This window comes from Schistocerca gregaria, chromosome 8 (genome assembly GCF_023897955.1).
Source record: "Schistocerca gregaria isolate iqSchGreg1 chromosome 8, iqSchGreg1.2, whole genome shotgun sequence".
NCBI classification, from domain to species: domain Eukaryota; kingdom Metazoa; phylum Arthropoda; class Insecta; order Orthoptera; family Acrididae; genus Schistocerca; species Schistocerca gregaria.
This window is the reverse complement of record NC_064927.1, coordinates 287,825,697-287,969,875: the sequence shown is the minus strand read 5'-3', so window position 1 is coordinate 287,969,875 and position 144,179 is coordinate 287,825,697.

Here is a 144,179-nt window from a genome sequence, read left to right as displayed (position 1 = left end):
TATTTCCCTGAAATTACAAATATTACGGCGGAAAATTTAAGTGTTTTTTTTTCAAATGTTCCGAAGACAACACTGTCATACCCGTAGGAAGAAATATTTTATTGAAATTTATAAGCGTTGCAATCGAGAAAATCTTGTCAATGTTGTATCTAGTCGTCAGTCTGTTACATAATACATTTTGAAATGGAAAGACAATAACCCTAATTTCCATTTTCAAGATTTTTAAAACCGTTATGACATTAATGAAACTCACTTAAGATGCAAGTGTCATATGTTTCACGGTAAAAGCCCTTTTTCTGTTTCAAGTACAATACAGTGGACAACCGAAGAACTATGGCTTAGTGAATATGTTATAAAAATTATTAAAATATATAATATTTTACTCACCATAAAATCAGAAGAATTAACATTAATTCGAAATAGCTTATGTGACACATGCATGTTAGAACCGGGCATATTTAGTAATGCTGCACAATACACAGCCCACGTCTAATCACAACAAGAAGTATAGAAAATGTCGTCAAATTCTTATGGTTGCTCCATCTGCGCATTCATTCAAGTGATTCTAAAATCAGTGTCTAGATTGAAGTACCGATCAAAAAACATTTCATGTTCCTAGGTACGCCATACTTTGCAACTTGGAGTCCGTTACTCACTGAGAGTAAAATGTTATTTTGTGAGGTGTACAAACAAAATGGGTTCACTCGCGTTCCTGTCACGAACATAAATTAGTTTCAGTGGATAATTGTATTATCACAATTTTGTGACTGTAATACAGATTACGTAACTTCCCAATATAACATTCTGCTTTCAAATGATAGAATTACCAAGTGATTCAGTGTGGTGGAGTAAGTAGATTGTGAAACGAATGTGTTAAAAACTACTTTCTTTCATAGTTCATGCACAACAAAATACACTTTGCGTTTCGTATCATGGTCCTAAAAAAATAAAATTTTGTCATGTACATAAACTGTGTGATCAAAAGTATCCATACACCCCCTAAAACATACGTTTTTCATATTAGGTGCATTGTGCAGTCACCTTCTTCGAGTGCTCCATATCAGCGACCTAAGTAGTCATCAGAGATCGTGAGAGAGCAGATTGCGGCACTCCACGCAACTGACGAACTGTGAACGTGGTCATGGAATTGGGCGTCACTTGTGGCACACGTCTGTACGTGAGATTTCCACACTCCTAAACATCCCTAGGACCATTATTTCCGATGTGACAGTGAAGTTGAAACGTGAAGCCACACATATAGCACAAAAGCGTACAGGCCGACAGTTGAAGATGGTCGTAATGTGCAATACGCAGACATCTATCCGGACTATCACACAGGAATTCGGAACTACATCGGTATCCACTGCAAGTACTGTGACACTTAGGCGGGAGGTGAGAAAATTGGGATTTCAAGATCGAACTGCTACTCGTAAGCTACACATCATGCTCGTTAAATGCCAAGCTACTTCTCGCTTGGCGTAAAGGGCGTAAAAAGTGGACGAATGAACAGTGGAAAAAGTTTGTGTGGAGTGACGAATAACGGTACATAATGTGGCGATTCGATGGCAAGGTGTGGGTATTGAGAATGCTCGGTTAACTTCATCTGGCAGCGTGTGTAGTGCCAACAGTAAAATTCGGAGGCTATGGTTTTATGGTGTGCGTGGAACTATCACAGCAAAGACCTACATTGATGTTTTAAGGACCTTCTTGCTTCCCACTGTTGAAGAGCAATTCGGGGATGGCGATTGCATCTTTCAACACGATCGAGCATCTGTTCATAACGCATGGCCTGTGGCGGAGTGGTTACATCCCTGTAATGGACTGGCTTGCACACAGTCCTGACATGAACCCTGTAGAACACCTCTGGGATGTTTTGGAGCGCCAACTGCTTGCCAGGCCTCACCGACCGACGTCCAGCATTCCGTGAAGAATGGGCTGCCTTTCTCCAAGAAACCTTCCAGCACCTGATTGAACGTTTGCCTGCAAGAGTGGAAGCTGTCATCAAGGCTAAGGGTGGGCCAACACCATATTGAATTCCAGTATTACCGATGGAGGTCACCACGAACTTGTAAGTCATATTCACCCAGGTGTCCTCATACTTTTGATCACTAGTGTATGTTTGAATAACTGATGAAAATGCAGTCTCCGAGTCCAATGTAATTCCAGCAGTAGACTAAGTATTGCCTTATTAGTCACTTTTCAACGGTAAACGAACTAATTGACAACACAAGAGTAAATAGGTAACAGCACTGCACTCCTGTAGGGCCTAAGTTGTATTGTTATTATTAGTAGTATTTTAATATTTTCTTTTGAGTAATTAGTTGTCTGACTAGGATGACAGATTTCGCCACGAATTCCTCTCCTGTGAAAACCTTTTCAAGTCACAATAGCAGTTACATGCTACATCCTCAATTATTTTCTGGATGTATTCCAGTCTCTGTCTTCCTTTACACTTTTTGCCGTTTAAAGCTCACTCTAGTGACATGTAACTATTCTCTAGTGTCTTATTATGTGACACCACATTTCAAACGCTTTGACTCTCTTCTGTTTCGGGTTTCCCACTGTCGAGTTTCACTAACATATAATTCTGCCCTTCAAACGTACATTGTCAGAATTCTTCATCAAACTAAGGCCTACGTTTGTTAATAGTAGACTTCTCTTGGCCAGTGCTAGTCTGTTTTTATGTACTCCTTGCTCCGTCCGTCATGAGCTATATTAGAGCCTAGGTAGCAGAATTCCTTAACCTCCCTGACTTCCTGGTCATCGGTTGTGACATTTCCTCGCTATTATCAGTTTTGCTAATTCCCATTTCTTTCGTCTTTTTTCGATTTACTATCTGTCCAAAGTATGTCCTCATTAGACTGTTCATTCCATTTAGTAGTTCCTATAATTCTTCACTTTCACATAGAATAGCGATGTCACGAGCAGATCTTACAAAATAATGTACTTTCATCTTGAAATTTAGTACCACTGTTAAACCTGTTATTGATATTCAATGTCTTGACCTGATATTGGGGAGTTGGGGTGGGGGTGTATGTTCCCTCTTGGTTCTTGTACATATTGAACATTACTAGTCTTTCCCTTTAGCTTACCACTCTTTTTCTGACTATTTCGATCATCTTGCACCATTTTGCGTTGTAGAATGATTTTTCCAGGTCGACAAATCCTCTGAAAGTGTCTTGATTTGTCTCCTGTCCTATCTCCAATAGCAACCGCAATGTCGAAATTGCCTCTCTTTATCTCCTGCCTTTAACATTCCTAAAGTCAAACTGATCATCATGTAACAGAGGTTTAATTTTGTGATGCAGTCAGAAATGGTTGAACCGCTTGGAAACAACGGCCGGCATAGTTTTAGGATCCTGTGCTATTTCTTGTATGTGTATATTATTTAGCAGACAACCTGAGCAGATGTCTTAGGATGCTTGCGGGAGATGCTGTCGTTTATCGTCCATTAAAATAATCAGAAGAAGAAAACAAATTACAATAAATTTTGAAAAGACATTTGTAGGGTGCTAAAAGTGACAGTCGATGCTAAATAATGAGTAGTATAAAGTAATCCACATGAGCGCTAAAAGGAATCCGTTTAACTACGCTTACTCGATAAATCAGTCAGATCTAAAGGCCGCAACTTCTACTATCAAAGAATTACGATCACGAACAACTTTTTAAATTTGAAACAACACATAAAATATGTTGTTCGGAGGACAAACTGAAGGCTACGTTTTATTGGTAGAACTCTAAGAAAATGTAACAGATCTATTAAAATGACTGTCTGCACTACGCTTGTCCGTCCTCTTTAGGAGAACTGCTGCGCGGTCCGGGATCCTTACCAGGTAGGATTAACGGTGTACATCGAGAACAAAGAAGAGCAGCATGTTTTGTATTATCGCGAAATATGGAAGTGAGTGTCATGGACATGATATAAGATTTGGAGTGGACATCATTAAAACATAGGCTTTCTTTATTGTGGTAGAATTTTCTGACGAAATTTCATTCACCATTGTCCTACGAATGCGAAAATATTTTACTGGCGCAGACGCTGGGGATGAACGTTCATCACATTAAAATAAGGGAAATCAGAGTTCGCACGGAAAGATATGGATGTTCGTTTATTTCCGCGCACTGTTCGAGATTGGAATAATAGAGAATTGCTCTGAAGGTGGTTCGGTGAACTCTCTGCCACTCAGTTACATGTGATTTGCAGATTATCCACGTAGACGTAGATGTAGAAGAGAGCACAACGGTAGAGGAGTAGCTTGAAGATGGTTCGATAATCCCTCTGCTAGACACGTAATTCCTAATTTCATAGTAATATTGTAGATGTCGATGTATGGACACTGACCGCATGATTGCTGGTTTAGCACCCTTGAGTGATATGCAAGTTAGGGTACAGAATCACTACGGTACTCAAATCAAACGCAAGTGGGTTTACATTGAATCTGCTGCACAAGTTGAGTACTGTAATCTTATAATGTCCCTGATATAACCCCTGCATCGGCGACTAGCTTCTCATATAATTTGTCCATTAAATAAAATCTTCAAATTGCACTGAAAAACTGACAAGGAGAAAGGATTCTTGTGAGTGTGACTGTTTAAAAGATAAATGCCCCTTTTTCCTTAAATGTAAGACAAAAATTGATCGTGAATTTGCGCAAGGAACAGCAATGTATATGATCGTAAACTATACATGTACCGGGTGATCAAAAAGTCAGTAAAAATTTTAAAACTGAATAAATCAAGCAATAAAGGTACAAATTGACACACATTCTTTGAATGACATGGGGTTTTATTATAACCAAAAAAATACAAAAGTTCAAAAAATGTCCGACAGATGGCGCTTCATCTGATCAGAATAGCAATAATTAGCTTAACAAAGTAAGACAAAGCAAAGATGATGTTCCTTACACGAAATGCTCAGTATGTCCACCATCATTCCTCAACAATAGCTGTAGTATAGAAATAATTTTTTGAACAGCATTGTTAAGCATGTCCGGAACTATGGTGAGGCATTGGCGTCGATGTTGTCTTTCAGCATCTCTAGAGAAATCGGGCGATCATCATACTCTTGCGACTTCAGGTAACCACAAAGCCAATAACCGTATGGACTGAGGTCTGGGATCCTGGGAGGCCCAGCATGACGAAAGTGGAGGGTGGGCACACTATCATCACCAAACGACGCAACAGATCTTTAACGCGTCTAGCAATATGGGGTGGAGCGCCATCCTGCATAGACATCATGGTTTCCAGCAGGTGTTTATCAGCCAGGCTGGGGATGATGCGATTCTGTAACATATCGGCATACCTCTCACCCATGCTGAAATGCATAATATCGATAAGCAGGAGGGTAATCGGATGCACTACCACAATATCACAAAAGGAGACGAAGTAGTTCTCCAGATGCTTCCGGTGAGAATCTTGGATTTGGAACTTCAGGCAGCTGAAAAATCAATTGAATCGCCAGACGCCGGAACTGCATATATTACCAACAGTACTGCACAAGATGGTGTGCTGATGATGGCTGCTAGTCATTGTCGCCTCCATTGTTGGATACTCAGCATGGAGCCGGGCTCCAACTTGGAGACTAATCGAAATACGAGGCAGATATCTCAAAGTTTCTGTCCTAGTGGCCGGACAAGTGAAATGGCTATTAATATTACCCTGAAACAAGGACGGAGGGGCACACAACAGACTCCTGCGGTGGTCAGGAACAAACTCCATGAAATTCACTTCCGCCCCACGCCCAGAGAGCTGCCGCTCTGCAGTGCCAGAACTCGCCAGTCGTCGTTGATGAGAAAAACTTTCGCCAGTTATGACCTTACAAAAAATTCGTCTTGGCTCCAACTACCATTTCTCCCCGCCATTTCCCGATGGTGAATACAAATGTGTGCTAACGTAGTAGTTTAGCAGCCAATCACAAGCTCTTAAAAGTCTTTGCGCAGGAAGCATTTCGGCGATGGCCACCAGTGGAATACGATAATTCTGGTGCTGCAAGTGGCCCCATTCTGTAAGCTAGCCCTAGGAGCAATGTGACAGTTCCTCTGAAATGTCCCAAATAATAGCACAGTTGAGGCGCCGAACTGGCACATGCCTTTCTGAGACATAAGGCTTTTGCGAGAAAACTGGCCACAACCATTTTAAAAATGTCGAGTGTCCATCGCTCAACAACCTGAGATCCGACATCAAAAGAGAAACCCGCCAGCCACTGGTCGGGACTCTGTCCGCAATTATCAGTGAGTGGATGTCCCCTCCACCTTCGACCTGTTCGCTGCTATTGTGTGCAGTTGCCTTCCCCACAGCCGAAAAGACCTGCTGGTGAATTGAACTATGATACATATGTATCCTACTGAAACGTCCCCTTAGAAAAATTATACATGGCTGTGTTTAAACTGAGACACAATATTTTTAGCGCAACGCAATCTGACTTTCAAAAATCCCTACAAAAGAATGGTCCTGACTAACATTAACCTATACCTTTCACAAATCACTTACCTCACCAAAAATCTTCCTTACACGAACCACTGCAATACAGCGAGTGCCATTACTGCCAGCTAAATAAAAGATTAAAACTACTGAAGGCACTAACTACTGATAGGCGTAGTTAGCAAATGAAAGATTTTGATGGAGAACAAACAATGTAGTTACCTTACTAGTGTTCAAAAATCATAATATATATAGCAATTCATGACATCCAGACTTACAAATTTCAAAACTCCGCCACTTCTCTCCCCACATCCACTACTGCTGGCAGCTCACCTCCAACTGTGCAACGCTAGCCGCTGTTAACATCCAGCTGCGCAACACTACAACGGCAGACAACAATGCAAACTAGCCACAGACTGCACACAGCACAGCCAGTGATTTTCATACTGAGCGCTATGTGGCGGCGGCGTTACCAATAAAAAAAACCTATAGCGCCTACTTACACTACTACCAACTATGCACATGCCGGTACAAAACATCCGATCACGAACTTCGAATGACATTCGATAACGCAAAATGCTATAAATTTGCATGTATGCAATTTCAGATTGTATAAATGCAGCTTGGGTTTGTTTGACGGCGCATAGTAAGTGTATGAAGAAGAGGCCAGAGGATAGCAAATCTCTGCTAGTGTATGTCGAGCAATTTACAGTAAAAGTCACAGAACCAACGAATTCCTTATCTAAGTCCCCTTACTCGACTCCAGAAAATGTGACCCACGTTAGTCCCTGGGCTTACACTGCAAATCGATAGCTATACAAACTTCATGAGTTGTGCTAGCTGTCTTCATCACCACCATCAGTCTTCCGCAAAGACTCATTGACACCGTTTTTGACGACTCAAATGACTGTGTGCAGTTGGCTGCAGGTCATACTCTGAAGTGTTTTCTAGGTGGCCTCTCCCAAGGTGGTGAATACATCACGTGGTTAACACTGAAACCACTTACCACTCACAGTCCATTCTGTCCCCTGTGTCGGTGCCCTGGTCACGAAAGAGCAGAGGCCTTTCCTCAAGCTGAATAAACAAGGCACGCTGGCTCTAACACATTATCATCAGTAGGCAATGTCTCAAACCTAGTCAGTAGAAGCCTGGGGGTAGGCTAGCTTGTCGGCCTTTCGCTAAACACAAATTTCCTCGTCAAACAGGCCCAGATGTGGGTACCTACAGTCGGGTCAATGTGTTCAGAATTACTATGTAAGGCTATTCATCCGTACTACCAGTAGCATAAGCGTAGTTACCCCGAGAATACGGTGCTGGACCGGAATTCTGTAAAGACTACGTAAATGGCTGGCATGTTCGGCGTCGCTTTCTCAACGGGAGCCCTCCCTACCACGTCTTGTCAATGGTGCTCCCAGCTATACGCGAATACCAGCCAACTCCAGTAGGGTTCTCGGAACGAGCACAATCCCTAGATGTATGAGAGAACGAAGAGACGGCCGCTGTGGTCCAGCGGTTCTAGGCGCTTCAGTCCGGAACCAAGCAGCTACTACGTTCGAATCCTGCATCGGGCATGGATGTGTGTGATGTCCTTAATTAGTTAGGTTTACGTGGTTCTAAGTCTAGGGGACTGATGACCTCAGAAGTTAGGTCCAATAGTGCTTAGAGCCATTTGATCCATTTAGGACGAAGTAAAAAGTAAAACTGAAGCAATGCATTAACTTAACTCAGGTTTAGTGTTGACGTCCAACGTCGCAGCTGTGTAATAAGTGGAGCTGTTGAGTGACTGATTTGAATGCGTGTAGGTACGAGGGCAAGTCAATAATTATCTGCAATTTAGTTGTATTTTTGTTTATTTTGGTAACACTATCGTTTTACGTTGATGACGCATGCTTTGTTTATTTTTGTTACGTCTTTGCAATTTTCAAACTGCTAGATTAGTTTCGTTATCGCTGCTCCTCTGTCTATTTGCAACAAAGAAGAGCAACGTTCAGTGATCCGTTTTTTTTGTGGTCGGAAGGCGTATCAGGGGCCGAAATTCATCTAAGACGTTCGTTACAGTAGGGCAACTGTATTTTACCACAACGGAGTGTCTAGGAATGGATTGAAAAATTCCTAAATGGTCGCACGTTACGCACGATGAAGGAGCCGGACGACCGTTTACCACCATAAGTGAAGAAATCATTGTGCGTTCACGTGAAATGGTTCTCTTAGACAGACGATTAACTATTGACGAAGTGGCACATCGTCTGCAAATTAGTCACGATTCTGTCTACGAAATCATCCACAACAGACTTGGGTTTCATAAAGTGTGTGCAAGATAGGTCCCAAAACCACTCACGCAGTTCGGTGTGGTAACTAAGGAGATAGTTTCTTATACAGGATCATTTCTGGTGACGAAATATGGATCCATCATTACGAGCCGGAGAGTATACGGCAGAGTATCGAATGAAAACTCCCAAATTCGCCCTCTGAGAAAAAGTTCAAGACCCAAGCGTCCGCAGGAAAACTGATGCTTACGATTTTTGGGACGCACAAGGTCAAGTAGTGGAACATTATGGGGAAAGAGGCACGACAATAAACAGTGTACGTTAAAGTGAGATGCTTACTGCCAGTCTAAGGCCTGCAATTCGAAGCAAACTCCGAGGATTGCTGTCAAAGGTGTGGTGCTGTTGCACGACAATGACCGTCCGCATACTGCTGCCCACACTGCTGTAAAGCTCCAGAATATCAAATTTGAAGTACTGACTGTATCATCCGCCATGTAGTCGCGAATTTGCCCCCTCTAATTATCACTTGTTTGGTCCACTCAAATAGGCATTAAAAGCCTGTCGATTTGCCTCGGGCGAAGCACTGAAACAAGCGGTGCGTTCCTGGCTGGCAGCTCAACCGAGAACCTTCTTTTATGAGGGCATCAGGAAGCTTGTACAACGATGGACCAAGTGCGTTGAAACGCATGGAGACTATGTCGGAAAATGATATTCTTGTAAGTTTCCTATCTGATTACAATAAAATTTTATAACTACTTTGCTGATAATAATTGACTTACCCTCGTATTTACTGTCGTGTGGATCACTTTCATGACTATGGTGGAGAGTAGGAAGAACTAGACAGACCTTAACATTCTCGTCTGAGGTGGGGGTTATCATAAACTTTGTCATTTTCCCTCACTCCATAAGCTGGTCGGTGCGGCCGAGCGGTTCTAGGCGCTTCAGTATGGAACCGCGCGACCGATACAGACGCAGGTTCGAACCGTGCCTCCGGCATGGATGTGTCTGATGTCCTTAGGTTGGTTGGGTTTAAGTAGTTCTAAGTTCTAGGAGACTGATGACCTCAGATGTTAAGTCCTATAGTGCTCAGAGCCATTGGAACCACTTTTTACTCCACACGACTAAGTGTGAAGATATCTGCATGAGCCCAAGTCTTCGGTATTACGTCTGGTTGCAAATGTGTAAGGATAGCTTGTAGCGAGCTGTAAATAAACCGAAATCGTTTTTTACAAAGAATGACAACCATGTGTTGCTGGCTGCTGTTTCAAGCTCGGTACGGCAGTGGTATCGGCATCTAATCCACTAATTCAGCATCAGCTATAAGTTGCCCTTTCTTACACAAGATACGTTGATGATATTCTAATCATTTATAACGGACCCGCCGATAGAATTGATCATATATTTAAACTTTTTAACGATCTCCATGAAAAAATTTCTTTCACTATTGAACTCGAAAACGATAACCGCCAATTAAATTATTTAGACTTGACGCTTACAATAGAAGACAATAACATCACTTTCCATATTTTTCGAAAAGAAACGTATACTGGCCAAATCGTGCCTGCTTCCTCTTTTCATCCACAGTCTCAAAAAATGGCCTTCTTTCACTCTGCCGACCGCCGCGCCACCTCCATAGCACTTTCAACAGAAAAGCTTAATGAGGAGATTAATTTACTTAAAACCACAGCAGTCAATAATGAATATACGACTAACATAGTGGACGATATCCGAAAAAAGAAAACAGCAAGAACTACCACGCTGAACACCTCATGCCCTGAAATTAACTAAAAAAACGTATTTCTATTCCTTTCATAGGACCCGTTTGCTATCATATTTAGCGAATGCTTCGCAGCAAATACAACTGCAATGTTGCCTTCTCTACTAATAATAATCTAAAGAAAAACTTCATTCATAATCTGATATCCATTCGCTCCCCTACAGAAAGTTCTGGCGTTTATAAATCATCTGCGATACCTGCTCCTCCTCTTATATAGGGCAAACCGGACGTGCTTTCACCATCAAATGTAAAGAACATCTTTTGAGAAAGAACGGCACCAGTCCCCTAAATTCATTTCTTAATTACTGGACACGTGCCTAAAGCCATAGGCGATAACAATATTCTGCATACCGAAAAGAAAGGGCGTAGGTTAAATGTCTTAGAGGAATTGGAGATTTTCAAACATCTCACTCGTCATGGTGGCCTCATTCTCAACGAACAGCTGCAGCTGCGAAATAAAACCATTTTTGACTGTATAAAGCCATTGCTTGATCTTTGATTCAGATTTCCTCATACAGTTTACCGAAATATTGTTTTCCTGTCACATCTTTGCTGTTTTCTTGTATGCCATAACTAACGTTTCTTACGTTACAAAATGTATCTCTATTTAAAGCAGATAAATATGTAACTTCATCCTGTTATTATTAATGCTAATTTTCAATGTACAGTGAATGGAAAAACTGGTAGATGCAGACCTCGGGGAGGATCAGTTTGGATTCCGGCGAAATGTTGGAACACGTGAGGCAATACTGACCTTACGACTTATCTTAGAAGAAAGATTGAGAAAAGGCAAACCTACGTTTCTAGCATTTGTAGACTTAGAGAAAGCTTTTGACAATGTTGACTGGAATACTCTTTTTCAAATTCTAAAGGTGGTAGTGGTAAAATACAGGGAGCGAAAGGCTATTTATAATTTGTACAGAAACCAGATGGCAGTAATAAGTGTCGAGGGGCATGAAAGGGAAGCAGTGGTTGGGAAAGGAGTGAGACAGGGTTGTAGCCTCTCCCCGATGTTATTCAATCTGTATATTGAGCAAGCAGTAAAGGAAACAAAAGAAAAATTTGGAGTAGGTATTAAAATTCATGGAGACGAAGTAAAAACTTTGAGGTTCGCCGATGACATTGTAATTCTGTCAGAGACGGCAAAGGACTTGGAAGAGCAGTTGAACGGAATGGACAGTGTCTTGAAAGGAGGATATAAGATGAACATTAACAAAAGCAAAACGAGGATTATGGAATGTAGTCAAATTAAATCGGGTGATGCTGAGGGAATTAGATTAGGAAATGAGACACTTAAAGTAGTAAAGGAGTTTTGCTATTTAGGAAGTAAAATAACTGATGATGGTCGACGTAGAGAGGATATAAAATGTAGACTGGCAATGGCAAGGAAAGCGTTTCTGAAGAAGAGAAATTTGTTAACATCGAATATAGATTTATGTATCAGGAAGTCGTTTCTGAAAGTATTTATTTGGAGTGTAGCCATGTATGGAAGTGAAACATGGACGATAACTAGTTTGGACAAGAAGAGAATAGAAGCTTTCGAAATGTGGTGCTACAGAAGAATACTGAAGATAAGGTGGATAGATCACATAACTAATGAGGAGGTATTGAATAGGATTGGGGAGAAGAGAAGTTTGTGGCACAACTTGACTAGAAGAAGGGATCGGTTGGTAGGACATGTTTTGAGGCATCAAGGGATCACAAATTTAGCATTGGAGGGCAGCGTGGAGGGTAAAAATCGTAGAGGGAGACCGAGAGATGAGTACACTAAGCAGATTCAGAAGGATGTAGGTTGCAGTAGGTACTGGGAGATGAAGCAGCTTGCACAGGATAGAGTAGCATGGAGAGCTGCATCAAACCAGTCTCAGGACTGAAGACAACAACAACAACAACAGTAGCCTAGTTGTTTCTGCGGTTACTAGATGGCGCTCGTAGCAACACCATGTTTACTTGCCCATACTTTCTAAAGAGGGCACCTTAGTCTTATTGCAAGCCTTGTTCACAGTACGAGCAGCCCTTAGCGGCTCGCCATCTCACAACTGTTCATTACGTCGCCTTTTCGGCTTAGATATTTTTTAATATGTGACTTGTAAGGACTGCAACCTTAATTTTATTAATGTACTATATACCTAGTATGTTTTACTACAGTTAGTCTAATTCTGAAGACGACGTATATAGTAGCGTCGAAACCAGGTCAATTTTGACTTAATATTTGTGTCTGAGGGCTTATTTGTTCCAATAGAATTCTGACACGGTCACTGAACCTTAGTAGCTACGTTCAAAGTTTTATGTAACAGTAGGCGTTTGCGATCATAGCTTAATTATACTTAGAGAAAAATTGATAGCAAATGGCTATAACGACAAATGGGGCCTTCAAACTAAGTGCTATTACTAATACTACTATTAATAATTATTATTATTATAGTAATACTAATATATATAGAAGGAGAAGTACTCGGTAAGTTCTGTAAGATTATCATGAATGTAGGAACGAACAGTCTAGAACACTAAATTTTGCAGTCAGGGTAAATGATGTCTTACAACTTGAAGAGCTTCATCAGCTCCACTCTGTGGAAGTGTATGAAATGAGGGGTGGTTGTGGTAAACTATTAATCGACGAAACTAGAAGCAGAATGAAAGAATGAATAAAGAGCATGATAATTATGCACTCTTAAAAAAATTGTAAGCAGTGGCGACTCACCAAGAAGTATATGACCAGTTTATATATTTCAAGAACGTAAACGTACTAGCCTGAGAAAGCAATTTTACAGAAAATTCGTGACCATCCACCATCTCGGATTATCATTCTCCTTCTGTATCTGCTTTCAGTATTTATCCAATGACGAAGGCCCGTAATAGCAGCCCGAAGATTTTTACTCAGTAACTTCTCTGTAAAGCGCGGCAAACTTGTCTTTTATAAGTTAATGCAACACTATCTTCGTCACTTTTCAGCCACTCAGGGCCACCAGTGGAACCAAATAAAAACCAGGAGAGGGATCCAAACGTCGATCAATGAAGAAGTATGTAGAGGAGTATAGCGCAGCCTACGGCTCAGCAGATTTCATCATCAATGACGATGGCAACGGGAGCCTGCAGATTTATATGAGTTCCTGTATCACGGCGTCCAGCTTCTAAGAGTTCACTAGCTTGGGCCGTGCAAGCTCCTTGAGGTAATCCAGAAAAACAAGGATAGCGTCTTGTTTGAGAGGCAATTTACTTGACCTACGAGTGGTGAGGCGTGATGTAATGCGAAGTTATAGTCAGGGAGTTGTAATAACAAACGTGGACGAGGACGAACAGGTTATTTCTGCGCAGAAAATGCAGTTTAACGAATCTGAATAACATCCGTACAATACGTTGCAGCTGTCTCCGATGGCTGAGTTTCTTCGCATTATTACCCTGTTCGACAAACGTGTGTGTGTGTGTGTGTGTCTTCTAGGCGCTTCAGTCTGGAACCGTACGAACGCTATGGTCGCTGGTTCGAATCGTACCGCGGGCATGGATGTGTCTGATGTCCTTATGTCAGATAGGTTTAAGTAGTTCTAAGACTTAGGATACTGATGACTTCAGAAGTTAAGTCCCATAGTGCTCAGAGCCATTTGAACCGTTTGTGTGTGTGTGTGTGTGGTGGAGGGGAGGGGAGCGGGGGGGGGGGGGGGGGGAGCGGATGGTCCTATGAGATTGTACCTTAGTACAGTCATTACGACTGGTAAATACAAATTACCTATAAGTTGCCTTCATATCACCACATTCTAACAGATGTATGTGTTTGTCATTATACTGACGTAAAGACAGTTTCTTTCAATATTTACCAAAGCGGTACTTAATCACAGTGTAAGGATATTGAATAAAAATTATCAGCAACGACGGCCAAGACTTCCAGCATAAGGGATTGTAACTTCCCCCTTCCTAATCGGCCTATTGGATTGCGATACAAATGACCGTGATCGGGTATGCCTAATTAATTTTCGAAGTGAGTAAGACCACCGTCACTGAAGGAAAAAAATACCGGTTAGTAGGGAAACAACGAAACCGGAGAATTCTGTCAAAACGTGTGGCTAATGCATGACATACCTAGTCTGTCAATAACTATGGACAGAAGCGACATCCCAAGCTGCACGTTAAGTGCTAACAAATCCAGCGATTTGTCCTCAAACTATACATCGTTGTGAGCGAAACAAGAAACACTTTCAGAACAGCGTAGCACAGCACCTCATTTTACGGAACGTTTCGCCCACTTTCGCACCGCAACCTTTCACGGTCGTTTGCTGAACACCGCTTCAGATTAAGTAGTATTCGTCTGGCCTTGGCCAGTGACACGGACCATCATCCGTGAACTGGCCTGTGTTACGATGTCAGTAGGTCGTCACACTACGTCCATTACACGAGCAAATTAATGTCATATTCTTCACACCACAAACTATAAAATCGTTCTTTACGATAACTTTTGTTCAACACTATTGCCCGCATGTACAGTTATTTGTCATTTCATGTCTGGCGTCACGATGGAAGTGTTCAATGCATGCCGTTTACAAATTTCAGTATCTTAATAGGCCAAACAGTACGAGACAGAGAAAGACTTATAAAACAGCTGTCTGATTTACTTTTTTGAACGTTAATGTTAAAGTACTGTATTTCACTATGCGTAATTAAATGAATTTTTGTTGAGAGTGAGGTGGAACTTGACCAGATAGCGAGCCAATAACAGAAGAGAGAGAGAGTTAAAAAAGTAGAGTTTAACATTTGTGTGATTTACATTTTTAAATATGTTAAAATACTACCTTTGAGCATGCGTAAAGAAATATATTTTTGTCGCGGGAGAGAAGAAATTGGGGAAAGTCGTGAGCCTGTACGATTATGGTATATAACGAACTACAACGAACTACACTTTTTCCTTTTTCTGTTTTAGACTTAGACTTTTATATTACTATTATCATCTCCAGAATGAGATTTTCACTCTGCAGCGGAGTGTGCGCTGATATGAAACTTGCTGGCAGAATAAAACTGTGTGCCGGATCGAGACTTGCCCGCGAAAGGCAAAGGTCTCGAGTTCGAGTCACGGTCCGGCTCACAGTTTTAATCTGCCAGGAAGTTTCACTATTACCATCTTTTGGTTTTCATCTTTCAGCATTTCTCTGGCTTAGAGAATGAATTTCTATCAGTAATCGATTTATGGATAACAGATACATCTTGAAAACTCGTATCTAGCCTACTGGTGTTCTGTGCAACTGGCTACAACATGCCCTCGCGTACCTAAAGTACCACACAGACATTTGTTATCCGGCGTCTTTGAAATTCTGTGCAGAAATGTGGTATCATTTCCAGATATCTTTATGAAAAACTTCCTTTCTATCCTGGCTCTTGACGTACTTACATAGGTGCTGATGAATTCTGCTGACAGTTCGCAATGTGCTCTAGGCTTACTATAACACATTGTCCATTTTGCTGTAGGGCTTTTGATACAATTATGCCGTTTGTAGTCCATGAAGAAAGTGCGCCAGTTTTACTACTTGAGCCGGCCGCTGTGGTCGACCGCCACTAGGTGCTTCAGTCCGGAACCGTTCTGCTGCTACGGTCGATGGTTCGAATCCTGCCTCATGCATGGATGTGTGTGATGTCCTTATGTTTGTTAGCTTTAAATAGTTCTAAGTCTAGGGGACTGATGACCTCAGATCTCAAGTCCCATAGTGCTTAGAGCCAGTTTTTGTACTACTGGATCCAACCACACTAACGTGACCGCCTGCTATCTTAGAAGCCAACGTGCAAAAACCACTCACAGAGTGCAGGTGGCAGCACTGCCAATGGAGGGTATTTAGAGTGCGTCGGAGGAACGCGAAAGACAGTGTAGCCGTTTTCGTAACGCGCAAACGGACCGATTTGTCTGACATTCAAACGGACGTCATCACTGGCTTCAGCGCCGTGAGTGGAGGCATTTCCAAACGACTAAGATTATAAACTTTTCCAGTGCTGCCGTGTTTAAAGTATACCGTGCGTGACAAAATGGCGCTTCCCAAAACCAGCACGGAGGCAAATGAGGTGTACCGCGGGCCGTAGATGACAGTGGTCGACGATGGTTGCAGTGACGTTTACAGGTAAATAGAAGGGCAAATGTTGAGAAATTGACGGTCCAAGTGAACCAAGATGTTACCATCTCCTAAACGACCTTTGCTGCGTATCGGCTTCAGCAGAAGGTGCCTGACTCATGTTGTTCATCAGCGAAGAAGGCAAAAATATGCACGCAAGGTTCGAATCCTGCCTCGGCATGGATGTGTGTGATGTCCTTGGGTTAGTTATGTTTAAGTAGTTCAAAGTTCTAGGGGACTGATGACCACAGATGTTAAGTCCCATAGTGCTCAGAGCCATTTGAACCACACCTTCTGCTGGAAACGTTATGGCTACGGTGTTATTTCATGCCAAGTGGAACCGCTATAAATTATGTTGCATATGTAACGACACTGAGGAAACTTCAAGATCTTCTTCCACCACATAGGCAACAGGATGTTTTACTATCGCACGACAATGCACGGCCACATGTCGCTCAAATAACCATGGAAGAAGTCACAAAACGCGGATGGACAACACTCAAACACCCGCATTACAGTCTTGGCCTGGCTCCCTGTAACTATCATCTCTTTGGGAAACTGACTCTCTTCGTGGAACAAGGTTGAAGATGCTGACTCCTTTGTGCACGCTGCCAGACAGTGGCTCCAACAGGTTGGTCCAGAATTTTACCGTGCGGGTATACAGGTACTGGTTCCAAGATGACGTAAGGCTGTTGAGAGGGATGGAAATTGTGTGGAGGGTTTTTGCACGCCGAGACCGCACCTGGAATTCCACTGAGAGGGAACAGTTGGCAATTATGCTCCATCTGCCTGAAAAGTCTCGCAGCAAACAGTCTGCTACGAGGGTCACTCCAAAAGAAATGCACACTATTTTTTTAAATCCATCTTTTATTCTGCATGTCTGAAAGTTTTACAGCGTGTAGATACATCCTTTAGGAACAATATTTTCATTTCTCCACACAATTTGCATCCCCCTCAACAGCCTTACGCCATCTTGGAACCAGCACCTGTATACCCGCACGGTAAAATTCTGGACCAACCCGTTGGCGCCACTATCTGGCAGCTTGCACAAGGGGAGTCATCATCTTCAAACCTTGTTCCACGAAGAGAGTCTTTCAGTTTCCCAAAGAGATGATGGTCACATGGAGCCAGGTCAGGACTGCAAGGAGTGTGTTTCAGTGTTGTCCATCCGAGTTTTGTGATAGCTTCCATTGTTTTCTGAGTGACATGTGGCCGTGCATTGTCGTGCAACAGTAAAACATCCTGCTTTTGCCGATGTGGTCGAACACAACTCAGTCGAGCTTGAAGTTTCTTCAGTGTCGTCACATATGCATCATAATTGATGGCGGTTCCACTTGGCATGATGTCCACAAGCGAGAGTCCTTCAGAATCGGAAGAACATCGCAGATATAACTTTTCCAGCAGAAGGTGTGGCTTAAATAGCTCTGAGCACTATGGGACTTAACATCTGATGTCATCAGTCCCCTAGAACTTAGAATTACTTAAACCTAACTAACCTAAGGACATCACACACATCCATGCCAGAGGCAGGATTCCAACCTGCGACCGTAGCAGTCGCGTGGTTCCAGACTCAAGCGCCTAGAACCGCTCGGCCACACTGGCCGGCCCATAAGGTGTGGTTTTAATTTTTTATTTCTTTTTTTGGGTGAAAATTCATGATGCCACTCCATTGATTGCCTCTCCGTCTCTGGTGAAAAATGATGGAGCCATGTTTCATCACCTGTCACAATTCTTCCAAGAAACTCATCTCCACCATTCTCATACTGTTCCAAAAGTTCGCTGCATACCGTTTTTCATGTTTTTTTGCGAGCCACTATCAACATCCTGGGAATCCATCTGGCACAAACCTTTTTTAACGCCAACACTTTCAGTATTCTGCAAACACTTCCTTCCCCTATCCCAGCGTAGCGTAACAATTCGTTCACTGTGATGCGTCTGTCAGCAGTCACCAAGTCGTTAACTCGCTGCCCATTGTCTGTGTGCAGTACGAGGCCTGGCGTTGCGAAGACAATCCTCAACATTGCCGTGCCTACTTTCATTACGTAACCTGCTTACCCACCGACAAACTGTACTGCGATCGACATCAGCATCCCCATACCACTTTTTCAACCCCTTGAGCATGTTTCCCAATGTCTCGTTTTCACAGCACAGGAATTCTATGTCAGCACGTTGCTTCTGACGAACGTCAAGTGTAGCAGCCATCTTGAAGACATGCTGTGACGGCGCCACTCACGGGAACAGGTTGAACTAAGTTTTAAAACAAACCGGAACGATTTATCTACACACTGTAGAACTTGCACACATGCAGAATGATAACTGTATTTTTACAAAAATTGTGTGCATTTCTTTTGGAGTGACGCTCGTACAATCATCGGAAGGACAAGACAGGAGGATTGGGCGTCGTGGCCTGGAGAATGTTTTCGTGGCATTACTTGGTTAATCTCGTCGTGCTGGAAGGCACAGTGGATACAAGTGTACCTCTATCCTTGGAGACTATTTCCAGTGCTACATGATTTGTATTTTCGTCGGCACGATTACATCTACCAGCAGAACAGTGCGACGTACCACACTGCTCGCAGTGAACTTGCGTTGTTGGTAGAGTACCAGGATGCGTTTACCGTACTTTCCTGGCCACCACGGTCCAAGGTTTGCACCCAGTCGAGATTCTGTGGGCTGTTCGTGCGATGAATCTTCAATCAGGAGACCTGTCACAGTTAGCGACTGCACTGTAGTCGACGTTGTTCCTTATGACTGTCGACAGGATCCAGATCTTCACTGACTCACTTCCTGCACAGTCGTAACGGTTCGCGCTGAGAAAGGTGGTTATCGAAGCTTGGTAGGTGGCCACATTAATGTGAGTGGATAGTGCATTTGCACATCTGTTGCATACAGATCGAGGTTTGCAATTCATGTTGTGGTGGTATTTCCGAGATCCTCGATTTCAGAAACACATTGCGAGCCAACGGTTGCAATGAGACGCTGTAGGATTTATCTGGTGGATTTGCGCCAAGGTAAATGCAGCTTGGAACTAATGCCTATTTGCACAAAACCTCGAACTCCTGTCGGTCTACACTTGTTGTAGCTGGGATTCACAGTTATTTTTTTTTTTTCTATACACCAATCAGTCTTGCCTCGGCGACATAGCCGTACCGTTTAGTTTCCTACACCGTGTGCTTGCTGCGCATGTTGACTGAAAATGACGTACCTCTAATTTGGTTGACTCCATGTTTGGTGAGTTGTATTGCACAATAACGAAGGACAGTGTCAAGTAAACTTTTATCCAACCAGACAAACGTGATATTCGCTTGGACTGAAACATTGATACTACAGTATCTTTATTTCACCTAACCCTACGGTAATTCCAACTACATGAATTAGACATACGGGGAAAGTAAACTGGCACGGTTCAAAAGCTTTTACTCTTCTGTCAAATATGAACCTGACTAGAAGGCACGCAATATTAAAGTGCCATCACAAGTGCATCATAGGTACCGTTTGGTGTGTCGACACCAAACGTCACATAACACTGATTTCCTAGTGAGTTAAGTGTCAGTGTTAGATTTTGGACAACCTTCGTTCCGGTTATTGTTCGAGCACACATACACGTTAATCGGGAATAAATGTTCAACATAATGGATATTGAGTTTTTCTGCCCTTTACGAGACACGGATATCCACACGTTCATCTGCTACAGGTTGACAGTTATTGAACTATATGAAAAAAAGACACGTAAATTAGTTACACACTACGGCGCGAACACACTTTATTCAACATGTAAACGCACTACAAATAATCCGATAAAGTTATGATAGGTTCGATATGCCTACCATCATTGGCGATGATGTGCCGCAGACGAATACCGAAAATCTGCATGACCAGCTTCGATGAACTCCTGAATGGCTATTTTCAGCCCAGCAATGGTTTTGTGGTTATTGCTGTACACCTTGTCTTTAAAGTAGCCCGAACGGGGTCCCGAAAGTGCTCCTTAAAGACATCAAAGACTCTCCTGGTTCGATGGGGTCGAGCCCCGTATTGCATGAACTACATCATGTCGACATCATGCTCACTTTGGGCAATGGGGATGAAATCATCTTCTAAGACCTTCACACACCGATCGGTAGTTACCGTGCCATCAAGGAATATCGTACCAATTATTCCGTGACTGGACACTGCACACAGCACAATCATCTGTTGAGGGTGAAATGTTATCTCGATGGCGAAATGCAATTTCTCAGTCCCCCAAATGTATCAATTTTGCTCTTTGACGAACCCATCCAAATGAAAGTGGGCTCCGTCGGTAAACAATCCATACTCACATTAAAACCCTGTTCGTAAATTTTTGTGGACAATAGTGTCGATAAAACACAATAGCTGTTCCATGGTCTTCATGTTTAATGGATGATGGGTTTGAATTTTGTAAGGGCAGAGATGCAGATCTTCAACAACAGTTTGTCGCAGCATCTCCCGGTTGATTCCCACCTGTTGAGCAGCTCGTCTTATAGATTTCCTGCGGGTGGTTTGAAACACAACGCTTGTTTTCTCGATGTTATCAGGCGCTTTCACCCTGTTTGGAAGCCCGACAGTGCCAACGCTGTTATCACGAACACTACCTATTCTCTGAAACTTGCGAATAAATTCTTGATTGTTAGCGTATTTGGACCGGTTGTCTTCAGCTTGAATTCGGTCGCAAAATTCCTTTGAACCGCAGCTGGGCTGTTACTGCTCGCATAGTACGCCTTCGCGAGAGCTATGCGCTCAAGCACGGTGCACCGTGATATTTTCACGTGCATACTAACTCCCATCATGCCTCGCACAAGCACAGTGTACCGTGTTATTTACATGCCCATAGTAATTCGTCCAGCTGCCAACCGTGCAGTTTGAACGTCATGACGACTTTATTTCACAAGTGTGTGTGTGTATGTGTGTGTGTGTGTGTGTGTGTGTGTGTGTGTGTGTGTGTGTCAGCGATTGAGTGGATGATAGAGTGTACTCACTCGCGCATGTGTAATTCGCGAAGTGTTAGTAGTATCAGTTTATCAATATGAACAAATATTACACCAGCATTTTTGCTATTGTAAGTTAACTTCCTTGGAAAAATCTATGAACGAAAACCACTAAACACGACACATACATCACGTGTCATCTAAACGTGCCTGTAATGACATTATGTACGGATTACTTATGTTTTTAACTGCTTGTCTCTTAGTATTAATATGACGTGACAAATATTATGTTAATGAGATGTGGGCGAATGAACTATGTTTCTGAAGACAAGGACACATGCTAATTGCTCTCAGTAATCTTTGGAATTCTGTGAGTAAATTAAGCGATTCATTCTAGAATCTCGCCGATGGACAACGTGATACGTCTGACGTCATAATACGCCAATATCTGAAGTGCCGACACAGTAGCGTCACAAACTATGCTGAAGCGACACTTACACGAGCAAAACAGCTACGGTAGAACTATTTGCCACTGCAGATGGCGTGAGCAAGTGTTCCCGTGTCAGTGCAGTCTGCAGATATACAGATATATCTGCTGCCGAGAATATAGTAGGTGCGTGAGTAGGAGTCAGTCATCACCTGCGCAAATGATGCAATCTCATGAATTACAATGAGGCGGCAAGTTATGTTACCAGTCCCGCTACACTCCTGTCGTACAGGCTGCCTCGCCACGCGTATGCATTCTCTACATGCTAGCTCGAATGATTTACAGCACTGCACAATAGCGAACTTGTAGTGTCTCCGACGCAGTCGCGGAAATTTCAGATAAAATAAACAAATAATGTTTACGGTAAATATTTTTTTTTCAGTATTTCCGATACAGTATTTAAACTGGCACCATACTGAACATCTCTTCGTAGCCTTACGTTAACTGTAGCGTTTCTACTTAAGTATTACACTCAACATCAATGACAATTAATTGGCGTGTTCCCTTTTAATTATCATCTTCTTTTCGAAGTAGTGTAAAAAAATCTATTGATAAACGACAGAACCTCAATAATAGAAACTTTATTTTGGTTAGTGGTTTCCGTGAACATTTATTGTTGACTATTTTCTTGCGTTTCGTACTTCAGCTATGTGTTAAATTTTGATGCACTTAAACAACAGCACGTTCAGAAACCTATACAATTATTGGCCTCCTTACATCCCATACATACGTTTGATATTAATCCAAAGGTTTTCTAGTAGCCTACATATCCGACATGTTCGGGAATATCGTCCACAAGTCGATGTATATATTTTAACGCTATAGAGATCGATCAATCAAGAAAACTTCCTTCGTCTCTGCTAATCTGCGATTGACGTATCCTTCTCTTCTTCCATTATGTTTCCTAGATACGAAAGCTATTACAATTGTTCTTCTCCTGAGACTTCGCCATTTTGGATCTTAAGCGCAGTTTACCCGATTAGTAGTTTCTCTTCACAAGTTTCGATTTAGCTCTGCCCACCCGTAATGCAGATATCCAGAAGATTTCCCGTAACCCACTCCTTACTTTAATGCACAGTAACTGCTGAGATCAGGCAGAATGTGAATACAAAATGTGAATACTTTTTTGTTTATAAGGCTTGTGCTCAATGTGAAACGCATTGGTTTTTGTTTTTCCCTAAATAAAAAAGTGCTGTGATGCTGTCAGATGTTGCAGTAGAGCTGGCTGGCTTCACAGACAATCAGATTAGCTTACCTTCAGCAGATAATCAGGGAAACTGTGAATTTAACTGTCTAACAATGCACACGATTATAAATTTCCAGATGAAACTGTGCATGTCCACGCGAAACAACATAAAACTGTGCCCAAAATTTACTAAATGCAGGTAAATTCATAAATTCTTTTCTACGCTTTTTAGACGTGAATTTGCGCTAGTGATTAGGCTTTTACAGTTCTGACACAGTCCCTAGATGTTGTATTGCAGCAGCAAAGTATGCGTCAGCGTTCCTTCCACTGTTCCGCATGCCATTCCCCTGCAGGTTGTCATTTCGGCTTGAGAGAGCTGTTGTTCGGATGAGTGGCTGTCAGTGAAGGTCAATGAGTTTGGTCTTTGATGTCGACTATCCTCAAGACGTGTCTCGTGCTGGCCGTTGTGGCCGAGTGGTTCTTGGCACTTCAGTCCGGAACCGCGCTGCTGCTAGGTCGCAGGTACGAATCTTGCCTCGAGCATGGATATGTGTGCTGTCCTTAGGTTGGTTAGGTTTAAGTACTTCTAAGTACAGGGGACTGACAACCTCAGATGTGAACTCCCATGGTGCTCAGAGCCATTTTGAACATGTCTTGCACCGGTCGCTGCACTGGGATAAAGCAACCCTGACCCTACTCCGAGATGGGCACTCGCGACTTGGCTCCGTGTCCAGGTATGAGTGCCTCTAGTCCACGACGACGCGGCTAGCATATCACTATACTACACATCTTATTACCTTTTATGTACTGTCCTGTAAGGCAAACGCAACCATGAAAAGCCTGAATAACAAACATTTTAATTGTGGACGGCTCCGACATGTAATGGAAGTCAGTGAGGTTGTGGAAGATATCGACTGGTATGTGACGTCATATCGACTGAATCACCGTGGCGAGTGGGTTTCACGGTTGAGGATGCACGGTGTTAACTGCTCGACCGAGGACTTCCCGCGGATTGATTGGATTAAGATCCGGCGAGTCTGGTGGCCAGAGGAGAACGGTAAATTCATCTTGGTGCTCTTAAAATCACGCAAGTACACTTCGACCTCTGTAACAAGTTCCATTGTCCTGCTGGTAGATGTCATCTTAACGAGGAAAAGCAAACTGCATGTAGGAGTGGACATGGAATTAAGGACAAAAACATACTTGTGTTGATACAATGCGCCTTGCAGACTGAAGAGATCATCCAAGGAATATCAGGAAGACATTCGCCAGACCGTAACTCTCGCTCGTCCGGCCCGGACACTGCCAAAGATTGGTGCAGGTTCGTACACGCCAACGGCCCTCTGTCCGATGGAGCATACAGCGTGATTCATCTGAGAAGTCTACCTTTCGCCACTCATAGGACGTCCAGTTGCGCTACTGGCTTGCCAATTCCAGCCTTCAGCTCCAATGAACTGCAGTCAGTATGGGTGCATGAACCAGGCGTTTGTTGCAGAGGCCCATACATACCAACGATCGGTGAACAGCTATTGAGGAGGCACTGTTGGCAACCCTTTGGTTCATCAGTCCAGTCAGTTGCTCAATAGTTGCATGTGTAGTCGCTCATACACATCTCGATACCCGTCATTCACCTCTATCGTCTAAGGCCCATCATGTAACAGAGTTGCCTCTCCACCGATTTGGATAGTCCCTTTTTGCCGCACGTATACTTTAACCACGTGGCACGCGAACGGTTTACTGACATAACCGTTTGGGAAATGCTTCCATACTTGCCCCAAAGGCCCATTACCATACACTTCTGGACCTTAGATAAATTGCTCCGTTTCGGCATTACGACAACGACTGTACTATTGTATGACACGCTTCACGTACCCCCGCTGTTAGCTCTACCACAAGTCATCTGTGAGTGGTTATTACAAGCTGAAGTCGGACGTAGGCGCTGGTCCCATTCATGTGACTGGAACGTGTAATATGATGAGTCAGTAGAAGCAAACTGAAGTGGGGATGTCCCTCTCTTTCAGTGAATAAGGAGACGAGTCTGGTAACATTTGTCTACTGTGTGTTAGTCCTAAGATTTGGGCTGGACATTTTATGTCAAAGTCAGAGAGTGGCTGCATCATTCTTGTTGTTCCAGTGTTCAGTCAGCTACTGCTATAAATTGAACTGTTTTAGAGACATCCATAGAATTTATGTTTTTCATTGTAAGTTTTTGATCTGAGAAGCTACATGTTTTTCGTATATCTCTCTCCCTGTCAATTTTGTATTTGAAATGTTGTTGTAATCTTACTAATCTGCCAGTTTCATCACCTTCATCTCAAAAAATTTTAATTCTAGGACTAAAAATGTTTCTTTCATGCGTCATTTACCTCTTAAACTCATTTCTCGCCCTCTTTCATAAGTAAAACCATGTTTCTGTAATCGGAACCACACGGCATGCTTCCTCTAGCAGTTCCCGCTGTCTTCTTAACTATATTTAGCTTTGAATTTGTGGATATGCATATTGTATCACATGTTTACCGTTCAAAAACTGGACAAAAACTGCGTTCGAGGAATATGGTTCAAATGGCTCCGAGCACTATGTGACTTAACATCTATGGTCATCAGTCCCCTAGAACTTAGAACTACTTAAACCTAACTAACCTAAGGACATCACACACATCCATGCCCGAGGCAGGATTCGAACCTGCGACCGTAGCAGTAGCTCGGTTCCGGACTGAGCGCCTAGAACCGCTAGACCACCGCGGCCGGCACGTTCGAGGAGTAAGAAGAAAAATGAATGTGCTTGTTATCTTTGTTGGTGAATTACATCGTCAAATCCAGTTGAAATAATACACCTCTCTTAACATCGTGTGACGAGATGAACACTTGTATTAAGTATTACAGTATTTAGGTTAACATCTCACTTCTGCAGGGCAGAATTGAAGAAAGGAGGACCCACCAAATTCATCAAGAACTATAAGTTTAAGAAAGTAGATTTCATGAATAACGCCTAGATAGGCATATGGTAACACGTACGATAGAAATTATAATTAATACTAAAGCCTTAATAATAGTAAGTGTATACCGAGCAACTGCGGGTAATTTCAATCTCTACACAAAAAACCACCCGTTGCTAGAAATTTTAATGCAAATTTCTGAAAACTCTGCCTGTAAGAAATTATTACATTCAGTAATACTATCATTCAACCTAATTCCTACTGTAAACTTCTTAAACTATAGCAGTTAACTGCTCAAAATTATATTTAAAAATTACCTATGAATCGCCTACCAGACCATGCAGGGACTTCCTTTTGTTAATTGTTAATACGGAGTAGGATACATAAATCGACTAAACCAGAGTTCCAGAGGGTAGGCAGTAAGTCAAAAATTGACTTTTTTAGGACACTCCACAAGGACCTGAACTAAAGTGGTGTCTACAGTGCTCACGGCATCAGTGAAAATTACATCGTGACCAATAATGTCCTTACCTAATTTAGCCCGCATCTCGTGGTTGTGCGGTAGCGTTCTCGCCTCCCACGCGCGGGTTCCCGGCTTCGATTCGCGGCGGGGTCAGGGATTGTCTCTGCCTCGTGATGGCTGGGTGTTGTGTGATGTCCTTAGGTTAGTTAGGTTTAAGTAGTTCTACGTTCTAGGGGACTGATGACCATAGATGTTAAGTCCCATAGTGCTCAGAGCCATTTGAATCATTTTTGAACCTTACCTCATTTGAAAACTGTTTCTTTCCTAAACTGACCAAGATTAGGCAAAAGTGTTCTAAGAAGTGATGGGTACTGAAGGAGTAAAAGTATCTTGTAAGACGAAAAAATGCTTCAGTCCGATAGAAACTGCTCCTATATTAATGTTATAGCTTATTACGAGATATATTGCAAAGTATTGTCGATAGTTATACGGATATCGAACGAAATGCAGCACGAGGAAAAGATAATCACTCCGGATCACAAAACATAATGAAAGAGGAAACTGACAACCAGAAGACGAGCAGAAGGCATTAAGAGTAAGCGAAACATTAGTAAGAGTTTAATACAGTGTAAAAAGATTTTTAACAGGCATGTCATGGCATACTATGTTGCAATGCCTGTGTTGTTTTAATATTTTTTACAATGTCTGAAGGAACGGCCATTGCAGCGATCGACGGCCGTATGTAATACGAAATTCGTATTCGCATTTCTGCATATTATTAAACTTTGTCTGCACAATGTATTGGTACCAATGAAAATTTCCATTGTCCTCATTCTATTATACAGCTGATGGTTGTCAATAATCACAGGTGCGAATATATTTGACGTAAACAAATACTATATTGTCAAAGCCACAGTTCGGATCTGTAAATGATTCTGACTGCGACAAGGTTATCTACACACACAGCGAGAATGCACCTAATTCATTAGGCAATAAATTACGAGCCACTAGTATATTTTATTCTCTGTCAGATACATTTCAGTTAGTAAATCACAATGCTTTTAAACAAATTCGAACATTACTGTGTAACAATAAATACTTCAAAACGGTCCAGATTCTATAGGCCTAACAGGAAACAATGAGTGTCGGTAGCAAAGACACATATATTAAACCATCAGGCATCTCCACATTGAGAACTATCTACATTTCATGTTCCACAAGGTACCATCTTAGGGCCCAAACATTTTCTTCTGCACATCAATGACCTTTCGTCAGTAGCATTAGCAGATGGCAAGTTAGTTTTGTTTGCAGATCATACAAATATTGCGATATATATTAAATTAAGTATAGTCTTAGAGACGGTTAATGCAGTTTTCGTGGACATTAGTAAACGGTCCATAGCCAATTCCTTGTCACAATACTTAGAAATAACACACTACAGAGTGAATCACTTATACTTTGCCTCCAAACACTACAGAAACGGAAGGTGCTGTTGATGTGTGGTTTTCACTTAATAGACTGGTAGTCAGAAGCTCACACTGTTAGCCTATCGCCGGCCGGAGTGGCCAAGCGGTTCTAGGCGCTACAGTCTGGAACCGCGCGACCGCTACGGTCATGGATGTATGTGATCTGCTTAGGTTAGTTAGGTTTAAGTAGTTCTAAGTTCTAGCGGACTGATGACCTCAGAAATTATGTAAGTCCCATAGTGCTCAGAGCCATTTGAACCATTTGTAAGCCTATCAATAGATCTCAAAAAAACTTAGCAGACCTACACTTTTTTAAATGCAACAATGCCTATTGACAGTAACAGTCTAAATGTATGTAAATCAGAATATCAGTGGTGTTCGTCAAAATATTCTAGTGCGAGCCGTTTAGGAGATATCGTATAATACTTTTGGTATCACACACTAAAGAACTACACAAGTGCATATGCTACTTATGTGGACGCTCAAAAGTAAAGACATAACTGATCATAACAGTTCCTGTTCAAAATGAGCACAGACGGTGGCATTACACGCTTCCAGTCTGGTAGGGAACGATTTCTGCACACGTGGTAGCATTTCAGCGGAGATTTGCGAGCAGGATACAGCAATATCTTATATCATCGGGTGTAGTTGGTATGCCCTTGTAGACAGTGTGTTTCAGCTTTGCCCAAAGAAAGAGAATCTGTTAGCAGGCTACAACAACACTGATGGCTCACTATCCCCTAGCCCGCATCTCGTGGTCGTGCGGTAGCGTTCTCGCTTCCCGCGCCCGGGTTCCCGGGTTCGATTCCCGGCGGGGCCAGGGATTTTCTCTGCCTCGTGATGGCTGGGTGTTGTGTCTTGACCTCAGGTTAGTTTGGTTTAAGTAGTTCTAAGTTCTAGGGGACTAATGACCATAGATGTTAAGTCCCATAGTGCTAAGAGCCATTTGAGCCATTTGAACCATCACTATCGCCTATCACACATTTACACTCCACGGAAACTGACGTTCCACCTGACGAAGCCAACGGGGGATAACAACGAACCAAAAGTGCATGTTTCAGTGGTTTACCTGCAATGATTGGTAAATTGGGGCTTCAACACTAAACAAGATAATGATACACCAGGAGTATCCTGTCTTAATGCCCATGTACAGAAGATAAAAGCAATCTCATAATCCTTCCCATATAGCTATTGATGGATAGAGGTGATAGAGATGGAAACTATGTCAACTGAGAATGCCGAGGACACTTTCCTGACTTGGGAGCTAACGTGCGGATCAACAACATCAAGAACATTAATTTCGGCCTGTTCTGTCGTAACTTGTATCCTTCTGTTACGTTGTCTAGGTGTTATACTAACACTTTCAGGTAACTGGTTGAAGAGGTTGAAAGATAACTGCCGAGATGTATAATGTCTATTGGGATATCTTGCGGCGTACACTGTACAGAACTGGGTACTTCCTACACTCTCCACACACCATGAACAAGTCGACTTATTCTCCATTGGTAAATCCCATAGTAGACTCAAGATCTAATATTTGGTCTGTTACACAATGCCTAGAAAGTAGAAATGCACTCAAGGAACACACAAGCACAATGTAAGCTGATATAAAAACATGGGAACTTCTCAAAATACGATATCTCGTAAATCACTCACACTGGACAACTGTAACAAACACCATAGATATTCTTATTTACGCCATTTTTAGACGGTTAATATTATTAGGCAGTTACACTAAAATACAATTTTTAGTATTACTACAATTGTCTGTTGGCCAACAATACCTGTCCGTTCTGTGATTTTCTTTTTTTTGGTCATCAGTCTTATGATGGTTTGATGCGGCCGCCACTAACACGAATTCCTTTCCTGTGCTAACCTCTTCATCTCAGACCAGAACTTAATACCAACGTCCTCATTTATTTGCTGAATGTACTCCAGTCTCTGTCTTCTTCTAGAGTTTTTACCCTCAGCAGCTCCATCTAATAGCAAGCGTTCCCGCTTCCCACGCCCGGGTTCCCGGGTTCGATTCCAGGCAGGGTCAGGGATTTTCTCTGCCTCGTGATGACTGGGTGTTGTGTGCTGTCCTTAGGTTAGTTAGGTTTAAGTAGTTCTAAGTTCTAGGGGACTGTCCCACAGTGCCCAGAGACAGACAGACCTGCCGTGTGGCGGCGCTCGGTCAGCAATCACTGATAGTGGCGACACGCGGGTCCGACGTATAATAACGGACCGCAGCTGATTTAAAGGCTACCACCTAGCAAGTGTGGTGTCTGGCGGTGACACCACAGATATCCTTTCACTTTTACTCAGGAAAGCAATGTCATCAGCGAATCGTATTATTGAATCCTTTCACCTTCTAATTCCACTCTTGAACCTTTCTTTTATTTCCATCATTGCTTCCTCGAGGTACAGATTGACCGGAAGGGGCGAAAGGCTACATCCTTGTCTTACACCCTTTTTTAATATCAGCATTTCGTTCTTGGTCGTCCACTCTTATAATTCCCTCAGTGCTGTTGTACATATTTTATATGACCCGTCTCTCCCTACAGCTTATCCCCACTTTTTTTTTAGAATTTCGAACATCTTGCACCATTTTACACTGTCGAAGGCTTTTTCCAGGGAGACAAATCCTATGAACGTATCTTGATTTTTCTGTAGTCTTGCTTTCATTATCAACCGAAACGTCAAAATCGCCTCTCCCTTTCTTCTCCATTCTTCTGTATATTATTCTTGTCAGCAACTTGGATGCATGAGCTGCTAAGCTGATTGTGCGATAATTCTCGCACTTGTCAGCTCTTGCCGTCTTCAAAATTGTGCCGATGATGCTTTCCGAAAGTCAGATGGTATGTCGCCAGACTCATATATTCTACACACGAATGTGAATAGCCGTTTTGTTGCCACTTCACCCAACGATTTTAGAAATTCTGATGGAATGTTATCTATCCGTTCTGTCTTATTTGATCTTAACGCTTCCAAAGCTCTTTTAAATTCTGATTGTTATACTGGATCCCCCATTCCTTTTATATCGACTCGTCTATCATCTTCTATCACATAACACAAATCTTCTCTCTCATAGAGGCTTTCAGTGAATACTTTTCATCTATCTTCTGTCTACTTTGCATTTAACAGTGGAATTCCCATTGCACTCTTGATGTTATCACACTTGCTTTTAATGTCACCGAGGGTTGTTTTGACTTTACTGTATGATGAGCTGTCCTTCCGACAATCATGTCTTTTTCGATGTCTTCACACCTTTCCTGCAGCCATTTCGTCATAGTGACCCTGGAATTCCTATTTAGTTCATTCCTCAGTGACTTGTATTTCTGTTTCATGAGTTTCCCGGAACATTTTTATACCTCATCTTTTCATCGATCAATTGATGTATTTCTTCTGTTACCCATGGTTTCTTAGCAGTTACTTTGTTTGTACCTTTGTTTTCCTTCCCAAGTTCAATGATGGCCCTTCATAGAGACGTCCATTCATCTTCAACTGTACTGCCTACTGAACTATTCGTTATTGCTTTAACTATAGACTGGGACGACTTCATCCTTATCTCGTCATTTGTTAGTACTTCCGTAACACACTTCTTTGCATATTGAATCTTCCTGACTAATCTCTTAAACTTCAGACCACTCTTCATCACTAATATACTGAGTGTATCTTTGTTCGTGGATACGCCTTACGATCCAGTATCTGATTTCGGAATCTCTCTCTGACCACGATGTAATATAACTGAAATATTCCCGTATCACCCGGCCTTTTCCAAGATACCTCCTCCTCTTGTGATTCTTGAACAGAGTATTCGCTATTACTAACTGATTTTTATGACAGAACTCTATTAGTTTTCTCTTCTCTCATTCCTTGTCCAAATCCCACATTCTCCTGTAACCTTCTCTTCCACTCCGTCCCCTACAATTGCATTCCAGTCTCCCATAACTACTAGATTTTCATATCCCTTTACATACTGAATTACCCTTTCAGTATCGTCATAACTTTCTATATCTACCCATCTTCAGCTTGCGACGTCGACATGTGTACCTGAACTATCGTCGTCGTTGTTGGTTTGTTGTCGATTCTCATAAGAACAACCCTATCACTGAACTGTTCACAATAAGAGACTCTTTGCCCTACCTTCCTGTTCATAACGTATCCTACTCCCGTTATACCATTTTCTTCTACTCTAGATATACTAATCTTACCAGAAATCCTTGTCTCTTCCAACTGTGCTCGAAAAGCACTTTCTATTTCCTCAATATTAGCGACGCGACTTTTAAGTGATCCTATTCAGAACTTGTTTCCTGCCAGTATATGCCTAATGTAGGAGTCCAAGCATACAGAAGAAAGTGTTTTATATTCGGATTACAGCTTGATCACAAATTCATTTTGGAGGAGATTAGCACACAACTGTCAAAACGTCTAAACAAATGTCTGTTTGTAATGTTCAGCCGGCCGCGGTGGTCTAGCGGTTCTAGGCGCGCAGTCCGGAACCGCGCGACTGCTACGGTCGCAGGTTCGAATCCTGCCTCGGGCATGGATGTGTGTGATGTCCTTAGGTTAGTTAGGTTTAAGTAGTTCTAAGTTCTAGGGGACTGATGACCACAGTAGTTAAGTCCCATAGTGCTCAGAGCCATTTGAACCATTTTTTTGTAATGTTCAAGTTGTAAGACACAGGAGATATAAAAATGAAAAGGTAGCGTGCATTGCGTACTGTTATTTCATGTTATCACACGGAGTTGTCCATTTGCTTCACTGATCAAATCAAACAAAATTTTCCGTTTCGAAAACCGTGTAAAGAAAGTGTCCGTCATTGAGGAACACACAATTTGCTACGTTGCCGTTTGGGATTCGTGTGCAACGTGTGCTAGAGTCCCTCGGTGTGTAGTCTGTACAACCCCAAATCCTGGGTTTTAACCGCCTGCCACCCTGGTTACTGAAGAGGCCTGGAGTGATTTTAGATTTATTGCAGTACAAGAAAGATTGCACTCCTGCCACCGTTTTTAATGCAGCATTTTCTGCCATTTTATCTGAGCACCACGACTATGGAACTGTTTTTTCGGATGGGTCGAAACAAGGGGATTCCTTTGGTTGCTCTGTTGTTTTTCCGGATCGTGTCCTCAAGGTGCGACTGCCTCAGACTTTTACTGTCTTTGATGCAGAATTGTCTGCGATCTTGCGGGCACTGGAACAGATGAGACACTATTCCTGTCCTGAATTTCTTGTCTGTTCCGATTCACCAAGTGCCCTTCATTCTTTGCAACGTTTGTATCCAGTAGATAAAATAGTCCAGACCATCCAGGATGCCCTCCTCCAACTTCAGCGACTGGGGAACGTGGTGGCTTTCTGCCGGGTTCCGGGGCATGTTGGCATTTCTGGGAATGAAAGGGCAGATCTCACAGCCAAGGAGGCGTGTTTCGATCCACAAGTATCTCAGTGTGCTATACCCCTGCACGCACTCACCTCGCTGTTGAGCTTGCGAGTAATGTGTCGATGTGAGGATGAGTGGCGGGAAGTGACTGACAATAGTCCATAAAGTCAAGCCCACAACGCGTGCGTGGTGTACTTCCTTTCAGCCCCGTCAGCGGGACGAGGTTCTCCTCAATCGGCTTCGGACAGGCCACAGCCCTATGACGCACGGCTACCTGCTCCGGCGGGAGGACCCTCCAATGTGTGGTGCTTGTGACGTCCAGGTCACTGTACGCCACATTTTATTGCACTGCGTTTCATTTTCTGACCAGCGGGCCGCGGCTGTCTTGCCAGCGGACCTGCCATCTCTTTTAGGCAACACTCGGCCGAATGTGGTTAAAGTTTTAAAGTTCTGTGTCATGTCAAATGTTTTTACAAAGATTTGAGGGAGAGGATCTTATTTTGCCCACTGTGTGACAAGCTCGCCCATATTTTATGTAAGTGGCCAGCCAATGACAATTTACTGTGGCATTGTTGTTGCTACGTTTTCCCTTTCCTTAGTTCTACTTTCTTATGTAGCACTTCCCTTCTTTTCCTGCTTTCTTTGAGTGTGTGTTTCAGTTTTATTAGGTCTGTCCACGTTCGTTCCCTTTAATGCGTGTCAGGGGGCTGATGACCTCGAGGTTGAGCGCCGATAAGTCCCAACACACACACACACAATTTCAGTGGATTGCCGTGAATTGTTTAACTACTAATGGACATCATTTTAAGAGCAGAGTAAAGTATTTATTGGTGGCAGACTCATTCTGCTACACTGAATAATTTTTTTCCGCACAAACCAACTCATGTGCAAATGTTGCTAACAATAGGAAATAATGTGAGTGCTACGTGCAGTGTGATCATTATAAACAACTGTTGTAACACGAAGATAGATTGATACAATAGCCTCAGAATAATCATATGCATCTCAGTATATGTATAACGAAAGGTTCAAATGGTTCAAATGGCTCTGAGCACTATGGGACTTAACATCTGAGGTCATCAGTCACCTAGAACTTAGAACTACTTAAACCTAACCAACCTAAAGAAATCACACACAGCCATGCCCGAGGCAGGATTCGAACCTGCGAACGTAGCGGTCACGCGGTTCCAGACTGAAGCGCCTAGAACCGCACGGCCACACCGGCCGGCCGATAACGAAAGGTATAGTTTCGTAGTCGCCCCTCAGGTTAGCCCTTGAGGCTTTTTCGTGTCTATCGTAAGCGGCGTTGTATCTGAAATGTTATCCTCGGCAACCTATAAGGAAACAGCCTGATTCCAACGCTGTTGATTACGAGTCTCACGTCCATCGCAGATGCGTCAAAAGAATAACTGATATATGTATAAGAAGGGGTGTGACAGCCTTCCCATGTCCACGACGGCGTTGGGCAGAACAATGAAATTTGGTTCCAATGCGATATTATTAAACTACCTTACACCTACACGAATTTATAAGCTTTGGTCTGTTTTTCGCATTTGTCTACACTTCGCGTTAGGTGCTTCACCATGGGGTGCCACGCTTCTGCACCTTTCCAGAGGAAGGTTACATGCACTTTCGAGCAAAATTTCAAACATATGCGTCGTTAGGGGAGACGATTACAGGCTATAGAAAAGGTGGTCCTTTAATGGGGTAGCACAGAGTAGAATTTTGGGTAACTGTGCGAGGAAGATCTCCTACTTCCCTTCGCCGTTGTTCCATAGTACGTATGTAGCTGGTCTCCTGTTGGCTGTCTGCATCTCTTCGGAACGAACAAGATATTTACAAAAATTATCACGAACACCATGGATTTTAACCAGACAAAGGAACAAAATGTTTTACATGTGGATACAGAGCAACGGACTATTCGTTGAAATTATAGGGGCAATTCGTTAATTTTGTTTGGAACTAACGTGTTGAGAAAGCTGTTGATTCGTTTTGATCCTTTTTTTTTGTATTTTCAAAATTGCAGCACGGTCAGCAGTCGTGATAATATAAGAAACTATCAGCCTCGATTCTGATAATGAATCCAACCTTTATCTACGTTTCAGCCCAAGTAATTGAGCCTTCTTCAGAAGATGTATCTGACTCTATAATATGTCTAAGTGGACATGGTCTAGAAATAAAACTAGAACAGCCTGAACAGGCGTAGTCACATTTTAAAAATACTGTACATAAGTACTAAGTCACATAAGTACTAAGTCAACACCAAGACTTGACTTAAGCTCTGGCGTGCACCTCGTCTCCATGGACGCCGTGCGGTGGGCCTCGGGAGCTCACATGAGAATTAAAATAACGCAGAGTGCTTCTGGGATTCTAAATAGGGTTTCCAAAACGGAACAGTAAGTAAATATGACTGCTTTTCAGTTGTCAGTAGCAACACAACAGCTGCAAATGTAATGTCATTTCTCAGCACCTTACCTATGTATGACAAAAAATGTTTCAAATGGCTCTGAGCACTATGGTACCTAACTTCTGATGTCACCAGTCCCCTAGAACTTAGAACTATTTAAACCCAACTAACCTAAGGACATCACACACATCCATTCCCGAGGCATGATTCGAACCTGCGAACGTAGCGGTCGCGCGGTTCCCCACTGTACTGTCTAGAACCGCTCGGCCACCCCGGCCGGCTGTGTATGAAACACCTCATACAGTTGCACACACACCATCTAGATTCTAATCTGTTTATTGGTTCTTGCGAAGTGTTTCGGTCATAAAAGTCAGTAGTTCAAAATGAAACGTTAAACAAGGACTCAATATATTCCGTCAACAGCTGACTGTAGCTTACGCTGGTACGTGATAGACTCCCCCTGATTTTGATATGATGCATTTGATTCATTCTTCAGGTTTTATTTTGATCTGATGACGTCTGTGGTATCATAGAGAATAATAAACCCTTGGACAGCTAAGTCTATGGAACAGCTGCATGTGAAATGTGGGGTCTCAGATTTGAATCGCGTTCGGGAACATAGTTTTAATATTCCATGAGGTTTCAGATCAGTGCACATAGTGCAGCATACTGGAAAGGACAGCACACGTGGACTAATTTAGATGAAGCGGTCATAAGAAGCAGCTCTAAAACCTGGTATGAGTAGAATGTTTCGATGAAGACCATGAATCGTTCATGGACCTGAGGAAAAAAGTATGAGCACATTAGTATATATAAGTGAAGGTACACGAAAATTCAGTAGCTGATATCATGGACAGCAACTGTTTGTATGGCAGGTTGATAAGTTTGAACCAAATACTTGCTCACTCATTTTGCTGACAAAACTGAACCGTTAAAGTAGAAGGCTGGAACGAATGATCGCTCCAATAATTTATCCTTGCGCAAGAAACAGCTCCTAAAACCTGACAGGGAAATCCAAATTTATCACCAGTGAAGAAGCGTGCCGGATTAAAATTTTGTAAAATAAATAATTAAATTTGTCAGCAAAGTTGATTGAATGTCTAAAACCACTTTTGTTTTATTTTTTGATGAGAAATCACGGCAAAAATATGTTGGTGACGTTCTCTAATTTCTGTGCGGACGAGAGTTTAGTGCTTAATAATCGTGCTAGCACAGCTGCGTGGGTAAATATGTTGTTTCGGGTCAGGTCTGATGTATAAAGCTGATGGTTTCGGAAGCGCTGTCAATGTATGACGTTATAATCGGCGATCATGCGTTACTTCTGTTTGTCTATCCCAAATGTTTCAGTATTCGTTTGATGATAGATTAAATTTATATATATTGCGTTTCAGACGAGTCCAACTTACTGTGACTGTTGTTGGTTAGTACTAGGCGCTATCAGTGGGTGAGCAAATCATTTTAAACTATAGGCCTATTAGCCGATTGGATTAATGTGTGTCACTGTTTTGCAGAAAAACTTTACTTTTATATATACCTGTTCTTTCAGTGAATTAGGTATTTTTATTTAGCAATTTCACTACCAATTATAATGCACTATAGAATAGGCGAGCAATTTTAAGTGCTGAAAGTTTGATTCCGTTGGTCAGTGAGAAACGCACTTTTAATGCGGTAAGTGTCCAAAACCTGTTGGTCGCTGAGCGATTAATATGTTGGGAATTGGCAGGAGAGACGGCAAAAGAAACAAACTGATGAGGGTGTTTACTGGAGTATGTAGCGTAATTACGACTTCAATAAAGGGATATAATTAACGTACAATTCGTAGGTAATCGATGTTTAACCTACTTAAATGTTGAGTAAACCGGTATTTAAAATGTTGCGCTGTCATGGGAGACCATACAGATTAAATTCCGGGGTCCGTGTCAAACGAGACTGGTGAAGTTCGAATAGTTGGAGGTGCTATATCTAATAACGGTATCCTGAAAGTACAAGAGAAAGGCGGAGAGCATCTTAGCTCGGACAGATTACCTCTGCACGTGCTAAAGGTGGGAAGAACCAAATCAAGGAAAACGAGAATACACACTCGCCGACGTAATGAGCTTGTGAGCGAAGCATGTTCCATGTTCTACGAGGGCGTTTTAAAAATAATGGCTCCGATTTTTTAATGCGAAAACTCTTGAAGCTTTTTAAACAAAAAATTTTTATTTCTCAACATGTAAGTCTGGGGATGAATGCTTTTCTTCCAAACAGGGACCAGTTTGTTGACACCATCACTGTAGAATGTTTGACTGTGTTGACGGAGCCACAACCTCACCTCTGGTAGCACTGCTACATCAATGTCAAAATGAAGTCCTTGCAGGGTTTTCGTAAATTTTGGAAACAGATTAAAATTGAATTGGACCAATTCGGAACTGTGCGCTGGGTGATACGCTGGGTGATCGATGACGATGAACCCAAGGTATGGCATTGTTTTAGATGTCGCAGCGTTCGTGTGTGGTCTGGCACTACCGTGTTGAATGAGAGGATGGTCCATCTGTAGACGAACTCTTCGAATTGATGCTTTCAGTTTGCTGAGGGATTACAACATGATGATTCTCAAGCACCGACGTAGGGTACTTTACACATTGACATGTTACACGCAACAATTCTGACTTCTCTAGATGCAGAGGATTACAACTTGCGCCAGCAAAGTGGGAAAGTCGACAGAGTAGTACACATGAGATGTAATACCTCAACCGGCACTGTGAACATAATAAAAATTTCGGAGACACAACTTTTCGGAATGCCCTCGTACAATTAATTTACTAGGAACACGAATTTTTTAACCATATAACGAGCCACTTACTTGCGATAAAAAAAGGTATTCTGTTTCGTTACAAAAAAATTCAAGTGCTTCATAGTTAGCCAACGAATAAACTATCAGTTAAAATCAAGTTGCTTTATCTTACTGTAATTTTCACGAGAATGAATGTATTCAAAGGAAAAGAGATAGTACATGCTGCTATAGTTATTGTATGAACTTGCTTGATGGAAGAAAAAGCTGAGGCACTGGCGTAATTCATAATTATTTAAAACAGCATCTGAAAATGAAGGTTGTGAATCATAAACACAGTTAAGTGAAGATCATAAGAGTGTCTGCGTATTACATGTTCAAAAGAAAATCCTCGTCAGAGTTGTCCATTTCGCTACATCAGTAACTGAAAATCTGGCTTTACTCACCTCTAGACAATTATTGGGGTTATGTCTGATACAGACCAGGGTGATAAGAAAACAAAAACAGAGTACGGAAAGAAGTGGTTTCTACACTGCGTCTGAATCGAACAGTAAAATTCTATTGCAGTTGTCTTGGAACCTGTATTTTTCCTATTACTCATTAAACATACTACTGGTTGGATAAAGACCGCTCCGGTGCCCATTAATTTACGCACCTTTTTGTGAGGCTTTTCTACTTGTACATCATGTTAAATCAAAGCCATTTCTGTTTATTGGGTGAACTTTAGGAAATATGGTTTCACATGTAAAGGAGACCGAATATATGACGCTGGTGCGACCTGTTCTTGAGTACTACTCGAGTGTTTGAGACCCGCTCAAGGTCAGATTGAAGGAAGACATCGAAGCAATTCAGAGACGGGCTGCTAGATTTGTTACCGATAGTTCGGGAAACACGTAAGTGTTACAGACCTCAAATAGGAATCCCTGGAGGGGAGACGACGCTCCCTTCGACAAACACTGTTGAGAAAATTTGGAGAGCAGGTATTTTAAACTGACTGCCTAACTATTCTATTGCCGCCAACATACATAGCGCGTCAGGAGCGCGAAGATAGGATATGAGAAGTTTTGGCTCTTATGGAGGCACACAGATAGTCGTTTTCCGCTCGCTGTGCTTGCGAATGGAACAGGAAGGGAAATAACTGGTAGAGGTACAGAGTACCCTCCGTCACCCACTGTACGGTAGCTGGCCTAGTATCTACGTAGATGTAGGTGTAGACTTAGAAGCTACTACATATACTAATTTAGATGTATGTCTAGAAGCGGTTTGTTGTCTACTCTTTTGGTATTATATGCCATAATGTCAGTCTTCAGGCACTTCATAATTGTTACTTTCACTCTTAAATCAGTTACACTCTACTGTCCAGGCACCAATTCTGTCAATATAATGTTTCAAGACTATCTATTCCGTGCAACTTATCTTTCAAGTCCTCTGTCATATCTATTCAAGGTAGAACGAAGATGCTGATAGTATCAAACCTCAAAATCCAATTTTGGGATGACAACTTCAGACTATTAGGTCACTAGTCATCAAGAGGCCTGTAAAGAACAAAGGCTGATTTTGAAACTTTGTACATGGCTGGAACAGCGAAACAGTTGCCAGCTGAAAGGTTTATTAGAACCCCTTTACCCTGGTTTCTACATTTTCTAAGACGTCTTCTACAAAAGGAAATACTGACAACATTAACAAGTTATCAGTGTATATATAATATACCAGACGACTGGATCTTCACATATGTTGTATTTGAGAGTTATATCCGTATTACTACCTCCCCACTGCCCATCGCCACTAATTCTATCTCTCCTTCCCTTCCCTCCCATACTTTGTTCCCAAGTCCCAGTCCCTTTTCCTCATCGCACTCCATGTTCTCCATCCTGGATCTTTTTGCTATTGTTTCTGTTTGCAAATGGCTTGGTTCGAATGGCTCTCAGCACCATGGGAGTTAACGTCTGAGGTCATCAGTCCCCTATAACTAAGAAGTACTTAAACCTAACTAACCTAAGGACATCATACACATCCATGCCCGAGGCAGGATTCGAACCTGCTACCGTAGAGGTCGCGCGGTTCCAGACTGAAGCGCCTAGAACCGCTAGGCCACCCCAGCCGGCTTCTGTTTGCGCTATTCACAGATTTAAATATTTAGTTTTTACTCCAATGGCCATCCTTCATATCTACAAATTCTTGATCCATCCCACACTTTGTAAAACTAATATTGCCTGGGTCTCCACCCCTCCCAAATTCTATAAAGCCCTCCAGATCCTTGAGTGCCATGCACTCCACCTCACTTTCTGCATCCGTCTCCCATCTCCCATCTTCTATGAGGATCCTCTATGACATCATCCCCTTCCCACACCTGCTCCTTTTCTTTGAACTGATCCGTATCCTCGACACTAACTACTGCCTCAATCCACCTCACCCCCTGGTGTCCCCATTCCTCTCCACTCCCTGACTCTGCTGTGCCTTTACAGACGTGCCCCCCTCACTCTCCTCTGCCCCCACAATCTCCACTTCCCCTCCCAGAGGGACTTCCACTGCCTCCCCATTCTGGATGGTAAGCTCAGCCCTGATATTTAACCTTGCTTCCAACTCTGACTCGGCCGGCCGGTGGAGCCGAGCGGTTCTAGGCGCTTCAGGCTGAAACCGCACGACCGCTACGGTCGCAGGTTCGAATCCTGCCTTCGGCATGGATGTGTGTGATATCCTTAGGTCGGTTAGGTTTAAGTAGTTCTAAGTGACAGGGGACTGATGACCTCAGATGTTAAATCCCACAGTGCTTAGAGCCATTTTGAACCAACTATGACTCTCGTCTTCCCCCCCCCCCTCTTTGTCATTTTCTCTCTCCTCCCCATTGTCCTTATCATTTCTCCTTTCCCGGTCCTTGCACTCCCTGCACATCTCCTGCGACTTGGTGTGCTAATGACTCCACCCCTAAACACCTTCCTGACCCACTCCCCTATCTCTCTTTCCTCTCCCTCTCCTCTGATCTCCACTCTCATGGCAGATCCTTCAAATGTTACTTCAATTACTTTTTTTTGTTTTCGTGCTCGCCCTTCATGTAACATCAGTGCAGTGTGCGCTGTTTTTAATTGTGCTGTTCGTGCCATCAGTGTTACTTCATCGAGTGCCATTTTAACTGTATGTGGATTTTATGCAAACATGCCTCATCCAACTACCCCTTTTTTGTATACAGGATGTTACAAAAAGGTACGGTCAAACTTTGAGGAAACATTCCACACACACAAAGAAAGAAAATATGTTATGTGGACATGTGTCGGTAAACGCTTACTTTCCATGTTAGAGCTCATTTTATTACTTATTTTCAAATCACATTAATCATGGAATGGAAACACACAGCAACAGAACGTACCAGCGTGACTTCAAACACTTTGTTACAGGAAATGTTCAAAATGTCCTCCGTTAGTAAGGATACATGCATCCACTCTCCGTCGCATGGAATCCCTGATGAGCTGATGCAGCCCTGGGGAATGGCGTATTGTAACACAGCCGTCCACAATGTGAGCACGAAGAGTCTCTACATTTGGTACCAGGGGTGCGTAGACAAGAGCTTTCAAATACCCCCATAAATGAAAGTCAAGAGGGTTGAGGTCAGGAAAGCATGGAGGCCTCTACTAATCCATCGGTCACCGAATCTGTTGTTGAGAAGCGTACGAACATTTCGACTGAAATGTGCAGGAGCTCCATCGTGCATGAACCACATGTTGTGTCGTACTTGTAAAGGCACATTTTCTAGCAACACAGGTAGAGTATCCCGCATGAAATCATGATAACGTGCTCCATTGAGCGTAGGTGGAAGAACATACTGACGAAACTAATATGAGTTCTAATATGGAAATTAAGCGTTTCCGGACACATGTCCACATAACATCTTTTCTTTATTTGTGTGTGAGGAATGTTTCCTGAAAGTTTGGCCGTACCGTTTTGTAACCCCCTTTATTTTAACTCAAATTGTCTCCCCCTTCTCATGTGTAAATTTCATTTTTTGTCCCCATATTTTGTATATGTAATGTTCTCGTGTGGTATTTTATGTAATCTCTTGGCTCACCGCAGCCCCCATGGGGCAAGGGAATGAAATGACAGTAAAGGAAAAACAAATATTCGCGTACTCAGACTTCGCCACACTCACATATAGGCTACACAATAATGCCTGTCACAAAATTTGGTCCTACGCGTACGTCAGGCAGTAAATGGACGTTAAAGATTGACAATCTGGCACAAATGTAATCACAAGTATGGTAACGACCCTTGTCAGCAGATCTAACGGCGCTGTGCAGTTGGTGCAGTGGATGGCGTTTTGGTTAGCTTGTAGGAATCGAGTGCTCGATTGTGGCTCGAGGCTTATTTGTTTGTATGTGCTAAAAGTGGTCTGCATCGTATGGTGCCTGGCGTCTTAATAGTCGTACAGACATTACAGTGGATCTTTTGCAATCATTTGCAGTTATGTACTACGTACACCGACATGGAAGCACCGTCCCCGGTAGTTCAGCGTGTTTGGTCAGAGGGCTGCGTGCTCTGTAATAAAAAAAAATCTGAGTCAAGGAATCGACGATCAGCTTGAACGAATATCTTGTGACGTCCGCGCAGACCAAACGCAACGAACTAAAGTGGTCAGCACGACAGAATGTCAATCCTAAGGGACCAGGTTCGATTCCCGCCTGGGTCGGAGATTTTCTCCGCTCAGAGACTGGGTGTTGTGTTGTTTTAATCATTATCATTACATCCCCATCGACGTGCAAGTCGCCACATTTGTGTCAAATCGAAAGACTTGTACCAGGCGAACGGTCTACCAGATGGGAGGCACTAGTCCTACGACATTTACACTTATCGTTTTCATCGGTCAGCTTCTAAGGAAGCCTTTTGCTTATCATGGACGCGAATTGTTTTGCGCCACTGCATCTTCTAGATTCCAAATTTGGTTTCAGTGTACCATCTCCCAATGGTCCCATCGAAATTATTTGCAATGCACGTTGCTGACCCTTCTGCTGACGTAAGGCGCTAGCAGAAGATAATTGACCTGAAAGGGGCAAGAATAATAGTTGGTATTAATCGATGAGACCGTTGGGGGAGGGTACACACAAAACAAGTTTGAAATCTCGTAGATTCAGTGGTGCGAAACAATCCGCGTCACTACGTGCAAAAGGTTTCTTTGATAGGTGACCAATGAGAATAATTGTATTTCCATTTCTATGTGTGTAGCACGTAACTGCAAATATTCTGTAGAAGGACCACTGTAATCGCTGTATGACGATTAAGACACCAGATACCATATCTCGTAGACACTTTTAACAAATAAAAACTAATAAGCCTCGACCCATGATCGAACCCTCGACCTTCTATATCGTAACCAAAAACACTACTCACTGCACCAAATGTACAGCACTGCTACATTTGTACAGAAGGAGTTCGTGTGCATGTGATTACAGTGTTGCCAAAATGCCAGTCTTTAAGGTCCATTTACTGTCCGAAATATGCTGAGGACGATATTTTGCGACTAACATTTTTGCACTGTTAGTAAGTGAGTCCGAGTGCACCGATTTGTTCTTCGCGCGGCATATATCTTATCATGTATTCACTTTTAACTTGTTTATGTTGTTAATACTCTTCTGGAGAAAACGTCTTCATAAACGTTTCAAACAAGGTGAAGAGGTTTTAATAACTCTTCCATTTTCCAACTGATTTGATGTTTACTATTTATTAAAAAGTCAAATCCTGATGTTTGCGAATTTGCCTACTTGTTCGCGTGTGCAGCAGTCATTGAAGATGAGATTACAAGAGTTGTCTGCGAACTCGGACCTTGGCTGACATCCTGGAAGCGGCACTCCCAGTTAAGTGGGAGGGTGGACTGGGGGGGGGGGGGAGGGGGGGGGGTAATGGAAGGAAAGGACAGGAGGGCAGGCCCTGAGGTCATGGGGACCTGACCCGCCCCTGCCGCCTCTAACAGCGCGATCCTTGCAAGTCTGCCGCCGCCGACAGCGTCTGCCGGCACGTGAGAACCGATTCTGAACCTGCTGCAATGTGGAAAGCAGTTGTGACCGCGGTGGATTCCCAACCGCAGTAATTCATGGAATGTGTCAGGTTTTCACCCAGATCCTAAAATCAACTGATGCGATGTTTAGGCTTTCCACGTGGCCATACATAGATGAACATCGGAGGAAGCAATGCATCTGTTGATTAGATTAGATAAGTTTTTCGTTCCATAGATCCGTGCTAAGGAGATCCTCATGGATGTGAAACATGCCATTTTTTAAGCTGAAATAACTATTCTAATAGTTTGAGTATATACAATACATCATTGCTAAGCTGAAATGACAATACTAATAGTATAAGTAATGCAATACATCATTTGTTTCTATTAAAAAATCCGTCAATGGAGTAGAAGGAGTTGACCACTAGTAAGTCTTTCAGGCTCCTTTTAAACTGATCTTTATTCATGACTAAATTTTTTATATTTGCTGGCAGATTATTGAAGATGAGTGTTCCTGAGTAGTGGACCTCTTTTTGAACTAAAGTATGTGCTTTTATCCTTGTGCGGATCATTTTTGTTCCTGGTATTGTATGTATGAACTGAGCTTTTAGTTGGAAAAAGTGATATTATTTAGGATAAATTTCGTTAAGGAGTGAACATACTGAGAGGCAGTAGTTACTATACCCAGTTCTTTGAACAGCTTTCTTCAGGACGTCCGTGAATTTACTCCACAAATAATACGTATTAAACGCTTTTGGACTCTGAAATTTTTTGTTTGACTCGAAGAGTTACCCCAAAATATTATACCATATGACATTATGGAATGAAAGTAGGCAAAGTATGCAAGCTTTTTCATTTTTATGTCGCCTATGTCTGCTAACACTCGAATTGCAAATACAGATTTGTTAAGGCGTTTCTGCAGTTCTGTGTTGACTCTTACAGCAACGTCAGCTCTCGAAACATTAAGAGTAGACTACAATGTGGTGCAGAATGCGTCTCTTGCGGCGTCTGCCAAAGGAGTTGGTCGACGTCTCCGTGACGCTTACGTGCTTGTTCAATTAACCTTTAACGGAAAGCACTACTTATCTTTGAATCTCCTCCGTTTCCTCTATCAGACCCATCTGATACGGATCCCATATTGTCGAGCAACAACCAAGAGTCGGTCAAGCGTGTGTTTTGTAAGATACTTCCTTTCTTGATGGATTCTTCGAATGAACTTTAGTGCACCATCTGCTTTTCTTCAGATTGGTTTTTTATGATTGATTAAATTTAAAGAGTTCCTTTTTATTTTAAGTACTGAAAATCCTCAAGTCAAGACCACAAATATTTTTTTTTACTTCTTTCAGCTACACTTGAGCCATCTTCAGGTCTTGAAAACAATCGTGATTAGTGTAACTGCCATTACGACTCAATACATTGTTAATTTTTTTTTTAAACTGAAAACATCCATACACATTGTCTAGGTAAAATAACTTTACATAGTTCATAATCAGTCAAGTAGAACGAAGGCCATAAATCTAAGGCGTTAAGCCATTGAACTTAGTAACTAACACAGTCTAAGCATTATTTGTAATATCTCATAGCAGAGATCATCGTGAGCACATTGTTAGACGTCGTTTAGAACCATAGGTCATCGTAATCATTCGATAATGGAACTTTCTGCGTATTCGCCAAGAAAATTGAGCAAGTTTTATTTGTGTGTGGTGTTAGTCTTTTTGCGGTCTCTGAATGTGTATCAGTTCCTAAAATCTCAAGTGAGTGAAATCTTTCAGTTCAGGCAAAAAGATAATACTACAGCGATTACCTTTTTACGGTTTGTGGCAGGTTTTTAAAAATGTGCATGATACTGTAAGAAACTAAATGGAATTTTTCAGTGTTAACGACAGACCACAGGACGGAGAATTTAAATGAAAAAACTAGGGCATAATGTACTGAACGATAACAGAAATTTAAAGAATTTTCAGGCGTAGAGGCCAAAAGGACGACCCTCACCAGCTGGGAGGATGATTTCCTTTTAATAAGGAACAGTTCCAGAGACTGAGATTGGCCCAGGAAAGGAAATCGTGGCGGGCAGCATCAAAGCAGTCGCAAGTCTAACGAGAAAAGTAAGATTACAGATAAATGAGAACTTTGATTCAACGTATGACACGTACCACATTACAGATGATTTGTCAAAACGCGGCCACACATTACTGTTCTAACAGCCGCGTTAGACTGGTATAGCACAAGTTCGCCTAGAGGGAGCGTAGTGGGATAGATCAATAGTTATTTCAATATGTGTTAGCCTCACACAAAATGAACGCTCTTCCGTACTCTGAGAAGTAAAAATCAGGAAGAGGGGATGCGTAGTACTGCCTTCGGAAATATGAGTACTGTGAACGTCGCAAACATATTTTCTGAGCTCCTAATCGATACACCACGTCTTGCAGATAACTCTATGCGCTGTAACTGTCCGTTGAAAATTTCTGGCATACTTTTCACATCTTCAGGAATACTATTTTTGTCTCTCTCGCGATGATCTGGAAAAGGGGTCAGCCCGTATCTAGTCATCGAGTGAATAAAAGAAGTTAAATTTGCAACTTTTGACTGGTTGTAAGTTCTAGTGATTAACAGAAATTTCTGCCCCATAGCTATATCAGGATGCTCGAGGTTTATAGTAACTGTGTGTCTAAATTACAATTACAATTGTAAGTAGAGACAATTGATCACCTAGCTGTTGTCCTAACCTTAATATTACCGATGGTGTGGCAAGCTGTCCTTATTACAGAATGTAACTTTTTTGCTGCAGGTCGCATTTGAGTGTGAGACGTTAATTACGGTGGAGTGAGCAAGCGGGTATTTCTTTTCATTGTGGGTATAACTGTACTCTTAACGTGTTATCCCTAAGTACAGTTAGTCTTCAACCGCAGAATTATAATTATGTAACCGTAAAATACGAGGATGCTCGCCGATGTTAGTTTATATGAAGGTGACTCTGACCTTACAACAAAGGATGGAATTGAGACCTTAGTGTTCAACGAAGCATGGATCTATTGCAGGTTGTATGCTCATGCTCTTGTCTTTCTGTGACCTTTTAGCTACTTACCTAACCATATACAGATAGACTTACGTATTAGCGTATTGAAGCTAGGATCACAAAATTTTTGGTCTCTTGGTACCCACTCTACCTCCGAGGTATAAGAAGTGTACACAATCGATGTGTTTTGAGGTATAGTATACTAACAGTGGAAATCGCTATTGAATAGTTTGAAAATGCCAAGCTGATAGCAATATATCTGTGCTTAATGTAACTTTGACCAGAACTAGAGATATAAAAAGCGAGCGTCGCGAATACAAAGTAACAGAGCACAAATTGTATCGAAACATACGGGGTAGCTACATTGCAGACAACCTACAGTTACTTGAAAAACAACTTTCTCTTGACGCGTAATTTAGGTAACACTGCTGGTGGTGTAACATCACCGAATCCTCTGTAACTGAAGGAAAAACAGCGCACTATGTTCTGTTGAGGTAGCCATATCATTACTCTTTATGTAGACTATACGCTCTTTCTAACAATTCTTTATGGTGAAAATAGAATTGTACTACTTCAAATGATTCCAGATATATTTTTGATGAAAAAATACTCAGTGGGTGAACTAACTAGAGAGTGCAGTGGAAGTTATATCCGTGGAACCCAAAAGAGGTGTGTCCTATTACATCCCTGTACCATCACACTCGGTGACTGCATTATTCACAATCAGAATATATTTTTAACATATTACATTGTGATTTCTTAACGCAAGCACTGAGTTCCAGTATGATGTCTAAGAGACTATACCTACAACGCTATTTATTATTTAAACAGTTTCTCAAACACAGGATAAAGGAGTATGTCTTTTGGAATGCCAAAAGCTTTTATAACCATTTAATTCTATCCCGTCAATAAAAGTTAACGGTTGCAGTACACGGCAAACAAACAGCTGGCGTGAGTCCCTGGTCATTATGATCTTTGTCGACACGATTGGGCGACAGTACTGTCATCACTACATCAAAACTTAGAAGTTTTTAAAAAAGGATTGACTGTTGATTTTCGTCTCCGCACCTTCTGGCGATGGTTGTTTTATGATTTCTCTGAGGTTTCACCAACACCAACGGCTGGCATTGTCAAAGATTCGCTCTCCACTGCTGCTGGTGAATAGAGAAATCACTAAACAAACCTTGGCCGAAAATCGGCAGAGAACATCAGACATGAACTTTACTAAGTTAGTCGCTAAAATAAATGAAAAATTCACATTACGAAGAGGAGAGCGTTGTACATGGTGCAAGAATTCTTTTTCTCCCTTACTACAATCAAATATCTAGCAACATCTTCTCCCCAAGATTATCGACATTAGCACTGAATTAAATTTTACATGGAAAAATAATTTTATTTTAATGCGTTCATTTTTTAAATCATGGACGATAAATGATGCTTATTTCTGCTAGGTGTTTTAGTAAAAAGCTAACTAATGAGTCAATGACATTATTGGTTATGCTAATTTCCAGTAACCTTTTTCGCAGAATAATGAGTGAATTCTCGGTGCACAATGAATGCTACGTATTACAGCTTAGAAATGAAACCTCACTATCCACATTAAGATACACATATTACAAAACATGCATCCTCTCAACTCCTTCTCTCCCTAGAGACACTTACTATATCCACACTCCTCACCCCGACTTAACATTAAACAAATTAAAATGCGTGCGCTACACGGATGCCGCGATAGAAGAAACAGGAGTTCATAAGGAGGAAGTATGGGATCCAGTATTAGAATCAGAATTTAAAAGAGCCTTGGAAGACAAGATCAAATAAGGCAGAAAGGATAGGTAGCATTCCACTAAAAGTGATAATCAAGCGACTATTCAGGTTGGAGCTTTGAATTTATGAGCCTGGAGACATACTATCAGACTTTGTGTAAAACGTCATCCACACAGTCTCGAAGATTTCAAGAGCATGTAAGTGCGAGAAATATCGCACAGTCAACTTAACAGCTCATGCGTCAAGTTTAATGACAAGAATAATACACAGAAGAACTGAATACATAATTATCGATGTGTTACATGAGACCAATGTGGCTTTACGAAATGTAAAGGCACCAGAGAGGCAGTTCTGACGTTGCGGTTGATAATGAAAGCAAGACTAAAGAAAAATCATGACACGCTAATAGGAACTATCGACCTGAAAAATTCGTTCGATAATGTAAAAAGATGCACAATATTGGAAAATCTTACAAAAACGGGAGTCAGCTTTAGGGAAGGATGGGTAATGTACGATTTATATATAAACTTTGTGGGAGTGATAGGAGTGAAAAAAGAAGAATGATGCTGTCATATCAGAAAAAGTATAAGACAGGGATGCCTCTTTTTTTCCATCTACGAGTCGAAGAAGCTATGAGCGAAATGAAAGAAAAGTTACAGAGTAGAAATACAATTCAAGCCAAAAGGATGTCAATGATAAGATTCGTTGATGACATTGCTATCCTCTGTGAACGTGGAGGTGATTTACTGGATCTGTTGAATGGAATGAATAGTTTAGTGAGTAAATGTGGAGACCAGCAATGTATGGTAGTGAAACATGGACAGTGAGAAATGAGGAACGCAAGAGGATTTCAGCGTTTGAGACCTGGTGCTACAAAGTAATGTTGAAAGTTAGGTGGACTGATAAGCTATGGAAGAGGAGGTACTCCACAGAATCGTCGAGGAAAGGAATATATGGAAAACAGTGACGAAGGAAAGGGACAAGATGATAAGACATCTGTTAAGACTCGAGGGAAGAATTCCAACACTATAAGGAGCTGTAGAGGGTAAAAAGTGTAGACGAAGACAGAGATTGGATTACATCCTGCGGAAAAAAATTCACTCTGTAAGTTGCCACAGAAGATGAATTCGTGGCGGACCGCATTAGACCTGCCAGAAAAAGATGACTGAAAGCGAAAAATAAAAAAGTAAAAGCTTCGGGATACTGTTTGTAAGTCACTCGATTAAGGAAGTCATTACTTGTAAACTACCAGATTTTGGATGACGTCAAGCTTCGAGTTCATTGTGTTTGACCATAGTCACTAATAATAATAATAATAATAATAGTAAAACGTAGGCCTGACAGCAATGTATACCAATAAAAGTTTACTGTTGTGTTGTCACTTAGTTCGCTTGCTGTTGCGAAGTGAATAGTGAAGGTATACCTGGTCTATTGCACGTATTAGATCCGATTCAGACAACGTATTTTCATGAGATATTTCAACATGTGTCATGTATATATCTGAATTTTATTTTCATCGGAGCAGGTTACGAAACACAAAGTACGTTTTATAGTGGGTGATCTATGAAAGGAAGATGTTGACAAATTCGTTTCATAATCTACATTGTCCACCACAGCGAGTCACGTAGTAATGCTGTCATTTGAAAACAAAATGTAATATTGTTAACTTGCGTAATCCGTACTGCAGTCACGAAGTAGTGATAATACTGTAATTCATTAAAGCTAATTTAGCTCCATGACGCCACTTCGTTTATACACCTCATAAAATAGCATACTGCTCTCAGTGGGCAATTACCACCATATTGCTAACCACTGGCCTTGAGGATGGGATACCAAGAATTACGTGATGTCTTATGGTCGGAATTTCAGTCTAGTGATTGATTTTCAAACCACATGAAGAAATGCGCACTAAGGTCAACCATAAGTATTTGCTGCTATTTTCTGCACCTCTTGTTCTTGTTAGACATGACATTGTGCATCATGCATCATTACTATTTCGCGTTCTATACATGCATGGGGGTGTGAGCTATTTCAAATATATTGTTACGTCTCCTGAGTTTTATGATGAGTAAAATGCTATGTATTTTAATTAACCTGTGAACAGTTAGGCCATACGGTATTGCAGCGCCATTCTTATTTCGAACTGTGGCGTAATTATCCTTCGGACATGCATGCGTGTAAGAAGGAACAGGCATTATGGTGACTAGGTCATCATGAGATAAATGAAATGTAATTGGAGTTCCGAACACAGACTACCATGAGCTGTATAATGGAATGACGGCAATGACAATTTGTGCTGGAACCGATCTCGAACCCGAATCTCAACCTTATCGCTAGCGATTGCGCGACTCCCTGTGAGACCCCAACTTCCATTTGTCGTCTATCATGTGCCTACATCTTGTGCACCCATTACGTATATTCCGGTACAGGGGAGAGATTTTCCTTCAAAGTCGCTTGCCCTGTGTCGGCGAATAAATACGATACTGCAGCGCCTGTGATACACCGAATTACAATGAAAAGCCCTTCGGCCATGCCTGCATGCATACCCTGTACGGGAATATACCTGATGGTGTAGAATTACAGGATGTAGACGCATGGTTGACGAGATATGGCAGTTTGGGGCTTGCTGTGAGTTTTGCTCGAACAGCCAAATGATAACGCGACCACTGGCGGTAAGTGGGAAATGTGAGTTCCATTGCCGGTATGCCTCAAATTTCTACTGTCGTCACTCCAGTATACAGCTGATGGTAGTCAATAATCGCAACTGCTAATACATTTCATGTAGATCAGCCATAGTTCGTCGGTTGTGCACCACCTTCTACGTTGAAACAGAAAAAGTGTTTTTACCGTGTTACGAATGACACTTGCAAGTGAAGTTGTAAGGTGTCAGGCAAATCCAACACCTTACATGAAAACCCTGACATGATAAACAAATACAGTAGTATGTCACATAACTCCGAATAAATCGTGACATTAAATTAACCAAAGTAATACGAGTAACGAGTGAGCAAATGGAATACCACAGACTAACACAAGAATGCCTAAATGCATGTCGTACCTTCCCACCGTGAGGCAGACGCAGTTCCGAGGGGAGAAACGAGGACAGCAGAACCGTGTTAAGCTAGATAAGGGAGGGGCTGCCACTTGAAGAACAGATATGAAACGCGATGATTTTTCTTTTATATAGTTATTGAGAAGCCACATCAGCCACTGTAATTTACGACAAGTTAAAGAAGTAATTGAAGATAATTGAGGGTCACTGAAGACCATTTTTATAGTTTTCTCTTTTGTGAAACTTAATTTAAACCGAGATTATAGATGTGATATGGCATAGGTCATCCTTCGATCGATTGTAGAACTTGGAAATCCATTTAGGGAATATTCGTTCACATTTTTGTTGAACGCAGTTGGTTTTTACCATCCTGTATTAAGACATTTCCTTTTATGAATAGTGCAATTTATAAACGATGTTTTGTGAGTAGAATAAAATTTCCAATGGTAAATTTAACTGCTTTTTCGACGTTAATTTACTAGCTAACTAAAAATAGGAAAGCCTTGAACCCTTTCCACTAAATTTAGTTAGTATTAAGATTCTTTTACAGGGAGTGCAGTGGAGCTGACGCTGAGATCATTTAGTATTTGGTTATATCATCGCTAGTCTCACTGAACTCTTCTGAATTCTACATGTCATGTGTGGTCTGACGTCACCTTACCAGCAGCAGGTCCCAGGTTCAAACTAGTTAATTCCCTAAAAAACACGCTCACAGCGTCGTTGCGCGAAAGTGGTAGGGAGACACGATATAGTACAATCAGACACCACCATGAATGTTTAGAAAGTGAGTTTCTTTAATGTAATAAGACTATTATTAGTATTTAAAATGGAAATTTACATTAGTTTCCTAAACTATTAAATACGATAGTCACAAAATATTCTCGAATGCAACACATTTAAATTTCAATAAAATGTTTGCTCCTATGTATTTGACCATGTTTTAACTTAGAAAATCATTTACTATTTTTTTAAAAAAAGGTAAATTTTCTGCCGTAATTTTTTTATTTCATTAGAAGCTGCAGCACAAAGAAGTACATGCCAATTATTTACAAATGGAATAAGAAAAATTTAAAATTGTATAACGCAATTGGCTACATGCTAAATTCTGAAAAGTGTACCAAAATACAGCACTCCCCCGAAGTTTTTGTTGGATGCTCGTTTTTACTTTATTTATCAGCGAAATCTGTGTCGTGTGCATTTGTGAGATAAGAGTGTGCAGATGTAAATAGGAAAGACCAAGGCTTGGATTAAAGTGTGTTTTTTGTCAGGATACATCCCATTTTGTTCATTTATACAGGAACTGGGTACTATTCAAGTGCACATAGTGGTGTCCTGAAGCAGCTAATAATAGTATTTTCGTAAACACTATCGTGACTGCTGGAAGACCTTCAGTAACGTTTTAATGACTGTATTACAGTCAGTTCGTGCCGTAACCAGCAGGTCAGTTGTGTGACTTACAAATTAGCAAGGCAGTTACCTCCCGGTGATCGTCGAAACCGTCGGCGGGACGTTAATCGTTATTACAGATAATGTCGGATCGTCTGCAGTACGTGCAACACATTCCCGCGCCGACGGACCGTTCGATTCCTGGCTGAGCACAGTGCTAGTAGTTGGGAAGAGAGCGAGGGGGAGGGGAGGGGGGGGGGGGGAGGAAGCGACGGTTGAATCACTTGCTACGCTGTACACAGGCCCGGGCGTCAGCTCAGCGTGGATCGGTATGAGCGGCTCGGCATTTGTAGACCAAGGTCAGGCAGAAGGCGATGTTCCGTAATTGTCTGCCGGGACGAGGGACGAGTAGCTTAATGTCACGGCGAGAGGCGAGAGCGCCGGTGCAGCACGCATTTCCCCAAAATGCCAGCCGGGCCCGTCAATTGCTGGCTGGCGTTGGGCCACCACACTCACGAGACCTCTGCCTCCAGCCTTCTGCTCACGTGTCCGCCGCACCACACTAACTCGCGTCCAAGCGACACGGGTTACACTTCAGCAGTTGCGGTAAAATTGACTTCAGTGTTTAAGAAGTACACTACAGGACATTAAAACAGTGACGCCATCAATGTGACATGCAGAATAGGAGAAACGGGCACGAAGTTAATACAGGATCGAATAGGCTCACAATTAGCGCTCTTCAGCGCAACTGCGTAATGTAACGAGGTTACATACTGCAGGCCCTGGATACGATCGGAGTGAATGCATGCATGTCGCCACATTCCGTGACGGTTGCACCACGTATACGCCCGCCACTTGGTCTAGTTCAGAGCGTAGTGCGGGCTGAGTCAGTGTGAGTACAGCAGTGCGTAAGGGTCGATGGTACTCACAAAGGAGAAGCGAGTGCTCGTTGTGGAAAGTTACATGACAACAAAGTCGTGGAAACGTTGTGGTAAGTTTTCGCCTGAGAATCTGAGTGGTGTCGAACTCCCAGCAAACACTGCCATACAGTTCCTAGTCCGAAAATGTATTATACTCAATCCGTTTTGAACCAGCCAAAATCACTCTGAGCACTATTGGAACTTAACGTCTGAGGTCACCAGTCCCCTAGAACTAACCTAAGGAGATCACACACATCTATGCCCGAGGCAGGATTCGAACCTGAGACTGTAGCAGTCGCGCGGTTCCGGACTGAAGTGCCCAGAACCGCTCGGGAACAGGGGCCGGTTTTGGACAATCCAAAGAAGAATCCTAAACGTGCTCGCACACCAGGAAAAGGTTTCTGCAGCTCACCAAAGAATGCTTCATGGTCCTACCAAATTAATCCGACGCTGTCGCAAGTGACCGCCGTAATCACGTCAATCATCCGGACGAATACTCCAGCTGGACCGTTCTGTAGGCGAACGTCGTGGGGTGCACATATGGGTATGATGGTAATATCGTGTACAGAAGGTATAAAACGGCGAAGAATTGGTGGAGCTGTGACTGATAGTCAGGTGATCCGTGGGAAATCGTTTCCGAACGGAATTAAAAGACTTTGCACATGGAATGGCAGCTGGAGCTAGACTAATGAGACATTCCATTTCAGCAATCGTTAGGAAAATCAATACTCCGAGGGCCGCAGTGTCCTCTATAATAGCAAATTTCGGGTATTAACTTTGACCAAAGACAATGCAGTGACAGGCGGCCTTCACCTAACGACCGAGAGCGCAGGCGGGCTTATCAGAGCTGACAGACAAGTAACACTGGGTGAAATAAACCGAGATTACAATGTGGGATAAAAGACGAACGCATCTGTTTGAACATTTCGGCGTAATTTTGCATCAGTGGGTTATGGTAGCAGGCGACCGATGCGAGTGCCTTTACTAACAGCACGACCTTGTCTGTATTGCGAGGCTGGTATCGTAACCATATCGGATGGCGCCTAGGCGACTGGAAAGCGTAGCCTGATCAGATGAGTCCCGATTTCAGTTGGTATGAGCTGATGGTTACGTTCGGCTGTTTGGAGACCATTAGCAGCAATGCATGCACTGCATGTCCACACATTTTGTTTTCTTCAGTCATCATTCTACTGACTGGTTTGATGCGACCCGCCACGCACTTCTCTCCTGTGCCAACCTCTTCATCTCAGAGTAGCACTTGCAACCTATGTCCTCAATTATTTGCTGGATGTATTCCAGTGTCTGTCTTTTTCTACAGTTTTTGCCCTCTACAGCTCCTTCTGGTGCCATGGAAGTCAGTCGCTTATCTCTTAACAGATGTCCTATATTCTTGTCCCGTCTCCTTGTCAGTGTTTTCCACATACTTCTTTCTTCTCCGATTCTGTGCAGAACTTCATCATTGCTTACCTTATCAGTACACCTAATTTTAAACATTCGTCTATAGCACCACATCTCAAAAGCTTCGATTCCTTTCTGTTCCGGTTTCTCACAGTCCACCTTTCACTACCATACAATTTTGTACACATGACGTACATTCTGGGAAATTTCTTCCTCAAATTATGGCGCATGTTTAATACTAGTAGACTTCTCTAGGCCAGGAGTGGCCTTTTTGGTAGGGCTATTCTGCTTTTAATGTCCGCCTTTCTCTGTGCGCCATTGATTATTTTGCTGCTTAGGTAGTAGAATTCCTTAATTTCATCTACTTCGTGACCATAAGTCGTTTTGTTAAATTTTTCGCTGTTCTCATTTCCGTTTCTTCTCCTTACCTTGGTTATTCTTCGATTTAATCTCAATCCGTATTTTGTTCTAATTAGACTGTCCACACCATCCAGCAGATCACTTTCACTCAGGACAGCAATGTCATCATAGAATCGTATCATTGATATCCTTTCACTCCTGAATCTTTCTTTTAGTCTCATCATTGCTTCTCCGATATACAGTTTGAAAAGTAGAGGCAAAAGAGTATATCCCTGGCACACATCCTTTTTAATTCGATTCATTCGTTCTTGATCTTCCACTTTTATTATTCCCTCTTCGTTCTTACACGTATTGTATATTACCCATCTCATCGAACAGATTACCCCTATTCTTCTCAGAATTTGAACATATTGTACCACTTTACATTGTCAAACGCTTTTTCTGGGTCGACAAACCCTATGACCATGTTTTGATTTTTCTTTAGTCTTGCTTCCATTATGAATCGCAACATCAGAAAAGCCTCTCTGATGCCTTTACCTTTCCTACAGCCAAACTGATCATCTATCAGGTCCTCAATTTCCTGTTCCATTCTTCTGTATATTATTCTTGTCCGCAACTTGGATGCATGAGTGGAACTCTGGCACTTGTCAGCTCTTGCAGTCTTCAGAATTGTGTGGATGAAATTTTCTGAAAGTCAGACAGTATATTGCCAAACTCATACATTGTGCACACCACCGTGAATAGTCGTTGGTTACCACTTCCCCTAATGATATTAGGTATTCTGATGGAATGTTATCGATCCCTTCTGCCTTATTTGAAGTCCTCTAAAAAGCCCTCTTAAAATCTGATTCTAGTACTGAATCGCCAATCTCTTCTAAATCGATCGTGTTTCTTCTTGTCTCCCCCCCTTCCGCCACTTCCACCCCCCCCCCCCCCTAGATGCCATCAATGTACTCTTTCCCTCCACTCTCTCCTCTGCATTTAACAATTGAATTCCGGTTGCACTCTTAATGTTACCACCCTTGCTTTTAATTTCACCGAATGTTCTTTTGATTTTCGTGCATGCTTAGTCAGTCCTTCCGACTATCCTTTCTTTTTCGATCTCATCACATTTTTCATCAAGCTATTTCGCCATAGCATTCCTGCACTTCCTATTTAATTCATTCCCCACCACCTTGTAGTTCTGTTTACCTGAATTTTCCTGAACGTTTCTGTACTTCCTTCTTTCATCGGTCAGATTGTATTTCTTCTGTTATCGTTGATGTAGATGTAGATGTAGATGTACCTGCTATGTACTTAAGTCTTTCTCACCAGCTTCTGTTTAGGGATGTCAATTTTTCTCCAACTCTACAGCCTACATGACTACTCTTTATTGTTGTATCTACAGCCTTAGAGAACTTGACGCGTATCTCGCAATTCCTCAGTACTTACATATCCCACTTCTTTCGTATTGATTCTTCCTGACTAATCCCCTAAACTTAAGCCTACTCTTCATCACTACTACACTGTGAACTGAGTTCACATTTGCTTCTGTGTACACCTTACAATCCAGAATCTGATTTCGGAATCCGTGTCTGACCATGGTGTAATCTAACTGAAATCTTACGTATCTCATGGCCTTATCCAAGTATACCTCCTCCTCTTGTGATTCTTGAACACAGTATTCGCTATAACTAGCTGAAATTTATCACTGAACTCAATTAGTATTTCTCCTCTTTCTTTCCTTGTCCCAACCCTTATTCCATGTAACTTTTCCTTCTACTCCTTCCCCTACAACGACATTCCAGTTCCCGTTGAATGTGAGATTTTCTTCAGCCTTTGGGTATTGCATTACCCTTTCAATATCCGCATGTACTTCCTCTTTCTCTTCATCTTGAGCTTGCGACGTCGGCACGTGTACCTGAAATATCGCTGTCGGTGTTGGTTTGACGTCGATTCTGATAAGAGAAATCAAATCACTGAACTGCTCAGCGTAACACACTGTCTGCCCTACCTTCCTATTCACAACGAATTCTACTCCAATTATACAGCTGTTGATATTACCGTATACCCATATGACCAGAAACTCTTTTCTCCTTTCCATTTCACCTACCCCTACTATATCTAGATTGAGCCTTTGCATTTCTCTAATCAGATTTCCTAGCTTCTCTTCCTCATTCAGGCTTCTAACATTCCACGTCCCTACTCGTAGCATGTTATCCTTTCGTTGATTATTCAGTATTTTTCTCAACAAGAGAACCGCTTTTCTGTTCCACTTCCGGAGGTCCGAATGGGGGACTATTCCGTAATCCTTTGGCGATCAGCAGGTAAATTTTTCATTTACAGGCCACATATACTGTGGATACACGTTACATGTCTTTAATGCACTGGTTTCCATTGCCTTCTGCATCCACATGCCCTTGTAATAGCTGATTAGTCCACCTTTACGGGCAGATTCCCACTCCAAGGGCAAGAGAGTGCCCTGAACCTCTGTCCGCTCCTCCGCCCTCTTTAATGACGTCTTATACCGTAAGCCATCGTCCACCAATGTTTATTATTAATCAAAATGTAAGTGGTGCCGTGCTTCGAACGCAGGAGAGAGGATATTTTGTTTATGAATCAAAGAGGCTAACCTCTTTTGGATCAAATACATTATATATATATATATATATATATATATATATATATATATATATATATATATATATTTGTTTATTCTGGTTTTTGTTACCATTAACTACAACCGACACCACAAGCTACCGAGTCGTCTTCACGTAATGAGTGGAAGGGGACTCCATCTACACCGTTTTCTCAGAGGATTAATCCTGTGCCGTGAATCATTTTCACGCGTGTCTTCTGGTAATCGGAACACCCCAATGGGCAGGAGGATACTCGAATAATGCATCTAAATAATTTGATAGTCCTGTGCGGTACAATACATGGTGGCGGAAACTTCTAGAGTCATCATCAGGCGGACCCACTAGTAAAGAGCGTTTCCGGGCTGGGCTTGCAAAATGTAATACAACACTATGGCCTTCAGCCAGTTGAAAAAAATTGTTCAAATGGCTCTGGGCACTTAACTTCTGAGGTTATCAGTCCCCTGTAACTTAGAACTACTTAAACCTAACTAACCTACGGACATCACACACATCCATGCCCGAGGCAGGATTCGAACCTGCGAACCTAGCGGTCGCGCGGTTCCAAACTGTAGCGCATAGAACCGCTTAGCCACTCCGGCCGGCTCAGCAAGTTGATGGCGTTCGTTCTGGTAGTGGGAAAGTTAAGGGTATCTGGCTGTAGGAGTCCATCCGGTGTGATAAATCGATTTGGCTGTCGTCGCAAGAGGAACGCCAACATACGTTGTACTAATTCCCAGCAGCTGCCTGTGACAGCACATGTCCAGCGGTGCGCGTCGGAATCGACGACACAAAAGGGTCGTCAGTAAGATGAATGGAATGGAGAGCTAGCGTGTGGCTAATTTGCCGTTCACCAGCACACCCCGAGGAAAGAGCCTACGTAGGCCGGTATGTGGTGTGGACGGCTCCCCACACCCTGGTCCAGTGGATGCTTGGTTTTTTGTTGTTCGACGTTGTTACGGGGTTATCTTGCCTTATAGATGCCATAGTAATCTCTCGAGCTCGGCGCCCTCGTCACTGGTAGGTCCTTGTTATTGCAGCTCAGTTCGGCCAGGAAATCGCGGATGTGGACAAGAGACGGAGCAATGTGGCCGACGGTGACCGTTGGACGAAGATATTGAGGTGCAACGATCTGTACCAGCGTCTCCGTCAAGCTGTTATTGGCCGCGGTCCATGCGATCCACATTGTCAGTAAGTATAACGCTCATACTCGTTTGTGGACGTGACTCAACCCCAGGCCCCCCCTGCCAGTGGAGGCCTCGTTAAAGTAGTGTAGCGAATGTATGGCCTACACTCACAAACTATTCATAAGCAGCCTGGAAACTGTGGGCCTTGGTGAGTGTTAGCGGAAGAATGGGCTTAAAATAATTAAGTTTTGACGCTAGGTAAGTGTTGACGTAACGCGTCAGGAGAATCATATCCATATTGCGGAATCTGCTGTCACAGAGCAGGTGGTGACAATAACTGCGTTCATGGTTGAAACTGGTAGTGATTAAATGTACAGCAAGACAGCACAGTGTGTATCAAGCATTTCTCCAAGTATGGAGACAACATTTTGGCACAGACTAAAAGCAGCTGATTAGAGCAGGGAATTGGTGGAAACCGCAGTCGGCTGCCTTCTAAGACGAGATTATTGGAAAATTGGTACCTTATGTGTAAGTCAGAGCGGACACTGTGTAAACATGTAGCTGGAAGGTGTAGCTAAGTGTAGCAGATAATTTTTTTTATTTTTTTACTTTCATACTTGTTTCCATTTTGTGACAGATCGGACTTACTTTCAGAATAGCCTTCATACAATGACTATCACTTCCTTTATAATACAAATCAATTCGGCTTATGGCGTGAAATTTAGCAAAACGAAAATGTTTCTCACACTTAGAGAAAACACATGAGTGCACAGTGTGTCATGATACAAAAGTCAAAATAGGTTCCAAATAAGCATGGAGGTCCGTGCTTAATATTGCTTGCAAACAAACAGACTGCTTGCACATTATACTGAATACTCAGCCAATAGGATTCAACCACCTATTAAAACACGCGGGTAGTGCTGCACTTGACACACAGGAGCTCCCATCTGCATCTACACTTCTACACTGGTATTGCCCTCTTCTCGCCAGGGAAAGCCACCAATCTCCCATGTTGTTGTGTCCACATAGCTGTTATACAACACACTGACTCTTAGTGACATCCTATTTAAAACTCAGCAAATTGTAGGGGCTTACTGCACTTGTCATTGCAGACACTGCTTTGTTCCTTGTGGTCCAGCAACTGATCTCACCATCATCTGCCTGTACCTGCTCCTTCGCATGTGTGTGCTGCTGGATTACTACTACGCTATTCGCCCTACTTTTCTGCTATCCACCGCAAAGCACAGTCTGAACGACCAGGCTACTACTCAACTGTCCCCTCGAAGCACAGTCCAAACCACTGGACTACTACTCCAATGTCCTCCTCCTCTGCCCTACTCAAAGTACAGTCCAAAACTGCCAGACTACTGCTCCACTGTCCACCTCAAATTGCAGTCCAAACCGCCAAACTACTACTCTGCTGTCCACTACAAAACAGTCTGAACCACAAGACTGCTACTCCGCTGTCCACCTCAAAGTGCAGTGCCAACCACTGGACTACTACTCTGCTGCCCACCCTCATGTTCAGTCCAAACTGCCAGACTATTAGTCCGCTGCACACCTCAAGGCACAGTCCACTCTACCAGATTACTACTCCGCTGTCCACCTAAAAGTGAAATCCCAACCGCCATACTACTATTTCGCTATCCATTTAAAAGTGCACTCCAAACTGCCAAACTACTACTATGCTGTCCTCCTCAAAGTGCTGTCCGAACGGCCAGATTACTGCTCCACTGTCCACCTCAAAACGCAGTCCAAACCGCCAAACTACTACTCTACCGTCCACCTCAAAGTGCAGTCCGAACCACCAGAATACTACTAGACTGCCCAACTGAAAATGCAGTCCAAACTGCCACACTACTTGTCCACTGCCCACCTCAAAGCGGAGTCTGGGCCGATAGACTACTACTCTGCTGCTCACCTTGAAGCTGCCAGACTACTACTCCACTGCACACGCCACAGTTCGGCTTGAGTGGCCAACTCTGTCACTGCACCCAGCTTTGTGCGATACGCCCTGACTCTTGAGGTCCAAAAGTTATCTAACTGAAATCAAGACGTTGTTTTCTAGCGGATATACTGCGATCCATAACTACAGTCGGCCAATTTTCGTCTGATACTGTTCCATAAAGGTATGTAGCTGTTCCAGAATCACCCAAATATCGCCAACATACCCCCTAGCCAATTGTCAACTAGTATTATTGCACCTCTAAAATGGTCTGCTAGGCAGATCAGGAATCCAGATGTTCCGCAAATTACAGATTCTATGCACACCACCGTAGTGAGCTGTGAGAACTAGAGTAATTTTGGATTCGTTCATTTCCTGATTTATCCCATGACTTTCCTAGTGGAGATCCCTAAGGAATACTATCTCGCATTATTTAGAATTTATTCACACTCACACACATTCACACACACACACACACACACACACACACACACACACACAAACACACGGACACATATATATATATTCCGTATCTTCTCCTAAATCAGTGCTCCTACTGCAACCAACTTTGTTGCACGCTTCACTTGCTGTCTCGAAAGAGTCGTTGTGTAGGTAAGAACCACAAACGTCACCTAATCTCATTGCATATATCGCTAGAAAGAATCATTGTGGAGGTAAGAATCAGCTACATATCAGAGAGGTGGGGGATGTGTTGAAAAAAGAGTGTAGCCCACGACTCGCCAATACCTTGCTTTAGTTATCCAGTATTTGAGAAGAGAGCACCTAGTGATTTGCAACGAACTTGACACACAATTTAAAACCTTTACGAATCTTCCTCTGTGGCAGCCCTGGCAAAATGCTCAAACGAAAAGAGTTTATCGTTTAGTACATTTTTCCTGGTTCTGAGCACTATGGGACTTTACTTCTGAGGTCATCAGTCCCTTAGAACTTAGAACTACTTAAACCTAACTGACCTCACATACATCCAAGCCCTAGGAAGGATTCGAACCTGGGACCGTAGCGGTCGCGCGGTTCCAGACTGTAGCACCTAGAACCGCTCAGACACTCCGGCCGGCACATTTTTCTTGTTCAGACAGTAAAAATGCCGCATAATGCAGGATATTTAATCACTTCTCTACTGCTAAGTGTATTTGCGAGAGAATTTTACTGGTTACCATATGTCACTGAATGTACTAGCTAAATAATATCATTGCACGATAAGTATTTCTGAACATGTGTCGACAGAAAAACAAAGATACGTGAAACACTTCCGCATCCTGCATGCCGTTCCAGATAGTTGCTTCATTCCTACTAACTCAATTCTCATCACGTTTCGGCAGTATTAGCCATACATAACTAGATGCGCCCCCAGAATTATATGATTGTACGGCAGTAGCCACAAGATGCAGGATGCGTTATGCACCACACAGAATAAAATGAATACTTTGCACACTGCAAGGTGGAATGTCAGTGTGGCGGTAGGCGTATAGCAACGCATATACGAGAAGACGTCTGAGGCAGCAGAGCTAGTGTGCAGTGGCTGAGTATTGATAAGACTGTGGCAAGGAAATAAATTTTAACTAAACCCGTGCACTGGTTAAGCATCCAGCTTTGACTAAACGGAAGATCAGAGAAGCGTAGAAATAATAAAGCACCCTAACAATATGGACAGAGACGATGGACTCAGGCTTGCCCCATCCTGGCCCAACAAGCCGAACCAATAACACGTGACGCGAGCACTAGCGGCTTTTAGCTGCAGCCGGGCGGTGCGCGGCCAGCAGGAGGAAAACAAGAACACACGACTCATTCGCCGACGAGCACTTATCTTAACAAACAACGCGAGAAACAATAGAAAAGAGCAGATTCCCACTCTCTTAACCATAGCAACCAGGAACCGGGAAATTAAGGTAGGCAGGATTGTGGTATGATTGTGGACGGGGCTTGAATCAATTACTATTGGTTTCCCTAACAATTTCACTCATTTATTTTGATAAATAATTATTGAAAACAAGCCAGTGAGGTCACAATCAGACTTTAAACGCAAGTAATCACAATCATGGCTTAAGGCTTTTAATACGAAAAATGGCATTTATTTAAAATTTAACAAATACATAAAATACAGACAGCCAATAATTTTGAAGGCAAGTCAGTGTGGCCGCTATCAGAGTTTTAAGGCAAGTAACCACAATCCCGGCTGAAAGCCTGTAACATCCAAAAAAGGTAGTTATTAAAGTTTTTAATAAACATACATAAAATACAGACAGAAAATAATTTTTGTAAACAAACCAATCTGGTCGCAACCAGAATTTTAATACAAGTAACGCAAATCACGGCTGAAAGCATTTAACGCCCAAAATGGCAAATCCTGTAGGTATAAGAACAACTTGCCTCCTATTGGTTTGGTGGTGACGACATGAACAGAGGGAGAATGATATATACATATAACGAGGATGAAATAGCAGATGAACATAGGAGCTAGGAGGAGATGGACAGAGTAGGGAGGGAAGGAGAAGTGAAGAGAGAGAGTGGAGGAGATTGGCAGAGTAAGAAAAGAGGAGGAAATAGAGGTAGGGAGAAAGAAGAGATGGACAGAGAGATTTTGGAAAAGAGATAGATGGAGGGGTAGGAGGTTCTTGGCAGCTAGAGGGGAGAAGAGGACATGGAATTAGAGGAGGAGGTGGACAAAGAGAGCTGGAGGAGGAGGAGGTGTTGTTAATGATGGAGAGAAGAAGATGGATGGAGAGGGAAGGAGCAAATGGACAGAGAGAGGAGGAGCATATTGACTGAGAGAGAGGAGAAGAGCAGAAGAATAGAAACGGGGTAAGAGCAGATAGAGGGGCACAAGGAGATGGAGAGAGAGGAAATGAGAAGGTGGCCAGAGAGAAAGGAAGGAGGAGATAGACCAATACAATACTGGAGCACACACATACAATGCTGCAGGCTGAGATCACTTTAACATTGCGACTAGGCTCTTCCTTTCTTACTTTCCATAGGTTACTGCAGGTTCTTAATAATGTAATAAAGTCGCCTGATGTTTCGCTAACATTTGAGGATACAGAATAATGTCCACTTTGGAATGGAAACCGAGCCCATAAAGCAGGTTTTAGCTTTATAGGTTAGAGATGCGGAGGTCTACGGAGGAAACGGCGTAGTGAAACTTGAAAAAAGGGAAAAACCTTGATAATAGTCGAGAGAAAATCTAAACACTTGCCGCTCGTCAGGCCCCATACTTGAGCTTAATGTCTAAGGTACCAGCCTTTTCTTACGCATTTGCACAACGACCAAGCGAAACTACAACATGAAATGTCGTATCTGCTTGAACTAGAAAATCTCATAATTATGAAGCGGGGGTAGCCGTGCGGTCTGTGGCGCCTTGCCACTGTACGCTCGGCTGCCCCCGCCGGAGGTTCGTATCCTCCCTTGGGCAAGGGTGTGTTTGTTGTCCATAACGTAAGTTAGTTTAAGTTAGATTAAGTAGTGTGTAAGCCTAGGGACTGATGACCTCAGCACTTTCGTGACAAAAAACTTACCACCAAATATTCTCATAATTACACTGAAAAATAATGTATAAATAAGTGCGAACTTTTAAACGTTATTGCAGATATTAGGTAGTAAACAAGTAAAAGACAAAAAGGTGAATGTGATTAAAGTCGCTTGGCAACAAAAATCCAATTCAATAATAGCTCGCATATACTGCGATATATTGCAAGAAAGATGGGGCCTCACGAAACAATTGATCGAGTTCGCAAGATTCACAAGTTTTCTTGTACATGAATGCAGGTAGAAACTAGTAGTAAATTTTAACAAATGTGTCCGATACGTTAACCTTGTCGCTAGTTGCAAATTACCAGTTCATGTGCCTATCGGTTATGTCCTAGACGTTACCGGCTTAACCGTTCGTTGCCCACCCGAGAGGGCAGTAACAAAACAGGAAAAGGATTTACTCTTTTATAAATAGACAGTTTTTTAATTTTTTGGACTCATCGTCTAAGGGCTTGATATACAGGTTTTATAGTATAAAACACACTGCGGCAAAACTCGTCTCACAGTTATAAGTGAATCACACCTGCAAGGAGAATGCAAATAGTCTTTTGTTGCAGTGTTACCCGAATCAGGATTCGACGCACAATGGGTAATGAATGAACGAACTAGCTGCACCAGGCAGATCCTTAGCGGCATCCAGACGAACTGGCGGCTTACCAGTGCTGCAAAAGCCAGCACGCTGCCATACTTCGAATTCTTTTATGAACTCAATCGCAGAGCCTCTTCCAAAATTTCAGAATCTCAAAGTTCCATGTGACTACACAGACGCATCTCGAGTCAAGAATCTGTTGCATATTCTGACGGACAGCTTACTCAGAATTAACCCAAAAAAACACTCATGATGACTTTGGTCGTCCAGCTGAATTCCACGAACGTTTTAAGCTTTCTTTAAATTTAAGAAATGTTGCTGTTAGTCGTCATCAATTGAGTTCTGCCTGTTTTCACCGATTTTGCAGCACGGAAGGAAATTGCGTAATTCTCTTTGTGAGTTGCATATATCACGTTGTATTAGCAATCTTGCAAAAAATGAAGGAAAGGGCTGCGGATTCAGAGTTTGTTATGGCTGCACTTTCATCTTTGACTACTTACTTGGAGTACTTTTGCACGTTAACAGCGGGACGGTAAAGTACTGTCAAGAACAGAATCAGTTGAATTCGGCAGCGTCGGAAGTGAAACTTAAGTCTTTGAAGCAATTTTGTGATGCACCTGTTACGCTGTAATACCTATAAAGCTGTGATGAACCTTAAGTTTAGCTACAACACTACAGTGGTGTGCCCGTAACCTACTTTCAACACTGAAACGAACTATACAACCAGATAAAAAGGAATCTACAATTCACCATGTACTGCCAAACACGATGCGACGTAACTTGGCATTTTTATCATTGAAAGAAGATATTAGTAAGAGAAAGTTTTTCTCAGTACAGATCCACTAAGCCACCGAAGTACATATGTGTGCATTCCAGTCATGTATGAAGCAGAAACTACGCTTAGCCGTGGGAACAAGCTTAGTCATATTATTCGGTACTAGAAGAAACCCTGCTGTTCCTAATCTACATAAGCGATTTAGGAGATAACCTGCCTATCCTTCTTACATTGTTTGCAGCCGATGCTGTCAGTGACCTCAGTAACTTGTTATTTAGCACAGAGACCGACACTAACCTCCATTGGCTAAATGACCCCTGGAATACATGAATTACATTAATTGATGGTAAGAGTAAAAGGGTTTGCCCAGTGGTGTGAAGCAAGTAAAGATTGCCCAATGGTACGAAGCAAGTAAAATGAAGTTCAGAAGAAACAGCGTATGTGGCCTGACGGGAATTTCCGTATGGGAACGGAAAAGGAAAGCTTTTGATGATATCTGATAAGTATGGATGTTAACAACAGTGACTCGAGTAAAATATCAGTGTAGTGTTCATTTATGGTCTACATTTGCTTTAACTCAGCGTTTATTAGACGCAAGTCCTACACATCTAAATTCTTATTTCAGTAGAAATTTATGTCCTTTTTAGTGACATATTCCACTATATGGAGTGAAGTTAGTTTGTTGGGATTACGAATTTACAGCAACGAATTGTAATTTGGACGGTAAAATGTTAATGTTCTGAAATAAAATCAACCAATCCTTGAGGAAAAACTTTGGAAATAGGTTGATAAACAGATGTTATTCATCACGAGAATTCGTTAAAAGACAGGGTGTGGACCGTATAATCACTTAATAAATTTTGTGTCTATAAAAATGTCATCTATTGAGTTTTATAACTCAATAACATATTGGCGTTTGCTGTGACAAATCGTGTATTGCCTCATTTACGTAGAAACAGCAAGGTGCCCATTATCCACTATTTCATTCTTTTATCACCAACAGGTACAAACACCTGCCATTTTCTGAATTAGAGATACACGAGATACTGCGAAACCTTATTTGTACTCCGACTACGACCTTAGTAACAACGTGTTAGCGGCGGTTGCAGCACACAGTTATTGGTGATTTTGCATTTCATTTCTAAATTACCGTGAGATGTAACGCCAAGGGCATCCGCTGTCGGTTCGCGTGCCATTTAATGAAACTTTCCAACGCTACTACAGCCAAGTGTGCCGGTTGCGTTGCCGACGTGAATCTCCACGTAGAATGCCACTCGTTGACGTGGTCACTTAATAACGACCTACCAACACGCTATAGCCCCGAAGAAAGTCCAATTATCCTGTCGCGGAATGAAATGTTGAGAGTCGTGAAACAGCCTCCACGCTTATGTGTTTGGTTGTACTGAGGTCGTGCGTGGTGAATCGAAATCGTGGCCATTGAATATCATCTAATCTCAACTTTTAAATTGAAACTTGGTTAACACACCTCCTCGGCAAATGAACTGTGATATTTTTTATTTTCATATTTTTAGCTGACACAGCAGAAGCTAAATGCAGCTGCCGGATTAGTCAGTTTAAGGTATACAGTGCTCTGAACTTGATGTGTATACAATTTCCGGGGGTTAAAGACATGGAACCAACTAACGTATTATCTCCTGTGGCCAGATTATATAATTATTCGCGAACGGTTTTAGCTGCGGTGATATAAAGAACTTGTACTAAATTAACGTATCCCTTGACAAAGTACTATGGAAGCGTGTATTGTTTATAAAGTCAAGTTCATGTTTCGGGAATTTATGTGGTCGGAGATTACGTTTCCCACCAACCCGGTATGTCGAGCAACAGCACTCTACATCTAGATATCTTGTAACTAGCAACAGAGATCTGCGCATTAGTACTGATCCTAGTGCCAAGGAAAGAAGTGGTCTGAGAAGTTCTGTCAGGTAGTAATACTAAAGGTGGAGAAGAATGTAAAAGTAAAGTTTACTAAAAGACGCCAGACAATTTTATATTGACTGCGTTCTATTTTCGGATCAAAGAGCAGCGGTAGATTTGCCGACAGATCTGCTCTCTGTTTTGAGTGACACTGAAACGAATGTGCTTAGTACTTTAAAATTTTGAGATGTGCCCAAACTCTTTCCAAAAATTTTAAGGAGATGTTCTTAATGTGTTAACAGTATAACTGGCTCACACACATTTTTTGTGAGTCGTCAGCCAGTCACATTTCCGTGGACTTTTTTTTTCAGCTTATAATCTACCTACTCCTTCTTAGTTACTGCTATCGTCTACTATGTTAAAGTCAGTTCTGAAGATTTTACAGGAGTAAGCTTTCAATAAACTTTTTAGTGTACTCATCTTTTCTTGCAGAGTTGTTTCCAATCTTGAAGATGAAATTTTAATATTTTAGGTTTTCATGGTTGAATTGATCTAAATATTTCTGAACAAGGTAGTTGCAGAACTTTTGTTTTTACTTTAATTTATTGTGTTGCATTTAACTTTATCATACAGACTTCTGACTTTTCACGTTAACAAATCCGAAATTACATTGTTCGCCCAAACTACCTAAAATAAATCCAATCACATCAGAAGCATGCTTACTACTACTTTGTTCTGCTGTAATAACAATATTCCAAATGGTTTACTATTTTTCTTTCATAACAAATGAATTTCTATTAAGTTCGAATATTATTTCATAAATGAATCCAGAAATGAACATAATAAACAGTAGTAGGCCGCGTAATTAATAACAGAAATTTTAAGTGTGCCAAATATTTCTATTTTCAAATGTTTCTAAGAAAAATTAATTGTACACCAGGGCTAGTACATATCGATTGTAACAAGGAAAATAAAGTAATTCCTTTTCATAAATTTTAGGCTGAAATATAACATATTGTGTACAAAATTTTTCAGAGAAAATATCTGAGATAATGATGATCTAGCGAAATTTCGAAAAATATTACTCGTATCGACTACTACTGTCGAGGAAACGTAATGCTAGAGAATAATGTCCCTTTACAAGCTCTGAGGTGGTCTGAGTTCTGTTTTAATCCCATGTATAGCACATTTCACCCTTCTCAGCTGTCTTAAGGTATGTGAGATAAAGTGATTATGTGGCTCAGCGCCAGTGGGCTGGGGACGAGTGAATGAGTGTCAGTGTATAGGTTTCCTCCTCACTCCCGGACAACAGTTTTTGACACACACACACACACACTCTCTCTCTCTCTCTCTCTCTCTCTCTTCTGGTTTTTAAAATTTTTACTTTCTGCCGTTACAGGAAAGTAAAACATATTATACAGGGGTAGGAGATGCTTGAACAAGAAAAACCACAGAGTAAAAAGTTTTATAATAGAAACAGATAACTTTTTGGAGAGGTTGAAAAAAGTCACCCACCAATTGCAAACCAACGGTTTATTAATCCCTTGATCTAGGTTTCGATATTTCTAAAAATAGCTTCTTCAGAAGGAGTGGGCATTGTTACATTAGCTGAAGTTGAGCGGCTCCTGTCATATAAATTTTATATTCAAATTTAGTAATATCGAAACCTATGTCAAGGACTAATTAACCTCTGTTTGCTACTTCTTGGCTGAGTTTTTAAACATCTTGAAATTTATACAGTCGGTGAATAACAGCTATGTTTATGCTATTGAGATAATTTTTAGTTTCGATGTATGATCCATCTTCAGTACAGGAGATAAGCAGGATGTCGGAAAAAATGCAATAGAAACCAAGAAAATCTAATGAGAAAATGGGAAGTGCCTTCATTCCTGGTTCTCTTTAATTTACCCGAGAAATGAATTTACCCGTAGAAACATCATACTAGACGCTAATTTGATGTACTGGCGGGTTGGTGGCCCACACTGTTTTACATCTCTACCAGCTCAGGTATCGACTACGAAGCTGTAGCACTTATGTTATTAGTATCGTGTGAAGAACGTGTTTCACCAACCTGCAGTGAGACTGGTTGCAAGAAATGTCAAAGTCGCTTAAGCTATACACGACACCTGAGAAGCTATTTCGTGTACGACAGTTAAAGCTGCATCCGTGTAGCATGCGTAGACGTATGGCTTACCTGCATTTTAAACAACTGTGCTAAGGAAACTACTGTATACGGTGCGAATACAATACTCTACATCTACATCTACATGGATTCTCTGCAAATCACATTTAAGTTCACTGCAAAGGGTCCATCTAACCACATTCACAATAATTCTGTATTATTTCAGTCGTGTGTAGTGGAAACGAAATCCTGTATCTTTCCGTGAGAGCTCTTTATTTCCCTTATTTTATTACGATGATTGTTTCTCCCTAAGTAGGCCGGCATCGACAAAATATATTTGCCCTTCTCTGAAATTTCTGTATGTACTCCGTCAGTCCTGTCTGGCAAGGATCCCACACCGCGTAGCAGTATTCTAAATAAGAACGGACAAGCGTAGTGTAGGCATTCCCTTTAATTGATACGTTACATATTCTAAGTGTCCTGCCAATAAAACACAGTCTTTGGTTAGTCTTCCCCACAACATTTTCTATATGTTCTAACAGTTCTTGTAACAAATCATGTATGGTACATATGAATTTACTATTATAGAATTATACCGGACGAATGTCTTGTGACGAATCTCTGCTGTTCACTGCGTAGCCAACGGGATAGTTCCAACAACAAAACTGCAGTGAATCGCTTCATGTAATTAAATCATTCTTACTCTCATTATAAATCAACATGACCTTTAAAACACAAACGACAATTAAGAACAAATATGTATACGCAACAATCTTGATAGCATTAATTTTTGCGTGCGTTTCGTTATTTCTTGCTTCCGTATCTACGTCCGTATCTATATCCATACTGTCCGAATCGTTTTGAACTTGCATGGCAGATTATACTTTTTGTTATATGTTAAAGTTTTAACACATTCCTCTGATGAATGGAGCCTTGAAACCCGTTTCTTGAATTTGTATATGCAGGTTACTATGAGAGATACATTGACTTTCTAGCAATAGTTTTCAGTAAAGGTGTTTCAACAGTTACCACCCTTCTCGCCAGTGAAGGAAGCTTGCAACACCACGGTCGAACTCCTTTTGTATATCTTCGAAGTCTCCCATAAGTTTCAACTACGATACGACCCACATACCTCTGCACTATTCAAGCATAGCCGTGCTGGCGTTCTACGTATAACCTCATTACCATAATAAAAAATGTTATCCTGCTAAATTGCGAGCGCTTGCAACTTTCTCCGATCTCCCACTTGTTTTTGTCTTCCATATCAGAAATACTTCGATGCTGCCCCCAAGCTAGAAAACCCGTGCTACAGTCATCATCCCTTAATAACAGTTGAAAGCTACATCCATTCGAAACTGTTAGCTCTGTTCAATCCTTGGTCTCTCTTTACAATTTTCACCTCCTACACGTCATTATCTAATAGGCAACTCCTTTGTGCCTTAGAATTTTCTCATCCCTCGGCCATTCCTTTTGCTCAGCTTCTCAATAACACATTTAGTCCAACAGGGTTCAATTTTGGGTCCATTCTGATACCTATCATAGGTGAATGACCTTCCACTTAACATCCAACATACAGAATTGATGCTTTTTGTAGCGATACTAGTGTACTAATAAAACCCTTACAAGCAAAGCCATACAACGGAATGCTAATGACGCTTTTCGAAGGAGTATTAATTGGTTCTCTGAAAATAGACCTAAATTTCGAGAAAGCACACTATATTCACTTCTATACACCGAATAGAGTCTTACCAATGATTGATGTAGCATATAAACAGGAATCAGTGAACATGGTACAATGCTACAAACTTTCAGTGTACTTTTTAATGGAACTTGAACTGGAAGGAGCATATTACTGAGCTTCTCAAACAGCTGAATTCACCTTCTTATGCTTTTCGTACAACTTCTAACTTTGGAAAGAAACGAATCTACCTCGTCACATATTTCCGCTGAATGATTTCTTATGGAATAATTTCCTTGGATAGATCGCCACTTAGAAGTGCATAAAAGTATTCAGTAGACACGTGTTGCTTACCCGCAGTCGTTATGTTCACTCTTCAAGGAGTAAGACTTGCACCGTCACAATGCATATATTCACTAATGAAATTCGTCATAAGAAACTCTATCAAAATTTGAGAAGAAATACGATGTCAATAACTACAATGTTACAGGGAGAAATGACTTTTATTGCCCATTGTTAAAACCGTAGTGGCTCAGAATGCTTTTGATCATTTGCATAAAATGTATGCCTGGTGGCTAGGCAAGTCTAAAATCAAACTTAAAATAATTTCTTCTGGATAACTCCTTCTTCTCCATGGACGAATCCCTATTTAAAACTGGAAACTTTGCTTTTTTTCTAATTTGGTGGCATGAAAAGGACTAAAAAATAATGTTTTTGTTAATGTAAAACATCTAATCTTGCATATACATCATGTAAACCGATTCGTTCAACATCATTTGTACAAAAGAATCAGTCAAATGATTTATAGAAATTGTATGTGGGTTAACTGAAAAGCCATACCTCTACCTTCGTAACTCTTCAACAGTTGACAGCATTGTATGCGGCAGGTACTGGCTTCTTCCGTAGCCTTTTCTCTACAACTCCAGTTGGTGGGAAGCCTTAGCAGTGAACGGTTGTGTTGTTGCCATGTGAAGTATGGAATCCTGCGCAGACGGTTGGTCAATGCGATTTGAGCAACGTGCAGTCATTGAATTCTTGGCACCAGAAGGTGTCTCGTCAGAGAATCAAAGTAGTTTACGATGATTGTGTTGATGTGAGTTCTGTGCGGCGTTGAGGCGCGAAAATCAGTGCTGCGTGACAAACAAAGAGTAGGACGTCCTGTGGCAGCAACCACTGAGTTTCACAAGCAAAATGTTGACAGATTGATTCAGGACGATCGTCGTAACACTCGGAGCGATATTGCAAACACAAGCAACAATTCACAAGAACGTGTGGGTCACATTATTGGTTTGCTTAGCTATCGGAAGATCCGTGCAAGATGGGGTACTCAGGATGCAGAACTTAAGAGACTGTCTCTCACCACCGTACAGCATCCTCCATACAGTAAAGACTTAGCAACGCCTGACTTCCATATGTTCCCGATAATGAAAGACGATCTGCAGGGACATCATTATGCTTCTCATGAAGGCGTTGAGAGAACTGTGGGACTGTGGTTGCGGAAACAGAGTGTCGACCTCTTCCGTAACTGCTTCAGAAAACTTGTTCATCATTGGCAGAAATGTATCCAATTGGCTGGTGAATATGTGGAAAAGTATCAGTAATTAAAGATCACATTCTAAGGATTATTTCAGTATCTGATTTATTAAAATATTCCCATCCAAACCTAATTAACGAAGGTAGAGGCATAACTTTCCATTCCACCCTCGTAATTATCTCTAAGTAACTAATTAAATGTACGAGCACAGTGAAGATTAGATACAGTGTCAGAACTTGTGACATTGTCCACGTAATATATTTAGTTGCCAAGTGACTGACTGCAACTCTCATGACACAGTGCACCTTTTGGAGGACACTGTATTATATAAATGTCTGTAACGCCAGACCGCCCGAGTCATGGGAGAGTTGAGATACGATAAATCTAGATGAGGAAGCGATGCAACGTCAGGGTTCTATTACACCTTGAAAGCAAAATGCCGTTAAATGTGAAACGATGTGCTCAAGCAGAAGCAAAGGAAACTGCTGAATTAATGTCTGCGTTTATCAACAGACACCGAGAAGAAATGCTTCCAAAGGTTTCTATACGTTTCCGCCGTAGAAGCGCGTTATAAATTTAAATAATTATACTGGTAAGGTATCCCTGAAGTTGTCATAGATTCGCGGATGTATTTCACGAACGAGTGAATTAAGGAATAAAGAAGCTCTTCCAGACTGGTTTCTTCATGGACTTCTTTTTCTATTTAACTGGAAAGCTTGTAGGTAGCTAGCCGTGGTATCCAGGAATTGCTGGGCTGCTAGTGACAGGGAAAGAGACTCAAGAATGTGGTCAGCAGGTTCTAGAAATATCAGATGTGTATGACCTCTGCACTCTGGAGCCTGCATCGTTAATAAATTGTAAACAAGTTATTTTTTTACTGCCGCATTCACAATTATTTTACATTTCGTAAAGGTGTGTGTGTGTGGTTTGAGGTTTTCGGAACTCAAACCACACACACACATTAGACGCTTCCGACTACCAGTTGTACCTGTATCATAGACCACTATTGTAAGGGATTCGTTTTATTATTATGCATACAGGTTTGAGATTGAGTAACATATTTACAACAACAATCATGCTAAAACATTTTGTTTACACACAAGCCACTTACATTATGTGATCGAAATCATCCGGGCATCCGTAAGTGGACATTAATATGGCGTGTGTTCACCATATGACATTAAGATGTTTTAATCTCTGCCTGCGTCTGAATGTCTGTGAAGGAATGACAACTGCTCTTACTCAGGAGCTGAAGTCAGATAAAATAGTGACTTTTGATGCTGTGGTCTCGAACGAAGTCGAAGTTCTAACTGATTCCAAAAGTGTTCCGTAGGCAACAGGTCGAGACAACTGTCAGGTCTGTCCATCTCAGGAATGTTCTTGCCCACAAACTATTCCCTCATCGATAATGCTTTATGACAAAGTGCATTGTCACGCTGACGCAGTCATCGTCTCCGAACTACTACTCCATTGGATAGACGCAGGGTATAGTGCAAGCATCGCCCCTAAACACTTATTTGCGGTCATCCATTGTCCAATGGCGTTGCTCTTTACACCATCTCAAGCGTCGCTTAGCACTGAGTACAGAAATGCAGTTTTCGAGAAGCTGTTCGACTACCCTACTGCATTTATTTATTTTCCCTACGCAAACTCATTCTGCTACATGGGCTGGTAATAGAACTTCAGAACTCACGAGTTACTCTTCCCGCTGATTTCTTGCAATTTGTTATGGCCACCCTCCGCCATACACGACTGTCCCCGTCCGCCAGTACATGATTTCCCATCAGGTTTTCGTTTAGCCGTGGTTGTTCCTTCGCGTCTCCAGTTTATAGTCACACCTCGATTAGTCGACTTGTGCAGCATTAGAAGGGTTGAAATGTCCATGATGGAGATGTTACACAGGTAACATGCAATGACTAGTTCACATCCGAAGTCACTAAGCTCACCTTACAGAGCCATTCCGCTGTTACTGTTCTTCTACAGGTATATGTTGTACTGTCACCCTACTTCTAGTAACATCTAGTGAATATTTCCGCATTACACAGTGGCGCACCAAAAATCTGATAAAATTTTTGTAAGGCTTCACATGGCCGAGAACGTGAACAACAATATCATTGTTTATTTGTCTAGATCGCGAGTTCATGAAACGATATGACCGTCTTTTCTTCACACGAGGCAGTAAGCGCTGTAATAACTCATTCTTCTGTATATCCCTGCATCAGTGTAACACACGATGTCAAACCATCACACCACTAAATTGTCTGCTCGAAAATGTTAAAATACTGGTTCAGGCTAAATTCGTACTGTTCATTTAAAATCTGTTCCGGAGACTTGAGAACACTTTTAGCAACTAAATATTGCAATATCCTAGAGGACATTGAACAATTTTCTTTAGTTGCTGTAGATAATGCGTTCATCTGCTACGTTCTATGCCCATTGCAGACTTTTTTTTTTAATCGATCCGTGTAACAATGTGCTTCATTGTGATACAATGACATGCAAAAACCACAGTGGTCTATTCTGCACTCGTCCACAACATATAACACGTGAAGGAAGGGAACGCTGCAATAAACTTACCAGAGAACCAATATTAAATTTTTTTACTTTTATTTTTTAAATTATTTCGGAATTTACTGATGTGAATTGAAATTTTACAAGGTATAACCTTCCTTTTTGTGCATTGCATTTGATTAGTATATTAATTCACAGTTAAGAAACATCTTCCTTAACAATTAGCAGCATGCTGATTACAACTAGTTTTTTATTGTCTTGAATTTATTCATTAAGATAAGCCAATATTGCTTTTTATTTTGTTCACCTTTGTTTAAATATGAGTGATTATATTTTGTAATTTGGCATAGAGTGGTGTCCTCTGTCGAAAGCACTACTCTTTTTATCTTTAGGCCATAATAGTAACATCACAAATCGCACAGAAGTTTTAATGACTCAATACATGATTGCATAACATGTGATGTGTTAGACTCTCTAACGAAATGATATGCTATGCTATGTACTTCTTTACTTTGGTTTCTTATATTGAACACCAGATGAGTACACGCCGTTGTACAGATATCTACTGTATATGTTCAAGTCCCTGTCAGTCCCTCCCCTCCTACTCTTCTCTCTGTCCGTCTCCTCCTTCACCACCCTTCCAATTTCCATGTGCTACTCACACCCTCTCCCCCCACCTCTTCCACCCTTCTTACACTTTCGATCTCCTATTTCCCCTTTCTCGGTCGATCACCTCCGTCACTAACCTGTCTATGTCTCTTTCTCACCCCTCTCCTTATCTACCTCCACCTCCACCTCTTTTTTCCCACTTTCCATCTCCTCCCCTACCGGTCTACCTCCTTTTTCGTCTCTGTCCATTTCCTTCTGCCCCTCTCTATCTTCATCTCCTTCCCCTCCCTCTCTTATCCTATCTCTTCTTCCCTCTCTGTCCTTTTATTTCTCTTTCCTTTACATCTCCTCGTTTTCCATCTCCTTGTCGAGTTCCCACTTCCACAATCTCCTGCATTTCCTCCTCCCGCTATCTATGGCCTCCCCTCCTTCCCTCTCTCTGTCAGTCAATCTCCTCCTCCCCCTCCTTTATGCACGTTCTCTCCCTCACCCCAGCTGGTGGTTCTTACCCCCCAGAGCACTGCTTTCCAGAACGTAACTAATATGTGCACCAAATTATATATCGTTCTATGGGCTTAGAATGAGCCATTTACCGTACGGAGTGACCGCGCGTTTTAAGGCACCATGTCGCGGATTGCGCGGTCTCTCCAGCTGGAGGTTCGAATCCTCCCTCAGGCATGGGTATGTATGTTGTTCTTAGAATAAGTTAGTTGAAGTAGTGTGTAAATCTGAGACCTATGACCTCAGTAGTTCGGTCCCTTAGGAATTCACCCACATTTGAACATCTGATCCATTTACCCGTGGTTTTGCCCGCATACACGCACATGTAAAATATTTTTCAGGTATATTTAACATATTCCACACGTATTTGCACACGTATTTCATGTCTGCCTCTAACGACTTTCGCCTCTTAGTTTTGTTTTCACGCTACTCAGTTTTTATGATGTCGTATCTCGTCAACTGTGCATGATACAACCGTAAAACTTGGCGGGTACATGCAATGGAAAAGAAGTAATATATTAAAACGTGATGTATTCTGCCGCTGTTTCCCAGTCATCTCTTTGGTTTACGACGTCATATTTTCTGAGCTACGTGTCGTACAATAATATTATTTCGCTAGTACATTCAGTGATACATGTGAATGCTGTCTGTAAAATCTGCCGTGAATACAGTTAGCAGTAAAGAAGTAAAAAAAGATCATGCCTGTGGGGCAATTTTATTACATGAACGGTGAAATTGTAGTAAACGATGAACTTTGTTTCATTTCGTCACTATATTGGGTTCTCAGCGAAAAAAATTTCATAGAAGTTAGAAATTATGTGTAAAGTTTGTTGTAAGTCACTAAGTTCTCTCGTTATCTAGTACTGGATGACTAAAGTAAGCTTATTCGCTGGCCATCGTCTTCCCTGTTTTCTCACCCGCGCGCCTTTAACAGGGTGGTGCTTCTCATTCCCCCCTTCCCCCCCAACCTCCCACGTCACTACGCCCAGCCACTCTCCCCAGTAAAAATATGATATGAGAAACAAGTGTGTGAAATCGGCTCTATAGTTCCGGAGGAGGTGAGTTCCTCACATCATAATCATTGTTTTCCAGCTCCAGTTTCCCTAGTGTGGTGTGCAGGCACTCGGCATCTCGTTCTGCCTTCATACGTCTTCTGTGCCACGACAGCTTCACATTTGTGTCTTTTCTCCTCCGCATCTGATATTACAGTCTCCATCTAGCGTTTTCTTGGTCTTCCCCATAGTCTTCTTATTGGGAGGCTCAGATTGAAATACCTTTTGGCAGGTCTTCGTCTATTGATTCTCATTATGTGCCCATACCTCGGAAGCCAGCGTTTCTTATGACACTGGTAACAAGAACCTAAATATCAACTATATTTCTGTTCACCTCATTCCTGACTTTGTCCTTTGTAGTTGTTAGATTCATAGTTCTAATGAATCTCCTTTACTTTGCCTGAATTCTGCTGAGATCTTTGTTTAGTGGGGTATATATGCTAAGACTGGTACAAAATAGATGTGGTACAAAGTCGCTTTTGCTTTTCGTGGAATTTTAACATTCCCGGAGTAGATATCTGTTTTTACTGAAGAAACTGGATGATTTTCGTGTCCTGCTGAGTATTTCCAGGTTAATGATGTTGTCTTTCGAGGTCATACTTCCTAGGTACTTGAAATGGGAAATCGATTCTACTTTGACTCCTACCAGAAATATATTTGAGGTTATTCTTAGCCTATTGATAGTCATTTCTACTGTCTTTGTTTTACTCATTTTTAGTTCGAAACTTTTGAATGTGTTGTTCCAATCATTTAGTTCTTTCTGGGCTTCAGCTTCTGTCTCTCCTCATACTATCAAATAATCAGCAAAAACCAGGGAATTTGGTTCGCTATCTATTTTCTTGATAGATTTCATGATCTTGTCCATTACAATTACAAACAGGAGTGTTGATAGGGCACTTCCTTGTTGGACTTCTTTCTATGTATTAAACCATTCTGATCGTCCGTAGCCTATCTGAACAGAGCCGTAACACTTTGGTATAGTATCTTGACTATGTCAATTAGGTACTTTGGCACATTTAGGTCTTCCAAAAATCCCCATATCTTGTTTCGAGGAAAACTGTAATACGCTTTTTCAATGTCAACAAATAGGCACAACAAAGAAGTTTTGCATCACCTCGGTTCCCAGAACTCGGGAAGATAGACGTTGACTATGGATCTTGTAGCACAGACAGTCTTTTTGACCAGAGGTGTCACTAAACCCGCCCAAAGATGTAAAGAACCACGCATCAGCAGCGCCTATTAGACGGAGGGAGTCCAACAGCCGATCATTTCAAGTCATTCCACCAGGAAGGAAGAAGGAGGTACGCGGCTCGTGTTGTCTGTGGTTCAACCACGCCTAGACGCACAATATCGCTGTTCGATCGCGTCCGCATCGTTACTTTGCTCCAGGAAAGGCTCTCAACAAGGGAAGTGTCTAAAGTGTCCAGGCATCTCGGGGTGAACCAAAGCGATGTTGTTCGGACATGCAGGAGATTGAGAGAGACAGGAGTGTCTCGTTCAGGCCGCCCAAGGGCTACTACTGCTGTGGATGACCGCTACCTGCGGATTATGGTTCGGAGGAACCCTGACACAAACGCCGCCATGTTGAATAATGCTTTTTGTACAGCCACAGAACGTCGTGTTTGGACTCAAACTGTGCGCAATAGGTTGCATGATGCGCAGCTTCACTCCCGACGTCCATGGCGAGATCCATCTTTGCAACCACGACGCCATGCAGCGCGGTACAGATGGGTCCAGCAACATGCCGAATGGACTGCTCAGGATTCGCATCACGATCTCTTCACCGATGAGTGTCGTATATGCCTTCTACCAGACCATCGTCGTATATGTGTTTTGCGGCAACCCGGTCAGGCTGAACGGCTTAGACACACTTTGCAGCGCGTGCAGCAAGGTGAAGGTACCGTGCTATTTTGAGGTGGCATTATGTGGAGCCGCCGGCAAGGATGACCGAGCGGTTCTAGGCGCTACAGTCTGGAACTGCGCGACCGCTACGGTCGCAGGTTCGAATCCTGCCGCGGACACGGATGTGTGTGATGTCCTTAGTTAGGTTTAAGTAGTTCTGAGTTGTAGGTGACTGATGAGCTCAGAAGTTAAGTCCCATAGTGCTCAGAGCCATTTGAACCATTTTTATGTGAAGACGACGTACGCTGCTGGTGGTCATGGAGTGCGCCGTTACGGGTCTACGATACGTGAATGCCATCCTCCGAACGATAATGCTACCATATCGGCAGCATAAAGGCGACGCATTCGTCTTCATGGACGACAATTCGCGCCCCCATCGACCACATCTTTTGAATGATTTCCTTCAGGATAACAACATCGCTCGACTAGAGTGGGTAGCATGTACTCCCGACATGAACCCTATCGAACATGCCAGGGATAGATATAAAAGGGTTGGTTATATACGACGTGTCCCACCAACCACTCTAAACGATCTACGCCAAATCACCAATGAGCATTGGGACAATCTGGATCAACAGTGCCTTGATGAACTTGTGGATAGTATGGCACGACGAATACAGGCATGCACCAATGCAAGAGGACGTGCTACTGGGTATTAGAGGTACCGCTGTGTACAGCAATCTGGACCACCACTTCTAAAGATCTCGCTGTATGGTGGTACAACATGCAATGTATGGTTTTCATGAACAATAAATAGGGCGGAAATTATGTTTATATTGATCTATATTCCTGTTCCCCGTACAAGTTCTGGAACTCTCGGAACCGAGATGATCCAAAACTTTATTCGTTGTGTGTTCAGTCACAAGATTTCTTCCATATTCCTAGTACTTTTCCACCAACATTCTTAATGCAAAAATAAAATCCATAGTACCTCGGTCTTTCCTGAATCTATGTTGTTCTTCCTCAAGCGATTCTCATGATCTTTTCTAGCTGCTTCATTGTGTGCGACAGCAGCGTGATGCCCCTCCAAATTCCACAATTTCGTCAAGTTTCCTTTTTGAACAGAGGAATGATGATTCCCAGTCGCCTGGGATTTTATTTTCTTTCCACACCACTGAAAATATTCTCTATAGGCAATTTAACACATACGTACGTTTATATTTTTATAACATATATGGACATTGTAAGTAGATAGAACATTTTGTGAACAGTACCTCTGTTTTATATCTGAAGATGGTTGCAAACGCAATCGAACCAGTTGACATAATTTTGTAAATTTGAAAATCTGGACAAATAGAATTTATAGTTTTTATCATATAGAGCAGGGGTCTCCGAAATACGGCCCGCGGGCCGAAACCGGCCCGCGAGTGCCAGCAAACCGGCCCGCCTTCTCTGGCCAGACATCCCCGGTATCTGGCCCGGCAAATAATTGAGGTGGTACCTATACTGCCAACAATTGAGTTTCGAAGCCTATCGCGACCAATACACCGCGACATAGCTCTGCTACTCGCTACAAGACTACATAACTAAACTTATTGTTGCGCCACTTGAAATAACAATGCGTTGACATACTCTACCTGTGTTACGTCTAGCAGTAATAGTGTTGCTAACAATGATTTTGAGATTTCGATAACTTGGCAGGACGCTTTCGTGAAGAATGTGCAGTGACATACTTTTTTGTCGGTGAAATTCGCCATAATTAAATACGCCAGAATTTCGGTCAGGTACGTCCACTAATCAAAATTATGTAATTAAATAAAAATCGTAGTTCGTTTCAGTGCTAGCTATTCTCACAACCTTAGATTTTTGCGATTTCATCTTCCCTTTAGCCTTATATTACGGTGATCGTGGAGTGCTATGGCGCTTTAATCCCACTAGGTAGATCTTCGCCCTTATGACTTCGTGGAGGAGTCAATGTGGCCCGTGGACTAAAAAAGTTTGGAGACCCCTGATATAGAGTATAATACTTAGCACATGGCCGATGGCGGTCGTTTCCTACCTCATTGAGTTACATGTAGCTCAAACAAGTGGCTTCATGTTTGTCTGCATACAGAACATGTGTTCGTAAAGTGATACAGAATCCAGTCTAATAAAACGAGAATCATTAGTTGTGATATACCTACCATATTTTTTAAAACTTCTGAAGCCAAATAATTCCGGCCGATTCAGTTCTTAATTTGTCGCAGTATAGTGTCTGAACATAACACAGTGACCACCGTACAACGCCACTCCCGTCCTCTGTAGCCTTCTCCCCACTCGGTGACGAAACGTATTCGGCCGACGAAGCGGCAGACGGCATTTGTCTCCTTCCCCAGGTGTGCGGGTATCGCCCGACCGCCCCGTCCCACGGCGCCCACACCCGCGCAACCGGTCGCCACGTGGCGTTTGTAAACAAGGGGAGCGCCCATCCCGGTGACGCAACGTGCGGCGCTCACACGACCGTCGGACCAGCTGCCGACTCGCCGACCAGGGCCGCACGTCTCTCTCTCTCTCTCTCTCTCTCTCTCTCTCTCTGCTCAGACACCGTCTGGAGACCCACGCATTGTCTCCGAAGCTGCCACGCCTCAGCACGCTGCCTAGGTGCGTTCCAGTGCCAGATTCGAAATGATAATTGGTGTTTTCATCACAACCTAAAATTGTATGGGCGCCAGCCTTGTCACAGTGGTAGAGTCCTGGCAGTATCATTTCACCAATGCGCAGTGAGCAATTTTAGTCCAAAGCCTGGGCAAGTTCACTCGTTTGCTCGGAAAGGGTGGGCGGCAGCACCCGTCGATGGGTGATCACAAAATCGAGGCGCACGCCCTACAGTCTTTGTCAAACGATTTCACAGAAACTAATGGAGCAAAAAAATGGTTTTTGCTGTACTTGTATCTTTATGTGTCAGATTCATGATGATGTGCCCATCATTTGGTTAAAGGTCAGCGTTATTGTGGTATTTACCTTGAAGTAAGACACACGTGAAACTCGAAAAAGTTTTCAGTCAAAAGCAGCAGTCTTTATGATTTTACGTTTGGTGCATATGAAATTTACGTAACATACTGAATTTAGGCTTGGTTGGAGGTCTATCTGTAACCAATTGTGAGGAAATTGATCTAAAGTATCACACTCATTTGAGATCCGGCAGCACCAACGATCAAGCCAGAGTAAAATATCCACAACATTCCCCACATTTCATAAACGGTTTGAGATAACGAAATGAGATTTTGGCAAGTGATAGCACACAAAGACGAGAGTATTTTGACATATGATTGTAACTTCATTATCTGCTGTGTTATTCCAGTGACGACATACTTTTACAAGAATAGAATGTAATTTTTAAATTCTGTCGATAGCTGGTAAAGCGAGAGTTGCTATGGCTTGGCAACAACTTATGTGTATACATTACAAATCTACTTTATACAGAGCATGTGATTTTTCTCAAGCTACTGACCTTACTTTACCTCAGTTCTCTCTCGATAAACTCAATAAGTCACTGTTTCAGAATTCTCTCGCAATTGCTTCTGCACAATCTGTTAGTGAGGTGAGAGTGCGTAATTCCACTGTGTTTTGGCGGAAGAAGCTAATTTTAACGTGGCAACAAGATAAATGTGTTGGATTTACTCGAAATTCGCCACTCATGACGCTGCTTGAAAGGTACAAATGATTAACAAACCAGGCGAAAATAAATCGCTGCATTTTCGGCGGAGTTCTTTTCCAATTCTAACTGAAACAGAAGTGATGGACTTTTTTTTGAATGGTACCACGCAAGAGTAGGCGAGAGGGTCCCCTCTTAATATTTACAAATATGTAAATTTAGGCTTCAGTTTAGAATGACACTTCCCCGCCAGCTGTTGTATTTGCCCTACAGCGCCCTCCCGCAACTCCTACCAATACCGCTTTCTCCACGCATGCCCTGCAATCTGCGCCTCCGCCGAAAAGGGTACTGTATGCGGACTCTAACACTGGTTCCCTTCAGATCACCGCAGTTAGGCGCTGTTGGTGTTGGATAGCACTTGGGTGGGTGACTATCCAGCTCTGCAGAACATTGTTGGCAAGTGGGGTGCACGAAGCCCTTGCGAGGTCAATTGAGGAGCTACTTCACTGGGATGTAGTGGCTCCTGTCACAAAAACTAATGACTGCTGCGAGAGCGGTTTGCTGACCACGTGCCCTGCCATATCTGCATCCGTATCCTATTGGCTGAGGATGACACGGCAGTTCATTGTTAACGCTGGGCCTTCCAAGACCCGTTCAGAGTTGAAGACAATAGCAAATATGAGGTATAAATATAGACGGTATGCGTTGCAGCTAGTGGCTTATATTTTTGATCTTTTCTTGATCAAAAATTGGACGAGTGCTAATAGGAGTCGGTATCTGAGGGTTTCTTACGGATTTAATCATACATATAGATAGTTCCTCCATAGATTTTTTTGACTATCTGTAAGTACCAAAATATGTGATTGAATAAACTTAGAAGCTTAAAGTTTTATACACCCAAACTACTGTAGACTCTACAATTTGACATAAATTTCGACTTCATATCACTACTCGTTCTTGTCCTAACAGTTGGACACACAGAACGAAGGGGTCTTGTACGTGCTTCGTTGTTGTAAGAGATATGGAACACTGGAGCGGATTATCTTGCTATCCAAACTGGACGTACTTATAAGTCGGGACTAAGTGACATTGGTCTGTTGAGAGTGATTACTTTTAAGAAGAAGGAACGATACGATGCTATGCGGCAATGGTAGAAACTGGTCAATTTGAAATAATAAAATCAGCTATCGAATGTGGTAAATAAGTGTATTTTCACTTATTTAGACTTCACGGAAAAAACTGAAATTATATTATGCCGTCATGAACCTGCTTGACTACAAAATAAAACTGAAACAAAAGGCATGATGGACACCTGAAAAAGTAATACAGGTCATGACATAAATCTTACCGTGCCTTACTACCCACTTTAAGACGAAAGCTCTCATTTAGAATATAAGACAAAATATGGAAAATACGCCGTGTTTATAGGAACCAATTTAAATTCAAAAAGCACTATTTTTCCATCATTCATTTCATTTTATTTCTGTAGGACTTCTGTAGGACAGCAGTGACGAGCAAATCTACAAGCTCACGAGCCAGTGAATAAATTTGCCATGAGAAATATAGAAAATATAAAATTCGAACAAACCCTTTGCAGGAGACAAGATGCAGCGTATCCATTACCACAGTCAACAATATAGCACGGGATTTAGCTTAATTTCTTGTCCAGAAACTCAAGTACAGAGTAGGAGGTAGCCATGAGGAAATTCTTCAGTTTGGACTTGAAAGTGCGAGAATTACTACTAGGATTTTTTAAAAAGTGTTCTGGTACCTTATTACAGATGATGCTACAGAATACAGCCCGCAGTATGGTTCAAGGGTCAAAGATATCCGGTCTAAATGCTCGTCGGATCTGTTCTAAGTATTAAGTGAATGGAAGCCACTAATACTTGGGAAGAAGTTCATACTGTTAATAAAAAACGACATTAAACAAAATTTATATTGAGATGCCAGTGCCTTTATTCACAGACTCCTGTACAGGGGTCCACAAGGGTTTCAGGACCTTACACCACATACCACACACCAACAGCCCGCTTTTGGACCATAAATACCCTTTGCGACTCGGATGAGTTACCGCGAAATATACTGCCGTATGGAACAAGCGAAAAGAAATTAGCAAAGTAGATTAATTTTATTCCTTGACTATAATTCATTCAAGTACTGTTCTAAAAGAAAATATTCCAGCATCTGCATTTTTTTTAACAAGATCGTGAACATGGGCTCTCCCTGACAGCCTACTGTCCATCTGAAACCCTAGTTCAGACTCACTAATTATACCCCCATTCTGCCCAGTCAGAATGTCATTTTTAGTTTAATAATGTATTAATATTTTTTAAAAATTTTCCGTTGTATCTAATGTTTGGGCTTTACAGATTTGATCAAACACGTGTGGTAAGTGTGGGTGTTGCCGCAGAAGACATCTGCATCTCTATCTACATCACTAATCTGCAATTAACAAGCATGTGCCTGGCATCGAACCACCTTCAAACCATTTCTCTACCGTTCCACTCGTGAACAGTATGCAGGAAATACGAACTCTTAAATCTCTCCGTGCGAGCTCTGATTTCTCTTGTTTTGTTACAATGATCCTCTCTCCCTACGTAGATGGGCTCTAACCAAATTTTTCATCATTCTTATGTGAAGAACTCGACACACTCCACGAATATTTGAACAGTATGCACGGGAAGATACAGTTCACGCTGGAAGTAGAAAAGAATGGTGCTATCCCATTTCTAGACGTCGAATACAGGAGAACGGATGGCACACTGGGGCACAGAGTATATCGTAAGCCTACACATACTGACAGGTATGTGCACGCCCAATCCTGCCACCGCCCAGGGCAGAACAACTCTGTCATCCGCTCTTTGCCAATCCGTGCGCAGCGCCTAACTGATGCTCAAAACATCACACCTGAGCTGAAAAGGCTACGCACAACGTTCCTAGCCAATGGCTACAGCCATAAGTCGATAAACACAGCCTTGTCGACGAACACAAACAACAAAGATAAGCAAGAAATAGACAAACTGCAGCCAACAGTACGTTTACCCTATGTGAAAAACGTTACTGACTGAATAGGCAAACACCTTCGCCGCGTTGGGGTGCAGCCTCTCTTTCTATAGTGGTCGTAGGATCCAGGAAGTGCTAGGCTCCACCAAGGACAAGGTGGATGCATTACACACTGCAGACGTTTGCAAGCTGGATTGCGGATGTGGAGAGGCATGCATCGGCGAGACTGGTAGGCCAATGGCAACGCGCATTCAGGTGCATGAGCGTTATATTCGTCTAGGGCAACACAACAAATCCGCAGAGGCAGAACATCACCATGACTGCGGAAAAGAAAATTCAGCGAAGCCTGTGTGTTGGCCAAAGCAGCCAATTATGACGAAACGCAAAATCAGAGAGGCCATCGAAATACTTAAATATCCTAACTACATGAACAGGGAGGATGGACTTGGCTGCCAGCAGTCAGAACCCATCAGACCACACTGTCAACACGAGGCACGAGCACTACCGGCGAGTAGCTGCCGCCGCGCGACCGACGTCCAGCAGTTGGTAAACAGCAGCCAATTTTTCATTCGACGGTGAACACTAATCGTGGCACGTAACACCAGAGCCAATAGACGACAGAGGTCACGTTCTCCCTCCACCACAAAACCCTATTAAAATAAAGTTACCCCTCCTTCGTCCTTAACTGACCAATAAACTAACTTTTTTTTGTTAATGACGTAATGGCATGCGTATTGAACACTAACAACAAAATATAAAGGACACTGCATAGCGAGAACGCACCGTTAGACCCAGAAGAAGGCCGCTGCAATCGTGGCCGAAACGTTGGATTTTCTATAGCAGCAGTATTTTTTACATTACGACGCGGTACCAAACCCAGAAAACTTATGTCGACTGACTCTGGCCGCGGAAGCCTACGAAATTATACTCTTCATCTCAGATCAGCACATACAACCTACGTCCTCAATTATTTGTTGGATGTATTTCAACCTCTGTCCTCTACAGTTTTTGCCCTTTACAGCTCCCTCTAGCACCATCGAAGCCATTCGCTCATGTCGTAACAGATGTCCTATCATCCTGTCACTCTCCTCTTCCGTGGTTTCTACATATTCCTTTCCTCTCCGATTCTGCGTAAAACCTCTTCATTCCTTACCTTATCAGTCCACCTAATTTCCAACAGTCGTCTGTAGCACCACATATCAAATGCTTCAATTCTCACCTACTCCGGTTTCCCCACAGTCCATGTTTCACTACCACACAATGCTGCACTACAGACGTACATTCTCACAATTTCCTTCCTCAAATTCTCTCCGATGAGTGATGTTAGTAGACATATCTTGGCCAGGAATGCCGTTTATGCCAGGGTTAGTCTCCTATTGCTAGTCTGCTTTTGATGTCCTTGTTCCATCCGGCATTGGTTATTTTACTGCCCAGGGATAGAATTCCTTAACTTCATCCACTTCGTGACCATCAGTCGTGATGTTAAATTTCTCGCTGTTCTCATTTCTCCTTCTCATTACCTTCATCTTTCTTCGAATTACTCTCAGTCCACACTCTGTATTTATAAGACTGTTCATTTCGTTCCGCAGATCATGTAATTCTTCACTTTCACTCAAGATAGCAATGTCATCACCGAATCGTATCATTGATATCCTTTCACCTTGAATTTTAATTCCACTCCAGAACCATTCTTTTCTTTCCATCATTGCTTCATCAATGTACAGATTGAACAGTAGGGGCGAAGGGCTACATCTTTGTCTTACACCCTTTTTTATCGGATATCTTCGTTCATGGCCGTCCACTCTTATTATTCCGTCTTGGTTTTGTAAATATTGTACATGACCCGTCTCTCCCTATAGCTTACCCCTACTTTTTTCAGAATTTCGTACATCTTACACTATTTCACATAGTCGAACGCTTTTTCCAGGTCGAAAGATTGATTTTTCTTTAGTCTTGCTTCCATTGTTAACCACAACGTATGACAACGTTATAACTGCCTCAATAGTGCCTTTACCTTTCCTAAAGCCAAAGTTATCGTCATCTAGCACATCCTCGATTTTCTTTTCCATTCTTCTGTATATTACTCTTGATAGAAAATTGTATGCATGAGTTGGTAAGCTGAATGTGCGATAATTCTTGTCGTTGTCAGCTCTTGCCGTCTTCGGAATTGTGTGGATGCTTTCCCAAAAGAAAGTCAGATGGTATGTGGCCAGTGTGAAGAGTCGTTTTGTTGCCAGTTCCCCTATAATTTTAGAAATTCTGGTGGAATGTTATCTATCCCTTCTGCCTTATTTGATCTTAAGTCCCCCAAAGCTGTTTTGAATTCTGATTGCAATACTGGATCCCCTATCTCTTCTAAATAGTCTTCTGTTTCTCCTCACATCACATCTAACAAATCTTCCCCCTCATACAGGCTTTAGATGTATTCATTCCACCTATCCGCTCTCTGCTCTGAGTTTAAAAGTGGAGTTCCCGTACCACTCTTAATGTTACCACACTTGCTTTTAATGTCACGAAGGTTGTTTTGACTTTCCTGTATGCAAAGTCTGTTCTTCCGACAATCATTTCTTTTTTGATCTCTTCACCTTTTTCCTGCGCTACATTTCGTCTTAGCTTCCCTGAGCTTCCTGTTTATTCATTCGTCAGCGACTTGTATTTCTGTACTCCTGAGATTCCCGGAACATTTTTGTAGTTCCACCTCTTTTCATCGATCAACTGATTTACTACTTCTGCCACCTATGGTTTCTTCGCAGTGACCTACTTTATACTTATGTTTTCCTTCCCAACTACTATGCTGGCCCTTTTTAGAGATGTCCAATCCTCTTCCACTGTACTGGCTACTGGGCAATTCCTTACTGATGTGTCTGTATCCTTACAGAACTTCAACCGTATCTTGTCATTTCTTAGTACTTCCGCATCTCACTTCTTTGCGTATTGATTCTTCCTGACTAATTTCTTAAACTTCAGCCTACTCTTCGTCACTACTATATTGTGGTCTGAGTTATATCTGCTCCTATGTACACTTTACAATCTCGTATCTGATTTCGAAATTTGTCTGACCACGATGTAATCTAACTGAAATCTTCCCGTATGACCCTGTCTTTTCCAAGTATACCTCCTCCTCTTGTGATTCGTGAACAGAGTATCTGCTATTACTAGCAAAAACTTGTTACATAACTCAATTACCCTTCCTTGTCTCTCATTTCTTGTCCCAAGCCCGTATTCTCCTATAACCTTTTCTCCTAATCCCCTACAACTGCATTCCAGTCTCCCATGATCATTAGATTTTCATCCCCCTTTTACATTCTATATTACCCTTTCAATATTCTCATACACTTTATACTTTATCTCTTCATCTTCTGCTTGCGATGGCCACATGTATACCTCAACTATCGTTGTCGGAGTTGGTTTGCTGTCGATTCTCATAAGAACAACCCTGTCACTGAACTGTTCACAGTAACAAACTCTTTACCCTACCTTCCTATTCATAATGAATCCTACTCCAGTTATAATTTTTTACCTGGCCAGAAATTGTATTCTTTCCATTTCACTTCACTGACCACTCCTACTACATCTAGATGGAGCCTTTGCATTTCCCTCTTTAGATTTTCTAGTTTCCCTACCACGTTAAAGCTTCTGACATTCCTAGCCCCGACTCGTAGAACGTTATCCTTTCGTTGATTACTCAACCTTTTCCTCATGGTAACCTCCCGTTTGGCATTCCCCTCCCTGAGTTCCTAATGGGTATCGGGTACAAACTAGAAAATAATAAGGTAGGCAAATATAATAGCTGGACAAATTTTCATACGTCAACTCGTGACTTAGTACAATACTGGGGGTTATATATACGACCAAAGAGGCGACCGAGTAAACCTCGCTGGGTCGGGTACGAGCCAGAAAATAATAAGGAGGGCAGGCAGACAGACACAAATCACCACGAGGACCACAGAATGCTACTCCCCTTTATCAAAAAGCAGTTGAGTAGTACGTAAACCAGATAGAAGAGGGGAGCCAGGCCACGAGCTGTCGTCCGACACGAATGTTGCCAAGGAACCGAAGGGATGTCGACCTGCTGCTTGTGGTCGACGCTGAACTCCGTGAAGTTTTCCAGTACCTTCGCTCTGCGCAGGCCCTCCTTGCCCAGCCCCTGGCTTCTGCTGCTCGGACCTCGTGACCATCTCTTATCGCGACGCTACCGCCAAACACCAACTTCGTATCTCCTCTCTCGGGCCAGCGAATCCCGTATATTTATATCGGCAAGTAAAGACCTTCTGAGAACGCAGTCCACAGATACCAACTCTTTGACATAGATATTGGCAATGAGGCCGTAGGAGGGATAGTCGATACTACACCCGAGCCAGTGGCTCCAGACAGAACAGTCTACTAACTCAGTGGCGCTACGGCTCAGACAGGATGGTAGGAGATCTGTTAAGACATCGTTCAATGTTTTCCATGGTACGAGAGAGAGAGAGCTGTAGAGGGCAAAAACTGTAGAGGAAAACTGATTTTGGAATACATGAAGCAAATAATTGATGACATATGTTGCAAGGGCTGTTCTTGAGACAAAGACTTTGGCACAGGAGGGGAATTTGTGGCAGGCGGCATCAAGCCAGTCAGAAGACTGTTGGCTCAGAAAATGAAAACCAAGTGTATGGGGTCCTGCACGGATAGCTTGCCATCTGCAAAACAAGCGATGTAAATCTGAGTTTCATCGGAGAATTAACGCAACTGTTTTTGATTTGTAAAAAAACGTGTCATTTGCGTGTCTAAATATTTAGTGTGTATATTTTTGTTATTACTCACGTTTTGTTGTGACTGATCCTTCTTATTCTGCGCCACGCGGGATTAGCCGAGCGGCCTGAGGCGCTGCAGTTACGGACTGTGCGGCTGGTCCCAGAGGAGGCTCGAGTCCTCCCTCGGGCATGGGTGTGTGTGTTTGTCCTTAGGATAATTTAGGTTAAGTAGTGTGTAAGCTTAGGGACTGATGACCTTAGCAGTTAAGTCCCATAAGATTTCCCACACATTTGAACATTTTTCTTATTCTGCATTCTGAGGACACTGCACACGCGTATCAATGTGCTATGTGTAATTTCGTTTCTACAAACGCTATTTCACTTCGATAAAAGAGGTATGCACTATGTTGTCGTGTTTCCATAGGCCATCGAAGTTCATTTCCTCCATTTGCTCCCGAGAGAGTTTGGCGTCTAATTTCAATTTTGTTTACTTTTTCTATCTTTCTCTCTCTCTCTCTCTCTCTCTGTGTGTGTGTGTGTGTGTGTGTGTGTGTGTGTGTGTGTGTGTAAGCCCATTTAGCTGTTTGTGTTGCCTTTTCTGTAAATGTGTTAAATAATGCGACACAGAATGTAGTGTTTTCATTTATAGCTTGTTTGCCTTCTGATATTTTTTTACACTTTTCAACAAACAAAACTCACTGATGGTGGTGCAGAGATCCTGAAACATCTCTGAGTAAAAAGAAAAAATAGCGTGTTTGCCAAAAGGCGAAGCCAGTATTCTGTAAAGTCTTACCACACGATTTATCCTACCTTATTCCTCAGTTTAAAACAGGACCTCTCATTTAAAATACTAGGAAGAAACAAAGCTTACTGGTTAATTTTATAGGAACCAACTCAAATTCAAAATCAATACTCAAACAATTTTTCCAGTTCAATTTTACCAGCCGATATTGTTTAAAATTTGATATTTGGTGATACAATGTAAGCAGTGGTTTACCTTCTGCTATATCTGTACCTACTCTCCGGAAGCCAGTGTGAAGTGTATGGTAGAAGGCGCTTCCCGTTTTGCCATTTATCAGGACTACTTCCCTTCCTGTTTGGAATAAAGACAGGAATGAATTTTTAGTTCATTTCCTTTTATGCGACTAGTTCCGTAGGTCCAAATTATGGAGCGAATACCCGTGGTTATGGAACGAGTCATAATATGAAATTAACCTCAGAAAATAATAATTAAAATAAAATATTAAAGAAACCTTTGCAGTTGCTGAGTATATTTTAGCATAAGCAACAATACAAAGCAGCAGTTAGCTTAATTTTTCTCCAGAGATACCCCCACAGATTTAGAGTAGTGAGCCACGTCGAAATTCTTCAGACCAGGATCGAAAGTGTTAGGATAACTGCTAACTTCTTTTCAAAGTCTTCTGGTACCTTATCGGAAATGGATGCAACAGAATACTGCACGCCGTTCAAGGAAGTCCCTCGAAATTGGAATATTACCTGGTATTAACTGAGTGAAAGCTGAAAATTTTTGAGAATACGTTCATATTGCTAACAAGAAATGGCAATTTAGAAATGTAAACACTGAGAGGCAAAAGTCAGAATTCCCAGTCACCTGGCCAGGGTCTACAAGAGGCTTACGAATTTAACCAGGTATGACTCGAACTGGGCCAAAAGCAACTTTTGGGAATGGAAACAATTACATCAGTCAAAATATCCACGGGTGTACTGCCGGTCTATAGTGTCCAACGGGCACAATATTTCGGCGATCAAACATGTCGCCATCATCAGGTGAACTGACGGACTGAGCTTCTGTGAACGCGCCGGCACGGAGATCCGTACGCTATGGCTGCTCAGGGGGAACTGGGTTCGGTCGCGGCGGCGGCCGATTTAAATACCCTCCGCCCGCGGCGAGCTCCCTCCGCCGTCCGCGCCCCGCGCCACGGTAGCGCGGTGGAACAGATTGCGACGGCGTCTGAGATGACGTCGGTGTGATGGCTCTGTCCGCCGTGGTCGTCACAACTATGCGTTTGCTCGATTTACTCTTGATTAACCCAATCGCTGGTTCCCAAGCCTTGCTAAGATTATAGCCACAGTCACGGTTTATGAGGTCGTCATTGGTGCGAATTTCGATGGCCTCTCTAACAACGCTGTCCCAGTATCTCGACGTCTGTAACAGAATCCTCGTGCGGTCATACTCCATAGCGTGATTTTCCGACAAACAATGTTCAGCGACTGCCGACTTGCTCGGATACATCAGTCGAGTGTGCCTCTGGTGTTCACGGCATCGATCCTCGACGGTACGCATCGTCTGACCAATATACGACCTTCCACATTGACACGGAATCTGGTACACGCCGGCCTTCCTCAAACCGAGGTCATCTTTGGCGCTCCCAACCAGTGCACGAGTTTTATTCGGAGGACAAAACACAGTTCCGACCCGGTGTTTCTTCAGAGTGCGGGCGATTTTCCCCGAGAGTGCGCCTGTGTATGGAATAAATGCAGTGCCTACCTCCTCAATCGTGACTTCATCCATCTCAACAGGTTGTGATGCAGTGGTTGGGCGGAGAGCACGTTGGATCTACCACTCTGAGTACCCATTTTTTTCAAAATACAGTTCACAGATGTTCCAATTCCAGGGGTAGACTCTCTGTGTCAGAGATAGTGCGCGCCCTATGTACTAGAGTTTTAAGTACCCCATTCCTGTGTGAAGGGTGGTGGCAGCTGTCTGCGTGCAAATACAGATCAGTGTGTGTTGTCTTTCGATACACCCCATGACCTAGGGTGCCGTCAGCCCTTCTCCTGACCAAGACGTCAAGGAAAGGTAATTTACCCTCCGTTTCAGTCTCCATAGTGAATTTGATGTTGGGGTGTATGGAGTTTAGATGTGTAAGGAAGTCAAGGAGTTTATCCATACCATGTGGCCAGATGACGAACGTGTCGTCCACGTAACGGAAAAAGCAAGTTGGTTTCCATTCGGATGACGACAGGACTTCCTCCTCGAAGTTCTCCATGTACAAATTCGCTACCACCGGCGAGAGTGGGCTACCCATGGCGACTCCTTCCGTTTGTTCGTAGTATTCTCCATTAAAAAGAAAATACGTGGAAGTCAAGACATGCCTAAAAAGTTCAGTGGTGTTCTCGTCAAACCTCTGACCAATCAACTCTAGCGACTCTCGCAGGGGTACCCTCGTAAACAAGGAAACGACGTCAAAACTCACCATGATATCTGACTCATCCAACCTGAAGCTATCAAGGCGTTTAACAAAATCCACGGAATTACGGATGCGATGAGGGCATTTACCCACATAAGGACTTAAAATTCCCGTCAGGTATTTGGCCAACAAATATGTAGGTGCCCTGATGTTGCTGAAAATGGGGCGTAAAGGTACCCCCTGTTTGTGAACCTTCGGGAGTCCATATAGTCTAGGCGGTACCGGACCTTGGGGTAACAATTTCTTAGCGTCACCCTCCGGTAAATCTGCGTCCTTGAGAAGAACCCTCGTCTTGTTCTCCACCTTCTTTGTAGGGTCAACGCTGATCTTCCGGTAGGAATCGTCATTTAGCAGGCTCTGCATCTTATCAGTGTAGTCCTTATCGGAGACGACAACTGTAGCATTGTCTTTGTCACCCGGTAAGACAACAATTTCAGAGCGTTCCCTCAGATCACGAATGGCCGCCCTCTCTTTACTGCTGATATTTGAGTTCATCGGCTTGGATTTCGTCAACGCACGACAACTTTCACGACGTATTTCCTCGGCTGATTCTGGCGGAAGTCGAGCTGCAACCTGTTCAACTGCACTAACAATTTCTGCGACCGGAGTGAACTTGGGGGAGGGAGCGAAGTTGAGACCTTTCTGCAACCCGAGACCGCATCATCACTCAACACCATACCACTCAAATTGATGACAGTCTTGCACGGAACCTGCAGAGATGATTTGTCAATGAGACGTGAGAACTTAGCTGTTTGACGTCCCGTAGCTTTCTTATGGGCGGAATCAGCTGACACCCAGGTGACACCAGTCACTAACAGAAGATTTACGGTCAGTAGTGCAGAAATGCCCGTATCATGCAATATTACTTGGAGGCGACTTTAACTTGCGGAGCATAGATAGGGACGTCTATGGGGATACATAATAAGGTATCTTGAATAGGAAGACCTCCTCAGTGCCAGTCATAATTGATTCGGAAAACATATGTCGTGTTAAACTCAACCGGCACTTTTCTCACATGACATTCTGAAACCTTTGTATCACGGCAGTAAGGTAGACGTAGTATATCTTCATTTCCGAAAAGCATTTGACTAAGAACCACACCTATGTTTATTGTCAAAAGTACGATCACGTGGGGTATCAAGTGAAATTTGTAAATGGACAGAGGACTTTTTGGTAGGGAGTACGCAGCATGTTGTCTTTGAAAAGCAATCGTCGTCTGGTATACAACAAACTTCGGGTACGCCCGAGGGAAGCGTGTTGGGAACCTTGATGTTCGTGTTGTACATTAATGACCTTCAGGACAATATTAATAGTGCCTCAGAGTTTTTGCAGAGGATGCAGTTATCTATAATGAAGCTGCTTAAGTATTCAGTCGATGCTGATAAGACTTCAAAGTGGTAATAAAAAGATTGGCAACTTGCATTAAATGTTCAGAAATGTAAAACTGTGCACTTCACCCAGAAAACGTAGTGTCCTTTGAGCACAATATCAATGCGTCACTGTTGAAATCGTCCGGCTCATACAAATACCTGGGTGTAGCACTTTGTAGGCTTATCAAATGGATAGGGTTCAGATGAGGGTAAGGAGGTGGCAGAATTCAGTTTAATGATGTAATACTACTGAAGTGCACTCAGCCCACAAAGGAAATTGCTTACAAATGGCACGTGCGACCGATTGTAGAATATTGCTCATGTGTGTGGGACCCGTACCAAATGGGTGTAACATGGGTATTGAAAGTATACACAGAAGGACAGCACGAATGGTCATCGGTTTCTTTCATCCGTCCGAGAATGTCACAGAGATACCGAAGGAATCGAACTGGAAAACTTGTAAGATAGACGTCAACTACCCCGAGAAAATCTATTAACAAAATTTCAAGAACCGGCTTTAAATGATGAATCTAGTTATATACTACTATCCCCTACGTACCGTTCATATAGGGATCGTGAGGTTCAGATAAGAATAAATACTACAGGCAAAGAGGCATCCAAACAACCATTCTTCACGTGCTTCTCGAATGGAACGGGAAGTAACCTAATAACTGGTACAATGGGAAGTACCCTCTATCATGCATCTAAGGGTGTTTTGTAGAGATGTAAATGTAGATGTAAATTCATTGCAGGGGGTGTTGACAGTCCTTCGAAGTTCTTTTGAAAACGTATCTTGAGTACCTACTTCCACCGCCCACATGGAATGGAAATATTCTAGAACTTATAGCTACTGAGCAAGCAGTAAAGGAAGCAAAAGAAAAATTCGTAGTAGGAATTAAAACCCATGGAAAATAAATAAAACCTTTGAGGTTTGCCGATGACATGGTAATCCTGTCAGGGACAGCAAAGGACCAGAAAGAGCAGGTGAACGGAATGGACAGTGTCTTTAAACGCGGATGTATGATGAACATCAACAAAAGCAAAACGAGGATAATGGAATGTAGTCGAATTAAATCAGGTGATGCTGAGGGAATTAGATTAGAAAATGAGACACTTAAAGTAGTGGATGTGTTTTGCTATTCAGGGAGCAGAATAACTGATGATGGTCTAAGTAGAGAGGATACACGATATAAACTGGCAATGGCAAGGAAAACGTTTCTGAAGAAGAGAAATTTGTTGGCATCGAGTATAGATTGAAGTGTCAGGAAGTAGTTCCTGAAAGTATTTGTATGAAGTGTAGCCATGTATGGAAGTGAAACATGGACGATAAATAGTTTAGACAAGAAGAGCCTAAAAACTTTCCAAATGTGGTGTTGCAGATGGATGTTGAGGATTAGATGGGTAGGTCACATAACTACTGAGAAGGTACTGAACAGAATTGGGGAGAAGTGAAATTTGTGGAACAACTAGACTAAAAGAAGGGATCGGATGGTAGAACAAATTCTGAAGCATCAAGCGATCACCAATGTAGTACTGGAGGCCAGCGTATAGGGTAAAAATCGTAGAGGGAGACAAAGAAATGAATACACGAAGCAGATTCAGAAGGATGTAGGTTGCATTAGGTACTGGGAGGTGAAGAAGCTTGCACATGAAAGAGTAGCATGGAGAGCTGCATCAAACCACTCTCTGGACTGAAGACCACAACAACAACAACAACATCTACAAATAGGCCTGACTCAAACAACGGCGTTAGTGCGGAGCGACTATGGATACTAAAGTTAATAAATCGATCAAGAAGGCTAGAAGAGTATTTCTGCTAGAAAGAAAGACAATTGTTACCATACCACTTAGATAGTGAATTGACATCATGTAGATAAAGTACGATTGGAAACAGAGGGATTATGGACGAAGTTTAAGCGGTTTGTAAATCATAGTATACGAAAGCATATGCCCAGTAAGTGGATTAATAACGAAAAACGCCCACCATGGTTCAACCACGAAATTCTAAAAATTCTGAGGAAGCAACGACTGCTTCAAAAGAGAAAGAGCAGACGTCGATAGCAAAGGTTAACAGAGATTTGTGTGCCCGTAAATCGATAAATGCGCGAAACATATAACAACTACCACCACCATACCTTAGCAAGAGATGTTGACGAGAATCCTAGAAAATTGTGGTCCTACATAAAATCGCTAAGTGCACATGTTGACCAATCAGTTGTGGCAGTAGAAGACATTAAAGTAAAATCGAAGTTTTTAATTCCTCATTTAAGAAATAGTTCACGCAGCAGAATCCTATAAACGTATCGTCATTTGATCATCACACAGACTCCGTTATGGAGAACATAATAATGAATATAGCTGGTGTAGAGAAGCAACTGAAAGAGTTGAAAGCTGTTGCGTCACCAGGTCCTGATGGAATCACATTTAGGATTTCAAAGAGTATTCCGAAGCCTTGGCCCCTTACATAGCTTGCATTTATCACGAATCTATTGTCCAGCACAAAATCCTAAGAGATTGGAATTAAGTGCAGGTGATTTCTGTATTAAAGAAATGTAAAAGAACGAGCCCGCAAACGCACAGGCTAATAGGATGGTGTGTGGGATTAAAGGGACCAGACTACTATGCTCATTGGTCCCTTTTTCCAAAAAAAAACTAAAGCCACCCAAAGAGAATAAAAAACGAACAACAGGAAAGACAGCAGACGAAACAGGACAATAAATACTCTGACAGAGACCTGACAAAACAAATTAAAACACACAGTGTGATGGTGGTTGGCCGACCACGGAGAAAAAAAGAGGAAAATCCAGCCACCAAGAACACATTAAAAACTCTGTTTAAAACCAGAGGTTAAAAGCCAGAATCAACACTAAAAAACAAACACTCAGATTAAAGGATAAAAGACCCCTGCCCGAATAAAACGCAAAACCAAGTCCACCATGGCAGAGTCATCTAATAAAAGAGCAGACAGCGTGTCAGGCAGCTCAAACATCTACCTGAGCACAGATAAAAGTGGACAGTCCAACAAAACGTGGGCCATTGTCAATGCCAAGCCGCAGCGGCATAGAGGGGGGTCCACATGGCGCAATAAGTGGCCGTGGGTCATCCGTGTGAGCCCAATGCGCAGTCGGCAGAGGACGACACACTCCTTGCGAGAGATTCGCAAGGAGAAGTGCCACACAGTCGTCGTGTCCTTGACGGCACGGAGTTTGTTATAGGTGGTCAGACCGCGTCATTCAGCATCCCAAAGCGAGATAACTTTGCGGCGTAAGACTGCCCGCAAATCAGTCGCCGGGAGGCCAAAGATGGTTGACTGGTGGCCTATTTCGCCAGGCGGTCAGCAGTTTCATTTTCGGGTATCCCAACATGGCCCGGGGTGCAAACAAAGACCACAGATCTGCCGCAACGGCCAAGAGTATGCAGGGACTCCTGGATAGCCATCACCAGACGAGAACGAGGGAAACACTGGTCTTTAGCTCGTAAACCGCTTAGGGAATCGCTACAGATAACGAAGGACTCACCTGAGCAGGAGCGGATATACTCTAGGGCACGAAAGATGGCGACCAGCTCAGCAGTATAAACACTGCAGCCAGCTGGCAACGAAAGTTGTTCAGAAAGGTCCCCTAGAGTTAGTGCATAACCGACACGACCAGCAACCATCGTCGGTCTAGACAACGCCAAAGCCCTGATACGTGGCCATGATGGAATAAAAGCGGCGTCGGAAGGCCTCCGAAGGGTCTGAGTCCTTCAGGCCCTGTGCCAAGTCGAGCCGAAGCCAAGGGTGAGGCACACACCACGGGGGTGTACGCAGAGGTGCCCGGAAAGGAGGTGGAACAGAGAAACACCCAAGCCCGTAGAGAAGCTGTTTGACGCGTACGGCGATCGGACAACCCGACCGGGGCCGACGTTCCGGCAGATGGACGTCTGACTGCGGGAACAGGACACGATAATTTGGATGCCAGGGCAAGCTAAAAACATGGGCAGCATAAGCAGCCAGTAATTGTTGGCGTCGTAACCGCAGTGGAGGGACACCTGCCTCCACAAGTATGCTGTCTGCATGGCTGATCCGGAAGGCACCAGTGGCAAGGCGTATCCTGCTGTGGAGGATTGGGTCCAGCACCCGCAACGCAGATGGGGATGCTGAGCCGTAAGCCAGACTCCCATAGTCCAGACGGGACTGGATTAATGCCTGGTAAAGCCGTAGGAAAGTAGATCGGTCGGCGCCCCACCTGGTGTGGCTCAGGCATCGCCTGTTTAAGCTGCCGAATATGACGCAGCCAAGTCAACCGGGCATCAACCCCCCCCCCCCCCAAAACCTATGTAACTCCACCACTGTAAGAAGCTCGCCGTCAAGATAAAGCCGCGGCTCCGGGTGAACAGTGCGTCGCAGGCAGAAATGCATAATGCAGGTGTTGGCTGCCGAAATCTAAAAACCATGCACTACAGCCCAAGACTGCACCTTGCGGATTGCGCCCTGTGGCTGACGTTCAGCAGCTGCAATGCCGATAGAGCTGTCGTCAGCAGACAGGGAAACGGAGACAGAATTTCCCACGGCCGCAGCGAGCCCGTTAATGGCTATTAAAAACAGACAGACACTTAGAACAGGCACACCGTCCTCCTGGACTTAGGAGGAACTCTATGAGGCCGCGACGTGCACGCGGAAGGTACGATACGACAGCAAATTGCGGATATAGATCGGCATAGTGCCCCGAAGACCCCATCCATGAAGCGTAGAAAGGATGTGATGACGCCATGTCGTATCATACACCTTCCGCATGTCGAAAAGACAGCGACCAGATGCTGACGGCGGGAAAAGGCAGTACGGATGGCCGACTCCAGGCTCACCAGATTGTCGGCGGCGGAGCGGCCTTTACAGAACCCACCCTGAGACGGAGCCAGGAGGCCCCGAGACTCCAGTACCCAATTCAAGCGCTGGCTCACCATCCGTTCAAGCAACTTGCAAAGAACGTTGGTGAGGCTAATGGCACGGTAGCTGTCCACCTCCAAAGGGTTCTTCCCCGGTTTTAGAATGGGGACAAGAGGACTTTCCCGCCATTGTGATAGAAACTCACCCTCGACCCAAATGCTGTTGTAAAGGTCGGGGAGGCGTCGCTGGCAGTCCACTGAAAGGTGTTTCAGCATCTGAGAGTGGATGCTATCTGGCCCAGGAGCGGTATCAGGACAATCGGCGAGGGCACTGCGAAATTCCCACTCACTGAATGGAACATTGTACAATTCAGGATGGTGGGTGTGGAAAGAAAGACTCCGACGTTCTATCCGCTCTTTAATGGAGCGGAAGCCCAAGGGGTAGTTGGCAGAAGCGGAATTCAGAGCCAAGTGCTCTGCCAAGCGGTTTGCAATGACGTCGGAGTCAGTACAAACTGCTCCATTCAGTGAGAGCGCAGGGACGCTGACAGGGGTCCGATAGCCATAGAGGCGTCGAATCTTGGCCCAGACCTGCGATGGAGTGACATGGAGGCCAATGGTGGACACATACCGCTCCCAGAACTCCTGCTTGCGTTGGCGGATAATGCGTCGGGCTCGCCCACGCAGCCGTTTGAAGGCGATAAGGTGTTTGATTGAGGGATTTCGCTTGCGACGCTGGAGCGCCCTCCTGCGAGCTTTAATCTCTTCGGCGATCTCAGGCGACCACCAAAGCACAGTGCGCCGCCGAGGGGACCCAGAAGAACGGTAAATGGCAGATTCGGCGGCAGTAACGATGCCGGTGGTGACCGATTGAACCACTGCGTCAATTTCATCGTTAGAGAGAGAGGCTCAATAGCGGCAGTGGAGGAGAACAAGTCCCAGTCAGCCTTATTCAGAGCCAATCTGCTAGGGCGCCCAGAAGACTGACGCTGTGGCAGTGACAGAAAGATCGGAAAGTGGTCACTACCACACAGGTCGTCATGCACTCTCCATTGGACTGACAGTAAGAGGCTAGGGCTACAGATGGAAAGGTCAATGGCGGAGTATGTGCCATGCGCCACACTGAAGTGTGTGGAGGCACCATCATTTAATATCGAGAGATCGAGCTGCGCCAATAAATGCTCAACGATTGCGCCTCGACCTGTTGCCACTGACCCACCCCACAGATGGTTATGGGCGTTAAAGTCGCCCAGTAACAAGAAAGGTGGCGGCAATTGGACTATCAGAGCAGCCAGGACATGCTGCGCTACATCACCATCCGGTGGAAGGTAAAGACTGCACACTGTAACAGCCTGTGGCGTCCACATCCGAACAGCGACAGCCTCTAAACATGTTTGTAGAGGGACAGTCTCGCTGTGAAAATAGTTCAGGACATATATGCAGACGCCACCAGACACCCTTTCATAAGCTGCCCGGTTCTTACAATAACCCCGATAGCCACGGAGGGTGGGTGTTCGCATTGCCGGAAAGCAAGTTTCCTGCACAGCAATGCAGAGGAAAGGGTGAAGGCTGATAAGTTGGCGGAGCTCAGCTAGATGGTGGAAGAAACCGCTGCCGTTCCACTGGAGGATGGTGTTGTCCATGGCTGAGAAATGCGTGACGGGACTGGGAAGGCAGATTACGCCGCTGGGTCACCTGCTGCCTCCAATGGAGCACCCGTGCTAATACTATCCATTGCGTCTGAGGGACCAGCGACATCGAGGTCCTCAGCGGACGCAAGAATCTCCACCTCATCCTCAGACGCAGAGGTTGTAGGTAGCAGTGAAGTAGGAGCCATCGCAGGTGCCTTGGTCTTACGAGGCTTCAATGTCGTTTTCTCTCGATGTTCCTTCAGTTGCCGTCGTTGAGAGGGCTGATTGGCATCAGTCTCCAGAACCGAAGGTGATCGCCAAGCTCGACGACCAGCTTCTTCAGCCACTGGTTGGTGTCTGCTGTGCCGCTGGTTGGAACCTGGGAAGGGAGTGACCCAAGGGATCCCTTTCGAGCGAGAGAAGCCGAAGAGGACTTACGCTTCTCCGGCTTAGAAGTGGGGACTGGTCTCCCCAGTGGTTTAGTGGGTGCTGCTCCCGAGGTAGATGGTGTGGGAGCAACAGCAATAGAAGGGGCCTCCATCGCCAAGGGGGCAGGTGAGGGCCTCTGACGCTGAGAGCTGTCTGTCTGTGGTGCAGCTAAAGGAGATGGAGCAGGAGTGACAGTGGAGGCATAAGATGACATCATGCGCATGGGATGTAGCCGTTAAAATTTCCGCTTAGCCTCAGTGTAAGTCAGTCGGTCCAGGGTCTTATATTCCATGATTTTCCTTTCTTTCTGTAAGATCCTGCAGTCTGGCGAGCAAGATGAATGAGGCTCTCCACAGTTGACACAGATGGGAGGCGGAGCACATGGAGTATCTGGATGAGATGGGCGTCAGCAATCTCGACATGTGAGGCTGGAAGTACAGCGGGAAGACATATGGCCGAGCTTCCAGCACTTAAAGCACCGCAACAGATGAGGGATATAGGGCTTGACATCACAACGGTAGACCATCACCTTGACTTTCTACGGTAATGTATCACCATCGAACGCCAAGATGAAGGCACCGGTAGCAACCTGATTGTCCCTCGGACCCCGATGAACGCGCTGGACGAAATGAACACCTCTACGCTCTAAGTTGGCGCGCAGCTCGTCATCAGACTGCAGAAGTAGGTCCCTATGGAAAATAACACCCTGGACCATATTTAAACTATTATGTGGTGTGATGGTAACATTAACATCCCCCAACTTGTCATAACCAAGCAACCTGCATGACTAGGCGGAGGTTGCTGTTTTTATCAAAACTGACCCCGAGCGCATTTTAGACAAGCCCTCCACCTCCCCAAACTTGTCCTCCAAATGCGCTACAAAGAACTGAGGCTTCATGGATACAAAGTATTCCCCACCAGCTCTGGTACAGACGACATACCTGGGCGAATACATCTCACTATCATTCATTGCCTTTCTTTCCTCCCATGGTGTGGCCAGGGATGGGAACGATTTGGGGTCATAAACGGTAGCTTTAAAATGAGCCCTGGAGTGCTTAGAGACTACTGGTGGCTGGCCACCAGCAAGAGATGATGTACCACGCTTCATTGCGGGACATCCGCCCTGATGCCACCTACTCCGACCAAGGGCCCTCCCCATGGGCGCCACCCAGCCACAGCCAGAGCCACCTGACAGGATGGCCATTGCCGGGAGTCCTGATGCCCCAGGAGATGGGCATCTACTCCTTGGCATACATGGGGAGTAAACGGCGCAGGCATCAGTAGAGCGATCCCTGTGTTGTCAGGGGGCTACAACCAACAGGGTACATGGCGGTCCCATCACAACGGACTGGCTACCGTGCTGGATCTTAGGTGCAAAAATGTATGGCGTCGTCGTCGCAGCGAAAAGCAACACTGCACAGTGCAGCGTGGTAATCGCACCCAGGGACGTATCCTCGCCCAAGAGATGGAAAACGAGCGGGACACCATTGCAACGACGAGAAAGCTGGATAAAGGTCTCAATGCACGACAGATACAGTGCACCATGTAAGGCGCCCTTCCCCAATTGGCTCGCTCTTCGGAATAATTTAGAAAGATAGAGGTCATATAAGACCGAAAAGGTTGAGACTCCTTTTAGTCGCCTTTTACGACAGGCAGGAATACCGTGGGCGTATTCTTAGCCCCGAACCCGCAGGGGGCCCACAGTCAAATATTTTTAACTTCCGTTTGCTGTGTAATTCTCTAAAATGTTCGCAGTTCTGTCTACAAATAAGCTCGAGCGAAACTCAGCTTGCCCTTTCCCCAAACAAAATTCTTCCAACCATGGATGAGGGGCAACAGACAGATTCCGTATTCCTAGTTTTCCGTAAAGCAATTGATACGGTGTCACACTGCCGACTGTTAAGGTGGGTACAATAATAGGAAATAGGTTCCCAGGCATATGAGTGGCTGGTGGACTTCTTAGGTACAAAACGGCGAGTGTACATCAGAGACAAGGTTATCGTTACGGAGATGTCGCAGGGAACTGTGATACGACCGCTGTTATTTCCTAAATACATAAATGATTTGGCGAACAGGATGAGCAATAGTCTGCGCCTGGTTGCTGCTGAAACTGTGTTGCATGAGGAAGATGTCGTGGTGGGTTGACACTAGGAGTATACAAGATGACATAGATACAGTTAATAGTTGGTGTGACGAATGGCAGCTAGCTTTAAATGTCGAAAAGTGTACGTTAAGGCAAACGAGTAGGAAAAACCAACCCATAATATTTGAGTAAAACGTTACCAGTGAGCTGCTTGACACAGTCACGAATGGTCGACTTTGGTTTCTTGGGAGAATTTTAGGAAACTGTGGTTGATTGGAAAAGCGTACCGAATATAGGACATTAGTGCTACCCTTTGTTGACTACAGTTCGAGTGTATGGGTTCCGCACCAGGTCGAACTAAAGAAAGACATCGAAGCAATTCACAAGCAGGCTGCTGGATTTGTTACAAGTAGGTTCGGTCAACTCGCAGGTATTACGGTGATGCTTCGGGAATTCAAATGGGAATTCCTTTTCAAGGAAGAATACTGAGAAAATTTGGAGAAATGGCATTTGAAGCAGACCCCAGAACGATTGTACTGCCACCAACCTAAATTTTACGTAAGGATGATTAAAATAACATTAGAGAAATTAGGACTTGTATAATCATTCCCCCCCCCCCCTCAATATTTCCGTCTGAACAGGAAAAGAACTATCTGGTAGTGGTACTGGATACCATCCACATGTGGAGTATGTATGTAAACACAGATGCAGTAGCAAAAATAGGCCTTCATTTAAGGAGAGTAGGACGTCAAACGGGCCGACTTGGAGCAGGAGAGGCATCACAGGATATTTCAATTTGCAGTGTCTATACTTTTACAAATGAATTCATAAACTTTGTCTGCATCACCAGAAAGGATTCAGGATTCACACTCATAGCAGTTGAAGTTCGAAAACATAACGAATTAATTTTTTTTTAAGTGTAAAATTTCATAATTTTTTCACTTACTAATGGCTGCATTTGTTGCTATAGGTATACTTTTCTTCATAAGTTAGAGAGATTCTTCGATGAATTTTGCATAGCATACATACCATAGTTACAGGTGTATGAAACTGTAGAATTCATTTAATGTATGAGAAAACGAATGAGCTGCTATACTTTAAACTTCATGTTTAGAAAAAACACAAATTTTGTAGTTAATTACCTTAATTTTACCACAGTTTTAAATAGATTTTCAAAATTCTAGAGTTTCATACACCTTTAAGTGTGGTTTGATTCCTGTGCAAAATTCATCAAAGAATCTCCCTTACTTATGAAGAAAAGTGTGCCTATAGCAACAAATGCAGCCACTAGTAAGTGAAAAAAATGATCAAATTTCGTATGTAAAAAAATTACTTCGTTACGTTTTCGAATATCCACTGCTATCAGTGTGAATCCTGAATTCTTTCTGGTGATTCTGACAAAGTTTTATGAATTTATTTGTAAAAGTATAGACAGTGGAAATTAAAATGTTGGCCCGTTTGACGTCCTACACCTCCCCCTAAAGATGAAATTTCTCAGAATTTAAGACTCTAACGCAGCGCTTAATGGAAGTGAATCATGAACTGGGGGAAAACCAGAAGATTAGGGAACTGATTTAAAATTTCCTAGAGCATTAATGATTACGGAAACGAGTTGTTTGATATATCGTGTTACGGAAGGATGCTGAAATATTAGTGATAAGAAACGAGAGCTCTCAGCGAAATCAATGAGGAAAGTATCATCTGAAAAAAATTTACTACAAGAAAAGCCAAGGTGATGGTTTTTGTTTTAACAGTTGATGAAACAGCCCCGACGAATTCATTACCTGTACAAATCCTTTCATCTCAGAGTAGCACAGTCACCCAACACAATCGATTATTTGTTTGATATACTCTAATCTCAGCCCTACGTTTATATTTTTGTCCGGTCAGATCAATGAAAGTTATCACAAGTTGCAGCACGGTTGCGAAATGAACAGTGATCCAAAAAGTGCAGAATAAATTTCTTTTACTTGCGTATATGATCAAAAAACTGTTAGTCCCTTAGTATATATAATTCGCTAAGCGATGATCATCTTCAGATCTGTTTTAAAACATGACCTAATAGGTATAACGTAGCCACTGTCGCATCAGGAACAAAATCAGCTTAGCATCATCGCACGTATTTAAAATATGGTATGGACTATGTTGTGGTTGGCAGAAGAGCCAACACCTTGTAGCTGAACGAGGCCGAAATGCACGCGTTTTAGCCCACGCATGCTGGAGTGAGGTCTGGAACATGGAAAGGGAATTAGAATTGAGAAAAACGGACGTAGCTGGTGGAATACTTAACTTTAATCCATTAATAATGAACGTCGCTCTTCACGGTACATGATTTACAATATCAATAGAAACTGATCATGGCGCCTTGCTAGGTCGTAGCAAATAACGTAATTGAAGGCTATGCTAACTATCTTCTCGGCAAATGAGAGCGTAGGAGTCAGAGAACCATCGCCAGCAAAGTCGCCTGTACAACTGGGGCGAGTGCTAGCGAAGTCTCTCTAGACCTGCCGTGTGGAGGCGCTCGGCCTGCAATCATTGCTAGTGCCGACACGCGGGTCCGACGTATACTACCGGACCGCGGCCGATTTAAAGGCTACCACCTAGCATGTGTGGTGTCTGGCGGTGACACCACAGACTAGACCAAAGTTGGCGGAGTCATCTCTTTAACTGTGTTACTGTTCATTAAAAAAACTATTCTGTTGTCGACTGTGTTGCATCTTGTGAATGTAACGTTATGTCTAGCTTACGCAGAGTCAAAACGCTCTGTAAACTAATGCTGCAAATCAGTACCGAGGTCGTGAATATTAAGTTCAATAAATAGTGGCTTGCAGTTTGCGTCACAGGAAACAAAACGAACGTGTAAGTTAAACAGCGGTCAGCCCTTGCCTTAAGAGACAAAATCAGAAATGAAGTCAGCTGGATTAGTGCCCATTTACCTGAATCGTATAAAGTCTTGTTAAGTAAAGAAGCTTCCGAAATACATTTGCAACTCAGTAACGAGCTTTCTTGCATTGACTTTCAGTTTGTGCGGCGAAAGATTTCGTACAGGGTGATGAGTAGATGTGGAGAAAATCGTGCACAGTTTTGAGACCATTCGCAAAGAGAAAATAAAGCCTACGTTTACAAAATAAATTTCCTGATGTGTTCTGGATCACTGTTCTAGTCCCGACCATGTCGCAGGTTAGGGCAAAAACTAAAGCTGAGGGTTAAGTTTATAATATATCAAACAAATAATCGATTATGTTGGGAGGCCGCCGGCCGGAGTGGCCAAGCGGTTCTAGGCGCTTCATTCTGGAACCGCCCGACCACTTCGGTCGCAGGTTCGAATCCTGCCTCGGGCATTCATGTGTGTGATGTCCTTAGGTTAGTTAGGCTTAAGTAGTTCTACGTTCTAGGGGACTGATGACCTCAGATGTTAAGTCCCATAGTGCTTACATCCATTTCAACCATTTGCCGGAAGACCGTGCTACTCTGAAGTGAAAGGATGTGTGCCGGAAATGAAACGTGGTGTTACGCACGAGTAATTCCTCACCTCCCAGAAAAAATTACAGATGCTGGATAACTAAAATTACTGTTCAATACGATAATGCGCTGTCCATTGGGAGGGGTTTCTTTCTTTCTTTCTTTTTTTTTTTTTTTTGCTTCTTCAGTTTTCTGAGTGGTTTGAGGCGACCTGTCACGAATTCATCTCTTGTGCCTGTGTTAATCTCTTCATCTCAGAGTAGCACTAGCTAACTACGTCATCAATTATTTGCTGGATGTATTCCAATCTCTGTCTTCTTCTACGGTTTAGACAACAGGTCTTTTTGTCCTGTCCCTTCTCCTTGTCAGTGTTTTCCACTTATTCCTTTCCTCTCCAATTCTGCAAACCTTCTTATTCCTTACCTTATCAGTCCACAAAATTTTCAATATTTGTCTCTAGCATAAAATCTCAAATGCTTCGACTCTCTATAGCTCCATTTTCCCCACAGTCCATGTTTCGCTGTCATATAATTCTGTGCTCCATATGTACATCCTCAAAAATGTCTTCCTCAAATTAAGGCCTGTCTTGGATACTAGTAGACGTCTGTTTGACAGGAATGCCTTTTTTGCCAGTGCTAGTCTGCTTTTTGTGTCCTCCTTTCTGCGTCCGTCATTGGTTATTTTTCTGCCAGGTAGCAGAATTACTGAACTTCACCTAATTCGCCACCATTAATCCTCATGTCCTACGTTTCTAGCATTTGTAGACTTAAAGAAAGCTTTTGACAATATTGGCTGGAATATTCTCTTTCAAATTCTGAAGGTGGCAGGGGTAAAATATAGGGAGCGAAAGGCTACTTACAATTTGTACAGAAACCAGATGGCAGTTACTAGAGTCGAGGGGCATGAAAGGGAAGCAGTGGTTGGGAAGGGAGTGAGACAGGGTTGTAGCCTCTCCCCGATGTTATTCAATCTGTATATTGAGCAATCAGTAAAGGAAACAAAAGAAAAATTCGGTGTAGGTACTAAACCCCATGGAGAAGAAATAAAAACTTTGTAATTCTGTCAGAGACAGCACAGGACCCGGAAGAGCAGTTGAACGGAATAGAAAGTGTCTTGAAAGGAGGATATAAGATGAATATCAGCAAAATCAAAACGAGGGTAATGGAATGTAGACGAATTAAGTCGGGTGATGCAGAGGGATATAGATTAGGAAATGAGACACTTAAAGTAGTAAAGGAGTTTTACTATTTGGGGAGCAAAATAACTGACGATGGTCGAAATAGAGAGGATATAAAATGTAGACTGGCAATGGCAAGGAAAGAGTTTCTGAAGACGAGAAATTTGTTAACATCGAGCATTGATTTAAGTGTCACGAAGTCGTTTCTGAAAGTATTTATATGGAGTGTAGCCATGTATGGAAGTGAAACATGGACGACAAATAGTTCAGACAAGAAGAGAATAGAAGCTTTCAAAATGTGGTGCTACAGAAGACTGCTGAAGATTAGATGGGTAGCTCACATAACTAATAAGGAGGTATTGAATAGAATTGGGGAGAAGAGGAGTTTGTGGCACAACTTGTCTAGAAGAAGGGATCGGTTGTTAGGACATGTTCTGAGGCATCAAGGGATGCGTGGAGGGTAAAAATCGTAGAGGGAGACCAAGAGATGAATACACTAAGCAGATTCAGAAGGATGTGGGCTACAGTAGGTACTGGGAGATGAAGAAGCTTGCGCAGGATAGAGTAGCATGGAGAGCTGCAGCAAACCAGTTTCAGGACTGAAGACCACAACAACAACAATCTTCATGTCAAGAGTCTCGCTGTTCTAATTTCTGCTACTTCTCATTAGTTTCGTCTATCTTCGATTTACTCTCCATTCATATTCTGTACGTATTAGACTGTTCATTCCATTCTGCAGATCGCTTAATTCTTCTTCACTTTCACTCAGCATAGTAATGTGCTCAGCGAATTGTATCATTGATATCCTTTCATCTTCAATTTTAATTCCACTCCTGAATCTTTCCTTTATTTCTGTCATTGTTTCTTCTACTTACAGACTGAACAGCAGGGTCGAAAGACTATATCCCTGTCATACACCCATTTTTATTCCGAGCACTTCGTTCTTGGCGTCCACTCTTATTATTCCCTCGTTGCTCTTATACATATTGTATATTACCCGTATCTCCATACAGCTTTGCCCCTTTTTCCCAGAATTCCGACTTCTTCCACCATTCTACTTTGTCGAACGTCTTTTCCAGGTCGACAGATGCTATAAATACTCCAATTCGTGTCTCCCCCTACAGTTTATATCCTTCACAGTATCGTGGAATTTACTCCTGATGTCTTAACGTCATTCGTATCACTCTGGGCCGGCCAGAGTGGCCGAGCGGTTCTAGGTGCTACAGTCTGGAACCGAGCTACCGCCATGGTCGCAGATTCGAATCCTGCCTCGGGCATGGATGTGTGTGATGTCCTTAGGTTAGTTAGGTTTAATTAGTTCTACGTTCTAGGCGACTGACGACCTCAGAAGTTAAGTCACATAGTGCTCAGAGCCATTTGAACCATTTTGACGTACTACTCTGTCCCTTTTTTGTCCGAGTTTCCCATTTACTCTTTCTTACCCAATTCTGAAGAAAATCTCCTTATCCATTTATCTTGTCATTCTACTACTTTTGAACATTCTTCTGTATCAACACATCTCTAAGGTTTCTATTCTCTTCTTTCCCGCTCTCCCACAGTCCATGATTCATTACCACATAATGTTGTGCTCGAAACGTACATTTCCAGAAAATTTTTTCCTGTTATAACCGAATTCGTATTTATTGATTTATTATAAAAAATATCAGACACAAAAATATTTTCATAGCAGTACATCAGTAGCGCGGCGTTGCGAAATTACTGGCAAATACCAATTTTAGACGTTACGTAAAACAATGATTAATCTGGAAATAAAAGCTGTTTACTGTATCCCCATACCGTTTTGCATTTGACACAACTAATTCTTTTAATAGAGGTAATGGTAAGAGCAAAAGCAAGAGTATGGTAATATTTACTTATCAGTTACACAATAGGAAATCTGATTATTCCATATTTTAACTGAACGTCTCCACCCACTGATCTTCGAGTTTGTACTGAGGTAATTGTCCCTTCAAACTACTCTCTCAGCAGGTAACAGCATTTAAGGCAATCCCTACATTGACCATCAGAGTCAAATTGTGTTGCCTGTTCATGTTGGCTGGAAAAAGAAATTGAAGAAAACTTTGAAAAATGCATTCCAGGAAATGTTAGTAACGAATAAATATGCTAAGTGTAATTAGTTATATAGAGTTATATTTTCCACCGTGTACAAAATCTAGGGATTGTTGAATCTGACACAACATTACCAATTACTGCGGCAGGAGAGGATACTAGGGCATTACGTATGAGGAAGTGTACCGCCCTCTTGGAGGAAATCATGTATACTGTAATTGTGACAGCATGGTGCAGCGCGTCTTCGACCGCAATCTCTATGACAAAGTATGTTTGAATAAATGGACTGTAGCATGGAAACGAAACATTTATGGACATACGTTCATTACACCTCTTTTGTGGCATACGATACTCAGTGTAAAACATCATCCTCTGCAAATAACACGTACCTAGTTGCTTCACGGCTCCTCAGTTTATATCAGATTGCATGGCAGTCGTTCCCTATCGAAAAGCCAGCGACGACTGTGACGTATACTGCCCTCACCATTTACATTGTTTCATCGCAGCTCACTTTTATAATAAAATAAGTCCTGATCGTTTCTATGAAGAAGGCATCTCTATCGGCGATCTCTTTCAGCGGTGCGCGCATCTAAACAACAGCAGTTTCCCTTCCGTTTACTCTTTTACTTGACATTAGCCGTCTTCGCTTGCACTGTAACTCGTAACGGATTGCGACATTGCAAATGAGTGCACCTACGCGAACACGCAGTTCTAATAGCTTGGAAAACAGAAGTCTGCACTTCGCCACTTTATTAGTGGTAACAACCTTCACAAACACAGAAGGTAATTGCTGCTGCTGCTGATGCTCTAGTAGGTACGTAGTGTCTGGACTCCAGTATAAGCTCTTACGTTGCAGATTTTAGTGTGTGGCACTATGTTTGTCTCAACCACTTATATGTCAGTAGCCAGCCAACCACATCCATCTCTTATAGATAATTGCATTAGACCCCGCGTTCTCATAACATGCTTTAGAGCTGATTATAAATGTGAGTTCAGGATGTTTAGTGTGTGTGTGTGCGTGTGTGTGTGTGTGTGTGTGTGTGTGTGTCTGTGTGTGTATATATAAAAACTTACATTTTTGTTGGAGGACTGCGGAAGGAATACAGTAAAAATGGTTAAAAATACATCAAGCATTTTGAATGATTGCGAAACTGCATTTACGTTCACCCCATGTAGGCTTTCACGGCCAGCGTCTTCATCAGTAAACACTTCCGGGCTAAATTTCTGTGGTCGATCTGTAGAATCCCGGAAGTGTTTACTGATGCATTTACGTTGTCATATTTACCAATACCCAGAAAAAAAGTAAACAAACAGAAAGCTTTTAAACTAAATAAAAGCGAAAAAATGAAGTAGCCAAAGATTACAATTATCTGTTATTACAAATTAGAGTGCTTAGGTAACCTGTGTAATGAACACAAGCAATTTTGTCTTTATTCAAGCGCAAGTTCACTTTGCATTTTTTCTGACATCGCATGTGTACATCTTTTGCAACTGGGAAGTTTACATGTCCTTCTCTTCTTATTCCTAATTGACCACCACCTACTTATTTATCAGGAGAAATACATTCTAAGTACGAAGTCTCGAGCACGGAAGCTAATAGAACACTATCACAGATTTTGATTTTGAGCATTCTCATTCCTATCCCGCCCGATTAGACGAGCGGTGGGTCTATCGCACGGCTTTCCAGAATAGGAAGGAGCGCCTTGTCACCGGCACGAATCCGCCCGGCGGATTTGTGTCGAGGTCCGGTGAGCCGGATAGTCTGTAAATGGTTTTAGGCGGCTTTCCATCTGCCTCGGCGAATGCGGGCTGGTTCCCCTTATTCCGCCTCTGCGACACTATATCGGTGATTGCTGGGCAAACAAGTTCTCCACGTACGCGTACACCACCATTACTCTGCCACGCAAACGTAGGGGTTACAGTCGGCTCTCGTCTGGTGTGAGACGTTTCCTAGGGGTGTACACCGGGGGCCGAACACCACCATAACCCTGGGTTCGGTGTGGAGCGGCGGAGGGGTGAAGTGGACTGCGGTAGTCGTCGTGGGGTTGTGGACCACTGCGGCTGCGGCGGGGACGAAGCCTCTCCGTCGTTTCTAGGTCCCCGGTTAAAATAGTATACAAGACGATTCTCATTCCTAATATCGAATATACATCGTACACTGAGGGCATCATGCGGCAAAATAACGAACGTACTCGTACACTCACTGAAATGTGATGTCGTGTGATGTTGAAAGTAGCACGGGGTGGTGCCATGTTCTTTTTTCTCATTTACAGCCACGTCCATTCAAATAACAATCAACAGTTGAAATCAAATATTCAAATGCGACCGAACTAATGAGTTCATCGGTCCCTATACTTCCCAACTAACTTACACTAACTTGTACTAAGAACACACACACACCCGCGCCCCAGGAAAGACTCGAACCTCCGGCGAGAGGGCTTTCGCGGCCAGTGAGCAGTCTTAAACGCTGACTGACTCCGGAGAAAATCGTATTAAAACTCTGGCAGCCTTGCTGAAGACTATCTACTTTACAGCCGTCAGTCACATTCATTACACAAAATGTTTTAGTACAGTCCGTAAAATCGTTGCTCCCGTGCCTACAGCTTATAGTGTGGCGTTCTTGATGGTCGCTGTATAGCAGGCTGTTTGAGGTCGAGCGCCAGCGAGGAGCTGTAGACAGGCACAGCAGGTCTGCCCCGTGGACAGACAGGCTGGACTCTTAACTCTGCCAGATACTGGCTGAAAGGAAGCGTAATTTCACAGGACATGTTTAGCATTAAATTAAAGCAAAGATACCAACTTACAATTAGAATACTGAAACTTACAACTTCATTATACTTTCATCTGATAAAACGCTTCTTTCCTGCCAAAACTAACGGTGGCCGCGGATCGTGAAGCATTGTGCGTCTCTTATATGTTTCAGCTCAGAAAAAATTACTATATACCGAATTTTGGATCAGTTATAGTCTTTGTATCCGCCACAGCTCTGTATACCTAGAAAAATTATTCTGCTGACCGTTACACATTACAACCCCCGTGGGGACATCGTGGAACTGTAGCTCGTTCATGGAACTGTAGCTCTTGCTCTTTTGCAGGGCAAAATATCGCAGATTAATAATTCTTCTATTGTTAAATGGATCTAGAAAATTCCCAAGCATATGGATTCAAAATTGGGTGAAGCTGTACAATGTCTTATTGATAAAATTAGGTTCATGTGAACTATAGTATTCACAGTTTGGGACTCACTTTGATTTACTTATTTTATAGACATCATCAAATCACACAGGCGCAATGACATAGAGGCGTTGTACTCATAATGACTAGTTTAAGATGATGGCAGCAAAGCTAGAATGGGTTGCCTCTTCAAAATAAAAATTATAACAGATTGTGACCAGGAGTGCAAATTCTAGACTTTATTCAGAATCTCATGGTCACTGGTTTATTCCACAAGGCGAGGCGTCGTCTTTTCATATTGTTGAATATTCCTGGACGACATGTCGTGATGAACAGATTTCCTAAAAAGTTTGGGTCTCTAGTAGCAAACTGGTTAGAAACAGGCGATATTTCCTCATGAATCATGTCTTGTGAACAAATGAACAGTGTATCTTCCCCTCTGTTGGTTATCAATGAATTTGTTAACGCATACGTTGTAAACGTTCTACAAAATATGTTATTTGTATGTGAGAAAACTGGCTATCTTCTTGCATAACGTGTACTTGGGTATCGTATTCTACTGCTGAGCATACTGACTGTTGTTTGGCCTCGTGTTGCGCATGTTAAAAGTGTCGTGAAACAAAACTTTAGCCCGCATCTCGTGGTCGTGCGGTAGCGTTCTCGCTTCCCACGCCCGGGTTCCCGGGTTCGATTCCCGGCGGGGTCAGCGATTTTCTCTGCCTCGTCATGGCTGGGTATTGTTTGATGTCCTTAGGTTAGTTAGGTTTAAGTAGTTCTACGTTCTAGGGGACTGATGACCATAGATGTTAAGTCCCATAATGCTCAGAGCCATTTGAACAAAACTTTAAACTTCACGAAATGCAAATTTCCAAATAAAGAAAATGAATCTAATTAATTACTGAAAAAACTAATTGTATCATCAATGAATAATTTATAACTAAAACTCGGTATCGAACTACTTTATGAACGTCTCGTGGTATGAACTGCAAAGTCTGACTTGGAATATCCACAAATACAAATTACTGTTCTACTCGGAAGAAAATAACTGTTTGAAATGAAAAACATTTTTCCGTTCCCTCGTGGCAGGCTGTTACAGCAACCACTGTATGAGTATTTCAGAACAAAAGCAGTGTACGTTGCAAATGTCAATGACGCAAAGCGTCCTTTTGTGGCATCATCAGATTGTATACTGTGTACGTGATCAATCAGTCATGAAACAGCATAAATGTAAAATAGTAAATGTAGCTTGACACGTGACCCATCAGTCATAAAACCACATATAGTACAAAGTAGACAGCGAGGAAGCCAGATACACTATCCCATCCGTCATGAAACGCTTAAACCATGAAGTGGGTCTAGAGCAGACCAACCAGCTCCGCCGTGGCGGTACAAGATAGGACCAACCTTACAAAGCCGCAGTAGAAGCCGCATACGTCACAGTCTGAATTGACGCGCACACAAACATTACTAGGCGTTTGAAATTACCAACACTGTTCACCGAAAATCAATGTGAACACGACATTGATAATCCTAGCATCACACCTGACAATCCTGACCACACACTGCTTGCGCAAGAATGCAATGAGACCTGCCCTGAAATATACATAATTTACCTCTTGCTCAGCATGGTATTCTTGTGTCTTGAGCTTTTTCTGCACACAAACTATAAATTCATGTGGCGTAAGGTGGTCTATGGAGCGAATCCTTGATTCAAAACCAAAAACATCTTGAGTCCGGGTCGGAGTACCGCCGAAACGGAAACATTGATTAATAATCAGCATTGGTGGCCGAAGACTTCCGGCATAAGAACTCACCTTCAAGCTGCCAACGGCCTTGTTGAAGAGGACGGAGGTGCGGACAGAGGTTTATGGCACTCTCATGTCCTAGGGGTGGGAAACTGCAACTAAAAACGGAAGAATCAGCAATGATCATTGGCATGAGGTGCAGAAATCAATGGAGACCACTGCATTAAAGACACGTAACGTGTATTCCACAGGACATGTGGCCTGTAATTGAAGAAGCGACATGATAACCTTTCCATTGGCAAAAGATTCCGGGATAGTTCAGAAGAGGCCCGTCAAGTGGGAGGTGACCATGAGAAAGAGATAGGATAACCAACGAAAGGATAACGTTCTACGAGCCGGGGCGTGGAATGTAAGAAGCTTGAACATGGTAGGGATACTAGAACATCTGAAAAGTGGAACGGAAAGGCTAAATCTAGATGTAGAGGTCAGTAAAGTGAAGTGGAAAGAACACATGGATTTCTGGTCAGATGAGTGTAGCGTAATGCCAACAGCAGAAGAAAATAGTATAACAGGAGTAGTAATCGTTATGAATAGGAAGGTAGGGCAGAGAGGGTGTTTCTGTAAACAGTTTAGTGACAGGGTCGTTCCTATCAAAATCGACAGCAAATCAACAACGACAATGATATTACAGGTATACGTGCCGATATCGCAAGCTGAACATGAAGAGGTAAAGAAAGTGTATGAGGATATTTAAAGGGTAATAAAGTATGTAAAGTGGAATTAAAATCGAACAAGTTTCAGCTAGTAATATAGAATACTCTGTTCAAGAACCACAAGAGAAGGAGGTATACTTGGAAAAGGCCGTGTGATACAGGAAGATTCCAGTTAGATTACATCTTGTCAGACAGAGATTCCGAAATCCGATACTAGAATGAAAGGCGTACCCAGGAGCAGATACAGACTCATTGGATTGGATTGGATTGTCTGGGAGAGGAGACCAGACAGAGAGGTCATCGGTCTCATCGGATTAGGGAAGGACGGGGAAAGACGCCGGCCGTGCCCTTTCAAAGGAACCATCCCGGCATTTGCCCGGAGCGATTTAGGGAAATCACGGAAAACCTAAATCAGGATGGCCGGACGAGGGATAGAACCGTTGTCCTTCCGAATGCGAGTCCAGTGTGCTAGCCACTGCACCACCTCGCTCGGTTATAGACTCATATCACAGTGTAGTAGAGATGAAGAGTAGGCTGAAGTTTAAGACATTAGTCAGAAAGAATCAGTACGCAAAGAAGTGGGATACGGAAGTACTAAGGAATGACGAGATGCGCTTGAAGATCTCTAAGGTTCTAGATACAGCAAAAAGGAATTTCTCAATAGGCAGTAAATATGATGAGGAATGGACGTCTCTAAAAAGCGCCATCACAGAAGATGGGAAGGAAAACATAGATACAAGAAAGGTAACTGTTATGAAACCACAGGTAACAGAAGAAATACTTCAGTTGATTGGTGAAAGAAGGAAGTACAAAAATGTTCCGGGAAACTCAGGAATACAGATCTTCAAGTCGCTGAGGAACGAAATAAATAGGGTGCGCAGGGAAGCTAAGAGGATACAGTTGTATGAAAAATGTGACGACATCGAAAAAGAAATGATTGTTGAAAGGACAGGCTCAGCATACAGGAAAGCAAAAACGACCTTCGGTAACTTTAAAAGCAACGCTGGTAACATTAAGAGTGCAACGGGAATTCCACTGTTAAATGCAGCGGAGAGATCGTATAGGCGGAAAGATCACACTGAAACCCTTTGAGGGGGAAAATTTGTCTGATGTGACAGAAGATAGAACAGGATTCGATTTAGAAGAAACACGGGATCCAGTGTTAGAATCAGAATTTAAAAAAGCCTTGGATGACTTAAGGTCAAATAAGGCAAAAGCGATAGATAACGTTCCCTCAGAATTTCTAAAATCATTGATGTAAGTGGCAAGAAAACGGCTGTTCACGTTGGTGTGTAGAATGTATGAGTCTGGCGACATATCATCTGACTTTCGGAAAAGCATCAACCACACACTTCCGAAGACGGCAAGAGCTGACAACTGCTAGCCGGCCGCGGTGGTCGTGCGGTTCTAGCGCTGCAGTCCGGAACCGCGGGACTGCTACGGTCGCAGGTTCGAATCCTGCCGCGGGCATGGATGTGTGTGATGTCCTTAGGTTAGTTAGGTTTAAGTAGTTCTAAGTTCTAGGGGACTGATGACCTAAGCTGTTAAGTCCCATAGTGCTCAGAGCCATTTGAACCATTTTTTGACAACTGCTAGATTTATCGCACAATCAGCTTAACAGCTCATGTATCCAAGTTGCTTACAAGAATAATATACAGAAGAATGGATCAGAAAATTGAGGATGCGCTAGATGACGATTAGTTTGGCTTTAGGAAAAGTAAAGGCACGAGAGAGGCATTTCTGACGTTGCGATTAATAATGGAAAGCAAAACTAAAGGAAAGTCAAGACACGTTCATAGGGTTTGTCGAGCTGGAAAAAGCATTCGACAATGTGAAATGGTGCAAGATTTTCGAAATTCTAAAGAAGTAGGGGTAAGCTATAGGGAAGACGGGTCATATACAATATTCACAACAACCAAGAGGACAACCAAGAACGAAGTGCTCATATTAAAAAGGGTGTTAGACAAGGACGTAGCCTTTAGCCCCCACTATTCAATCTGTACATCGAGGAAGTAGTGATGGAAATAAAAGAAAGTTTCAGGAGTGGAATTAAAATTCAAGGTCAAAAGGATATCAATGATACAATTCGTTGATGACATTGATATCCTGAGTGAAAGTGAAGAAGATTTACATGACCTGCTGAACGGAACGATCAGTCTAATGAGTACACAGTATAGATTGAGAGTAAATCGAAGGAAGATGAAATTAACGAGAAATGGTTGAAATGAAAACAGTGGGAAAGTTAACATCAGGATTGATGGTCACTAAGTAGATGATGTTAAGGATTTCTACTACCTAGGCAGTAAAAAAACCAATGATGGACGGATCAAGGAGGACATCAAAAGCAGAGTACCTAGGGCAAAAACACATTGCTGTCCAAGAGAAGTCTACTAATATGAAATATCGGCCTTACTAATGGTAGTGAACGTTGGACTGTGGGAATACCGATACAGAAGAGAATCGGAGCGTTTGAGATGTGGTGCTACAGAAGAATGTTGGAAATTGGGTAGACTGATAAGGTAAGGACTAACAGGTTCTACGCACAATCGGAGAGAGAAGGAGTATGTGGAAAACACTATTAAAGGGAAATGGCTCTGAGCACTATGGGACGTAACTTCTGAGGTCATCAGTCCCCTAGAACGTAGAACTACTTAAACCTAACTAACGTAAGGACATCACACACATCCATGTCAGAGGCAGGATTCGAACCGGCGACCGTAGCGGTCGCGCGGCTCCAGACTGTAGCGCCTAGAACCGCTGGCGTTAAAGAGAAGGGACAGGATGGTAGGACACCTGTTATGACGGAATGACTTCCATGGTGCCAGGGGGAGCTGTAGAGGGCAAAAACTGTAGAGGATGGCAGAGATTGGAATACATCGAGCAAATAATTGAGGACGTAGGTTGCAAGTGCTGCTCTGAGGCGAAAAGGTTACCACAGACGGCCCGCATCAAACCAGTCAGAAGACTGATGACCAAAAATGTCCTCAACTATATAGCATAGAGGTGGGTTTCACTTTATAAAAAATCGATTTTGGGAAATCATACTCTGATTCTTGTCAAAAGGACTGTTCAATATAGAAAGACTCTAACAACTACAAAATTCTCTCATTGCAAATATTACAAACATGCCTTCAAAAGTACTCCAAAATCTTCTCCATTATTATAATGAACAAGACGGTATTCATCTCGAAAGTAAAGTATTTCAAATATTTTCTCCCCGATTCACAAATAACAGATCTACTACGCCTCAAATAAGGATGCCACAGTGCTGCATAAGTCAACCACAGATAAAACTAAATACAAGGCCAAGAATGTTATTCTCAACTCAATGAGTGAGCTTCATCATCTTTGTCCCAGTACAGTAGAACATTATTCTCTCGAATCGCAATGAACACGTCGGGGCTAAATCATCATGCCAGTGTGAAACACCCTTAACGGCTTCAGGTCTTACAGTAGGGTTTTACTATGGCAGTATTGGGCTCAATGACGTGTAAAGGTTAAATTGTGAACCACGACAGTGACGTAGCCATAGTGGCTGGTCGGCAACATAGCACATGCTTATGTCCTACGTGTAACTTGCAGTAGTCATGCGCTTTTACAAGATCGTGAAATTGGTCTTTTATAAAACTCTATTTCCTATTTACATCGCACTTTTTCTCAAGCACGTTCTGCAGACCTATAAGTTGGAATCTTTCAGTAGTACAAATGGCTCTGAGCACTATGGGACTTAACTTCTAAGGTCATCAGTCCCCTAAAACTTAGAACTACTTAAACCTAAATAACCTAAGGACGTCACACACATCCATGCCCAAGGCAGGATTCGAACCTGAGACCGTACCGGTCGCGCGGTTCCAGACTGTAGCGCCTAGAACCGCTTGGCCACAACGGCCGGCTCTTTCAGTAGTAAACCTATTGTTCTGTCGTTAAAGTGTCAACAAGTAAATGCTTTCGATACTCTATATCCATTGGTTCTATCTTCCATTTCAATCTAACATTCACGAACTAGATCTTGTACCTTACAGAATCCTTTGCGTTTACTGTAAAGTCCTGTTGAATATCTTAATCCCGAGGCAGCACTCTATAACTACCCATTTAGTAGAGCTATATCATATCCAAAGCTCCGCCACACACCGTCAGGTGGCTTGCGGAGTACGGATGTAGATGTAGATGTAGATGTCCACAACGAACCTGTTCTTGATTTTGCACACTATCGCTTCTCCTGGCTTCACTGATGGTCACTTTCTTTGAAATCATGTTAAACAGCAACTTTTCGTTTCTTTGGTGGACTATTTTGTTGTTTGGAATCCAAATGAGAAGGTATTCTAGTGACCTAATGCATACTGAAAACAGCAAATGAATATATGTAAAAACCAGTTGATTCATTTTCAGCTGTTACTAACGTTCCACACTTGAATTGACAGCGGATGGCATGTTGTCGTTTCCCATTTATCTGGTACACCGAACAACTATAATCTCCGTCATACAGGACGCAGAAACTCACGTATTTCTCAAATTTCTTACTCCAGCATATCCTGACCACATACGTCTTCTTCGAAGAATTGGATAACGTCATAACGCAATGAGTTGTGGCTATGATCTAAGATCCTGATGTAATTTTTCTTAGAAATTATTATACAAACGAGGAGAAGACGAAACTTAGTAAGGGAGTGTAATTCAGTGACTTTATGACTAATTTTAGAATCGGATAGCGGTAGGTATTTGGGTATAAACACATTATATGTATTGTGACATGTACTCATAAATATACTGTCATAACAGGAAAGAATGGACTGTTGACCTAAATGTGCCTCTTTTATCAAAATTTTTTAGTGCTATGTTGTAAGAAGAGAGACTATAAGACTATAAGAGATCTCCGTCTCTCTCTAAGATACGGAAGATCATTACCAAAATATTTTGGATGAGCAGGCACTATATATCACTGTCGATTGAAACGTAAGTCCGACTACAGCAAACAAAAGTGTGTTTAGCTGATGGAGTCTAAAGTCTATATCTATAACAGTTTAGGATGGTTACAGATTAACAAAGTCCTAATTTCGTTCTACTCATTGAAGCGTGGAAACTTTATTTTACCAGCTGGCTATTGTGTACACGCTGCAAAGTCTTCCCCACAGAAAAAAGCTAAATTCTTATCTTAGTTGAAAATGAAAAGATTAACATGTCCACATGAAAGGATTTGATGATATTTCTATGAGATAGAAAATGTGTTCGGTTTGTAACAAATGAAACAAGTGGTCAGTTTATAAAGGATAGACAATACCAGTACGTAGATTTCGACTAATACGCGCCAGTTGCCAAAAATATGTGATTTACTCGTGTTTAATACAAAATGTTTCGGGCCTATATTATATCATTGTCAAGTTCTTAAAATTAATATGCCATTAGGCACAGTCAAAATTAATAAATAAACAGTGAACATACATTGTGAAACGAATAAAACACTTCCTTATACATCTCATGGTATAACTTTCTCAATTACTAGTGGCGCCTAGCTCTCTAAGAGTTCTGTCTGCCAGCAAAAGCTTAAGAAAGTTTTAGTCTGTGGGAAGTCGGACTTCAGAGTGCTAAAAACGACTGTACAGTTAGGGCTTTCTTGCTGTTGTCTAGTCCGCCTGCTTAGCTAAGCGGTAACATGCTCACCCCCTAGGTAGGCGAGCACGGGTTCGATTTACAGCCGGGTTGGAGATATTCTCCACTGGCTGTTGTGTTGTCCTCATCATGATTTCATCCACATCACAGGCACCTAAATCGCCCAATATGGTATCGACTGAAATAAGACTGGCATTGGGCGGCCGAACTTCCCCGGTTGGGGCCTTCCGGCCGGCAATGCAATACGATCGTTTCACTATTTTTCTGTTATCAGAATAGGGTATTTTCTTGCACTTTTCATACCAGTGGGCTCCATATTAGTTATCTCCTTCACTACGGTTCATGCTTTGCTGATTAAAATGTATAACACGAAATATAATTAAAAACCTTAACATTATTTATAACATTTAGCATTCAAACCGTTATATTTAAGTGTTATAGTGTCATCTTAGTATAGCTTGAATATTACACTGCACTGGTTTTCCTATGGTTCATGTATAATTTTCATGCAATGTTGCAGTCCAGATCAATACTTTCAGTTTTTCCTAAAATGTTCATGATTTGATTATACAGGGTGACTCCCTGATTAAACAACAGACTTTCACGTATCATTGAGAAAGATAAATCTATCAATCTGAGATAAGGAACACCGGTCCGTAAACGAATGAGTCTAAATCTATAAGAGAAATAATTCTGATGGCTCTGAAAGTGGAATACACTTACCTGTTCCGTTGTTGCTAGCAACAGCCCCAACGAGCACTGCAAATGGCATATAGTTATGTAACAAGTGGAATCCTGGTGTACAATATATAAACTGTAGTGGACTGCCGTATGTGTTTCAGATCGATTCCGTATTTCTGGATTTCCGGAAGGCTTTTGGCACTGTACTACATAAGCAGCTCGTAGTGAAATTGCATGCTTATGGAATATCGTCTCAGTTATGTGTCTGGATTTGTGATTTCCTGCCAGAGAGGTTGAAACGTCCCCTTAGCAAAATTATACATGACACACAATAATTTTTGCGCAACGCAATCTGACTTTCAAAAATCCCTACAAAAGAATGGCCCTGTCTAACATTAACCTATACGTTTCACAAATCGCTTACCTCACAAAAATCTTCGTTACTCGAACTACTGCAATACAGCGAGCGCCACTAGTGCCAGCTAAATGAAAGATTCGAACTACTAAAGGTACTAACTACTGATAGGCATAGTTAGCAAATGAAAGATTTTGATAGAGAACAAACAATGTATTTACCTCAATAGTGTTCAAAAGTCATAATGTATATAGCAGTTCATGACATCCAGTCTTACAAATTTCAAAACTCCGCCATCTCTCTCCCCACATCCATCACCGCTGGCGGCTCACCTCCAACTGCGCAACGCTACGCGCCGCTAACAGCCAACTGCCCAACACTACAATGGCAGACATCAATGCAAACCAGCCACAGACTGCACACAGCACAGCCAGTGAGCTTCATAAAGAGCACTACATGGCGTTACCAATAAAAAAACCTAAACAGCCTATTTACAAGGTCACAATTCGTAATAATTGACGGAAAGTCATCGAGTACAACAGAAGTGATTTCTGGCGTTCCCCAATGTAGTGTTATAGGCCCTTTGCTGCTTCATACCTATAAAAACGGTTTTGGTGACAATGTGAGCAGCCGTCTTCGGTTGTTTGCAGATGACGCTGTCGTTTATCGGCTAATAAAGTCATCAGGAGATCAAAACAAACTGTAAAACGATTTCGAAAAGATATCTGAATGATGCGTAAAGTGGCAGTTGACCCTAAATAACGAAAAGTGTGAGGTCATCCACGCGAGTGCTAAAAGGAACGCGTTAAACTTCTGTTACACGATTAACCCGTCTAATATAAAAGCAGTTAATTCAACAAAATACCTAGGTATTACAATTACGAACAACTTAAAATGGAAAGAACCCGTAGAAAATGTTGTGGGGAAGACTACCTAAAGACTCCGTTTTATTAGTAGGACACTTAGAAAATCTAACAGACCTACTAAGGAGACTGCCTACCCTATGCTTGTCCGTCCTCTTTTAGAATGCTGCTGCGCGGGGTGGGATCCTTTCCAGATAGGAATGACGGAGTACATCGACAAAGTTCAAAGGTGGGCAGCACTTGTATTATCGTGAAAGATGGGAGAGAGTGCCACAGAAATGATACAGGATTTGGGCTAGAAATCATTAAAAGAAAGGCGTTCTTCGTTGCGACGGAATATTCTCTCCGAATTTTTATCACCAACTTTCTCCTCAAAATGCGAAAATATTTTGTCGACACCAACCTACAAATGGAGGAACGATCACCACAACAAAATAAGTGAAATCAGAGCACCTACGGAGAGATATAGGTGTTCATCCTTTCCATTGGAGTAATAGAGAACTGTGAAGGTAATTCAATGAACCCTCTGCCAGGCACTTGAATGTGATTTGCAGAGTATCAGTGTTGATGGAGATGTAGATGTGTAGATGTACAACGCCTAACAACCATGATCAAATGGAGCTGACCAGGTGACGGATATTGCAGACATGCTTTTCGCGTGTTGAAGAGGAAATATAAGCAGCAGAGAAGCGGAAAGGTTCTATAGGACGAAATATCCATGTAGATCACACCGCAATGACATCACCTTTCCAGTGCCGTTCCAACGATTAAGTGAAGCAGAGCAGTTTGTGCCACAGTACAACGACGAAGGTGCACGACGAACTAAACAGACTCCTAACATGGAAGATACAGTGCTTACTCGTGTGGATGAGGTGCCTGCAAGCAGCACCGATCAGTTGTACGTTTCGCAGAGTTCCGTGTGGCATTACGGGAAATGGAGCTGCACGCCACAAAAAGTGCATATTATGACTCTTGCTGACCTCATGTCGTGTTCAGCCAATAGGTCTTGCAGTCCTCACTTCCCTGCGTATGTACTTCGTACGGATGAAGCTTGTTTCACCACAGACTGAGTGCTATATTTGTGCTGTAGCCATGATGGTGCCGACGAGAAACACCCGCTACAGCAGTGAACACCCACCTGCCAACGTGTAGTCAGTCAAAATCAGTTACGTAGTAGGCCCATTTCTTCCTCTTCCCTTCTTAAACGTGCCAAGGTACGCAGTGATTATCAAATACATACCACTCAGGTTCGTGGAACATATCTAACTTGTTATTTGTCAACAAATGTGGTTACAACATGATGGAGCTCACCTCACTCCGGACTAAGGGTTCACGAACCGTTGGAGCAGACATTCACTGAAAAATAAATAGGCAGAAGAGGTCTTGTTTCGCGGCACCACGTTCGCCTAATCTTAGGCAATCTGATTTCTTCTTGTGTGGTCATGTCAAACACCTTGTGAACGAGCCGCCTGTGGAATCGGGAGAGAATCTATTGGTAGTAACTCTCAATGCCTGCGACATTGTTCAAACGATTCCTAGGATATTAGAAGGGGTACGAAAGAACTTTGTGCGACGACGCCATGCCTGCACTGACGCTGGGGCACGCCTTCTCTTGAACAACTGTTGTAAATATAGCAGCTTGGGCAAATTGTGCAGGTAAATGAAATTAATAGTTTCGGTACAATAGGGAAAATTATCTGAGGATATTGAGGAGTATTCAACTGGATTTCTGCACGTCAAGATCACGGATCGAAAGCATAGGCCCTAAGGTACAGATCTGCGAGAGACTAATGTGGAACTTGAGTAGACTTCCGCTTATACTTTCGACACCATCGTTTCCAAACTTGGGCCCCTTACCTCAAGTTGATACACTGATTGTTCTCGAACATTCATAATTTTATATAACGTCGTCAAAGAACAGCGATATTCTTGTGATAAAATTATTTGATAGCACTCTTGATCGCAGCCGATGTCATTTTCTGAGTGGTTCAAAAGATTCAAATGGCTATGAGCACTATGGGACTTAACTTCTGAGGTCATCAGTCCCCTAGAACTTAGAACTACTTAAACCTAACTAACATACGGACATCACACACATTCATGCCCGAGGCAGGATTCGAACCTGCGACCGAAGCGGTCGCTCTGGTTTCGGCCTTTTATTACGGGCCATCATCAGAGTTCGCACTGTAATAACGAAAGTGGCAGTGCTATATTTCATAGAGAAGTCAGTGTTCTAAAAGTTTATTCTAAAGCAATGTATGATCAATAAACTGGATGACGGCGATGGCGGTTGCCCGCTCTGGGTGCCTCAGTCAGTTTCGCTCTCACACTTTAAATAAAGGACTTCTAACACAAACAAGTCAATATGTATAATTTTCATATTAATACTCAATACATTTCGTCTCATTTTGAATAAACAGCAGTAGCTATAGGACTAATGATCTCGTAGTTCTAATTATTTCATTCAGACGACCCTCTAGTCCTCAGTTAACGAATTACACTAACGTGTCACGCTTTTTATGAGGCTGGCTGTAAAATGGATTATGAACCATAAATGAATATAAACTCGTTTCTTGATTGTTTAAATTTAAAAGATAGATATTTAAGAATGAACACTCAAAACGATTTGTAAGCCGTTCCCCACTGGCTGAGACGATGCCTTAAGCTCTGGAGCGACCTCTCTCTACGCCGTACAACTCGTAACTGCTTAGTCATCAGCACTAACATCAGCCGATGACTAAGGCATCCACAGCTGGTCAGGCGCCATCGCCGTCATCCAGATGGGTAATGATACATCGTTTTAGAGAATACTTTTACAACATTGGCTTCTCTATGTAATATAGCACTGTTACTTTTGTCATTACAGTGAAAATTCTGATGATGGCCTGTAACTAAGAGACCGAAACTGGTCAGAAGCTAACATCTGCTGTGATCAAGATTGCTTTTAAATAACGTTCTCAAACATAACTGAAAGTTTGTAATATCATCAGGCAACCACCCTGATTCGCATCCTGTCGCTCCAGTCTGTTTCAGGTATCTTTTAAGTTTCGTATATGTAATATGCTCTTACTTTCTTTATAGGAAGTTTTATATTTCTTCTGTTACTTCTGAGGTTCTTTATGATAATATTTTCAACAAACTCTGGGATTCGTCAGGCTAGAGAGTTCAGTACGTCCAGCTTACCTCTCGTCGGTTTAATATAAAAGTCACTACATGATTTGTATCAGGGCATGACAGTTAACTTTGGAACTACGCTAGCACCATCAAGAGGACGGTGTGACCGATAAAACCTCTTACAAATTATAAAGTCTTCACAAATTGAATTACACTGGAATAAAAAGTTAAGGACAGTGAAAATCCTGATAGAAACGCGAATGAATTGTCTTCATAATGCTGGGGAACATATTGTTCAAATATATATTTCGGAATTTATTCCACCTTACTATTAACGAACCTTTTAAACAGCTAAACAAATAATGGAGATAAAATTTATCTAATAAGTGATTGTTGGAATAATATTATCCAGGAGCACGTGGAATGAACCGAAAGCCACATCTCTTTTTATAATTTGCCAGAAAATCTATCCATGTTTTTCCTGTGGACGAGGGCAAACGAAATAACTCTGCGTCCTGTAGTGAGATCCCAAACATACCACGATTTCAAACTCCTTAAGCAAAGACTGTCTGTGTTGAACAGCTTGTTAACAAGCAACACTTGTTGTCATTTTCCAAGATCATTGCCACAATTCTGTACGTGCTTTGGGAGAAACATTCCCGAAATTCTATGGTCTGATATAATTGTGTGGTCTAATCGTTGACTGACACAGTTTGCTTGCTAGAACGTTCCGTACATTATTCTCCCCACTGTATTTCGTGCTGTCGAAGCTGCACCTGCCAACTTATCCGGTTCAAACAGTCGTATCACCTTATAACTAAAATGGCAATTGAAACAAAAGACGAGAGCATCGGAAGGAAAAAGAGTTGAGAGAAAAACAAAGACTGAGAGTCTACACTGAGGATATTAAGATAAGAAATATGCTTATACGCAGTATTTGGCAACAAAACAGAAGACCATATTGAGTGTAGAAGGGAAGGAGCAATAGCTACAGGAGGAAGTAGAAAGGGGCCATTTCATTAACCACCCCGAGAGAAATGTAACATGGCTGTCACCCTACACATTCAAAATCATTAACAAATTAAAGATAAAAATCCGATGTGACTCAGACATTCAAGTGGAAATCAAAGATACGTGGCTAAATTATTGATCCTCAATCAAACCGGATTAGCCAACCGCTTAATGTCTGTGATGAAAACAGTGAAAATAAAAGATCCGGTGGCGAGGGTGGCATTAATGCGGAACTTCTTAAATTCAGTGACCGGTGATTTAAGCAACGATTGCTAAACTTTATAAATAGAATGTGGAAAATACATACTTAACCACAGAGATGGCAGAGGGCCGTTGTCATTCGAACCCATAAAAAACATGATGTCAGAGGCTGCTGTAACTGCAGGAAAATAAGCTTCTTCAACGCTGGTTATAAAATTTACGCCAGCATCATAAAATCAAAATTACAAACATTTTATGAACCATTCTTGGGAGAAGAACAGATTAGATTCTGAAAGCACAGACCATACACAGACTGCCAGTCAACGCTCTAAATGTTAATTGAAGAAAGGAAATAATTTAATCAGCAACACATATAGCATTTACTTACTTAAAGAAAGCTTACGATACAGTTGGCAGAAAAAAAGCTTTGAAAATCCTGGCAGAACATAGCATTCTCTCCTTTCTCATACAAATCATACATGCTAAATGAGATTTTAGTCAGAAACAGATAACAGGTGTAAAAATGAAAAACCATTGACCCAGGAGTTAGAGAGGGATGTTGCCTTTCACCGTTTCTGTTCAGCGTATGTATATAAATAAAAACTTCAGTGAATGGAGATAAAAATCCCCATGGCAGAATCAAGAGAGAGAAACTTACGTGAAACACAGTAGTGTTATCACATGACTAGCTATTTTTTTGCGGAACATGAGGATGGACTGCAGAGTAAGTCTATAATCTGCATGTAACAGCAGAAATGTACCGAGTTATTGCCTTGATAGGGAAACAGCAAAAGAGAACCAATCTTTCAATAGAGAACACAACCCTCAAGCAAGTATCAACAAAGAGTTACTTAGCATATGTCCTGATACATTGAAGAAAACTGTAAGCATCGGAAAAGCACAATCTTCCCCCAAGTCACAGGACTAATAAATAGACTGAAACTATTCAAAATAGTTGTCAATTCTACTGTCTTGTATGGCACCAATTGGATACACTGCACTCTGCAGAGATGGTGAACGGAGACCCATGAACACGAGCTGCTGTTCTTGAGAAGAACAGCTGACAACCTACTATGGGACTGGAAAAGATTTGATGACATCCTTAGGGATCTCAAAGTACAGCAGTAAAGAATATTTTGGAAAGCCGATGTACTATGGGTGATGGTCAGCCGGTTTAATAGACAATTACTCAAATATCAACGCAGAGGCAGAAGATGTGCAAGAAGACCAGCAAGGACGTGGACTGGGATCCTAAAAGGCATTAGGGATAACAATCCACAGGAAGAAGAAGAAGTAAACGGCACATGACAAACCTGTAAAAATTAATTTTTCTCTTTCATTCGGAATAAAGCAGTGCCACGAGGCTCTACAGTGGTCCAATGATTATAATAAATTACTTATATTTTAACAGATTTACGACTTATTACGTGACAAACATATCGTCCTAAAAATAAACTGTGATCCTAAAAGGCATTAGGGATAACAATCCACAGGAAGAAGAAGAAGTAAACGGCACATGACAAACCTGTAAAAATTAATTTTTCTCTTTCATTCGGAATAAAGCAGTGCCACGAGGCTCTACAGTGGTCCAATGATTATAATAAATTACTTATATTTTAACAGATTTACCACTTATTACGTGACAAACATATCGTCCTAAAAATAAACGTATATATGTGTGGAACATCGTTTACATGCATTTGCATAAATGTTGTTGTTCCAGGCGTGAAGCATTTGTTCTACGATCCATCAGGCGTAACTGACACAATCATCCACATATGTGGTGATTTAATACTATATGCATGCTATAAATCGGCACAAACGTTGCTTTTCTAATGTGTTGGTGTACTACACTACGCCTCACAAACTTGTAATTTTAGCTCATTGCGATGCTCTTAAGTTAGTCTCAAAAGTGTTGCAAAAGTGTAGCGGCCTGCGAGAGCACCCTCGAACTCTACGACGATTCAAAGTGTCGACACACCAGGAAAAAAAAAGGGCCACAACTCAGGAGATCGTGTGACATATGATGATGATGATGATGGTGATGATGAGGTTCCACACTCCGGGGAGCGTAGGGGACGATGCGGGAGACCCGCACCGCTATACTAGGCGAGGTCCTAATGGAGGTGGTTTATCATTGCCTTCCTCCGACCGTAATGGGGATGAATGATGATGATGAAGACCCCTCAACAACACCCAGTCATCTCGACGCAGGAAAAATCCCTGACCCCGTGCGCTACCGCAAGACCAGGAGCTGCGGACATACGTGGTGACATATATGGTGAATAAATGACACCACATTGTGTCCAAAGTTTTCCGCAATAATGACGTGGTATCAAAGGGTCGTCAAGGCGTTCTTTGCACGTCCTGGGATTTCTTCCCATGTTGCGTCCGTAAAGGCACATTTTTAAAATTAATATATTTGTAAAATTAAGTGTTCAATGTGCGTGCCGCTGAAACGTAGATATGAGTCCCGATATGATCAACTGAGTTATATGCTGTGGTAGCCTTCTATCTACGAGTCGGGACGTGCAACGTCAGAAGCTAGAACGTGGTAGGGAAGCTAGAAAATCTGAAAAAAGAAAAACAAAGCCACAGTCTAGATGTAGTAGATCTCACTGAAGAGAATTAGAAAGAAGGATTTCTGGTCAGATGAGTATACGGTAAATCCATAACACATGAAAATAGTACAACGGCAGTAGGATTCGTTATGAATAGGAAGGTAGGGCTGAGAGTGTGTTACTGTGAAAATTTCAGTGAAAGGGTTGTTCTTATCAGAAAAGACAGAGAACGGGCACCGACAGCCGTAGTCCAGGTATACATGATGACGTCGCAAGCTGAAGATGAACAGACAGAAAGAGTATGAGTATAACGAAAGGATAACACAATGCGTAAAGAGAGATGAAAATGTAATAGTCACTGGCAATGCGAATGTAGTTTTAGGGGAAGGAGTAGAAAAAAAGGTTACAGGAGAACATGGGCTTGGGACAAGGAATGTGACAAGAGAAAGAGAAATTGAGTTTTGTAGTAAATTTCAGCTAGTATTAGCTGAGTAGGGGGTATACTAAGTAAAGACCACGTGATACGGGAAGATTTCAGTTAGATTACATCATAGTCAGACGTAGATTAAGAAATAATATACTGAACTGTAAGGCGTACGCAGGTAGTAGTGATGAAGATTAGGCTGAAGTTTAAGAGATTAGTCAGGAAGAATCAATACTCAAAGAAGTGGGATACAGAAGTACTAAGGGATGAAGAAATATGCGAAATATCACAAGGCGAAGAAAGTGGTCCAACTAAAACATTCATAATTCTATACTACACGAATATGTGATAAAAATGAGGTTTCCTATGTAAAAGAAAGCAGTTGACATCCGTTTGACCTATGGCAGCGCAATCTAGCGGGCGAAACATAGCGCCATCTGGTATCCCCCTTCAAGCTAGACAAGTTTCGTTCTTTGTAGTTTCTTCGTTTCACTCTTACTTCGTGAGATATTTGGCCCGGTCACGATCAATGGACCACCCCGTAGATGTAGCCATAAGGAATAGCTCAGTAGACAGTACATTTGGAGAGAAATGGGCATCTCTAAGAAGAGTAATCACAGGTGCTGTTGGTATGGAGTATGTCTGAGTCTGACGACATACCATCTGACTTTCGAAAAGTATCATACACACAGTTCCGAAGACTGCAAGAGCCGTCAAGAATATCGCTCAGTTAGCTTAACAGCTCATGCATCCCAGTTGCTTACAAGAATAAATGCAGAAGAATGGAAAAGAAAATGGCGAATGTGTCAAATGATGACCAGTTTGGCTTTAGAAAAGTTAAATGCACGAGAGAGGCAATTATGACGTTGAGGCTGGTAGTGGAAGGAAGACTGAAGAAATATCAAGACACGCTCATAGCATTTAGCAATGCTTTCGACAGTGTAAAATAGTGCAAGATATTAGGTAGTTTCAGAACAATAGGGATAAGCTACAGGGAGGGACGGGTAATATACAATGTGTACAACATCCAAGAGGTAATAATAAGAGTGGGCCACTAAGAACGAAGTGCTCGGATTAAAAAGGGTGTAAGTCTTACGCGCCTACTGTAGCATCTGTACGTCGAAGAAACAATGATGGATGTAAAAGAGAGGTTCAGGAGTGGAATTAAGGTGAAAGGATATCAAAGATTCGATTCGCGGATGACATTGCTATCCTGAGTGAAAGTGAAGAAGAATTACAGGATCTGCTGAATGGAATGAACAGTCTAATGAATGTAGAATATGGAATGAGGGTAAATCGAAGAAAGAGGAAAGTATTGAGAAGTAGCAGAAATGAGAACGACGAGAAACTTAACATCGGAATTGATGGTCGCGAAATAGATGAAGTTCCGGAATTCTTCTCCCTGGGAAACAAAATAACCAGTGACGGAAGGAGCAAGGAGGGCATCAGAAGCAGACTAGCGCTGGCAAAAAAGGCATTCCTGGCCAAGAGAAGTCAACTACTATCAAGCATAGGTCTTAATTTGAGGAAGAAATTTCTGTGAATGGAGGTTTGCAGCACAGCATTGTATGTTAGTGAAACATGGACTGTGGGGAAACAGGAACAGAAGAGAATTGAAGCATTTGACGTGTGGTGCTACAGACAAATGTTGAAAATTAGGTGGACTGCAAGCTAAGGAGTGAGGAGGCTCTGAACAAAATCGGAGAGGGAAGGAATATGCGGAAAACACTGACAAGGAGAAGGGACAGTAGGATAGCAAATCTGCTGAGGCTCATGGAATAACTTTCATGGTACTAGAGGAAGCCGAAGTGGGTAAAAATTATAGAGGAAGACAGTGACGAAGGGAGGAAATGAACAAGTAGTACAACGAGTGAATAAAACAAACAGTGAAGTGTGAGTAGTCAAAGTGTAGTAATATGTAAAGTGTACTTAGCTTGTTAGTAAAAATTATTCATTAATTTGTAACAATCTTTTTTAGAAATCAGTAATCCCACCCGCCCTCTTTACGGTATTTAATTCAATATACTCCTTCAACGACGGAGACTGATTTAAGGAGTTAACCCGGGTGAAGCTACCTCGCTCCTTGCCTAAGCTAATCCATTGCTGGGGATTATGATAAAGTCTTACGTACCTCTTCTTGTGACCAACACTGGTCATCAATTATAGATGGTGCTTCCTCGCGGAACTTGTTACTCTGGACATAACGACAAGTCGCTTGCCATTTTACGCTTACTAAAAGGGCATACGATATCTGCCTCCTCCACGTACCCTACATCAGAATCAGAAGCCAGATTCGTTATTTTTCCACCTCATCCCTCTAAATCGTTTTCGGGTACCTCCTGAAACCCACTAGCCACCCGTGGTGGCATCAAGGCGAGCCCATATAAGCTATTTACATAAAAATATTGAATATAACTGGAATCGAGGGATGCGTAGAACTCCGCACCCATACGTGAATTATTTGCCTTGACGTTTCTGTGGAAAAACGGCAAAGTCCCCAACGGATCCCGCGCTCAACGGATAGAAGCATACTAGCGTCAGTGGAAAGTTGGTACTGTGCCTCATTATCTTAGGCATCGCGGCACAGAACAACCAAGGTACCGTGTAATAAAAGGTGGTGTCCTGAGAGTATGTGGCCGTGGATACACTCCCTAACATTTCAAAAACATCCACAGGTAAGCGCAGTGTATAGTCTTGCGTATTTGCCCAAAGTGGGAATGTTGAATTCCCACCAGACATTCACGGCATGCTTATAATCTGCACTAGTTTCTTCATCGCTTGTGCGAGTATTGGTAAATGCAGACAGGTCAGGTATCCTAGTTTCGTAGAGTTTGCCATACTGGCCATATACTCGTAAGTGAATACTCCTTTCCTAGTCACAAACTGAAATTCCTCCTTATCGGATTCAAAATAGTTCAAATGGCTCTGAACACTATGGGACTCAACTTCTGTGGTCATTAGTCCCCTCGAACTTAGAACTACTTAAACCTAACTAACCTAAGGACATCACACACATCCATGCCCGAGGCAGGATTCGAACCTGCGACCGTAGCAGTCGCACGGTTCCGGACTGCGCGCCTAGAACCGCGAGACCATCGCGGCCGGCTCCTCATTGGGGTTTGCAGATAGTATGATATGCATATCCTCCCGAGGTAGAGTTTCAATGAGTTTCTGGATTGGTGCCTGCATAAAACGTAGGGTGTCAAGGAAGCGAGGGGTAACTTTCACAAAAGTCGTTTGGAGAATTAAATACACTTATCAGCACTCTTAGGCAGGACACTGTCCTAGCCAAAATTAACCAATTGTTCAATAAGAATGTGAGCCTCATTCCCACATAAATTATGGGAGAAGACCGGTATTTGTTGTGGTAATTTATACTTTAAATTGCATCCATTGTCAGCTGCGCTGCATAAATTTCCTATAAGATGGCAGTGGTCTCTACAGGGAGTTTCAGCTTTTCTGTCTACCAATAGCCCACAAATACCACAGTTAATCACACTTCCCTAATCTCATGGGACCAATGACCTCGCTGTCTGGTCTCCTTCCCCAAACAACCAACCCTCCTATCAACATCCCATAAGAGTTTTACAATGTCAATGAGCAACCAAACTGTAGGATTATGCCTGACATGAAATTCATGCAGTTTGGTACGGTGCAGCATATGGTGCATGTTTTTGTGTGAAGCTGGTATGTGAGTCTAAGGGGTCCCCTCCACATTTGGTCTTTGTATACTACAAATGGACATCGTCCCTGGTTGTAGGCATTCTTGAACTTAATGAACTTGTTTTCTTCTGAAGTCATAACAATGTGTACCAGTTCCTTGGTTCATAGTCCTTAGGACGCCTTTTTAAATACCTTTCTTAGAAAAAGATATTTAGACAGATGAATCGAATGTGCTATTTAAACAGGTGTTTATTGAGTTGAGGGAAGGAGACGGAGCATATCTTTGATCCATATGTGATGTTAATTATCACAGTCAGAAAAGAACAGCGTGTTTGCATGAAGACCACACTCACCTGCATATTTCGAAAAAAGGAGTGGTCCAAAAACAGTATGCTTGTCCTGCTCATCTGGCTAATTCCCCTGCTTCTTCTTCAATCCATAAACATCAACCGACTTTCCAGGATTTTATGCCTCAAATGTTGGTAAGTCCTGAATCTGTATGCGGAACTCAATACCGTCAAAGTTGTACCACATAGTGTCGGCTTTTTTTTTTTTTTTTTTTTTTTTTTTTTTTTTTTTTTTTTTTTTTTTTGCGCCCTGGATGTACATTGTAATTTCTCTCAAAAGCCTGGATTGACCATGCAAACAATGCATTATCCTCTTCATTTCAGACATTAGTGCAAGCTTGCTTGTTCTTAATGTCTTCAGAGTGTTTGATGTAACTGCACCCTCCATTTAATGGATCATAGACATGAATATGGATGTCAAGGTGTGGTATTTGGTTGAGTGCCTTTGGTGACCCTCTTAGTTTAATTAATCTTAGAAAACTTTGCCATTATAGCACCGTAGGTGGGATCGCGATACCACCAACAATTGCAGAGCTGCGAGATATAACGCCATTATCACACCATGTGTAGTGCAGGCTATTCTCCTCACCAGCGCCCTGCTATTTAGGGGCGGGAGCGGGGGATCAACTTGCAGGAGGGTACTGTGTTACATTCAGTAGTATTATATCTCCGATCATCTACGACTATGAGGAGATTCGCCTTCAGCACCGGATGGCATGCTTCTAGATACATCGCTGGGTCGTGTTAGTGAATGAGATATGCCCCCCAAATACACTAGCAACCGCCGAATAGTATAGAGGGCTAATGACGCCGTTAATCTGATATGCTCCACTATCAGGATGGGAGAGAGAGCACTACATCTAGTCACAAGTTCATTATCACTCACACTCAACTAGATACTGTCAAAAACTAATGACAATTGTGATGGGAGTTAGACTTTATATAACTTCCGATTTCATCCCCTCTATTTTGTGTAGTACGAATAGGAACTTAGAATGTTACACCAGCAAGTTATAACTTTTCTTCATTTTTTGTTAGAGCAGGATTAAGCAGGCTGGGTGCCGGTGGCTGAGAAACAAGACGCTGCTGTGACGGAGAAAAAATTCTGGGACCTCTCGAAAACATGCTTTGTTGCTGGCAAGTGGTTCCTTGTTGCTGGAAAACTGGACACAGCTGATATTTTTAGAAAAACATTCGTTATTCATCCGGGACTACCAGATAGCCTGGCACTTCTGACACCAGCTGCATCCTTCGAGATATATGTCATTGTTCATTAGGGCACAGCAGTGAGAGGAAACGTTAACGTTCGAATACAAATCTATTGTTCATGGTAGACGCCCACTGCCACGCGCTAATGGAAAATCGGCTCACATTACAATCATCTCTCGACATCTCTGTGACCAAAGACTAGCCGCTGCAGGACCCCCCTTAGCCACTGAGTGGTATGGGACTGTGAGAACATGGTAATTGGATGTCTCTATAGGCCCCCGGGCTCAGCAGCCGTTGTGGCTCAGCACCTGAAGAATAATTTGGAAAATATTTCGAGTAGATTTCCCCACCATGTTATAGTTCTGGGTGGAGATTTTAATTTGCCGGATATAGACTGGGAGACTCAAACGTTCATAACGGGTGGCTGGGACAAAGAATCCAGTGAAATATTTTTAAGTGCTTTATCTGAAAACTACCTTGAGCAGTTAAACAGAAAACCGACTCGTGGCGATAATATATTAGACCTTCTGGTGACAAACAGACCCGAACTATTTGAATCAGTTAATTCAGAACAGGGAGTCAGCGATCATAAAGCGGTTACTGCATCGATGATTTCAGCCGTAAATAGAAATATTAAAGAAGGTAGGAAGATTTTTCTGTTTAGCAAAAGTGACAAAAAGCAGATTACAGAGTACCTGACGGCTCAACACAAAAGTTTTGTCTCAAGTGCAGATAGTGTTGAGGATCAGTGGACAAAGTTCAAAACCATGGTACAATATGCGTTAGATGAGTATGTGCCAAGCAAGATCGTAAGAGATGGGAAAGAGCCACCGTGGTACAACAACCGAGTTAGAAAACTGCTGCGGAAGCAAAGGGAACTTCACAGCAAACATAAACATAGCCAAAGCCTTGCAGACAAACAAAAATTACGCGAAGCGAAATGTAGTGTGAGGAGGGCTATGCGAGAGGCTTTCAATGAATTCGAAAGTAAAGTTCTATGTACTGACTTGGCAGAAAACCCTAAGAAATTTTGGTCCTATGTCAAAGCGGTAGGTGGATCAAAACATAATGTCCAGACACTCTGTGACCAAAATGGTACTGAAACAGAGGATGACAGACTAAAGGCCGGAATACTAAATGTCTTCTTCCAAAGCTGTTTCACAGAGGAAGACTGCACTGTGCTTCCTTCTCTAGATTGTCGCACAGTTGACAAAATGGTAGATATCGAAGTAGACGACAGAGGGATAGAGAAACAATTAAAATCGCTCAAAAGAGGAAAGGCCGCTGGTCCTGATGGGATACCAGTTCGATTTTACACAGAGTACGCGAAGGAACTTGCCCCCCTTCTTGCAGCGGTGTACCGTAGGTCTCTAGAAGAGCGAAGCGTTCCAAAGGATTGGAAAAGGGCACAGGTCATCCCCGTTTTCAAGAAGGGACGTCGAAAAGATGTGCAGAACTATAGACCTATATCTCTAACGTCGATCAGTTGTAGAATTTTGGAACACGTATTATGTTCGAGTATAATGTCTTTTCTGGAGACTAGAAATCTACTCTGTAGGAATCAGCATGGGTTTCGAAAAAGACGATCGTGTGAAACCCAGCTCGCTCTATTCGTCCACGAGACTCAGAGGGCCTTAGACACGGGTTCACAGGTAGATGCCGTGTTTCTTGACTTCCGCAAGGCGTTTGACACAGTTCCCCACAGTCGTTTAATGAACAAAGTAAGAGCATACGGACTATCAGATCAATTGTGTGATTGGATTGAGGAGTTCCTAGATAACAGAACGCAGCATGTCATTCTCAATGGAGAGAAGTCTTCCGAAGTAAGAGTGATTTTATGTGTGCCGCAGGGGAGTGTCATAGCACCGTTGCTATTCACAATATACATAAATGACCTGGTGGATGACATCGGAAGTTCACTGAGGCTTTTTGCAGATGATGCTGTGGTATATCGAGAGGTTGCAACAATGGAAAATTGTACAGAAATGCAGGAGGATCTGCTGCGAATTGACGCATGGTGCACGGAATGGCAATTGAATCTCAATGTAGACAAGTGTAATGTGATGCGAATACATAGAAAGATAGGTCCCTTATCATTTAGCTACAAAATAGCAGGTCAGCAACTGGAAGCAGTTAATTCCATAAATTATCTGGGAGTACGCATTAGGAGTGATTTAAAATGGAATGATCATATAAAGTTGATCGTCGGTAAAGTAGATGCCAGACTGAGATTCATTGGAAGAATCCTAAGGAAATGCAATCCGACAACAAAGGAAGTAGGTTACAGTACGCTTGTTCGCCCAATGCTTGAATACTGCTCAGCAGTGTGGGATCCGCACCAGGTAGGGTTGATAGAAGAGATAGAGAAGATCCAACGGGGAGCAGCGCGCTTCGTTACAGGATCATTTAGTAATTGCGAAAGCGTTACGGAGTTGATAGATAAACTCCAGTGGAAGACTCTGCAGGAGAGACGCTAGGTAGCTCGGTACGGGCTTTTGTTAAAGTTTCGAGAACATACCTTCAGCGAAGAGTCAAGCAGTATATTGCTCCCTCCTACGTATATCTCGCGAAGAGACCATGAGGATAAAATCAGAGAGATTAGAGCCCACACAGAAGCATACCGACAATCCTTCTTTCCACGTACAATACGAGACTGGAATAGAAGGGAGAACCGATAGAGGTACTCAGGGTACCCTCCGCCACACACCGTCAGGTGGCTTGCGGAGTACGGATGTAGATGTAGATGTAGACATTGGAGGCAGGAGGTGGGTCTTGTGTTTATGTGGTACGGTAATTTTGCCTGAAGTGAGGCAGCTGTGCTCGAGCCATCATTCAGCGGCAGACTGCTGTGCCGATCAGGCCACGTGCGGAAGATAAATAGGAATATCTGTGTCCTACGAAATGCAAATTATGTCCTCTGCACTGCATAATTCATCGATTTCCCATGCTTTGAATTTTCCCTGTCCTACAAAACGCAAATTATGTCCTCTGCTGTACATGATTCTCCGATTTCCCGCCCCCTGAATTTTTTCACTATTTCTATCTACCCCCGTGACACTGGTTTTGTTAATATTATGTCTTCGGGATTGACAATGACATTTTACAGCGAAAATTCGATTTTACTACAAATATGAGGTGGGGAGTGTGAGGGGGCGGGGACCCACGTGGCAGTAGGGGAAAACACGTGAATTGGTCTGGAGATGGGGCGGGGTGGTCCGGGGTGAGCGGTGGGGTAATTAATTGATCAGTTTAAATAACTTGTATATCGATGTAATATCAAAAGTGTCCTCAGAACCCCATCTCCCTACTACCTGCTCAAACGTATAAGAGGAGGAGATCTTAGCAGTTCTAAGGCAAAACAGAGAAAACTAAAAGAACGGCGAAAAAACGAAAAGGGGAAGGACCCGAAGCACGTTTAAATTCATAATGAACGTCAGTCAGCACTGGGAGCTGCAGAGAACCCGAAGAACAACGAGGTGAACGGACTGAAGAATCAAGAATTGCAACACAATCTTATAATAAAAGATTGCGAATCCATACCAGACATGAAAATATCGCCCTACCAACCTACAGTAAACGTGGACGAGAACAAGTAATCAAAACAACCTAACAAACGAAGTATTCAACTACGAGCCTCTGTAAGAATATAACACACAAACACGTTGTAATCGGAGAAATGGATAAAAGCTGCCAATTTTGCAAAGCCAAAAAAATTCTGTAGAGGACCATCAGATTTCTGTTGCACGGACGCCAAAACTCGATTGCTTCCACTACAATCACCTCAGCAGCAATTTTTACATTACATGGTAGGAGAAACTCCAGAATAAAAACACTTTCTTCAAAATATAAAAGCGTTCAACGGATGCTTCCAAATGTCGTCTTTTGCTGTGGCTTCTGTCGGCCCTAAAAGATATGAAATGGATTTTTTTTTTATCGAAGGACAAATGTATCACAACGGGCCATCATTAGTACTACTGCCCAATGAAGACCGTAAATTTCTGCAAGTATATTTCAGCAGAAATTAAGTAGAAATTGGTCAACGATGCACAAGTATCAGTGAATTGAGACGAGTAGTAGTCCAAGATGTACAGAGGACGTTATACAAATACCGTCAACTAAAAAAGAATGTCGTGTGACTAGGGCCTCCCATTGGGTAGACCGTTCGCCAGGTCTTTCGATTTGACGCCACTACGGCAACTTGCCCCGTCGATGGGGATAAAATGATGATAATTAGAACAACACGGCACCCAGTCACTGAGGGGAGAAAGTCTCCGACCCAGCCGGACTCGAAACCGGGTCCTTAGGATTGACTTTCTGTCGCACTGATCACTTTCTTTCTTTCTTTTTTTTTCGTTGTTGACTAAGATACGGACAAGACTCCTTTCATCGACACGACGGAACAGCCAGAGTTTTCCGTCGAAAACAAGTGAGATTTACTGAAGCCATCAAAAAAATATTACATCTCTGGCCGTTAGAAGCTGGATGTACACAATCTAATGGCATAAACGAGAACTTCCTCACGCACACAATCTCCTATGGCTATACGACAGAATTCATCCCACGGATATCGGCAAAATCATCGAAGCTGAATTTCCCATTCCACAGTAAGATCAGGAACTGTACGGCATACTAGTGTAAAAACATGATTCACGGACTATGCGTGCCATTAAACCCCTATTCGCTATGTATGAGTCATGTGACGTGGACGACACAAAAACCGAAGTTGATAGCTGTCCCAAATACATAAGACGACCCCCCAAAAACGGTGACTTCACAGAAAAAATACGAGTACGGTTAAGCGACAGTCTGGAAATAGATAATCAATAGGTAGTATTATATAACACACTACTTGGAAAATGCTCCAAGCACACATAATCGTAGAATATGGGAAGTTCAGTGAAATCCATCAAATATGTCGGTAAGTAAGTGAGCAGAGGCAGTTACACGGCAGTATTTTAAATAGACGAAGACAGCGAACAACGAAACAGAATCCACGAGTTCCTCATGTACCAAATGGGAAGCAACATCAACAGTAATGAAGCAGCGGGAATGATATTCTGTTTTCCTATACACGAACGCGAACCAGCTGTGCAACTTTTAGCAGTACATTTGTAAAATTGATGGACAGTTTGCTTCATGAAGGACATCGCCCGAAAAGGTACAAGTGATCCACCTCAAAGACAACATAACTTTTTTTTTTTTTTTACCAACTGCGCCCAACTTACCAATCCGCGAAAGCATTCCTGTCAACGTTCGTACCTACAATGCTTGGAACGCAACAAAAAAAAATCTGTCAGCGACGAAAACAAGGAAGTCCCGTAGAAGCTCGTCCATAAACTATGAGAACTGGTACACTATACCCAGTAAACACCGTATATCTGAACAGCGCCGATTGTTTCTATCTCCGGGTGTTAGTACATGTAATACAGGGACCAACAAATCTCAAGAATGTTGACGCTTATCTATGACGGATGTAGACAGAAGCATGCCAACGCTTAGCACTACTGCAGAACGACAACCACTGGCTCCTAACAACAGAAGAAGGTTCACTAAAGCCTTAGCTGAACAAATGAGAGACTTATTCGCCATAATTTTAACAGCTTGTGTGCCGTGGAATCTAAAACAGGTCAGGGACTCCAACAAAGAGAGTCAGAGTGAAGACATACTGTACCAAATCTGACAAGCGCATCTTGGACTGACCATCGAACTCAACGACCAAATCTTCAGTGGAACATTCATTCTCCCAGAAGATAAATGTTTAGCAGTGAACAACCAGACCTTAGAACAACTTAGGATGCGAGCACCACGAAAAGATGCTACCATTGTGCTAAACTTCGATATTACATAGGAAAGATACTTTCTCTCGAGTAGGAGATTCGAAAAATTTGTATGTGTATATCGCGGAAAACAATACGAAAAGTGATGTTTATGAAGAAGTATGGAAAATAGTTGGAATATGTTTTCATTAAAAGATTTTTACCTCTTGTACACTGTGTGATTAAAAGTATCCGGACACCTGGCTGAAAATTACTTACAAGTTCGTGGTGATCTCCATCGCTAATGCTGGAATTCAATAT